Source organism: Tachyglossus aculeatus, chromosome 16 (genome assembly GCF_015852505.1).
Source record: "Tachyglossus aculeatus isolate mTacAcu1 chromosome 16, mTacAcu1.pri, whole genome shotgun sequence".
In the NCBI taxonomy this organism is placed as follows: Eukaryota; Metazoa; Chordata; class Mammalia; order Monotremata; family Tachyglossidae; genus Tachyglossus; species Tachyglossus aculeatus.
In genome coordinates this window covers 26,135,104-26,279,282 of record NC_052081.1, presented here as the reverse complement: position 1 = coordinate 26,279,282, position 144,179 = coordinate 26,135,104, and the positions used below count along the sequence as shown (strand labels likewise).

General features: G+C 44.1%; 1 protein-coding gene and 1 non-coding gene across 2 annotated transcripts; both read right to left on the bottom strand.

The window, feature by feature from the left end:
- Positions 1-13,519: 13,519 nt before the first annotated feature.
- LOC119938847 lies at positions 13,520-13,657 on the bottom strand. The gene has a single exon (XR_005454545.1). It is a non-coding gene; the product is annotated as a small nucleolar RNA SNORA7 (small nucleolar RNA).
- Positions 13,658-96,709: 83,052 nt separating this feature from the next.
- CACUL1 (CDK2 associated cullin domain 1) lies at positions 96,710-143,805 on the bottom strand (the record flags this gene model as incomplete). The annotated part of the gene is made up of 9 exons (XM_038757618.1): positions 96,710-98,931; positions 99,306-99,349; positions 102,691-102,829; positions 105,520-105,609; positions 112,953-113,055; positions 115,227-115,322; positions 123,362-123,464; positions 127,433-127,559; positions 143,445-143,805. Coding segments are annotated over 9 exons (1,104 nt in total), but the record flags the coding sequence as incomplete, so codon positions are not given.
- Between the last annotated feature and the right edge of the window lie 374 nt (positions 143,806-144,179).

Here is a 144,179-nt window from a genome sequence, read left to right as displayed (position 1 = left end):
CATGTTTTGGATAACATGCTATTAGGGATTTAAGGAACGTTCCTCCAACAGTGCATTTGTCTGGTTTCAAATGTGACGCGGAGTCAGAAGAAACTGTTTTCAGCAAGTGGACAAGAGTTAGTCAAACTGTGCTTGCGTTAGAAAAAGTTTTCCTAAATGCAAGTTTCTTCAGGGAAGAGATCCCTGGGATAGAAAAACTGATTATACATGATAAAAATGAGAATGGAAATTACATTACCTTGCAAAAATAACATGTGAGCCCGTTGTGGGCAGGGAATGTGTCTACCTACTCTGTTTCACTGTACTCTCCCAAGCATTTAGTACAGGGCTCTGCACATGGTAAGCACTCAATAAATACAATTGATCAATTGAGAAACCACAAAGAAGTCCTTTTGTCTGCCAACTCTGTTTTACTAGACTCTCCAGGGAAGCAGTGTGGCTTAGTGGAAAGAGCTCAGGCTTGGGAGTCAGAGGCTATGGGTTCTAATCCCAGTTCTGCCACTTATCAGCTGGGTGAGTTTGGGCAAATCACTTAACTTCTCTGTGCCTCAGTTACCTCATCTGTAAAATGGGGATTAAGACTGTCAGCCCTATGTGAGACAACCTGATTACCTTGTATCTACCCCTGTGCTTAGAACAGTGTTTGGCACCTAGTAAGCACTTTACAAATACCATCATCATTGTCATCAAACATTTTAGTACTCCGTATCTAGTAAGTGATCAATAAATACCATTTATGATGGTGATTTGGAAAAATTTGTAGTATTTCACTGAAAGCATTTGAAATCATTTGTAACAAACGTACGAGAAAGACAGGAACCAAAAGGAAGCAGCATGTGCCATCACTAAAAATACCATTTGTCATAGAAGATGAAAACTGTTCTTTTATAAAGACCGGCATGATGAAAGGAAATATAAAAACAACTGTAAACTATCCAGATTGCAGTGTAAAATGGAAAAGAAATAGAACTGAAGAGTTTTTCCTAGACCGATGTCTCTAGCTGTGTCTCTGGGTCACTGCGGATCAATGCATAGAAGAAGGGCTCCAAAAATACCACCGATTGAAGAGCTCAGAACAATAAAGAAGCATTATGGCTCAGTGGAAAGAGCACAAGCTTTGGAGTCAGAGGTCATGGGTTCAAATCCCAGCTCCGCCACTTGTCAGCTGTGTGACTTTGGGCAAGTCACTTAACTTCTCTGTGCCTCAGGTCCCTCATCTGTAAAATGGGGATTAAGACTGTGAGCCCCACGTGGGACAACCTGATCACCTTGTAACCTCCCCAGTGCTTAGAACAGTGTTTTGCATATAGTAAGCACTTAATAAATGCCATTATTATTATTATTATTATTAATAAAGGAGCCGTTTGACTTTGTAGCCAATTTGGAGAGTAGTGGATGGAAGCAAAGAGCTTTCCACACACTACTCAAACCTCACTAAGAACTCACATTAGATTGTAAGCTTCTTATGGGCAGGGAATGCATCTGTTTGTTGTTACAGCATACTCTCAAGTGGTTAATGCAGTGCCCTGCACACAGTAAGCACTCAATAAATGTGATTGAATGAATAAGTGAATTCCTGCCACGGTACCTGGTAATAATTTTTGAACTTTTTCTCTGGGCCAATGCCTCTTAGATTGTGAGCCCCCTTATAGGACAAGGAGCGTGTCCGGCCTGATTAGCTCATCTCCAACCCCAGCGCTAGGCATAATGCTTAACACATAGTAAGCCGTTAATAAATACCATAATTACTCTTCAAAAATGGCCAACCCCTCTCCCACTGGAACTGCAGGAAAGAAGAGTGGAATCAGAATGAAAGCACCCAGCGGCAGAGGAGGCAACCCTTTCCCAAGCAAGTGTATTGTAATTTAGGGATTACAAACATATTCCACACTTGAGTTAATTAAAGACTACATAATTTGGCACAGGAAGAAAGAGCAAATGTTTAAGAAAGAAATCAAGAGGTATTTGAGGGCACCTAGAAATTACACACCAATTTTAAAATTGCAGCTTATGAAAGATTACATTGTAGTCATAAATGCCCAAATGATGCATCATTAACTTTAAAGAAAAAAAAATTAAAGAGGAACTTAATAAATTAGAAATGCAAGGAATAATAGAGAAAGTAGACAAACCTAGGGAATGGGTATATTCATTACTGGTGGAAGAGAAAAAGTAGAGAAAAGTTCAATCGGGTTGGATAGTAAGGTTATTTAAAGAGAAATATTTTCATTTCTAGACTAGATGGATTTTGGGGGTCCAACTTTCCCTCTGTGATACATCTTTGGAATTCTGTCAAACGCTCTCAGAAGAACTCTCAAGTGGCCGTGAAAATTCAATGCCTCACCTGGAAGGTATTATTTTACAGGTTGCCTTTTGAGTTGGAGTCTCCTCGTGAACGTTCCCATAAAAGATACAATTATTAAAAGCGGCAAAAAGTACAAAAGTGGACCTCGTTGATATATTGACCAAAGGTACTGATTGAAATACATGAAGAACGCCTACTTCTGAGTAGAAGAAGAAAATAGTGTTGGCATATATAGAGAATTTGACAGGTTGAAACTGTTGGCTGAAAGAGCACCAGTTCTGAGATTCTTTGATACTAATAGAGATATCAAAAATGTCAGCAAATGCTTTAGAAAGGAAAGGTTTGGCTCAGTGTTCTGTTCTTGAGTTTGTACATTGCTTTGTATATTTGAGCAGAATTATGGATCAGAGTTAAGACCATCTCCACACACACACAAAAGTAGTGTGGCCTAGTGGAAAGAGCACGCCTGGGAGTCAGAGCACCTGGGTTCTAATCCTATATCCCCAACTTGTCTGCTGTATGACCTTGGGCAAGTCACTTCACTTTTCTGGGCCTCTGTTCCCTCATTTACAAAATAGGGCTTCGATACGTTTTCTCACTCCTATTTAAACCGCGAGCCCATGTGGGACCAGATTATTTTATATCTAACCTAGTGCTTACTTAGTTCAATGCTGGGCATATAGTAAGTACTTAACAAATATCACAATTATTATGGTATTAGTAGAGAGACATTTTGCTCTAGACATTTTTTGGTATGGAAAGTCATTTCTTTCAGAAATCTGTGACTGTTACTTGCAACTGACTCAACTACGGTATAGTCACCTATTTAATTCTATTGTCACCTCCATTTGATTATAAAATCTTCAGGGTCAGGGGTTTTATATGCTTATCTCTTTTAAATGTGGGTGCTCAAAAATACTGCTTGAAATTGTTGATACTGATGAAATACTAGCAATAATTGTAAGAAAAATGACAGATGATTTTTTTTACTACACCTATATGACATGAAGTTATGTTATGCTCCGGGGGGATCATTAATTACTGCAGACAAACTATCTGGATCATAAGATGAAAAGTATGTAAACTTGGAGTTTGGATTGGCTATTGTATATGAAAATGTATTGGAAAAACCAAATCGTGATGACAGATAAAATGTGGAAGATAGTTTCAAGGCTGTACATCAAGATAATTGACTGAAAAAAGTGATGAATTCATTTCAGGTTGAGATGTGTCACAAAGAGAATTCCGTTACACTTAATTCATGACTAAATCCCCGTTAGGATAATACCTGGGATACTTTCCAAAGATAGTCTCAGATAAGAGGTGTCAGCATAAGTACCTGAGGGTCACTTTGGAATGGAGAAATGATAGAGAGGCAGAGATCTGATGTACTGGCACAAATTAAGGGTGATATAGAAGAGATTAAAATCTCGTAAAACTTGTCAAAAATACCAAATATTGCTTAATTTAGGTATTTTCAGCAATATCTATGTTTTCCCTTTTCGACCCACCACCTACATACTGTTGTATATATGTTTGTACATATTTATTACTCTATTTATTAATTTATCTTACTTGTACATATCTATTCTATTTATTTTATTTTGTTAGTATGTTTGGTTTTGTTCTCTGTCTCCCCCTTCTAGACTGTGAGCCCGCTGTTGGGTAGGGACTGTCTCTATGTGTTGCTGACTTGTACTTCCCAAGTGCTTAGTACAGTGCTCTGCGCACAGTAAGTGGTCAATAAATACGATTGATTGATTGATTGATATCTGCCAGTGTCCCCCATTAGCTTTTAAGCCTCTTAAGGGCAGGGACAATTCCCACTTCTCAGTGTCCAGTTCAGTGTTCTGCATGTAATAGGTACAATAGAGTGCTTTGCCCAGAATAAGTGCTCAGTTGATGATGATGACAAAGAGTAGGATGATCATTTAGTAGCCACCCAACGACTGTGATCATTTCATAGAGGATCATTTAATAACAACCAGTGCTAACTTTCTCACTGTACCTCCATCTCATCTATCTTGCCGCCGACCTCTTGCCCACATCCTGCCTCTGTCCTGGAACGCCCTCACTCCTCAATTCCGACAGACAATTACTCTCCCCAACTTAAAAGCCTTATTGAAGGCCCATCTCCTCCAAGACTCCTTCCCTAAGCCCTACTTTTCTCTTCTCCTATTCCCTTGTGTCACACTGACCTGCTCCTTTAATTCATCCCCGCTCCCAGCCCCACAACACTTTTGTACACATCTGCCATTTATTTATTCATACTAATGTCTGTCCCCCCCACCCCAAGCTGTAAGCTCATCGTGGGTAGGGAATATGTCTGTTGTATTGCTATACTGTACTCTCCCAAGCACTTAATACAGTACTCTGCACACAGTAAGAGCTCAATAAATGTGTTTGACTGATCCTCCAAACTGAAAGTTTATTGTGGCCAGGGAATGTATCTGTTATACTGCTATATTGTACTCTCTCCAGAACTTAGTAGAGCACTCTGCACCCAGTGAGTCCTCAATAAATATGATTAACTGACTCTCCTGGTGTGTCTCTCCAGTCATCTCCAAGCTCCCTAAGCATGCTCTCTCCCACCCATCTCTTCCTTCACAGCTGCCGCACGTAATGTGCTATCTAATAATGATAATAATTCTAGTACTCATTAAGCACTGAGGAAAATACAGGTTGATCAGGTCAGACACAGTCCCTGTCCCACGCTGAGCTCACATTCTTAATCCCCATTTTACAGATAACTGAGGTAAAGAGAAGTTAAGTGACTCACCCAAGGGCACACAGCAGACACGTGGCAGAATCAGGATTAGAACCCAGGTCTTTCGGACTCCCAGGCCTGTGCTCTAGCCACTAAACCATGCTGCTTCTCATATCTGATAGGACACCAGCTCTGCTTCCCTTCTCCTAACCACCCCCTTCTCCACTCCACCACTTGGTAGGTCTTTGGGCTTAGTGGAATATTGCATTCACACCACAGGATCTCCACCAAATCACGTACACTCAGCCTACAAGCACAAACAGAGTAAAGTCTAATTTAATGGCTATTTGGACCATCAGGGTCTGAACAGAGCAAAGAAGAGATAGGAAAAAGCCCGCAGTTAAGCCTCATTTGCCTCAAGTTTCATCTCTTGAAGATGATGGGCCTGAATAACAATGATGGCATTTATTAAGTGCTTACTATGTGCAAAGCACTGTTCTAAGCGCTGAGGAAGTTACAAGGTGATCAGGTTGTCCCACGTGGGGCTCACAGTCTTAATCACCATTTTACAGATGAGGTAACTGAGACACAGAGAAGTTAAGTGACTTGCCAAAGTCACACAGCTGACAATTGGCGGAGCCGGAATTTGAACCCTGGACCTCTGACTCCAAAGCCTGGGCTCTTTCCACTGAGCCACGCTGCTTCTCAAGGTGCATGACACTTCCCTGGAGTCAAAGAAGACAGCTGATATAATTATAATTAATAATCATGGGATTTGTTAAGTGCTTACTATATGTCAAGCGCTGTACTAAGCTCTGAGGTAGATACAAGATATTCAGGTTGGACACAGTCCTTGGCCCACATGGGACTCAAAGTCTAAATAGGAGGCTTTAATCCCCGTTTTACAGATGAGGAAACTGAGGCATGGAGCAGCAAAGTGACTTGCCCAAGGTCCCAGAGCAGGCAAATGGCAGAGCCAGGATGAGAACCCAAGTCCTCCAACTCCCAGACCTGCGTTCTTTCCATTAGGCCACACTGCTTCCCAATTAGAGGAGGGCTTAACAGACAAATAGGCCGGGAGCTGTAGCTAGCCAGTTGGTCAATCGTATTTATTGAGTAGCCACCTCCCAAAATGACCCAGGAAAGGGTACTTAATGGCCACCAGCCATGACCTCCCCCTCTGTCCATTGAGACCGGGTACTCTTGTCACGAGAATGAAAGAGAAGCATCTGCGGCCTTGCGTCTGCAGACGCCGAAGGCCCAAGCGTGCGACGGAGTAGCGAATGAATGTGCGGCGACACGTGCAGACATTTAAAAATGAAAATGAATAGACTCACACACAGGCCTGGGCTGGAGAAACCCAGAAACATCTGGGCTAGGGGGAATTTTTTTTTTATCTCCCACAGAAAAACCAGGTTAATAAATCCAATGCAAATAGCAACGGCTTGTCCAGGGAAATCTTGAAATCTATTAGGAATGCACTTACAGTAATCTGATTCAACAAGTCGCTATATTTTTCTCAAAAACATGATATCTGTGCTGCATTGTGTGAGATGAGGGTTCGATTACATTTCTTGCCAGTGCAATAATTCCCACATCATAAATTCTGATGAAATTAGATCAATATATAAAGCAAATGGATGTCTGACCCACCATCGTTTTCTCGTTCTCAGATAGAGAGGCTGACATACGAGGAAATCCCCAGCCGCTCCGAGCAATACTATTTCGGCAGTGCTTCGCCCAGCAACAGTTATTAGCTATCTTGACCAGAAGCGGCTGTTAGAGTTTGTGGTTTCTGCTCTGAATATTAAACTTCGGCATACAAGAGCCCTTATTGTGGGGAACACTTGGAAATGGTAATACAAAATTGCTTTATATTTGCGGGATTTGATTGCTTCGGATGATAGAGACCTGGTTGGTGGGCCCCTCTCGCTGCTTGTATTTCCAGATTATAAATCATTCCTTTGACAGGATATCTGCCATAACCAGTTCTTGGTTTCTGTGGTATCATTCTTTATATTACAGCTGGCAAGTGCTCTTTGGCCGTTCATGTGAGTGACACATTTTGCATAATTTATAGGAAGGGGCCAGAAAGGGAAGCTATTAAAGGCTTCCCAAACTTTCTTGAAGGCTGTCGGGGCCCCTCAGATTCTAAGGCTGGTAGGAATGCTAAGGCATGGGAATTCTGGGATATCAAGAGGCATTTGCGGGCCAATACTGAAACCCAATATTGTGTCAGGCAACGTGAAGGGAAGGCACTGTAGAGAAAGTTGTGGCCAAGTGGCAGAGCACGGAATTTCTCCGTACCTCGGTTTCCTCATTTTTAAAACCCGAATTCAATACTGGCTCTCCGTCCCTACTACCTTAGGCTGTGAGCCCCTGTGGGACAGGGACTGTGTCTGACCTGATTATTTTGTACCTACTTCGATGTTTAGAACAGTGCTTGACATGTAGTAAGTTCTTAGCAAGTGCCTCAGTTATTATTATTATTATTATTATTACAATTAGTTCCTCTACCCCTCCGGGCAACCGATAGATGGTCGACTTTCACCTGCCAGGAGAAGCCTCCATTAGTTCAGTTCAAATGTTATTTTCTGAGTGTCCCCAGGGTATGTACAACTCCACTCTATAAATACACCACAGATCAGGTCGTCCTTCGTCGTCAAGAAAGATACCGCTTTACAGTGAGATTCACCTCAGAATGTAGAAAGAGCTAAAAAAAAGCCAGTGAGACCCTCCTAAAGCCAGAACCTCATTCATGTTTGTGGTACATGTTCACAGAAACATTCTCGGCCCTCAAGGATTTTGCTTTGTAATGGGAGACAGAACACATGTATGAATTCATAAAAATGATTTTGAGACTGTCCAGAGATTCAGGCATAGCCTGGCAGAAAAAGCAAGGGCCTGGGAATCAGAGGACCTGGGTTCTAATGCCGGCTCTGCCACTTAATTGCTGTATGTCCTTGGGCAAGTCACTTACCTTCTCTGTGCCTCTTGGCTCATCTCGGAAATGGGGATTAAATTCTTCTCCCTCGAACTTAGACTGTAAGGCCCTTGCGGGACAGGGACTGTGTCTGACCTGACACACAGTAAGCACTAAACAAATACCATGAAAAAGTGAGGTTCTAGCTAAAGAAAATACCCATGTAATATTAAAATTCTTGACATGTAGCATTGTAAACTGTGCATATTGTTTTTAAAATCTACTAACAGCGCTGCAGTACAGTGAACCAAATGTGATGGCTATGGAAAAATGTAGGCTTCCTATTAAAAGCCGGAATTTAAAGTCAGAAAGTAACTTGAGAAACTCAGGGTTGCTTTCATTCATTCAATAGCACTTACCGGTTGGAGTGGATGAACAGTTCCCAAAAGTTTTAAACCCATAGCTCAAAACATACCCAAGTTTTCTGACTCAAGGTCATGGGAATTCTTTAAAGTCATCATGTGCTGAGAAAGACTTCCGCTTGGTGTTCCGTAATCAAAAAACCACAATCATCCTCCTCGTAAAAGTAGTGGAGAGAGAGATTATCCCTTATGACTTCTCAGGGGATGGACAAATGAACCAATGTTACACTGAAGAAGGCCAGGGGCGACATAGCTAAAATATGAAGTCTTTGACCGTTCACTTGTGCGGAACTCTAACTCCTGGCTCCTTCTTCCTGTTAATACGGGATCACTACCTCTTTAACTGTAAGCTCACTGTGGGCAGGGAATGTGTCTACCTACTCTGTTATAGTGCGGTCTCCCCAGTACTTAGTACAATGCTCTGCACACTGTAAGCGCCCAATAAGTACGATTGATTGATTGACTGATTGATTTGACAACGCATTGGTTATATGATAAGGCATCGCTGTTGTCTTGTCCAGGAACCAAGGTTGACCAGGGAGAAATTTCCACTTTAGCCAAATATGTACTAATGATTCAGTTAATGATTTACCTCTCAAATGTCCCCTCCACCTCCTCCCTCTATTTTGTCCCCCCCCTAGGCTGGACGCTCCTTGAGGGCAGGGATCACATCTGCCTACTCCATTGCATTGTTCTCCCCCAACTGCTTAGTACAGTGCTCTGTACACAATAAGCCCTCGATAAACACGGTTGATTAATTGATTGTCATCCGATTAAAAAATGACCAAACCCTAGTTTTGTGGTACAGTCTGCCTCCGGGCGCAGTCCTAATCAATCATCAATTGGGTTTATCGAGCGCTTACTGTGTGCAGAGCGCTATATTAAGCACTTGGGAGACTACAATATAACTAAGTCAGTAGACACGCTCCCTTCCCACAAGTAGCTGACAGTCTAGAGGAGGAGATAGACATTAATACAAATAAATTCATTCATTCAATAGTATTTATTGAGCACTTACTGTGTGCTGAGCACCGTACTAAGCACTTGGGAAGTACAAGTCGGCAAGGAAGGTCTTCCTTCCTAGAATCTGCTGGGAGGAGTTTCAGACTCTCTCTGAGGCTGGAATAGGTAAGACTAGTAAGAACTGAGAGAGAGAGCCCTTGAGAAGATGGGAATGAAAGTAGAAGGCCCTTGTGCTTAATGGTTAAAGTGGATATTCTCATGATAATGTGGGCTGAATTTTTGTTTTAATGGTGTTTCTTAACCACTTACTAAGTGCCAGACACTGTGCAAAGCACTGGGGTAGATATAAAATAATCAGGTTGGAGACAGTCCATGTCCCATACAGAGCTCACCATCTTAATCCCCAATTAACGGAAGAGGACACTGAGGCACAGAGAAGGTAAGTGGCTTGCCTGTGATCATGTAGCCAACATGTGGCGGAGCCAGAATTAGAACCCAGCCCCTCTGACACCTGGGCCCGTACTCTTTCCATTAAACCATGCAGCTGCTGAATCACAGAGAATATCACCAATTTCTAATTCTGGTTTGTTGGATTGAAAATGAAGCCTAGAACGCTAAATTGGTGAGATCCACCCAAATATTAACTTTCCACGAGACTCTGCATTCATCTCATGTAGATTCACTGAGACAAAAAAACAACACCACTAACTACCGAGAGAAAATTTACGTTTGGAAACACGTTTACAATAGAGGGATCAATAACGATACCTCAGACATGTATGATTCGTATGTTTTTCCAAAGCCATTTAACATGGCTTAGTACATTTTGTGCGTACGACATCTCTTTGAGGAAGGGAGGAATAGATATTATTATTTCTATTTTAAAGTTTAGAAAACTGAGGCGCAGAGGTGTTGAGTGACTTGTTTGGGATCACACAAGAGCCAGATGGCAGAAGTGGCAGCCAAATCTGCTGACTCCCAGATCAATTAATTTTCTCTAGGCCTCCTCTAACCTCCTCATCTGTCATGTTTTGGTAGTTTGAAGGACAATGAGAAGCTCCCTGCCCTGGGGGGGAAAAGAACACAGGCTTGGGAATCAGAGGACCTGGGTTCTAATCTCAGCTCTGCCACCTGCCTGCCGTGTGAACTCGGATGAGTCACTTAACTTCCCTTTGCCTCATTTTTTCATCTGTAAAATGGGGATTCGATGCCTCTTCTCCCTCTGATTTAGACTGAGCCCCATGTGAGACGTGGTTAACTTGTATCATCCCCAGTGCTTAGAATTTCTCATTGCCTCATTTTTTCATCTGTAAAATGGGGATTCGATGCCTCTTCTCCCTCCGATTTAGACTGAGCCCCATGTGAGACGTGGTTAACTTGTATCTTCCCCAGTGCTTAGATGAGGGCTTGACAAAAAATGTTTAACAAGTGCCATAATTATAATTATTATAACTCTGCTGCTGATAGTTTTTTTATGCTTCCTCTTATTTATGCCCCCATGGTGATCCTCAAATAAGATGCTGGTGTTGATTTATTATGGGGTAGAGGAAGGAAGCAAGCTTCTGTCATAAGAACTTCCAGTCTATGTCTCTGGGGATTCATTCATTCAATCTTGATTGAGCGCTCACTGTGTGCAGAGCACTGTACTAAGTGCTTGGAAAGTACAATTTGGCAACAGAGACAGTGATTCTCAGAGACCTTACTTTGGTGACCATTACACCGGTTTGAGAAGGACCTGAGTTCTAACCCCAGCTGTGCCACATGTCTGCCACGTGACCTTGGTCAAGTCACTTCACTTACCTGCATCTCAGTGACCTCATCTGTAAAATGGGGTTTAAGACTTTGAGTCCTTTGCTGGATAGAGACTGTGTCTAACCTGATTAGCTGGTATCTGCAACAGTGCCTGGCACATAGTAAGTGCTTAGCAACTACCAAGGAGAAGCAGCTTGGCTCAGTGGAAAGAGCCCGGGCTTGGGAGTCAGAGGTCATGGGTTCTAATCCCGGGTCTGCCGTTTGTCAGCTGTGTGTCTTTGGGCAAGTCACTTAACTTCTCTGAGCTTCAGTTCACTCATCTGTAAAAGGGGGATAAAGACTGTGAGCCCCACGTGGAACAATCTTGATTACCTTGTATTCCCCCAGCACTTCGAACAGTGCTTGGCACATAGTAAGCACTTAACAAATACCAACATCATTATTATTATTATTATTGTTACCATGGGGAAAAAAATCAGTTCAAACAGTTTGAAGGAAGGACTATATTTCAGTCGGTACGAACAAGGAAAGGAACCAAACGTGGGGAGTGGGAAACCAAGAAGACAGAGACTCATCGTCCCAAAAGGTCTGGAGCCTGCTGCTTGGAGGGTTCTTTGCCTGAAATGCTACTATTTGCTTGAGCACAATACAATCTGTTGTGTTGGAAGCATGTTACAATCTGCATTCAGCACGGCACCTTAGGGGGCTACAGCCTCCAAGAGCAAACACAAATTGTCTGTTCCACATGCAAGGCACTTTTGTGTTTCATTAGTTTTTGGGTACCTTATAATAATAATAATAATAATAATAATGGCATTTATTAAGTGCTTACTATGTGCAAAGCACTGTTCTAAGCCCTGGGGAGGTTACAAGGTGATCAGGTTGTCCCACAGTAGGCTCGCAGTCTTCATCCCCATTTTACAGATGAGGTAACTGAGGCCCACAGAAGTTAAGTGACTTGCCCAAAGTCACACAGCTGACAATTGGTGGAGCCAGGATTTGAACCCATGACTTCTGACCCTACGCCAACAGACCACAGGAATTCTCTTATGTCGTCTTCCTCAAGTGCTTAGTACAGTGTATTGCACACAGTGAGCAAGCAATAAATACAGTGGATTGATTGACTGATTGAAGGAAAGCTTTAGTCTCTCAAAGATCCCCATACACCCATTTTACAGTTCCCCCAAACTCGTTTTCTGGATTTTGTTGTTTTCTCCATGATTGATTCTTGGCCTAGATCCCAGTTGAGGGCCCCAGCAGTAAGAGAGGTGAATGGGATTGTTTAACTACCTTCTGCAGCGCTGTTTTGATCTTTTTGGCTTTGATACCCAGTTTTCCTTCACTTGGCCCAGAGAGATCCGGCTTTGGCCCTGCGTCTTGTCATCCGAAAGCCCACAGTGTCTGCAAACAGCCATGGATACAGATGCTGCCGCTTATTCCTCCTCAACGGACGGACTGTCACGTCCAGAAAGCGCACAGCTTTCTTCCACCCAGCTGGCTGCTGCTGCTGCTGGGAAGAGACGAAGCTGGTAAGCATGTCTGGTGCTCCCTCCCTTTTCTCCAGAGTTGCTGAGGAACAGATGGAAGCAGTGGGAAAGTCACTCTAACCCATCTCCCCACTGGGTAAAGAGAAGTCACCCTCAGCTCTTCTGATCAATCAAAGGCTGCTAATACTAAGCTGTGTGCCTTGTAGGGACTGGGGCAGATGTTTATAAAGCAGTGTGGTTTAGTGGACAGAGCACGGGCCTGGGCATCAGAAGGACTTCCAGCTCTGCCACCTGTCTGCTGTGTGACATTGGGAGAGTCACTTTGATTCTCTGGGCCTCGGTTTCCTCATCTGGAAAATGGGGATTCAGACTGTGAGCCCCATGTGGGACAGGGACTGTGCCTAATCTGATTATCTTGAATAATAACGATGGTATTTGTTAAGCGCTTACTGTGTGCCTAGCACTGTTTTAAGTGCTGGGGTAAATACAAGGTTATCAGGTTGTCCCACATGGGGCTCACAGTCTTAATCCTCATTTTTACAGATGAGGTAACTGAGGCACAGAGAAGTTAAATGACTTGCCCAAAGTCACACAGTTGACAAGTGGTGGAGCCGGAATTAGAACCCACCACCTCTGAAACTCAAACTCGTGCTCTTTCCACTAAGCCATGCTGCTTCTCTCTTCACTATATCTACTCCAGTGCTTAGAACGATGCTGTCCCCCAGTAAATGCTTGTCTTATCTTATGCCGTCGAGTCATCTTTGACCAACAGTGACGCCATGGGCACATCTGTCCCAGAACACCCCACCTCCATCTGCAATCGTTCTGGTAGGATATCCAGAGGGTTTTCTTGGTAAAAAATATGAAGTGGTTTACCACTGCCTCCTTCCGCGCGGTAAGCTTGAGTCTTCACCCTCGATTTTCTCCGTTGCCGCTGCTGCCCAGCACAGGTGAGTTTTGACTTGTAGCAGATTGCCTTCCACTCGCTAGCCACTGACCAAGCTAGGAAAGGAATGGATAGGCCTCTGTCTGACTCTCCCTCCTGTAGTCGAGATTGGTAGAGTACTGGGAACTCTCCAGGTGTGACCCTGAGAGGGGAGTAAGTGCTTAACAAGCATTAACTATTAATTATTATTATAAGGGATGAAGTAAAAAAAAACCTTGGAAACATTGGACATGGAGGTGAGGAAGACCATATTAATGTAAACTGTCTCACCCACTGATGAGAAAATTCATATTAGTTCTAATTAGAAAAAAATAACCTTTGTTTTGTTTGGATTTTTTTTATAGAACAGACTGCTCTCAGATCTTGGATTCAGACTTCCCACCTGATGACAGTAAATGATGAATTTTGGTTAGGGGTGGGGTGAGTGAGGGAATTCTGGAACTTCCCATTCCACTAACATCCAAATATTCAAACAAAGGATCCAGGAAGGAAATTAACCTCCCCAGACCTTTTCACCATCAGGACCATCAGAGTTCTCAGAGTAAACAATTTACAATTCCACCTTCAAGGATGGGCCAATTTAGCTCGATAAATCCGCTCTACCACTCAAAACTCCCATTAACTTCCCTGGAAATGAACGGCCCTGGACTCATAAGTGGGTAGGAGGGACTGAGGGAAAAGTAAGAATAAAGCTCGAGAGATTTTCCCAGGGCTCCGTGGCCCCGGCCTACGTGGCTAAAGGGACATTGCTTCATTATTTCCTGCCTCGGCCTAGTCACTCATGAAATTGCTGAAGTAACCCTTCCCTCTCTGGAGGGTCGAGTCAGGTCTAATTAATTAGCCTGCAGTGCACTTCAAATGTAGAACACTCTGGGAGAGGCTGGGATGAAAGGTCTTCTAAAGATGAACAATGGAATTCCAGTTTCATAAGTTTACGCATTAAACATGCAATGCCTATAAATGTGGAGCCAAATTGCAATAAAAATGACATGTAGTGTCTTTATCCTCCATAAGTGGGTTGGTGCAATACCTTTCCTTCACCTGTGTGGAAGAATAGCAGAAATGGCCCAGAATAAAATTCAGGGTCACCAAGCTTTTTTACTTGAGGTTCGAATAGCTTTTCTTTTTTTGGTGTCTGTTAAGTGCTTACTATGTGCCAGGCACTGTATTAAACACTGGGGTACTAAACAAGCTGATCAGATTGCACACAGTCCATGTCCCACATGGGACTCACAGTCTTAATCCCATTTTACAGATGAGGAAACCAAGGCACCGAAAAGTGACTTGCCCAAGGTCACACAGCAGACAAATGGAGGACCTGGGTTCTCATTCATTCATTCGATTATATTTAGTGAGCACTTACTGTGTGCAGAGCACTATACTAAGTGCTTGGAAAGTACAATTCAGCAACAGATAGAGGCAATCCCTACCCAACAACGGGCTCACAGTCTAGAAGGGGGAGACAGAGGACAAAACAAGTAGACAGGCATCAATAGCATCAAAATAGATAAATATAATCCCAGGTTCTTCTGACTAGCAGGCCAAGCTTTATCCATTAGGCCATGCTGCTTTTCTTTCTTGATGTTCCGCTCTCAACCTGAGGGATTGCTTGGGTTTTCCCTGTTGTACTTTTCTTCAGGGATCTTTATCAGGGAGCATTATAGAAGGTCTTTGAAAATAATTCGGAAATGGGGTTTGCAAAGACCAATCAATTAATGATATTCATTCAGGGTTGAGGACAAAGCATTATGCTATGTGTTGGGATAGTATAAGAGAAGAAATATATAGGTTCCCTGCCCATAAAGATTTTACAATCTAAAGGGGAAGCAGACACTTGAAAATGATTTACAAATGATGGGAGAAGGGGCTACCCAGACCAATTTTTCCTTATCTCCCCTCTCCTCAAAACCGTCCAGTGGTTGCCCATCTACCTCCACATAAAACAAAAACTCCTTATGGTACTAAATCAGCTCTCTCCCTCCTACCTAACCTCACTGATCTCTTAATAAACCTATCCTCTAACACTAAGCTACTCTTTGTAGCTCAATCTTGTCTATTGCACTAACAAAACCCTCGCCCATGTTCTCCCCCGTGTCTGGAACTTCCTCCCCTCTCATATCTGACGGTCCACTACTCTCCCCACCTTCAAAGCCCTTCAAAAATCACATCTCTTCCGTGAAGTCTTGCCAGACTAAGGCTTTTATTTCCCTTATCTACCCTCTCCTCGAGGTAGACTATGAATTTGACCGTGTGTCCTTTAAGCACTTGATACTCCAGCCCCACAGTTCTTACGGAAATATTTTTGTGCTCCACTATTTCCTCTGGTTCTTGTGCCTACAAACTGCAGCGTGGCTCAGTGAAAAGAGCACGGGCTTTGGAGTCAGAGGTCATGAGTTCAAATCCCAGCTCTGCCAATTGTCAGCTGTGTGACTTTGGGCAAGTCACTTAACTTCTCTGTGCCTTAGTTACCTCATCTGTAAAATGGTGATTAAGACTGTGAACCCCATGTGGGACAACCTGATTACCTTGTAACCTCCCCAGCACTTAGAACAGTGCTTTGCACATAGTAAGTGCTTAATAAATGCCATTATTATTACTTTTAATTGTACTTACCCAGGTGCTTAGCACAGTGCTCTGCACATAGTAAGCGCTCCATAAATGCCAAGGATTAATTGACTGATTGATCCCTAATCTACTGTAATGTCTGTCTTCCTCTATAGACTGCAAGATCCGTGTCTGCCAACTCTATTGAATTGTGGTTTTCTAAGCGCTTAGTACAGTATTCTGCACACAGTAAGTGTTCAATAAATGACAACTGATTGAAAGACAGTGTCCAATCAGCATATACTGTATGCTGAACTGGCACATAGTAAATGTTTAATAAATAATCATTATTAATATCATTATTATTATTATTATTACAGTGGATAATCCTATTACCTCATATCTACCCCAGTATTTAGTATGTCTGACACAAGTAAGCACATAAATACCATGATTATCATTATTATTAATTATAATCAATCTGTTCCACCCTCTAAGCATCTTGTTGGCTCTATCAGAGACAGAACATTGAGCTGCAGAGTCCATTGGTCTAACCCAGTATGTAATTGCATGTGGTTTATGCTTTTAATATAAACTGTTCCAGATAACCATTCTGCCCATCCTCAGTCCCCTCCCCTGAAGTTCCACCTTCAGGGAACTTTTCTCCATCACTGTCCACCACCCCAGATTGTGTCATCTCAACATCCACACTCAGCACTTCCAGGTATATTGATTTATGTACTGTACTTACTTACTGACACCTTCACGTCTCTGCTCACCTATTCATCTTTCCAAAGACTTACAATTACCAGTTGCATTTCCCCCTGAGCCCACTTCTTATAAATCATTTGCATCTGCCTCCTTCCTCCATTAGAAGATCAGCTCTTTGAGAACAGGGATTGCATCTTCTTCAATCCCGGCTCTGCCAAATTGTTGCTGAGTGACCTTGGACAGGTCATTTAACTTCTCTATGCCTCGGTTTCCTCAACTGTAAAATGGAGATTCATTACCTGTTCTCTCTCCTACTTGGACTGTGAGCCACATATGGGACAGGAACTGTGTCCAACCTGATTGACTTGTATCTTCCCCAGTGCTTAGAAAAATGTTTGACACTAAATCAATCAGTCAATTGCAGTTATTGAGCGCTTTCTGTGTGCAGAGCATTGTACTAAGCACTTGGGAGAGTACAGTATAGCAGAGTTAGCAGACACGTTCCCTGTCCACGACAAGCTTACGGTCTTAACAAATACCATAATAAAAATAACCTATCCCAGAGCTTAGTACTGGCAAATAGTAAGCACTTAAAAAACATCACTTAAAAATAAATACCATAAAAAAAGGATCTTACAGTCTAGAGAGCTATCACATTAGAGGAAAATTAATTCTGATGGCTGCCTTAGCTGGTTATGAAAACATTTTTAACAAGAAAAGCAGCACTGTAAGAAATCATATTTTCTGTCAGTGCTTAAGGAGTATCATTCCTTTAAGATGTATTTTTCTGAAGCTACTCTTAAAAATGTACACGATCTTGTTTGATTTTCGAGAGGTCTCAAAGAATAGTAAGCAAACCTGACAGCGAGCCCTTTTCAGCCTATTACCTGAAATAGTAATGTTTGTTCATAGTAAATAAATAACTGCAAAATACTTCAAAATGGCAGAAAAAAAATCATCCAGCCAAATAAAAGAACACGGCATCATCTTGAAAACTGCTGGTAATACAGGACATACAATTTGTCTGTACAAGGCTGAATACGAATTAGTCACCTACTTAATTGTGTACATAATTAAAGAGGTTAGGGGAACTGTGCTTTATAGGTTGTGTCTTCTAATTACTTAGCGGTAGCAATTAGAATCTTCTTTGTGTTTCATTTCTTCAGGTCGAAGATGCCTACTATCACTTAAACCAGATTTGGGAGGGTGGAGTCTGCCCTTCACTGTAGCCTCTGGTGACTCTAGTAAGAGATAATCCCAGAATGGGACAAGGGGGACACAGAAACAATCTGTATGCTGTTACAATCCCGTGATAGAAAACTCATCTGATAGTTCTGCATAGCCCCACCTTCCATTTTCCTTTTGGTCACTACTGATTCCCTCCTTTTCTTAATGGTTTTTATCAGCGCTTACTATTTGCCGGCCATTGTTCTGGGGTAGATTCAAGGTAATCAGGTCTGACACGGTTCATGTCCCACAGAAGACTCACAGTCGTAATCCCCGTTTTACAGATGAGGGAACTGAGGCACGGAGAAGTGAAATGATTTGCCCAAGGTCACACAGAGGGAAAGTGGCAGAACTGGGATTATAACTTTTTCCCCACTTTCCCTACTCACCACTCCTTTCCACCTCAACCGCTCCCCAACTTGTACACAGCTACTGTCAGGAGAGAGATGACTAAATTGAGTAGAGTAGAAACCAGTAACAATCACCCATCTGTAATTAATTTTACACTCTGCCCGCCCAACTCAATCTTTGTAAACTCCTAGAGGGTAGGAAGTGTTCCTACCAACTCTATTTTTTAATGGTATTTATTGAACGCCTACTGTGTGCAGAACAAAGTACAATACAATAGAGTTTGTAAACATGATCCCTCTCCACAAGGAATTTACAGCCTACAGACTATCATATTGTACTCTCCCAAGGGCTTAGTGTAATGCTCCGCAGACAGTAAATGCTCAGTAAATACCATCGATTGTTTTTGTAGACTCACATATCATAAATTAGGATCTGTTGAAATACTTAAAAACTATGAAATTCTTTTTTAAGCTACGTATTGTTACGCTAAGCACCACTAATGGTTAATGTTTTTAAAAATAATTCATGACATCACAACATTAAATGAATTGTATAATTAAGAGTTTTTGCAGGAAACTTGTTCTGCTGGTTGTTGTTTTTTAAGTTTTAGTGAAGAATTTGCCTAACTTCTTTTCTTCGTTAAGTACTTTGTAGCAAGACAACTCCTTCTTAACAGCTTTTCACATCTTTGAAATCCTCTCTCCATCAAAGTCTTCAATCATTTTTACATGTTTGGTTTTTCTTCTCAACTCATCTGAGACTTAGAGAAGCAGCAAGGTCTAGTGGTTGGAGCAGGGGCCTAAAAGTCCGAAGATCTGGGCTCTAGTCCCGGCTCTGCCACCTATTAGCTGTGTGACCTCAGGCAAATCACTTAACTTCTCTGTGCCTCAGTTACCTCATCTGTAAAGTGAGGATTAAAATTCTGAGTTCCATGTATATATCTGTAATTTTATTTATTTATATTAATGTCACTGTAGACTGTAACCTCTCTGTGGGCAGAGAATGTCACTGTTTATTGTTGTATTGTACATTCCCAAGCATTTAGCACAGTGCTCTGCACACCGTAAGTGGTTAATAAATATGATTGAATGAGTGAACTCAGTGGGAACTAATTATCTTGTACCTACCCTAGCGCTTAGTACAGTGGCTGGCACATAGTAAACACTTAACAAATGCCATTAAAAAACCCCCCCCCCAAAATCCAAAAGTTTTCTTAATCCCCAAATCTTGACCCTTGAGCATTTGATATGCACCACAACCCCGTGCCCCAAAGCATTTGTGTACATATTTTTAAATTATATATTTTATATTATTTATTTATGTTGTCCATCTCACATGGGGCTCACAGATCTTAATCCCCATTTTATAGATGAGGAAATTGAGGCCCAGAGGAGTTAAGTGACTTGCCCAAGGTCACACAGCAAACAAGTGGCAAAGTCAGGATTAAAATACACTCTCAGGCCCACGCTCTTTCCTCTAGGCCACGTGGCTTTTCAAGGAAGCGGGGAAGGAAAGAAACATAGGAGAAATTGGGTGGCCAAAGAATCTCAGTGAGTGGAGAGGAATGCATTAGAGTAGAAAATGTCTATCAAGGCATTTGTGGGTTGGAGTGGAATTCGGAAAGGATTTTAACAAATTGAGAGACATTCTACAGGGAGATGTAAAGAGACTAAGGTTAAGGATAGTTTTACCCTCAGTGAGTCAGAATTCTACTGGAATTACAACTTAGGAAGGTTTCCTTCTGCTCTGCTGGTTGCTACTGCTAAGCTTCAAGTTATCTAAGTTTGGGTTTCCAGATGATGTCAGCACTGAATAATTCTGAAATTAAAAAAGAAAAAAGGGGCCACATGTTTCTTTAGTAATTGCAGGGGGAAAAAACCAACAGGGCTGAAACTAAAAAAAAAAACCTCCAGTATACCACACACCCTGTGGAAGGAGAAACAGGGTGGCCTAATGGAAAAAGCTATGGCCTGGGACTCAGAAGACCTCAGTTCAATGTTCCTTGTATGCTGGGTGACCTTGGGCAAGTCACTTAACTTCTCTGTCACTCCATTTTCCTCAGCTGTGAAATTGGGGCTAGTGAACTCTTTTTTTATAGTACCTGTTAGGCGCTTACTATGTGCCAGGCACTGTCCTAAGCACTGGGGTGGATACATAGAAATCAGGTTGGACACAGCACATAGAGAAGCAGCATGGCTCAGTGAAAAGAGCATGGGCTTTGGAGTCAGAGGTCGTGGGATCAAATCCTGGCTCTGCCAATTGTCAGCTGTGTGACTTTGGGCAAGTCACTTCTCTGTGCCTCAGTTACCTCATCTGTAAAATGGGGATTGACTGTGAGCCCTCTGTGGGACAATCTGATCACTCTGTAGCCTCCCCAGTGCTTAGAACAGTGCTTTGCACATAGTAAGTGCTTAATAAATGCCATCATTATTATTATTATCCCACGAGGAGTTCACGGTCTCAATCCCCATTTTCCAGATGAAGGAACTGAGGCACAGAGAAGTGAAGTGACTTACCCAAGGTCACATTGCAAACAAGTGGCCGAGCCCATGACCTTCCTCACCATGCTGCTCCTGCCCACTTCTAATTAACTAATGAGGATCCTTTCCCCAGGGATTACAAAGAGGCATTGTCGGAAGCAGCGGGAGCCAGGCTGGGAATGGTACACCTTCCCATCTCGGAAGCACTTGGATTTGCAATCGGTAATTTGGCATGGCCCTGTTCTCCCTTGAAGGCCGGGCGTTGTTTTTTTCATTCAAAAAAAAAAAAAAAAAACGTCCTTGAGTCCAAAGTCGAGGTTTGATCTCGGCCATTAGGGAGTAAGCTCAGCTTTCAACGTGCTGGAGAAGTAGAAACCGAGATAAGGCCAACAGGAAACATCATATTGAATAGCACCGAGAAACATCTCCACCAGGAAACATTTGTTCCTGCTGAAAACAGCCAAGCACCTTACGGTCGGCTCGGTTTAAGGAAGAGCGAGTTGTGTTCGATTTTACCTTCGAAGCAACGAAGACCGTCATGCCCATTCTGCTATCTAGTGGCTATTTTATAAAATACACCAACTACATTACATTCCAGCTAAGTCAGCTCATCTCATCACCCGACCCCCTCTCTTTATTGTCTAACTCGTTTAATTATAATGTCTTTTCTTCCCTAGATTTTCATCTACAGTTACGCTGCCCCAAAGCCCCTATTGTCTAACCTGTGGATCTAGGATTGAGTTCACCAGTCAAGTTGACCCAAATTCTGACCTTGGCTTAATTAAATACAGGATTAAACCAAAGGAGGAGGCAAATCAGGTCTCAGGTTCGAGCAGGGTGCTTTGGAGATGAAGTGACTAATGAATGAACTCACCTGGCCTTGGATGGACATAAAACCTGGAGCTGCTGGCTATTAACCCTTTTATAACCCACTGGATTGTTTGCTAGATGTGTACCATAAAACCCAAGGCGAGTTATATTTCCCAGAGGCGAAGGTTAAGTGCTGTTTTCTCCATTGAGCTCAGTGTAGGTTGAGAGTATTTAATACGATCTGCATCTCAGAGGAGCTGCCTTGACAGGGGTTGGGATAACCTGCTGAACAATTTCTCTCCGGTTCACTCAGGGTTTCCTATGCTAACTAGTCACATGATTGAGGCTAAAGAATAGCAATAACGCTCCATTTCCTTGTTGATGCTAGGCATGCGGATTAATGGGGTCAGGAGAGATTCTGGACACTGAAAACCAAGTTGAATGTGGGCAGGGAATCTGTTATTGTATTGTACTCTCCCAAGCGCTTAGTACAGTGCTCTGCACACAGTAAGTGCTTAGTAAATATGATTGACAGTGCCAGACCTACTTTATATCCTCTAGACTGTTACCTCGTTGTGGGCAGGAAATGTATCTGTATGTTGTATTGTACTTTCCCAAGATCTTAGTAAGGTGCTTTGCGCACAGTAAGCGCTCAGTAAATACGATTGAATAGATGAATTAGCCAGATACCAGGCTTAATTATCAACCAATCGATCAATCTTTGGTATTTATTGAGTGCTTACTGTATGCAGTCCATCATCATCATCAGTAGTATTTGTGGAGTGCTTTACTGTGTGCAGAGCGCTGCCCTAAGCACTTGGGAAAGTACAATACCACAGAGTTGGCAGCCTCATTCCCTGCCCACAGTGAGCTCACAGTCTGGAGGACTGTACTAAACACTTGGCCTAGTGGATAGAGCCCGGGAGTCAGAAGGACCTGGGTTCTAATCCCAGCTCAGCCACAATTCTGCTGTTACCTTGGGCAAGTCACTTAAATTCTCTGAACCTCAGTTCCCTCATCTATAAAAGATGGGAATTAAGACTGTGAGCCCAATGTGGGGCAAAGACTGTGTCCAACCTGTTTACCTTGTATCTACCCCATTCATTCATTCATTCATTCAGTTGTATTTATTGAGCGCTTACTGTGTGCAGAGCACTGTACTAAGCACTTGGGAAGTACAAGTCAGCAACATATAGAGATGGTCCCTACCCAACAATGGGCTCACAGTCTAGAAGGGGGAGACAGACAACAAAACAAAACAGTGCCTAGCACATAGTAAGAGTTTAACAAATACCAGAATTATTACTCATAGTCTTGAATTAATGGTAGAAGTGACTTGAAGGTGCTCCCTAAAAGCAGTGGGGAATACAGACCAGGCATTCACATATACAGACCAGGCATTCATGTATGTAAATCTAACTCTGGAATCTCTAAGGGTGACCCAGGCCTCAATCTTTGGTCTCCATTCTGGGACCGTACACTGGGTACAAACTGGAATGTAAACAGATGGAAGTAAAGCACAACAAGTGTTCTGTCATAAAGAAACACAAGTCAGGGGTTCAAAGACTGAAAGAAATGAAGCTGGAACTAAAACAGTCAGGCAGGCAGTCGGCCAATCATACTTGAGTGTTTACTGTGTGCAGATCACTGTAATAAGCACTTGGAAGAGTACAGCAAAACAGACACATTCCCTGCCCACAATGAGCTTACCATCTAGAGGGGGGAGACAGACATTATTATACACAAATAAAATTACAGATTCATATGTAAGTGCTGTGGGTTGGGGATTCATTCATTCAATTGTATTTATTGAGCGCTTACTGTACTGCACTGGGGATGAATAAAGGGAGCAAGTCAGGGCAATGCAGAAGGAAGTGGGAGAAGAGGAAAGGAGGGCTTAATCAGGGAAGACCTCTTGGAGGAGATGTGGCTTCAATAAAGCTGTGGAGAGTAATTGTCTGTCAGATGTGAAAAGGGAGGGAGATCCAGGCCAGAGGCAGAACGAGGGTGAGAGGTCGGCAGCCAGATAGAGGAAGTCGAGGTATAGTGAATAGGTTGGCATTGGAGGAACACTGGATAGTAGTAGGAGGGTAGTGAGGTGAGGTAGAAGAGGGCAAGTTGATTGAGTGCTTTAAAGTCAAAGAAATCAGGTAGGAAGCAATGAAGTCTGTGAATGATTTAGTATTAGCTCCAGCAGTGAAGAGAGCAAATTTACTGGCAAGTAAATAATTTGCCTAAAAACAAATACCTAACATCCAGTTGTCAGCGAATTCCAAAGGTCAATATTTTCAGGAACTGAAATCTACCCATCAACAAACTTCACCAACCAAAAAACTAAGCCACTAGGACTGAGGTTAAGGGGAGAGTTAGAGTCAGAACTGGGATTAGGGCTGTGGTTACGGTAAGGGTTGAAGCAGATGGTAAGACTTGGAGGGTTAAGAGGATGTAAATGATTGTTTTTCGAGGTGAGTGTTGACTATTAAAAGTTAGGAAATGTATTTGTTTATGAGTGAAGCGTAAGGGTTGAAGCAGATGGTAAGGTTTAGAGGGTTAAGAGGATGTCAATGATTGTTTTTCGAGGTGAGTTTTGACTAGTAAAAGTTAGGAAATGTACTTGTTTACGAATGAAGTGTATTTAGGCAGTTTTTTAAATAGCATTGATTAAGCGCTATGTGCAAAGCACTGTTCTAAATGTTAGGGAGGTTACAAGGTGATCAGCTTGTCCCTTGGGGGATTCACAGTCTTCATCCCCATTTTACAGATGAGGGAACTGAGGCACAGAGAAGTGAAGTGACTTGCCCAAAGTCACACAGATGGCAATTGGTGGAGTAAGGACTTGAACCCATGACCTCTGACTCCAAAGCCTGGGCTCTTTCCACTGAGCCACGTTGCTTCAGTTGTTTTCAATGATAGACTTAACAGCCTTAATATGGACCCTTTCCAGGATACTGACGTTCATTGCCATCATTTCTATCTACTAGGCCACGCTGCTGGCCCTCCAAAGCCTCTATCAAAGGTTTAACTGCTTTAACAAACAGTGGGTGAGTTTCAGCATAGGTCCGAAGGAGTGTGCCGGCTAGCATAGGAATATTTGCAGTCCTTCATTAGAGAGGTGATGCAGCATTTCTGAACCATTGACTTTGTACTAACTTCCTTCTGCCATAAAAATGTCAGGGCACCCGGGAAAAGACAAAGGCAGAGTCCAAAAAACAATATCTGCTTGGGTCAGGGAAAGGAGTGGTCAAATAGCATGCGGAAAAAATGTGTTGGTAAAATTGGGCAAATAAACAGCACTCCTTGTGCTAAAATCCCTTGAATCGGTTGAGGAACATTTGCCTAAAATGACTATTCCTCCCCAGAAGAGTCTTCGCTTCTTTAAAGTCTCCCTTCAAGCTGCACCCTCGATATTTCCTTTCCCGGCTCGACTATAGAAGCACGGGTTGCCCCTTTCAGAGCCGAGAATGAAAACTTTGAAAATGAATAAGAGGCAGCCTTATAACGTATGCATTTCCCATGTGAAGGAACGAGAGGTTGGTGAATCGGCTGTTGCATAGGCAAAAATGCAGAGATTGCTTCTTTTGTCAGTTCGGAGATAAAATCCTATTCTTTGTAATCCCTGAAGAAACAAATCAAATAAGCTCTAGCTGAGCTAACCATTTTCAATCCATCAAAGCAATCAAATTCTGTTTACCTGAATCAGAATGATTTCTAAAATGTTATTAAAAAGTAAAATGGAGTTTAACTATTCCAAAAAACCGAAAATGATGTGCAAACACAAAAGGGATAAGATTTCAGTAATTATGTAGACATAAAGTCGGTGCCATCATTTGTACTACAATACATTGTAGCTATGGCATATAAAGATAAAGCTTCCTTTGTCTAACATTATGCTGCAAGTGATGCATAAACATAATTAATGTAAGAAGTCTTCAAAGGGGTGAATATTCATTTGGCTAGTTTTCCTGCTCTCTCAAGCAAGCAAAGATTTTATAATTTAATAAACCAATTAACTGATCGTATATTTCATCCACAATATTTGTTTATCACATATTACGCTCACCTCAAAAATCATCCCTTTTCTATCGGAGTCAGTGTCACCGCAAATGTGACCAATTAGTCTATTTGGCCTGAACCGGCCAAGTTCTTTTGAAACTGGTTTTTGTGCAATATTCTTCAGTGTGCTTTGCAAACATCTACCACAAATACCCTTCATCTAAGTCATTAAGTGTCCAGATACTACAGTATTAAGACCGTTAAGAACCACTTTCAAATAAAGGACTTCATCCCTGTACTTCAGTCACAATTCCCAAAACTGTTCAGTACAAACTGGACTCTTTAGCCAGATGGACCATTTTGTCAGTTCCTCAAAATTGCTTCTTCCATTCAGTCAAGAATCATCCAGTTTACTTCAGTTACCTATCGTGGTGATGTATTTATAACAGCGACTTTCGCCCCTTTGCCGGTGGTGGATCTGTCAGCATTTTCATTACAGACCTCCATTATTGGGACCTGAAAAGCCGGCTGAAGAAATTCATCCAGGAGTAAAACTCAATGTCCTGGCAAGTGACAGAGAGTTTCCAGAGAGGTGCATTCTCGCAGCAATTTCAAATGTGAAACTGTCGTGTCAGGTTTTTGGTTACAAAAATACATGTCAACAAAGACCATGGAACAGGAGTCATTTGTGGGGGAGGGGGGGGGGTGTTTCTGGTCTCCTTAGCCAAAGATGTATTTTACAACGAGGTACAAAGAAACAGATCGCTTGCTGATGGAGAAAACCAAATTGTTCTATGTAGCCTTAAACAATAGCTTTGCTCATTATTACAAACACAATATCATTTCAATCATATTTCCAAGCAGCATGGCTTCGTGACAGAGCACATGCCTGGGAATCAGAAGGACCTGGGTTCTAATCCCAGCTCCTCAAATGTCTGCTGGGTGACCTTGGACAAATCACTTTGCTTCTCTGGGTCTCAGTTACCTCATCTTTTTTTTTTTAATGGCATTTATTAAGCACTTACGATGCGCAAAGCACTGTTCTAAGTGCTGGTAAAATGGGGATTATGAGTGTGAGCCTCATGTGGGACACGGACCATGTTCAACCTGATTAACAGTGCTTGGCACATAGTAAGCACTTCGCGGCTCAGTGGAAAGAGCACGGGCTCAGAAGCCAGGGGACATGGGTTCTAATCCCGGCTCTGCCACTTGTCAGCTGTGTGACTTTGGGCAAGTCACAACTTCTCTGGGCCTCAGCTACCTCATCTGTAAAATGGGGATTAAGACTGTGAGCCCCATGTGGGACAACCTGATCACCTTGGATCCACCTCGGTGCTTAGAACAGTCACTTAACTTCTCCGGTCCTCAGTTACCTCATCTGTAAAATGGGGATTAAGACTGTGAGCCCCACGTGGGACAACCTGATCACCTTGGATACACCTCGGTGCTTAGAACAGTGCTTTGCACATAGTAAGTGCTTAAAAAAAACCATAAAAAAGTACCATCTTGTCTTTGCACGCTGTTGATTGTCTCCGACCAAAAGTGACTCCATTTACACAATCCTCCCAGGACGTCCCACCTCCATCTGCACTCATTCTGGCAGTGTTTCCATAGAGCTTTCTTGGTAAAAACATGGAAGTGGTTTACCATTGCCTTCTTCCGCGCAGTCAACTTGAGTCTCCACCAGTAAGTACAATCATTATTATTATTATCTAGACTGTGAGCCCACTGTTGGGTAGGGACTGTCTCTATATGTTGCCAACTTGTACTTCCCAAGTGCTTAGTACAGTGCTCTGCACACAGTAAGCGCTCAATAAATACGACTGAACTATCCCAGAGATCCTTCTGCTTAATAACGATGGTATTTATTAAGTACTTACTAGGGGCCAAGCACTGGCTATAGAGGCAGGATAAATAAATCAGACATAGTTCCCATCTCACACAGGGTTCAGAGTCTAAGTAGGGAGGAGAAGAGGGATTGAAAGGAAGCAGGAAGAAACTGAGGACAAGAGGAAGGCAGTGACTTGTCCAAGGTCACCAAGCTGGTAGGTGACTGAGTGGGGACTAGAGCTCAGGTCTTCCAATACCAGTCTCCAGCTCTTTCTATCAAGCATGCTGCCTCTTCACCTTTCCTATCTCATCACTGCTTCTTCCCTTCTCCTCTCAACTCCACAGGTAGCAGCTGAAAGAATTCTTTGCAAAAGGCCCTAGGAGGAGGCAGGATTCGGCAAGGTGGCCGACTTTTTGGATGGAGAAATTGCACCCACACCATCAAGAATAATGGGACTGAATTTTGGAGAACCCAGCTAGTCATCAGACAGGAGTACAGAGCACTGTACTGGGGGCTGGGGTAAGGCCCAGATCAAATTTCTCATGTTGATTTTCTGTGAGGACCTCAAAGCACTACAAGAAGGTGCCATGATGTGGATGGCATTACTCTAGGAACTGAGGCAGAGAAAGAAAGCTGCTCTTTCTATAATATCCGGTGAGACAGGGGAAGTGCCATAGTCTAGTGGAAAGAGCACCAGTCTGGCAGTCAAAGGACCTGAGTTTACGCCACTTTGCTGTGTGATCTTAGAAGTGTGGTTCAGTGGAAAGAGCACGGGCTTGGGAACCAGAGGTCATGGGTTCGAATCCCTGCTCCGCCACTTGTCAGCTGTGTGACCTTGGGCAAGCCACTAAACTTCTCTGGGCCTCAGTTCCCTCATCTGTAAAATGGGGGTTAAGACTGTGAGCCCCATGTGGGACAACCTGATTACTTTGCATCCCCCAAGTGCTTAGAACAGTGCTTTGCACATAGTAAGCGCTTAAAAAATTCCATTATCATCTTAGGTAAGTTACGTAGCTTCTCTGTGCTTCAGTTCCTCATCTGCAAAAATGGAGATTCAATGCCTGTTCTCTCTCCTACTTAGACTGTACACTGTTAGCTCTCTGTGGGCAGGAAATTCTGTTGAATTGTACTCTCCCAAGTGATGTACAGTGTTCTGCACATAGTCAGTGCTCAATAAATGTTACTGATGATGATGATAGAGTGTGAGCCCCATGTGGGACCTGACTGCCTTGTATCTATCCCAGAGCTTAGTACAGTGCTCAACACAGAGTAAGCACTTAAATACCACAACTATCACTATTAACTAGTGAAAAAATTGGGACGAGAGGCAAGTAAACCGATGTTGGACATATTATTTTGTGATGTTGACAAAACTCTTGACTTATTAGCCATGAACTTGAAACAATTGTAGCTGCCTTTGCACCTTTCATAGTAATAATGGCATTTATCAGGCGCTTACTATGTGCAAAGCACTGTTCTAAGCACTGGAGAGGTTACAAGGTGATCAGGTTGTCCCAAGGGGGCTCACGATCTTAATCCCCATTTTACAGATGAGGTAACTGAGGCCCAGAGAAGTTGTGACATCTGTTAAGTGCTTTCTTTGGATCAAGGATTGTATTCAGGGAGACATATTAGGTCAGACACAGTCCCTGTCCCAAATGGGGCTCACAGCCTAAGTAGGAGGGAAAACAGGTAATTTTACTCCTATTTTACAGCTGAGAAACTGAGGCACAGCGAAGCTAAATGACTTGGTCAAGATCACACGGCAGGTAAATGGCAGAGCTGGTATTAGAACCCAGGCCCTCTGAAGCCCAGGCCCACGATTTTTCCACTGGGCCGTGTTGCTTCCTAGGAATGTGTCTTGCATGAAGCACATGGGTCAAGAAATTTATGAAATGGAGAGCCTCGTCACATCTAGTCTAATTTGCTACTCTCCTTGTCAGACAGACAAATGGCTTTTGGCCAAGTTGAAGCAGACCATATATCCAAAGAATACCCAGAGGAACCTGAAGGTTGTATTCAACACGAATAATTTATATCAGCCTACTAACAGTATGCAGATTATTGTGGTTCTGCTGTAGGTGACAGAAATATGGATTTGTAAAACCAGTTTGGTAGGGTCAGCGGATCGACTTGGATTTTATCGGTTGGAATTGCAAAGCCAACTATGCAGCGTCTTTAGGATTTGAGATTTCCCAGTCAATGGCTCCACTCCCTTTTCTAGGAGGAAAAGGAAACCTGAAAAGGCTCCTTGACAGTAAATACTAATGAGGAAGTTTTTTTGATGATCTAAGCACGGATGAATCAAAACCATCTGGATTAAATTTTAGTCCAAGTTTGCAAAATCTGAATAATCAAGGGAGCCGGGTCCAAGGAAAAATGTCAAACCCAGGACATTAAAAATCAGCCGGATGTGATCATGATCCCAAAGTGAAGTAAGCTTGAAGTAGGATTGCCTGCTTTGCGCCATGAAGTAAAGTCTGCCCACCCAAGTGAAAAGGAGGAAGAGCAAATAGCCAAATTTTGTGCACGTGAATGAATCTATCATCGTCATTATTGTGGTATTTGTTAAGTGTTAACTGTGTGCCAGACATTGTACTAAGTGCTGGAGTAGATACAAGTTAATCAGGTTGGACACAGTCCCTATCCCACATAGGGCTCACGGTCTTAATCCCCATTTTACAAAAGAGGTTATGGAGGCACAGAGAAGTTAAGTGACTCACCCATGGCCACACAGCAGGCAAGCGGAGGAGCCAGGATTAGAACCCAGGTTCTTCTGACTCCCAGCCCCATGGTCTATCAACAAGTCCATGCTGTTTCCTCAGTTCTGCTCAACTCACAGATGTAAGGAATTTATGTTCCTATAACCCAATATGGGACAAAGACTGGGCCTAACCTGATTATCTTGTATGTACCACAGCCCTTAGTACAGTGTTTGGCACATATTAAGCACTTAAAAAAGGCCACAGTCATTATTTTCATTATTACTTAATAATAATAATGGTATCTGTTAAGCATTTACCATGTGCCAGGCACTGTACTAAGCACTGGGGTGCTTATAAGTCGGGTTGGACACAGTTCCTGCCCGCATGGGGCTCACAGTCTCAATCCCCATTTTACAGATGAGGTAACTGAGGCCCAGAGAAGTGAAGTGACTTGTCCAAGGCAGCACAGCAGACAAGTGTTGGAGCTGGGATTAGAACCCACAACCTTCTGATTCCCAGGCCTGTGCTCTATCCACTAAGCCACGCTACTTAGTGGTGCGATTCTTCCGACTGTTTGTTTGTGGCCCTAGTTCTGTGATGAAGCGAACCAGGCATCAGTACTCTCAGAAGCGCACAGTACAGTGCTCTGTGCACAGTAAGCGTTCAGTAAATACCACTGATTGATAAGAGCAGGTCCTCTGAAAATTGCCTAGCTCATATGTGGCATTAGGTTTGCTAACGTTGGACCTTAAACATCGAGGTGAGTTTGAGACCCCCATTTCCCCTTACCCCGAGTCCTAAGTGACAAAGCCAGACAGGAGCAGGCTAAATAATCAATAATCCATGGTACTTATCAATAATAAGTAATTAACCAATTAGTCGACAATCAATCCATGGCATTTATCAAGTGCTTACTACGTGCAGCGCACTGTACTAAGGACTTGGGAGAGAACAATATGACAGGGTTAGTAGACACATCCCCTGCCCTCAGTCTAGAGGAGGAACTTACAGTCCGAAAAGAAGATGGCTGCAAGAATAATAATAGTAATAATTATGGTACTTGTTAAGCACTTACTATGTGCCAACTACTGTTCTAGGGTACTAGGGTAGATACAAGTTAATGAGATTGGATACAGCCCCTACCCTACATTGAACTCACACTCTAAACCCCTTTTCTTTTCCAGATGAGGTAACTGAGGCACAGTAACGGAGCCCAAGGTCACACAGCAGACAGGGAGTGGAGCCAGGATTAGAACCCATGACCTTCTAACTCCCAGACCCATGCTCTAGCTGCTGTCCTGAACACCATGCTGTCCAGGAGACATGCCAAGGAGAGCAGGGTAACAAGGAGTCATGGACACCGGGCTCTAGGAGCAATCTGGCCCTTAGAATTGCCCTGGGAATTCCACAGGTCTTCCCAAGTCCAATACGTCTGAGTGCTTCCAGGGAAACTGAGCATAGAATCATGAAGATTCAATTTCTTCTCCTCCCAAAAGTGTTACCTCAGTGACAGGAGCAATTTTCATCAACAGAAACCTCTCAAAGCTTACTATCCTCTCTCTACTTCTAGCTCTCTTTTATTCCCTCTCTCTCCTCTCTCTCTCTCTCTCTCTCTCACACACACACACACACACACACACACACATATACGGGCAAAATCCTCAGAACATTAAAGAAAGCTGTTAAGCTAATCTGGTGCATCTAAATGGGCAATATATATTGAATCCATGCTCCATTGATCATAATTATTGCAGTTCCCTTTATCAAGTAACCATCTTAAACCATTATTTAGAGATCATTTTGCTTTCCATTACTGTCACTATATTGCAGAATTCACTGGGAATTGGACGCAGTGTGATAGAGGGGTAGGCGGCGGTATTAGCCTGGAGTCTGCTAGTGTCCTGCAACAATGTTTCCAAAATAAGAGATTTAGCGCTATGCTCACTGAACTTTTGAAGTGCCATAGGATGACTTTATGTTGGAGTAGCATCATTTGGGTGGCATACGCTTTGGAATTTGGGCTCCACAACTAAGTCGGCAATATTCTTATTTGCGTCACAATGCCAAAGATCCTCACTGTACAATATCTCTGGCTTCCGCTGGGGATTCAGAAGTTGCTGAGCAGTGTTGAGGAGTGTCTCATAAATAGCTTAGGCAGAAGAGGAGTAAACAAGAGAGAAGGTATTCATTGTCCATGTGATTTTTCTGAAGTAGAGGAAATGTTACCCATCTCCACTTTTCTTTACGTCAGTCCTGTTCTCTCCAATTCTTATGGTGCGATTGGAGAATGACACCCCTAATCATTCTAACTCCATTGTGGAGCGAGGAGCTTTCCTTGTAAAGCTGAAAAGCACTTTGGCTAATTCCTTGAAAATCTGGGACTTTGTCTTTCACGTTTTGTGCGCTCTCCCGAGCACGTAACAAAGTGCAGTGCTTGGCACACAGCTGGCTCAAGAACCGCACTCAAATTTCCAAGCAATTTCTGTTCTTTTCTAACATGCCTAAAATTTCCAAGGAGTCGGCGTGTAGGTGGTTTAATAGAACACAGAAATTAGAAAGATGACCCTAAGGGCAGAAATGCATTGCGTTGAAGTTGCGTGACAAAGCCCAAGCTGTGTTTTCTCTAGATTGGTAAACGCCTTGTGGGCAGGGAATGTGCCCACCAACTCTGCTGTGTGATAATCTCCCAAGTGCTTAGAACAGTGCTCTGCACACAATAAACACTCAAAAGAATACCTTTGAAGGTTTCACCACCTACAATACAGGAGGGAGAGAAGCAGTATGGCCTAGTGGTTACAGCAAGGGCTTGGGAGTCAGAAGGACCTGGGTTCTAATCCCAGCTCCACCACTTGTCTGGTGTGTGACCTTAGGCAAGTCACTTCACTTCTCTGGGCCTCCATTACCTCATCTGTAAAGTAGGGATTAATCAATCAATCAATCGTATTTATTGAGCGCTTACTATGTGCAGAGCACTGTACTAAGCGCTTGGGAAGTACAAATTGGCAACACATAGAGACAGTCCCTACCCAACAGTGGGCTCACAGTCTAAAAGGGGGAGACAGAGAACAAAACCAAACATACTAACAAAATAAAATAGAATAGATATGTACAAGTAAAATAAATAAATAGAGTAATACAATGTACAAACATATATACATATATACAGGTGCTGTGGGGAAGGGAAGGAGGTAAGATGAGGGGGATGGAGAGGGGGACGAGGGGGAGAGGAAGGAAAGGGCTCAGTCTGGGACGGCCTCCTGGAGGAGGTGAGCTCTCAGTAGGGCCTTGAAGGGAGGAAGAGTGTCCAACATGATAGGGTGGTACCCACTCCAGGGCTTACCCTCTCAGGATCACACCTGGAAAGTCTCCAATCCTCTACCGGCCTCGGCTACGTAAGGGAGAGTCAAGCGGGGGCCTACCCATTCCATTTCTAGCTTGGGCAGTGGCTAGCGCGTGGAAGGCAATCTGCTACAAGTCAAAAGTCCCCTGTGCCGGGCAGCAGCAGCGTGAGAGAGAGTCGAGGGCGAAGACTCAAGTTTACTTCACAGAAGGAGGCAATGGTCAACCGCTTCCGTATTCTTACCAGGAAAACTCTGTGGATCCACTACCAGAACGACTGCAGATGGAGGTGGGGTGTTCATTCATTCAGTCGTATTTATTGAGCGCTTACTGTGTGCAAAGCACTGTACTAAGCACTTGGGAAGTACAAGTTGGCAACATCTAGAGATGGTCCCTACCCAACAGTGGGCTCACAGTCTAGAAGGGGGAGACAGACAACAAAACAAAACATATTAACAAAATAAAATAAATAGAATAGTAAATATGTACAAGTAAAATAGAGTAATAAATATGTACAAATATGTAGATGCCTAAAGCTGAGGCCCTCCCAGCTGCTGTCTTTTGAGTACAAAGAGTAACTATATCTACATGTATGTCAAAATGTCATAAGTCAGACTACTTGGGAACAGATACATTGTATGAAAAGTAAAACCTTAGAGTTGAACTACGAACCGTTGGATTTTCTTCTAGACTGTGAACCACTGTTGGGTAGGGACCGTCTCTATATGTTGCCAACTTGTACTTCCCAAGCGCTTAGTACAGTGCTGTGCACACAGTAAGTGCTCAATAAATACAATTGATTGATTGATTGATTGAACTCTAAGCATGGTAATGGCAGATGACTCCAAACTATGCACTTGAGAAAGTTGAGCAGAGCAGCTTCTTACCTGGTGAAGTTTGAAGAGGCATACATTTTAGAACAGTAACTTTTAGTGTTTCTGCATTAACTAGTAAGAGATTATCCTCTTCACAGCTCACATTCAATTCATTTGTTGTGGTCCATCAGTGGAATATAGGCTGAACCAGAGGATGAAAATTATCTTTGGGCTTGTGTTCTGGGAGAGATGTGTCCATTGGAGCTGCTATAGGTCAGAAACAACTCACCAGCATAAGACAAGACCCTAACACTTACTTAGTACAGTGCCTGGCATACAGTAAATGCTTAAATACCACAATTATTATTATTATGATGTTTACCTCTATGGTCCCTTCCTGGCTATTCAGGTTAGGATTTGAAGAATGATTTTCCTCTCTTATGGAATGTTTCCACCATGTAAAACATGTGGAATCTGGATCAAATAACCCAAGAGAAAAAAGCAACCTATCTTCACCGCCACCACTGCTTAACTCAGCTGCTCAGACCTGGTGTGTGTGGATGTGAGCCTTCCTCTTCTTTATCCTCTAGCCCCAATGCCGGGGGTGGCCAAGGGGTCGCCCTTCCCTATTTGGCTTGGCTAGTCTTCCCCCAAGCCCCTGCTGCTTGCTGATGATGGAGGGGAGGATTTGGAGAATTGGGGGTGGGGGGAGTTACACAGAGATGGACCAGGGATCTGGATTCTAATCCTGGCTCCGCCACATGTCTGCTGTGTGACCTTGGGCAAGTCGTTTCACTTCTCTGGGCCTCAGTTCCCTCATCTGTAAAATGAGGATTAAGACTATGAGCCCTATGTGGGACAGGAACTGTGTCCAACCCGATTATCTTGTATCTATCCTAGCACTTAGAACGGTGCCTGGCATGTGGTAAGTGCTTAATAAATATCATAAAACAGGGGGTCAGCTCACCACAGGGGAAGGGGTGGATCGTCCCAAAGGGCACAATCTCCAGGTCCTCCTGCCACCTGGAGAGGATGATAGGAACCCCCTAGCCCCTAGAATGTGTCTCTTTATTGTACTCTCCCAAGCACTTAGTACAGTGCTTTGCACACAGTAAAGTGCTCAGCAAATATGACTGAATGAATGAATATTGTTATCTCCCAAGCACTTAGTACAGTGCTCTGCACACAGTAAGCACTCAAATATGATTGACTGACTGACAAGCCAATCGGTTGCCAGACCCTGAGTTATCACCGTGTTTTTCCTCCAGATCCCACTATTACTAACTCTTTTTCCTGCCTCTGGACTGGAATGCCCTTCTTCCTCAAATCCAACAGGCAATTACTCTTCCACCCTTCAAAGCCTTACTGAAGGCCCATCTCCTCCAAGAGGCCTTCCCGGACTAAGCCCTCCTTATCTCTTCTCCCTCTCCTTTCTGCTTCTCCCTGACTTGCTCCCTTCGTTCATTCCCCCCTCCCAGCCCCGCAGCACTTATGTACGTATCTGTAATTTATATTAATGCCTGTCTCCCCCCTAGACTATAAGCTCATTGTGAGCAGATAATGTGTCTGTTATACTGTTATATTGTACTCGCCCAAGCGCTTAGTACAGTGCTTTGCACATACTAAGCACTCAAACGCAACTGACTGATTTTCATCTGTCTGTCCAATCCACTCTACTCTGTGCACTTTCTGTTTCTGTCATATTCTCCCAAGCACTTAGTACAAGGCTTTGTACTTAGTGGACACTCACTGCAACAGATAAGATGATAAGATTTTTTCATCCTGATCAGTTTGGAGAGATCTTTAACACAAACAGAAGAGTTTCTAGGGGCCAGTTCCGTAAAGAATTTGGGCACTTTCACAGAGTTGGACTGCCTTTCCTACCCATCTGTAGATCAGAAAGTAACTCCCATTTCCAAAACACTCAGAAAGAATCTGGAAATGCCTGAGAAAGAAGCAACCAGGTTACTGATGTCCATTCATTGGTATCTCAAACTAGGGAATGCTTCTGGAACTCCCAGATTGCTTTACTAACTTTCAGGGTTCTTTTTCCTCCCTCTTTGTGGAAGATAAAATTATCTTCCCCAAATGAAGCATGTGCTATTGTTTCAATTACACATCTTTGAACAATAGGCAGGACACTAAGGAAGAAATGCACATTATTTTGTGAGGCTAGCACACAGCTGTGTAGGGTTGGGCTCATTTCTATTAAGATTAAGACAACCTTCTGAGGACTATTAGGAAATCTTTCCTCCTGACTCCCCAGCTGCTTGAATTAATAAAAACAGGCTATAGAAATTTTAAATTAGCATTATCTACCCCTAACAGGAATGTACTTGCTCTGGAATTAATAATAATAATGATAATGGCATTTATTAAGTGCTTACTATGTGCAAAGCACTGTTCTAAGCGCTGGGGAGGTTACAAAGTGATCAGGTTGTCCCATGGGGAGCTCACAGTCTTTATCCTCATTTTACAGATGAGGGAACTGAGGCCCAGAGAAGTTAAGTGACTTGCCCAAAGTCACACAGCTGATAAGTGGTGGAGTCAGGATTTGAACCCATGATCTCTGACTCCATAGCCCGTGCTCTTTCCACTGAGCCACGCTGCTTCTCTAACCCATTCAATTCAAACTAATTCAAACTAGAATTCAAACTAACCCATTATCTGGGACACGTTAGAAAATCATGATCTTCCCAAGTAGTATTTCTTCGACTTTATGGTGTTTGTTAGGTGCTTATGATTTCCAGGCACTATACTAAGCGATGAAGTAGATACAAGATTGGTTAGAAACAGTCCATGATCTACCTGGGCCCCACAGCTTTAGTACCCATTTTCCAAATGAGGCACAGAGAAGGTAAGTCACTTGCTCATGGTCACACAGCAGACGAGTGGCAGAACTGGGATTAGAAGCCACATCCTCTGTCTCCCGGGCCCCTGTTCTTTTGACTAGGCCACACGGCTTCTATTTAAATTAGAACATTTCCTGCCTGGAATTCGTTGTACCTTGGCTGTGTTTTATGGCCCGAGTTTCTCTTTGTATGCTTCATCCATCCAGTAAATGGCTCCTTTTACTTTTCTCTCTCTTTTCCTTGGTGGCTAATGAATAACCAAATTAAAGTAGTAGGCTGATACTTTTGGAAACAATTCAGATTACAAGGAACTTTCAGTGCTGACTCTCTCCATCTTGATGTCAGATATTTATGATTAATGGACACTTCTCTGCCAAGGTAGATAGCTCTTTTCAAAGAAACTCCAGAAACTAGCTCAACAGGGAGTTAGCTTTATATCTTCGTCTATGACTCTGATACTTGCCAGCTGTGTGACCTTGGACAAGTCACTTAATTTCTTTGGGCCTCAGTTTCCTCATCTGTAAAATGAGGACTAAGTTCCTGTTCTCTCTCCTCAAACCTTGAGCCTCATGTGGGACAGGGGCTGTGTCCAACCTGATTATCTTATATCTATCCCAGCACTTAGTGAAATGCTTGGTACATAAGTGCTTAATAAACACAGCCATTACCATTATTATTTTTAATATCTTAGATTATAAACTTCTTGAGGGAAGGGATCATATCTTTCAACTGTACTGTACTTTCCTAAGAGCTTAGTATGCCACTCTGCACAAAGTAAGCACCCAGTAAATACCACTGATGGATTGGTGGCCGGACTAATGGTTGACTTCAACTTTACTATCCAATCCCAATAAGTGCGCTGTTGAAACATTCTAGAATGAATTCCGCTAATAATAATTAATGGTATCTGTTAATCACTTACTATATGCCAAGCACTGAGCACTGTTCTAAGTGCTTTAAGTGCTGAGCTACTTTTCTGCAAGTCGGGTCACTGTCTTGAGTGCTTGGTAGAATGCTCTGCACATAGGTTTAAGTGCTCAATAAATGATTGATTTACAATATCTCTCTATCAGCACATCCCTAAGATAGACAAGAAGTTTGTAGCACTAGTTCGGAAGAATATTTGTTAGTCGGAACAGTGTGAAGTGCCAGACTACAGGACTGCAGAAATCTACTACTTGTACCTGTTGGTTTCCCCTTAGTAAATATATCCCATTTGACTCTAAATTACTCAAAGGCAGGGAAATGTGCCTTTTATTTATCTGGTTTATTTTATTTTGATAATATTTACTGAGCACGTACTCTGTGCCAGGAACTGAACTAAGTGCTGCGGTAGATACAACCTAATCAGGTTGGACACAGTCCTTGTCCCATATGTGGCTTACAGTCTTAATCCCCATTATACAGATGAGGTAATAGAGGCACAGAAAACTTAAGTGACTTGACCAAGGTCACCCAGCAGACATGTGGAGGAGCCAGGATGAGAACCCAGGTCTCTCTGACTCAGAAAGACTAGCCCAGACTGCTTCTTGTGCTCTATAGAGTTGATCCACTAGAAACGTCACAGTGATGGGAATCAAGAGACCTGGGTTCTAGTCCCAGCTCTGCAAGTAGAGGAATAATAACTGGGGTGCATTTTAAGCACTATGTGCCAAGCACCGTACTAGCAAAGAAACAGCGTGGCACAATGGACAGAGCACGGGCCTTGGAGTCAGAGGTCATGGGTTCAAATCCCGGCTCCGCCAATTGTCAGCTGTGTGACTTTGGGCAAGTCATTTAACTTCTCTGTGCCTCAGTTTCCTCATCTGGAAAATGGGGATTAAGACTGTGAGCCCCCCGTGGGACAACCTGATCACCTTGTAACCTCCTCAGTGCTTAGAACAGTGCTTTGCACATAGTAAGTCCTTCATAAATGCCATTATTATTATTATTACTAAGCACTAGGATAGATACAAGATCACCAGTTCAAACACAGTCCCTGTCCCACATGGGGTTCATAGTCTAAAGAAGAGAGAGAATAGGTATTTAAACTTCATTCTACAGATTCTATCCCTTAAGCACCTTGATATTCACCCCAGGCCCACAGTACTTACATAAATATTCTCATCCTCTACCAGGTCTGCTCTGAATGCTGCCTCTCCAACCCAGTCCGATTCAGCTCAGCCACTCAGACTTAACCTCATCATCTGCCCAGCTGCTCACATACTGGGCCCAGCCCCCACAAACCCTAGAAATGGGGCTCTGTCTGAGGAGAAGGGAGTGATGGTGGCCCCCACTGGCCTCTCCTCCCTCCCACTGTCATCCTTCTTCTGCTGTTATCCTCCAGCGAGCAGGACAGAAGGACTGGAAAATGTTCCCGGAGCAGGGAGGGAATCACAGGATCACACACAGCTGGAAGTCATCTATTTCTATCCCTGCTCCAGGTGAGTGACTACCAGGACAGAGGATTATCTAGTAAGTGAAAAAAAAAAAAAAAAGAAGAATGCTAAGGATTGAGATTCTACAACCTTCCGTAAAGGCTGTTTAATTCATTTAGTTGTATTTACTACTAATAATAATAATGGCATTTATTAAGCGCTTACTATGTGCAAAGCACTGTTCTAAGCACTGGGGAGGTTACAAGGTGATCACTTACTGTGTTTAATCACACCAGAAGTCCGAACAAATTGTCTCCAGGAGGGCAAGCCAGACCCTCCCTTCTTTATTGTGAAAGCACTATATTTGTAGCACTGATAATAATATTTGATAAGCACTTACTATGTGCCAAGTACTATACTAAATTCGGGGGAGAAACAATGTAATCAGGTTAGACACAGTCCCTCCCTTCATTCATTCATTCAATCGTATTTATTGAGCGCTTACTGTGTGCAGAGCACTGTACTAAGCGCTTGGGAAGTACAAGTTGGCAACATATAGAGACGGTCCCTACCCAACAGCAGCCTCCCTTCTTACTGGGCTCACAGCCTAAGCAGGAGAAAGAACAGGTATTTAAAACCCACTTCGCAGATGAGGAAACTGAGGCACAAAGATGGTCATACAGCAGAACTAGCCCTGGCACTTTCCCCTAAGCTACACTGCTTCTTGTGTACTCCCCTGAGCACTTAGTACAGTGCTCCCCACACAATAAGTACTCAATAAATGCCACAGATTGATCCAAGCTGGCATATAATTATAATAATAATAGTAATCATTCCATTTGTTAAGCCCTTACTATGTACCGGGCACTGTACTAAGCGCTGGGATGGATACAAGCAGATTGGTTTGGACACAGTCCCTGTCCCACGTGGGGCTCACAGTCTTCATCCCCATTTCACAGGTGAGGTACCTGAGGAACAGAGAAGTAAAGTGATTTGCCCAGGGTCACGCAGCAGACAAGTGGCCGAGCGGGGATTAGAACCCATGACCTTCTGACTCGTGCTGTATGCACTATGCCCTGCTGCTTCTCAAGAGCTGCATACGCCCTTCACTGTCTTCAAATCCCACTCCCGTTGGCACCCCGTTCCAGGGAAAGCTCATAATAGAGGCCCCTCTTCTCACACACCACCTAGACAAGACCTCATCGCTTCATAAAGCACAAAAGTCTGAAGTAGCACATCCAGAATGCATACGGGCAGAAGCTCAGCGTAAACGGTTGCAATGAAACCGCCTTTAGAGGTAATTAGATAGCGTGAGACAGAATGAGATCCACTGTTCATTTCTGTGGTATTTAAAATCCGGTGGCATTTCAATGACCTTTTACTGGGCATCCCGAGAAAGAATTGCTCATTTATTTCACGATCATCCCATTGCGTCCAGGAGGAAACGTTAGACAAAAACCAGGGGTCCTAATCATAGGTTGCTATTACACCTCAGGACCTATTGACAGGATGCTAATTTGGGCCATTTTCATGAAAGCGAAGCGCTCCCATTTCTGCAGACGTATCCGTGTCAGCTCAATTTTCCAAGCTGCTGTAGCTCCCACAGTGACCCACTGCCTGCTGGAGTCGTGTAATGAAGTGCGCAGGACCATAATTATTCTCCATTACGCCAGATCAAGTAGCGGGAACCCCTCGGTCGCCACATTGATATCCCAGTTCTCACTCATGATGAAGAACTCCGGTCGTGACGTTGCTTTAAGAGTGTCATCGAAAAATGAGTTTGCTTGGAAATGGTGGCGCACGGATTCCCTTATCTTAGAGAAAAGCTTAATAATGAAATTACATTACACTGACCTGTCTTGTCTTTCCTTACATCATCTAAAGCACACCATGAATTCATTCATTCAATCAATTGTACTTATTAAGCGCTTACTGTAAGCAGAACACTATTTTAAGCCCTTGGGAAAGCACAGTACAGCAGTAGTGACATTCCCCGCCAACAACGAGCTCACAATCTAGAGGAGGGGAGACAGACATCAATACAAATAAATAAAATTACAGATATGTACAATAAGTGCTTTGGGGCTGCGGAGAGGGGGGAAGAGCAAAGGGGGGAAAGTCAGGGCGACGCAGAAGGGATTGGAAGATGAGCAAATGTGGGGCTTAGTCTGGGAAGGCCTTAGGGAAGTAGCCTGGTTTCTTTGGTACTGACCCACTTGCCTTCGGATAGAATTAAAGAGAGTCTTTGTGAGAGACTTGGGCACATAGTAGAAGTCAGTCTGTCACTGTCCTGACCTTAATTTTTTATGTACACTATCTTCCAAAGTATAGGCAGGAGTGATAAATGAAGAATACCTTCTGAAAATGCAGAGTGGATTACTCATTTAATTATGTAGAAGCAGAACGGCCTAGGGGACAAAACATGGCCGGAGAGTCGGAAGAATCTGGGTTTTAATCCCGCTCCGCAGCTTGTCTGCTGTGTGACCTTGGACTTCACTTCTCTGAGCCTCAGGTGCCTCATCTATTAAATGGGGATTAAGACTGCGAACCCCATTTGGGACATAGACTATGTCCAAGCTGATTATCTGGTATCTACCCCAGAGCTTAGTACAGTGTCTGACACATGGTAAGCACTTAGCAAATGCGATTACAATAAAAAGAGACCAGTTTATTTCCGTAATTGTATTCTGTATTGGGGCTGGGCCCCACGGGGCTAAAAGAGATTCAGGAACCACTATCACATAGCCAGAATCGTTTCTCTGAAGGAGCTACATTTCCCTTTCCCAGTTACCTGCGTGCCAAGAAATATGTTAAGTTCATTAGGGTTTTGCTAATCCCAGTCCCCCTAGTTCTGTTTCCTTAGTTCAGCAGCTACAAAATGCATCCCCCATCTCTTTAAATGTCCGGTGCACAACTTCAACTCTCCCCTAGCAGAGGTAACAGGATATTAAAATATCGGCATCAGGCACGCTGAAAAGTTCAGCTGTCAAAAACAGTAACTTTGTGTCAGGTTCAAAATTAAATAGGCGCTCCCAGAGGAGGCATTAGAAAGAGTCAGTGTTAGTAGAACAAGAGGAAAGAGAAATGAGTGGGGCCGATGGGGTGGTGGGAGGGGGTTGGGAGCCGGGAGTAAGGGAAAGTCAAATGGGGGAGTGAAAAGGGGAGAGAGAATCTAAATAGATGTATGACAAAGTTGGCTTTTCACCTCCGGTCCATATGTAGTTCACACATAGTAACTTATGGCAAACAAAATAGCAGGTGATGGATTGAACGGAGAAGGAGGAGGTGGAGGGAGGGAAGAAGGAGGAGGAGATGACGGAGAGGAACAAGAAGGAGGAGGAGGAGAGGAAGAAGAGTAGAAAGTGGGGAGAAAGAGGAGGAGAAGGGGGAGGAGGAGGAGGAGGGAAAAGAGGAGGAGAAGGGAGAGGAGGAAAAGTCAGGGAAGATATGGGGAGGAGGAGGGAAAGGGGGCGAAAAGAGGAGAAGCAAGGGGAGGGGAAGGAGGGAGGGAGGAAAAGGGGGGAGATGGAAGAGAGGGAGGAGGAGGAGGGTGAGGAATGTTGGTAAAGGCCTGATGCTTTTTTGGAGCGGAGAGCAAGTATTTCTCTACCCATTAAAGGAATGCAGCCAGGATTTCTGGGTGGCAAACCAGGCATCCTGGTTATTCCTCAGCGTTGGAAGTGGGGTGATCCATTTGACCCACTCAACTACCCTCATCTTTGTGTGCAGGAATTACAGTCTAGAAAGGATCAATAAATACGATTGATTGATTGATGATGAAAGCAAGGGAGTAACAAGGGTGCAAGGTTTTTTTTGTCAGTTCTGTTTTGTTTTGATTAAGGTTTAGTTAAACCTCTGGAGTCTTTCATCTGTTTTCCTAACAAAGTTTACTCAGAAACATTGGCTCTACACGGACAGGGCCCCCCAGGGCTCTCTGTGTAAATTGAAAAGACTCCCACGCTTGCTTGTCCTTTTATTGTGGGAATCGCACTAAATGTGATAATTTTGGTGAAGTGTGTTTGCTGTCAACTTCTAATTGTGCTTTCTCATGAGCAGCTGAATGCGAATGAACAGTCCATCTGTGATTCCAGCCACCAAACTCCCCCCAACCGTCCCATCGGACTTTAAATAGAAAAATCTGTCCTTTAGCAACTTTCTACTTAGTGAAGGTGGCGTTCAGAAGCTTTCAAGAAAAGACCTGCAGCTTATCTCTGGCCTTTCGATTTTCAAATTCCAATGAGTCGATGCTCCAAAGGGAAGATGGCGATCAGCCCCTTAAATGTAGAAGAAATAGTCACCCTCTTCTCCAACCTCCCATAGATACGCATATAGCACAGTCGTATTAGTCTATATAAGACCTTGTGTGTACTAGGGACATTCTTGTTGACTGACTCACTGACATGCTTTGCTTCTGCACTCAGTCTTCATCAATCAGTGCTATTTATTGAGCACTTACTATGAGCAGAGCATTGTACTAAGCACTTGGAAGAGTATGATACAACAGAATTAGCAGACACTGCTAATAACGAGCTTAGAGTCTAGAGGGAGAGACATGATTTAATATGAATATAAATAAATAATCTCTAATACATAATTTTCCCCTCTCAGGATCACATCTGGAGAGTTTCCAGTGATCTACCACTCTCAATTATGGGAGGGAGAATCAAACAGAGGCCTACCCATTCCATTCCTAGTGTGGGCAGTGGTTAGCGAGTGGACGGCAATCTGCTATAAATCAAAAGTCACCTGTGTTGGGCAACAGCAGCAGAGGAGAGAGTCGAAGGCGGAGACTCAAGTTTACTGCGTGGAAGAAGGCAATGGTCAACCACTTCTGAACTCTGATCAAGAAAACTCTCTGGATACACCGTGAGAACGACTGCAGATGGAGAGTGGGGTGTTCTGGGAGAGATACGTCCATGGAGTCGCTATGAGTCGGAGACGACTTGACAGCATAAGACAATATATAATTTGATGATAATAATAAGATATGTTCATAAGTGCTGTGGGGTTGAGGGTGGGGTGAATATCAAATATCAAATCTCTGTTTGATTTCATAGATTTTTTGTCACTCTTAGACAATATTACACATAAAAGACATATTCAGTTACCCTGTCTGATAAACGAAATAAGGTATTAAGTATTTACCCTAAGATCAACGTTAATGATACGGTGGAGGCTGGAGATTCCTGAAATTCCTTGAGGTAGATTTGGCTTTCACACATTTTACTTCCTCGGAAGAAGGAAAAATTATCACCAGCTCTGGCTCCATATTACATCATCACAGTAGGCCAGATGCACAAACACAGCATTCTGTATGATGTCATCACAGTCAAACACCAAAACCTGGAGCCTTTCTTTGAAGGGATCCCCAACCAGCCTCCTTCGCTCCAGGGGCATCGCATCCCTGCCAACAGGGACCTTTTACAATTTTGGCCACCCACGGCTGCCCCTTCTAATTATTAATAGTGATAATTATTATTATTATTACAATCAGCTTGAAAGGGCTCTCTGGCTATTGATCAAATAGCCGTTTCCAATATAGATTATCATCTGACGTTCGCACTGGAGACCCCGCAGGTTTAGAATGTGCCTGTTTAATAGATCTGCAGAGACTCGTGTTGATTTAATCTATGCCTGGGGTCTGATCCACTTACTGGAAGCATAACTGTGGACGTCATTTGAGCTATTCACCAAATTCACTTGCCCCCTTTTGACTTTATGTATCTGTACCAGTAAGATTCACAAGCACTAAAAACAACCTTTTCACAATATCCAGGGAATACCCGATAAGCAGTCAGCTGACTGGTATTTCAACAGTCACCCTTAACATTTTGTACAGATGGATTTATTTATTCCATGTATTTTGTTAATCAATCAATCAATAATATTTATCGAGCACTTAGTGCTTGGAAGAATTCAGTATAAGAGAGTTGGGACTTTATTTATTTTGCCATGCCCTTGAGTTTTGTAGTTGTAGCTACAGTTTCCTCCGCTCCACTGTAAGGATGATATTCATTTCCTATCACGCCCATTAGATTGTCAGCTCCTCAAAGGCAAACTTTTAACTTTCACCATGCATCCCTAGAGACTTAACACACTGCACTGCGTATTTTCAGCATTTCTGTAAGTTTTGACTTACTTCCATCTTAAGCACTTACTCAACTGCATGTGCATTTTTCTTTTACCTTCTTCTACCTGTAAATTATGTTGGGTCTGCCTCACGACCAGAATGTAAACCCTTTGAGGACACGAATCATATCTTTCCACACTGAAACTCTGTGCCAAGTGCTTAGAACAGTGCTCTGCCTGCAATAGGTGTTCAATAAATACTATTGATTGGCATTATTTGTTGCCGACATGTACTTCCCAAGTGCTCTGCACATAGTAAGCGCTCAATAAATACGATTGAATGAATAAATGAATTAGGCAACCAGTTCAGTTTTCTGCACTCAGTAAAGATAATAATTTTAATATTTGTTATGTGCTTAGTATAACCATTCTAACCTCTGGGGTAGATACAAGATAATCAGGTTGGACACAGTCTTTGACCCACATGGGGCTCACAGTCTTAATCCTATTTTACAGATGAAGAAACTGAGGCACAGAGAAGTGAAGTGACTTGCCCAAGGTCACACAGCAGACAAGTAGCGAAGCTAGGATTAGATACCAGGTTCTTCTGATTCCCCGGCCCTTGCTCTATCCACTGGGCCATACTGAGTCTCAGTAGTGCTCAGTGCAGTGTCTTGCACATAATAGATGCTCAATGAATGTTGTTGAGTGAATGAGTGATATAAATAAAAGGCAAATTCTAAGTGATTAGCTCTTCTGAGGTGAAGCAAAGTTGAGGAACGAGACACCAAGATAAATAATTCTGGTCCAGAATTTCATCATCTGCTTTAATTCTTCACGCCACTTGACAGAACCTCTTTGTAGAAGGCATAATTAATCAATTCAGTTTGAGAAAAGGAATTGTGTCACATCTTAGCCTCCTTAGCCATGTATCTGTTACACCAGTCCCGATGTGTTGGGAAGCAGCATGGCTAAGTGGAGAGAACACCAACCTGGGATTCCGAAGGACCTGGGTTCGAAGCCTGGCTCTGCCCCGTGTCTGCTGGGGGACCTTGGGCAAGTCACTTCACTTGTCTGGGCCTCACTTACCTCATCTGTAAGATGGGGATTAAGAATGTGAAACCCATGTGTATCCAACCTGATTAACTTATATCTACCCCAGTGCTTAGAACAGTGCTTGGCACATATTAAGCACTTAACAAGAACCACAATTATTATGATTGTTACAGTCAGCTTGAAAGAGCTCTCTTGCTATTGATCAAATAGTTGTTTCTAATATAAATCCGGTATAACTCTAATATAAATATACCGGTATCAAAAAGGTTAGGTAAACTGGGAAAGGGAGCAATTAACATTACCTAACTACAGAGTAGGCCTTTAGTAACCAACACGTAAACCTAATTCAAATGGACTTCTTGAATATCTGTAACTCCTTACAACAGGAGTCTGAATATGATCAATGACCTTTCCTTTTAATCTTTATACCAGGGTCGAGAACCTATTGCTCGGGAGCTACAACTGGCTATTCAATCAATCTATCAATTTATTGAGTGCTTACTATATATAGAACACTACACTAAGCGCTTGCATCAATACAATCCAACAGAAATACAACAGAGTTGGTAGACAGGATCCCTGCCCCCAAAGAGTTGAAGAGCAGTATGGCCTAGTAGAAAGAGTATGGTCCTAATAAGAGTCAGAGGACCTGGGTTCTAATCCCAGCTCTGCCGCTTATCTTGTTGTGTGGCCTTGGGCGAGTCACTTAATTTCTCAGTTCCCTCATCTGTAAAACGGGGATTCAATCCTCCTTCCTCCGATTTAGACTGTGAGCCCTTTTGGCAGCGGGGCCTAACCTGATTAATTTGTATCCACCCCAAAACTTAGAACAGTGCTTGACACATAGTAAGCCCTTAACAAATACCATAAGTGCTATTTTTATCATTATTATTACCATCATCATTATTACCTAGGACCTGTGTGAGGCAAGAGCAGTGCCTGACCTGATTATCTGGAATCAACTCCAGAACTCGGTACATTGTGAGCATTGGTGCATCGTGAGAAGCAGCGTGGCTCAGTGGAAAGAGCACGGGCTTTGGAGTCATAGGTCATGGGTTCAAATTCTGGCACTGCCAACTGTCAGTAGGGTGACTTTGGGCAAGTCACTTAATAATAATAATGGCATTTGTTAAGCACTTACTATGTGCAAAGCACTGTTCTAAGTGCTGGGAGAATACAGGGTGATCAGGTTGTCCCATGTGGGGCTCCCAGTCACCATCCCCATTTTACAGATAAAGAAACTGAGGCTCCGAGAAGTGAAGTGACTTGCCCAAGGTCAGGCAGCAGACATGTGGTGGAGCCGGGATTCGAACCCATGACCTTTGACTCCAAAACCCGGGCTCTTTCCACTGAGCCATGCTGCTTCTCAACTTAACTTCTCTGTGCCTCAGTTACCTCATTTGTAAAATGGGGATTAAAACTGTGAGCCCCCCGTGGGACAACCTGATCACCTTGTAACCTCCCTGGCACTTAGAACAGTGCTTTGCAAATAGTAAGTGCTTAACAAATACCATCATTATTATTAGTATTATTATTATTATCACACATCGCAGTTATTCTTATTAACCGTTAACAGCTTTCTCTCTGCCCAGGTACTCCAGAGTAGCACTTAGAACAGTGTTTTGCACATAGTAAGTGCTTAATAAATGCCATTATTATTATTACAACAACACCAGCCAAGCCTTTTCCACATCCTAAAGCTTCTGGGGCCTCACCCTGCCACAGTATGAGTCCCTTCCAACCCTGCTCCTGTGGCGAAAGAATGCTAAAGTCTCCCGAGACACTCAATCATTCCACAGAACGGAAATCCAACGGTGCGCTTTTCTAGTATGCACCTAATTGCTGTTTTTCATTCCCGTTATTGATCCTCTCCATGGAGCCAGCTCCTTTAATTACCGTTTCACCATCCATTTCATTCTTGCACTCTTAATGAATGATGCACTCATTCAACAATACATCTGATTTAGATGGGCTTTTTCTAAATGGTAGCAATGACATAGTGAAAAGATAGTACATAAGCTAAGATTTCTGTTGTTGTTAAGTACAAATATTTTGATAAGTGCAGCTAATATGAGAGATTTCCTCTTCGCTGGATATGATACACATTGAAATATGACATTGGTACCATCTGTTCTTCATCATAAATATAAATGAAGTGATAATGAGCAAAATGTGTTAAGGAACTATCAGTATGATTGCACTCCAACGGTTTAATTTGGATCCTCATTAATCTAAAAATAAAACAACTCTACAGATGATAAATGTGCCCTTTCTTCCTAGTTCTCTGCAAAGCTCTTCTTGCATTTTTATTTGAACTGGCCATGAAAAGTCAGGGAGGAAAGGAGCATAAGATGCTGTTTCCTACCCTTATTTCCCCAATCCATTACCTATTTTAATATCGGACTCCCTCTGTAGACCGTAAGCTTCTTGTGGGCAGGGATCACCTCTACCAACTCGGTTGTATTGTTCTTTCCCAAGCGCTTACTACAGTGCTCTGTTCTCAGTAAGTGCTCAGTAAATACCACTGACTCGATGATCGACTGTCGGAGCGAGGCGGGGCTGTTCAGTAGACTGAACGCCGGTCAGTCTCTCTTATGTTGCCATACTTGAGGATGCAAGGAGAGAATTTCAAGCTGGAGTCTGAATTCACTTCCGAACCCATCAGCAGAAATCACTTCCGATCAGGGTCGTATCTGAACCACATTCAACATTCAATGGTGGGATAAGATTTTTAATCAGGAGGTCCTTGAATGCAGGCAGATCAGTCCATTGAGCACTTACTGTGTGCAGACCACTGTACTAAGCACTTAAGAGAGTACAGTCTAACAATAAAAAGACAAAATTCCCTGCCCACAAGGCAATGCTCAAAATAACGCATCTCCGTGGGGCGGAACGTGTGAGGAAAATGGATGACAGCACAATACCCAAGCGCTTGCTTTAAGATGAACTGAAATTATTCATCATACAACCAAGCAAACAATCAGTGGTATTTTTTATGGTACTTGTTAAGCACTTTTTATGTGCCGAGCACTGTACTAAGCGCTGGGGTGGATACTAGCTAATCAGGTTGGACACAGTCCATGCCCCACATGAGGATCAGTGATTTAATCCCCATTTTACAGATGCGGTAACTGAAGCCTGGAAAAGTGAAAGTCACACAGCAGACAAGTGGCAGAGCAGGATTAGAACCCAGGTCCTTCTGACCGCCAAACTGGCACTATCCAGCAGCCCACTCTGCTTCTGTTTATAGAGCACTTACACTGTGTGCCGAGCACTGTTCCAAGCACTTGGGAGAATATAATATTGCAGAATTGGAAGACTTGGTCCCTGTCCACAAGAATCAACTATTTATAAATAATGATAATGATGGTATTTACTAAGCGCTTACTAAGAGTCAGTAGTGAACTAAGCCATGGGGTGGGAACAAGATAATCAGAGGAGAGTTCCACAAAGGGCTTGCAGTCAAAGAGAGAGAGGGAAAACAGATATTTTATGCCTATTTTACAGATGAAGAAACTGAGGCACAGAGAAGTTCAGCCCAGTGTCCTCCAGAAAGCAAGTGGCAGAACTGGGATTAGAAGCTGGGTCTCCTGACCAAATCCCCTAGGCCTTGCTACGGCCCTAAACATGTTTGCATGTTTACAAACGGATTGCCATACACTCTCGAAGAATGCAACAGAACACTGGACGGCAGCGGGCAGAAATCAAGAGAGGAACTCTCCTCAACCAAGCGCTCTCTGTAAAAATCCAGATATCAGGAGGCAGAGCCAAAAAACAGAGAAGAGCCCAAAGTGGGACTTGTAAACAATGGAGGAGGCAGAAGGGCCAAGTGGAAAGCGCAAGAGCCTGAATGTCAGGGGATCTGGGTTCTAATCCCGGCTCTACCACTTACCCACTGTGGTGACTTTGGGCAAGTCACTTAATTTTTCTGCCCTTTACTCTGGGCAAGTCACTGAACTTCTCTGTGCCTCAAGTACCTCATCTGTAAAATGGGGATTAAGACTGTGAGCCCCACTGTGGGACAACCTGATCACCTTGTAAACTCCCCAGCGCTTAGGACAGTGCTTTGCACATAGTAAGCACTTAATAAATGTCATCGTTATTATTCCAGTGCTTAGAACAGTGCTTTGCACATAGTAAGCACTTAATAAATGCCATTATTATTACTGTTATTATATTTATTGAGTGCTAATTGTGCAGAGCACTGTTCTAAGTGCTGGAATAATAATGATGGCACTTATTAAGTGCTTACTATGTGCAAAGCACTGCTCTAAGCACTGGGGAGGTCACAAGGTGATCAGGTTGTCCCATGGGGGGCTCGCAGTCTGCTTCTCTAACACTCGGTAAATATGATTGATTGATTGATTGATTAGCCCTTCACAGTTGGCAAAGTTCTTTAAGGAAATGATGCCAGACCTAATTAGTAAAAGATTAAAATACCACCATCAAATAGATTTGCAGATAGGTTCATTCATTCTTTCGATCGTATTTATTGAGCGCTTACCGTGTGCAGAGCAGAAGTATGAGTACCATCATTTCCATCTTTGGCCAGCCACCACACTTCTTTGGTGAGTCACAACTTCTCCGAGCCTCAGTTATCGCATCTGTAAAATGGGGGTCCAATACCTGCTCGCCGTCCTACTTAATCAATTGATTGAATTTATTGAGCACTTACTTTGTGCAGAGCCCTGTATTAAGTGCTTGGGAGGGTACAATAGGACAATATAACAGAGTTGGTAGACACTATCCCTGCCCACAATGATCTTACAATATAGAGGGGAAGACAGACATTAGGTGTTGTGGGGCTGAGGGAGGGGTGATATGGTTATCTTGTATGTACCCCAGCTTTTAGTACAGTGTTTGGCCCCTATAAATTGCTTAACAAATATTATTATCATTATTATTATTATTATTATCATTCTAAACACCCTCTGGCAAATGCCTTCTGTAAGACTGAACTAAAACTTATGACAGAGTTCCCCAGCTCTATACAGTTTTTCTACTTTGCAAAAGAAGGATTGATGAAAAGGAGAACCCAGAGATGCTCATGTTCCCAGGAAGATTTGCGGCCATAATGAAGTCAACGTGAGCCTGGGGTTTTTGAAAAATGATTCTTCGTGTTTTAATGGAAATGGCTCAGGGCTTACTTTTATCAGATGAGCTCCACGGTTTTGCAAAATATTTAACCTCTGTTCACCATGTGTGAATGAATCACTCTGTTGCATGCTCACCAAACTGAACTGAAATCCAAAATGATGAAGTCAAAAAAAAGAAGAAAGCTTAGTCTCCACTAAGCCAACTTCATATTTTATAATGGTATGGGCATAGGTGACTGGAAAGCCAAATGGCTCTTTATTTTAGTGATAATTGAGTTGAGGGCATAGATCCACTTACTAAAGAAACCATCACATCCTGATAGACTCTGACCTTTTCCTTTTAGCTAGGTTTCAAAGCCTGCTGCAGGCAAGGGAACGCGTCTGCTAAATCTGTTGTATTGTACTCTCCCAAGCACTTAGTACAGTGCTCTTCACACAGTAGATGCTCAATAAATACCATTGATTGGTTACATGAACTATAAGCAAATTAGAACAGTATAAGTTATCGAGTTTTAATCACTTCTTAAGAGCTTTTTGCTTGTTCTCCGTAAAGTTCTTTAGTCAATCATTCATATTTATTGAGCACTAACTGTGTGCAAAAGACAGTACTAAGCGCTTGGGAGAGTACGATGTAAAACACAGTCACGGCCCACAACGACCTCACAATCTAGAGGAGAAGACAGACACCAATATAAATAAATGAATTATGGGTATGTACTTAAGTGGCGTGGGGCTGGAAGGGAGTGAATAAAGAGAGCAAATCAGCTTGATGCAGAAGGGAGTGGGAGAAGAGGTAAGGAGGGTTTAGTCAGGGAAGGACTCTTGGAGGAGACGTGCCTTCAATAAGGCTTTGAAGATGGGGAGAGTAATTGTCGGACATGAAGAGGGAAGTTGCGAGGGATCGGCTGTGAGATAGAGGAGATAGAGGTACATTGAGAAGATTGGCATTAGAGGAGCAAAGTGTGCAGGCTGGTTGTAGTAGAGAGTGGTGAGATGAGGTAGGAGGGGACAAGGTGATTAAAGCTTAAAGCTCATGGTAAGGAGTTTCTGTTTGGTGGATGGGCAACCCCTGGAGGTTCTTGAGGAGTGGGGAAACAATGGCTGAACGTTTTTATAGAAAAATGATCTGGGCAGCAAAGGGAAGAATGGACTGGATTTGGGAGAGACAGGAAGCAGGGAAGTCAGCAAGGAGGCTGATACAGTAATCGAGGCGGGATAGGTTAAGTGACTGGATTATCACGGATGGACAGGAAAGGCAGATTTTAGCAATGCTGTTAGGATTGAACTGACAGGATTTAGTGATAGATCGAATAGGTGGGTTGAATGAAAGAGATGATTCAAAGATAATGCCAAGGTCGTGGGCTCGCAAGACAGGAAGGATGGTGGTGCTGTCTACAGGGATGGGGAAAATCAGGGAAAGGAGAGGGTTTGGGTGGGAAGATAAGTAGTCCTGTTTTGGATGTAATAAGTTTGAGTTTACATTTGAGGTACATCCAAGTGGAGATGTCTTGAAGGTAGGAGGAAATGTGAGACTCAAGAGAGGGAGAGAGATTAGGATTTAGATTTGGGAATCATCCACATAGAGATGGTAGTTCAAGCCAGGGGAGTGAATGGGTTCTCCAAGGGAGTGAGTGCAGATGGAGAATAGAAGGGGACCCAGAACTGAGCCTTTGGGGATTCCCAAAGTGAGGGGGTGGGGGCAATCAATTAATCAATCAGACAGAGACGGGATCTGTGAAAGAAACTGAGAATGAGCAGGCAGAGAGGTAGGAGGAGGGCCAGGAGAGGACAGTGTCAGTGAAACCGAGGTTAGATAAAGTTTCCAGGGGAAGGGGGTGGTCAACAGTGTGGAAGACAGCTGAGAAGTCAAGCAGGATTAAGATGGAGTAGAGATCGTTGGATTTGTCAAGGAGGAGATCATTCGTGACCTTTGAGAGGGTGGTTTCTGTGGAGTGAAGGGGACAGAAGCCGGATTGGAGGGCTCAAGGAGAGTACTGGAGGAGAGGAACTTGAGACATTAAAGAGCCATTAGAAAGAATGGAATTATGGCAGAAGATTTTTTAAAAATGAATATTGGTTTAATGATCCCTTTAAACTTCTGTGATTCTGCTCTACCTCCACTCCCAGCTCCACTTAATGCATTATCACTCTTGATGGAATAGCACTTCTTTATAAAAATTCGAAACACTTAGATCTTGAAGAGAATGTCTTAATGAGGGTGGTTTGCAGTAATTTTAATTACAACCATCTATTTAGTCTAATTTATTTACATTTGGTTACCAGCAGAGTGGAATAATGTGAAATGGCATATTCTATGTAGTCCAAAATAGCGTGAGATTGAAAAAACTATCTAGCATATTACTATTTTTGGGCACTTCCAATACCAGAACGTACTACATTTTCAAGTTGGTAAAAATAATTAAAAACTAATTCATCATATCTCTCTATAATTATTCATCCCACCTTATGAATAAATGTAAAAGGAACATCAATTGTCAGAAGATGCTTTTTCTGATCACAGACACGTAGGGTCTCCTGCTAAAGCACAATCAGGAAGATGGATGATACCTTTGATATGATGCTGATGATTTTTTTTTGAATAAAGCAAAACATTCCTGCTTCCTACAATTAAATGTGTTTTGTTGGGGTTTTTTTGAGAAGCAACAGGCATAGAGGACTCATGTGTGTGGACCTTTCAAAGAAAACAATTAGTATCCATATCAAAAACCTTATTCGGATTAATTAAGGAACACACACATCAGAAAAATATGATGCTCCCTCTTCGGCTTGGCTCATTGGGTACAATGTGTCATTGTGAGATTGTTGAGTTTCAAGATAATGAAGAATGACAGTTGAAGGGTCGGGGGTTTCGAAGGAAAGTTTAGGACACGTAACAGTTTTAATTAGATGGAGTTATGAGTGAGGAAGTGGAACAATGTAATTTTTTAGCCTTCATGCTATTAGAGGGCTAATGAAACCAATATCAAAATGAGTTCATTTCAGTGGAATTGCTAGAAGGAGCTGTTTTCCATTAAGCAATGTAAATGGGAACAAAACTAAACAAAATGTAAATGACTCCTGTCATGTCTTTCCATTTACACCATGCGGTGGAAAGATGATACCTAGTGTCGGTTACTAACAAAGGTAAATCAAGTGCAGAGAGCCCATTTATGACATTCTCACACGTAGTCAACCTGGAAGAAATGATCGCTTTTTACGATCTGGCCTAATGAATGCCCAAGCGAGTTCTCTACTTTCCACATTTCCCTTAGACCATTTTCTCGGTCCTTCAAAAAACATTCTGTGACAGCATTCACTGAACTGTTGGAGATTGGACTAGCGTAAAATTTGAGCTTTTAAAATGTCTGATTAGTTTACTGCTAATGTTCTGTAGTTTCAGTATTAATATTGTTTTTGGTCAAATACCAAAGATGTCTAAATTTCACTGGGACTTTTGACAGCTAAATTGGAGAAATTAGCCCTTCTGTCTCCTCAGGTCTATGGCTAGCCTGGGAATAATTTCTCTTCTCTGCGGTGACTCGAAAAATGTGGGGAAGGAGGAGTTAAGAGGAAATATCTTCGCGACTTCATTCCAGAAGCAGACCCTTCCCAAAACTCAGAGCCAGAAAATCCTTTTTGCTTTGAAGCTAACCTCTCTTCTTCTGTATTTTCCATTCTTCAATCTGTTTTTATCTTCCTCCTTCTCTTCTTCTGCTTCCTCTTCTTCCTCCCTTCCTTCTTCTTCTTCTTTCTCTTCTTCCAGCAAAAACTCTTATTGTTCCATGTGGGCAATGAGCCAGTACAAGTGGTATGTAAGACATATTGCCTTTGTTTTTCTTTGGGCTTTTTAAATCATATTTTTTAAGCATTTACTAAGTGCCAGGCACGGTACTAAGCACTGGGGTAGATGCAAGATAATCGGGTTGGACAGAGGCCGTCTCCATTTTGCAGATGAGGTAACTGAGGCCTAAAGAAGTTAAGTGATTTGCCCAAGGTCACAAAACACACAAGTGGTGGAGTCAGGATTAGTACTTAAAAGTCACCTTTTCAAAAGGTACTCTACTTGGAAAGCGGAGTGAAAGGAGATGCCTCACTAGCAGTCTTTAGATTCAGAGATGAGTCTCCAGAAAACATTTTTCTGGTTTGGACTTCTCACCAAGGGCCCATCTCGAGGTTTGGTTGGAGATCCTCAATATGTGGGTACTTTCTCTTTATCCATCTACTTGTTGGGGACATCTTCATCATGCTAGATGCCATCTATAGGAATATTATTGTTTCGCAAATAATCATTTCTTCTGTTCCCATCTGAGGTTGCACTAATGGTACTTAAACAAAACTCACATAGGTGTGGGTAGGTCTGAGTAAACCACTTAACCCTGTTCATTTGCAAGTGTAAGTGAATTAAGAGTGTTTTTTTAAATGGTATTCTTTAAACGCTTAGTATGTGTCAAGCACTGTTCTAAGTGCTAGGGTAGATAAAAGGTCGGACACAGTCCCCGTCCCACATGAGGCTCACAGCCTAAGTAGGAGACAGAACTTCAGTTGAGGAAACTGAGGCACAGAGAAGTTAAGTTATTTGCCCAAGGTCACACAGCTGACAGGGGGTTGAGCCGGGTTTAGAAACGAGGACCTCTAGCTCCCAGGCCCATGCTTCATCCACTAGGCCAAGCTGTTTCCCTGAAAATAACGTGAAAAACCTCCAGTATATTTCCTGCTACCAGGAAAAATGTAAAATGAAGCGCTTTACAGCTCATTTATTTTCGCATGGGTCTCCTCCTTTAGATGGTTAGCGCTTTGGGGAAAGTGATCATGATTACTAATACCATTCAACTTTTCCACATGCTTAGTGTAATGCTCTGTACATAGTAAACATTTAATAAATACTGTTGATTAATCTGTGATTTTCTCCAAATAACCCTGTTCAATAGAAGGTAATAGAAAGATCACAAAATATAGAGAGGCAAAAACTGATGTGGAAAGCAATCAAGTTAATCAAAGATAGGAGAAGAGCAATTTTTTGTGTTTCATCATTTTTCATTTTAAAGCACTGTGGATATGCTTCTCTTTCCACCTTTCTTCATTATTCATTCATTCATTCAATTGCATTTATTGAGCGCTTACAGTGCTCAATATTGAGTACAGTGTGGAGCACTGTACTAAGTGCTTGGGAAGTACAAGTTAGCAACATATAGAGACGGTCCCTACCCAACAGTGGGCTCGCAGTCTAGAAGTCTTTTTAGCTGAAAGACCATTCTATTATAAGCCAGATAATATATTGGGTATTCGATATTGTTTTTCCATACTCACAAGTTTAGTTTCCACCTTGGCTTATTTTTGCATTCGGTGTGCCTCTTAATTATATCCCATTTTTGCCTTGGAACATCTGCTCCCAAACTCCACTCCCTATTATCTCTCGGCTTCAATTAGAAGTTTGCTAATGTTAGGATCTCTTTTCAGATCTTGGACCTTTGCAATTAATTTTAATCAGGCTTGTTAACACTTTTCTAATATGTAAGAAATAGGAAAATATGTAACTAAAAAGCCATTTATGGCTTTTATGAAAGTAACAAATATGCAATTAAAAATCCTTTTCTCGGTGACTTTGCAATAAATGAACTTGTTTTGTCACTAGTGTGCCCGTGGAATGTCACTTGCTGGAGTTTTGACAGTCAAATTCTTTATCCCTGGCAAAATTAGCAAGTAACATTAAGATCTAAGAAATGACAATTAGTTTGTGAATTAGGTGGGATATACAATGTGCTAATTACTGAGGGACCAAGCTTCATGCAATTAAAATTTAGCATCCAGATAAGGATAATGCACCAGACTTCTGAGTATTTAATGAACTTGAAAATGTTCATTGCCAAGTCACATAAATTAATTCTGACTTTCTTTAACTGTCTCAAAATTTTCCATGCAGAGGGACAGATTATAGTGGATTATTATTGTTCCCAGACAGAATAATAACATGAAATTGATGAAAGACTCTCTCAGTAAGCTTCATTTTTATTATTATGTTCGGTTATCATCATGTCACTCGCTTGCATAGGTTCAGGATTGAAGGAGTTCTGCTCCTCTCGCGCCCGTCCTCCACATCTCAGGGAGTTGCAAAGAAAAGAAGAGGAGGATAGATTGGGCAAATCTCTCTCCATCTGACGGAATCTGAATGTTTTGGGGGTGAACCCAAAAATTCCTTCAGATCTTATTCAGAAAATGTCTCTCCTTTGTTAGATGCTGCTCTCTTCCTCAGGTCTGAACCATGAAATGGAGAAATACCCACCTAACACTAGAGCAGCACCATGGACTAATAGAAAGAGCACAGGCCTGGGAGTCGGAGGATTTGGGTTCGATTCCTGACTCTGCCATGTGTCTGCTGCGTGACCTTGGCCACGTCTCTGTGCCTCGGGTCTCTCATCTGCAAAATGGGGATTCAATACTTGTCCTCCCCGCTACTTGGGCTGTGAGCCCCATGTGGGACCAGTGATGATGATGATAATCATGATGACGGTCCTTCATGGGGTTCACAGTCAATCTCCATTTTACAGATGAGGTGGCACAGAGAAGTTAAGTACCCTGCCCGAGGTCACACAGCAAACAAGTGGCAGAGTAGAAATTAGAACCCAGGTCCTCTGAGTCCCAGACCTGTGCTCTTTCCACTGTTCCACACTGCTTCTAAATGTCTTGGATGGCTTCAACATTTATTTTCAGTAAATGCTGTGTCCCTGACTTGGTATTTATATGTCAGCAGGAGACCTTAATCCGACCAGCTGGAATCACTTACAGTCTACCTGGAGAAACCAATCGACTTTTGTTGACTAAGATGAAGATCAAAGAAAGAATAACGCTAAAGACTGTTTATTCCCTTGTAGGTAGGCTATTTAGAAGGAGTAGGGTAAGCGGTGATCCTTCCCCTTTAGATGTTTTGGTGCAGCTGAACAAAAAGAAGTGAACTTCTGGTGAATTCCAAGTTGCAGCAGAACAATGCAGTTAGGGGGCCGGAAAACCCAGGCAATTCCCCTTCCTCAATGGCTGCTTCAGGGATTGGGACCTCAGGAGTCTGAGTAAGGAAGCGGGAATTCCATGCACCTGAGAACAGAAGCAGTGGGTAATAATAATAATAATGGCATTTGTTAAGCGCTTACTATGTGCAGAGCACTGTTCTAAGCGCTGGGGGGGTTACAAAGTGATCAAGTTGTCCCACGAGGGGCTCACAGTCTTAATCCCCATTTTACAGATGAGGTAACGGAGGCTCAGAGAAGTTAAGTGACTTACCCAAGGTCACACAGCAGACGTGGTGGAGTCGGGATTCGAACCCAGGACCTCTGACTCCAAAGCCCGGGCTCCTTCCACTGAGCCGCGTTGTCTGGCTGATCCATTTAGAATTGATACACCAATCAATCCATGGTATTTATTGAGTGCTTACTGTGTCCAGAGTATTATAGTAGAGAAGCAGCGTGGCTCAGTGGAAAGAGCCCGGGCTTGGGAGCCAGAGGTCATGGGTTCTAATCCCGGCTCTGCCACTTGTCAGCTGTGTGACTTTGGACAAGTCACTTCACTTCTCTGTGCCTCGGTTCCCTCATCTGTAAAATGGGGATTAAGACTGTGAGCCCCACGTGGGACAACCTGATCACCTTGTATCTCCCCGCCCCAGCACTTAGAGCAGTGCTTTGCACATAGTAAGCGCTTAACAAATGCCATCATTATTATTGTACTAAGCACTTGGGAGAGTACAATATAACAGATTTGCTAGACATGTCCTCTCCTCACCAATGCATATACTGTGGTGGCTCTCACATAATGTCATTTTCAAAACTGTATCATCCCTTATTTTCACCAAGTGTCTAACTGATACTTTAGTTTAATTTTTCAAGCACTATGATTGCTTCAAAATCAACATGAAGCAGAGACTGTTTTCCAAGGTTTGGGGTTCAAAATTTAGCAGGTGGATCAAGGGGAAATTGTACAAGTGTACATAGATATTGAGGGGATGGTGAGTCAGAGGAGGATGCTTTTCCCCAATGGGGTCCATGGGTTAAGAGTAACAACCACATCATCATAATAATAATGGTATTTGTTAAGCGCTTACTATGTGCCAGGCACTGTACTAAGCGTTGGGGTGGATACAAGCAAATTGCTCCATGTGAGGCTCACAGTTTTAATCCCCATTTTACAGATGAGGTACCCGAGGTACGGAGACATGAAGTGACTTACCCAAGGTCACACAGCAGACAAGTGGCAGAGACAGGATTAGAACCCATGACCTTCTGAGTCCTAGGCCCAGGCTCTAGCCACTACACATGCTGCTTCTCTCTGACATGACATGACAGTCTTTCCTTAAAGATCATGAAAACAGCTTAGGCAGCAAAACACAAATCACTCAATCAGTCATATTTATTAAGAGCACTGAACCAGGAACTTGGGAGAGTACAATATAACAGGGTTGGTAGACATGTTCTCTACCTCCGAGAAGCAGCGTGGCTCCATGGAAAGAGCCCGGGCTTTGGAGGCAGAGGTTACGGGTTCAAGTCCCGGCTCTGCGGCTTGTCAGCTGTGCGACTTTGGGCAAGTCACTTAACTTCTCTGGGCCTCAGTTAACTCATCTGTAAAATGGGGATTAAGACTGTGAGCCCCCCGTGGGACAACCTGATCACCTTGCATCCCCAGCGCATAGAACAGTGATTTGCACATAGTAAGGGCTTAATAAATGCCATTATTATTACTATTATTATGTGTGTGTATCTTGGAGGGATGTTTCTGTCACTGTCACTTCTCTCTCTCTTTCTCCTCTTTATGTTTCTTTCACTCTCTGTACCTTGTCTCTCCCTCTTCTCCTGCTGTATCCCATTGTATCCCTTTGTTTACAACCTGCATTTTTCTCCTCTTCCACATGCAGGGACCATTTACTAACCTAGAAAATCCCATCCCCTGTTCTACTCTGAATACACTCCAGGCTCCCCACTTTCCCACCCCAGTTCTTCTGTGCTCTGCAGAGCAAGTCGCCTCCCAGATTTCCTGGGAAGCCTGAACAATAGAGAGAAAAAATTCTTCTTCCAGCTTTCCTTGGGTGCCAAAACTTTGCTAGTGAGCACATATGGGCGAGTGCGGTCCTTAATACTCTAGTTCTTATTTTCCACCGATCCCATATGCCACACACCGTATTCTTGTTTAATTTTCTGGTCCTGTGTGACCAATTCCAACCACGATAGGCAGATGAGCCCAGCTGGGGAAACATACTACAGCCCAAGAATGTGTCTTCTCTAGGGAGGGATTCTTGGGGTAGTTCAGGGTGGGTAAGAAAACTCTTGAGTTGTGATAGGGAAAGCAGTCAAGGTTAGGATGACTTATTGAGAAAGAAGGAGACCACGATACATTTATGAGCAACTGCCTTATGTTCAGGCTGAAGACATGCTTAGACCCTTTATTTTGGGGCTTAGTGTCATTTCATCATTGGGAAGACCAATGGCTTTTTCTGTGCGGTGGGATAAAGTTAATACAAATCCAAGGTGTGATTCCTGGAACTATTCACACATTCTTTTAAATTGACATAGTTCAATAGCTGAGCAATCAATTTTCTTCCTAATGAGACACTAAAAAGAGAGTGAGCATTTGATGTTACACCCAAGGAGAGCTAGTTACCAGAGATTTATAGCCAATCTGTGCAAATACTGTACATGGTTGGCATCCAGTGAATTTCTAATTTGTGTTTGATGTTCTCCAGGTGTAATGCATTTGACTTAGCTATCAGACCCACGAGGCTGCTGCAATATTAAACCTCTATTTTCTTTTTGCAACCCCTTGATCGTCTTTTTTATGCTATGTATTAAGCCCTTAATACACTCAGGCACTGTACTAAACGCTGGGGTAGATACAAGTTAATCAGGTTGGACACAGTCCATGTCCCACACGGGGCTCACAGTATTAATCCCCATTTTACAGATGAGGTAACAGGCACAGAGAAGTTTAAGTGACTTGCCCAAGGTCACACAGCAGACAAATGGCGAGCGGGATTAGATAAGGAGTGCGGTTGCTAAAGCACTTGCTATTCACCCCATCCTCAGCCCCACTGCATTTGAGTACATATCGGTAATTGATTTATTTATTTATATAGATGTCTGTCTCTTCCTCTAGACAGTAAGCTCCTTGTGGGCAGGGAACATGTCTGCTCAATAAGTATGATTGATTGATTGATTGATTGTTAATTCTGTTGTACTGTACTCTCCCAAGCTCTTAGTATAATGCTCTGCAAACAGTGAACACTCAGTAAGTGCTGCTGATTTTCCCCTAACCAACTGTGTTTTTTTCCAGCAGCTGAGTACTCTGTACTTCACACACTGGACTACCTCTGAGAAAAAACTCGGCTGACTGTAGGGACTCACACCAGCAGATGTTGAGGAAAAAATGTGCTTTCTCCTCCCCAAGTTTCCGGCAGAGGCAAATGATTTCCCCAAGGAAGAATATGATGATTTTCAGTCCCCATCCAGGATTCATTTCCCTTTAGCTCAGTCTTGGTCTCATCACCTAGAGAAGCAGCGTGGCTCAGTGGAAAGAGCCCGGTCTTTGGAGTCAGAGGTCATGGGTTCAAATTCCAGCTCTGCCAACTGTCAGCTGTGTGACTTCGGGCAAGTCACAACTTCTCTGGGCCTCAGTTACCTCATCTGTAAAATGGGGATTAAGAACTGTGAGCCCCACGTGGGACAACCTGATCACCTTGTAACCGTCCCAGCGCTTAGAACAGTGCTTTGCACATAGTAAGTGCTTAATAAATGCCATCATCATCATCATCATCATCACCTCCAAGAGGTCTGTGAATGAAGTTCACATCTCCTCTGAGAGGTCTTCCCTGATTAAGCTCTCTTTTCCCTGACTCCTTCTCCCTTCTGCCTCATCTATGCATTTGAATCTGTACCCTTTGGGCACTTGATATGCACCCCACCCTCAACCCCCCAGAACTTAAGTACATATCTGTAATTCATTTATTTACATTAATAATAATAATGATGATGGCATTTATTAAGCGCTTACTATGTGCAAAGTTCTAAGCACTGGGGAGGTTACAAGGTGATCAGGTTGTCCCACGGGGGGCTCACAGTCTTAATCCCCATTTTACAGATGAGGTAACTGAGGCACAGAGAAGTGAAGTGACTTGCCCCAAGTCAGGCAGCTGACAATTGGTGGAGCCGAGATTTGAACCCATGATCTCTGACTCCAAAGCCAGGGCTCTTTCCACTGAGCCGTGCTGCTTCTTGCATTAATGTCTGTCTCGCCCTCTACCCTGTACGCTCGTCGTAGACAGGGAATGTGTCTGCCAACTCCACAGTATTGTATTCTCCCAAGCATTTAGTGCCATTCTCCGAATAGATACTACTGATTGATTGATTGATTAATCAATCAACTACTACTTTGGTTTAATTTGCTCCAAAATCCATTTGTTTGTCTTTTGGGCAGTCCATGGTATTCACAAACGCTTTCCCAACACCACATTTCAAAAGAATCGATGTTCTTTCTATCCTGTTTTTTCACTGTCCAGCTTTCGGATCCATACATTGTCATTGGAAACACCTTAGAGTTGACAATTTGCATTTTTGTGACAATTGTTACATCAGCACATTTCATCACTTTTTCCAGATTCTTCTCAGCCAATCTTCCTAACATTAAACTTTGGCATATGTCTTGGCTCCTAGTTCCTTTATTATTATCGATCCCAGGAGAGAAAAATGGTCAATTATTTCCATCTTCTCTCTGTCCACTACAAATGGGTTAAAAACTTGCCTATTTTACAGATGAGGAAACTGAGGCACAGAGAAGTGAAGTTATTTGCCCAAGGTCACACAATAGACAAGTGGGAGGGCTGGGATTAGAACCCAGGTCCTCTAACTTAACTCACCTAAGAAAAGCACTCAGTTCTTTTCCCTGAACCCAAAGGAAAAACCATGAGGATAACCCTTGTGAAAACCATCTATTGGCAAACTCCAGTATCACCATCCTAAGAAGTAAAACTCAAAGTTTCCCTGTTCTCTGGGTGCATTCAGCTGGAGAACAAATCCCTTATGGAAGAGCCTTACTTCTGGGCTCTGGCCAGGAAAGAAAAGGAAGCAATTTTCAATATTAGGTTTACATTATCTTGATGTCACGAAAAAGAGAATGAGCGTGTGCTCATTTTGCATCTGTTTGGGAAGATCGATCTGTCTGGAAGACTCAAGGAGAAACAAAGCAACTCCCTTTAGTATCTCAGCGTTTAAAGTCACCATTACATAAATGGATTAGTTAAAATAGCGGACTTTGTTGGAAGGGAGCACTATTGCAAACAGATGTCATCTTTGGAAATGGAGGGAGCCTCCTGACTCCCCTGTTCAGATCCTTCAATTCCATTCCCTTCTTTTTTATTTTCCATATTGGCGAATGAATCTTTGGCTCTACCAATGCTTTTCCAACTCCCCTCTGACCCCCTCCAGACCGATATGATCTTGGGTTTTAACCCCTTCTTGTTTTTGTGCCATTGTGACCCTCCTCTGTATTATGTGAAGAAGTAGGGAGGTTGGGGTCATCTTCAAAAATTCAGAGTTTGACTTTCTTTTTGCTTCCGCTAATTTCCAAAGGAGATTTAAGAGCAAAGTTGTAGAACACACCTTCTAGGGCTAGGTTCACTAGACATCATTTAATTAGTGGTATTTATTGAGAGTTTACAGGGTGCAGTGCACTGTGGCTTAAGCACTTGGGAGAGTACAATTCGAATCATTTCCATTTGCCAAGCTGCCTTAGATAGATTTTTCCAACTTCAAACGAGTTCTTGCCAGTCCAACCTTCATGTGAACCAGTGCTCTAGGAAAATAATAATAATAATAATAATAATAATAATAATGTATTTGTGGTATTTGTTAAGTTCTCAGTATGTGTCAGGCACTGTTCTAAGTGCTGGGGTAATAATAATAATAATGATGATGATGGCATTTATTAAGCGCTTACTATGTGCAAAGCACTGTTCTAAATGCTGATGTGAGATAACCAGGAACTACATGGACTCACAATTTGAGTACGAGTGAGGTCATGTATTGAATTCCTATTTTGCAGATGAGGAAACTGAAGAACAAGGAATAATAATAATAATGATGGTAATTGTTAAGCACTTGCTATGTGCCAAGCGCTGTTAAGAAGTTAAGTGAGATGCCCAAGGCCACACAGCAGGTATGTGGTGGAGTCAAAATTAGAACCCAGGTCCTCTGACTCCCAGGTGTATGCTCTTTCCATTAGGTAATACTGCTTTGCAGACTATAAGCTACTTTGGGAAGGAAACATGTCTATCTAGTCTGTCTTAATACATGCAGAGCACTGTACTAAGAGCTTGGGAAGAGAGTTGGTGGACATGTTCCATGCCCACAGTGAGCTTATCTTAATTAATTTCGATCTACCCCAGCACCTAGTATACTGCTTGGCACATAGTAAGGCCTTACAAATCTCTCATTTACTATCATTAATGTATCTGACCCCCATGTCTGATGCAATGCTGTTTCACTGGGGAAGTAGTGACCATAGCAATAAAATTAGCATCCTGTAGTGGCTTTTCTGGGTGGAATGTGCGGCCGGTTTGAATCAAGCAGCATATTGAGTATAATATGGTTCCCCTCTACCAACACCAGACCACATTTTAAACCGGTATTTCCCAAAGTGGCTGTTCATCCACCTCCGCATCAAACAGAAACTGCTTACTGCCGGCTTTAAGGAGCTCCATCAGCTCTCCCCATCCTACCAAATCTCACTGACCTCCTATTGCAACCCAGCCCACACACTTCACTCCTCTAGCGCCAATCTACTCTCTGCCTTTCGACCTTGTCTATCTCACCACTGACCCCTACCCACGTTCTCCCTCAGACCTTGAACTCATTCCTCTTTCATATCCATCAGTCCACCACCATCCCCACCTTTAAAATCCTCCCCAAAGTCACACCTCCTCCAATTGAACTCCTTCCTCCTTCATACCCACCAGTCCACCACTGTTCCCACCTTCAAAACCCTCCCCAAAATCACACCTCCTCCAATAGGCCTTACCTGACTAAGCCCTCTTTTCCTCTATCCAACCTTCCCTCTGAGTCACCTATGCATTTGGCTGTATACCCTTTTACCACTCTACTATTTCCTTTATCTGTAATTTATTTTAGTGTCTGATTTCCCCCTGTGGAATGTCTACACCTTATTGGAAGGGATCATGGACAAGGAGCCTGAAATTCAGAGGACCTGGGTTCTAATCCCTGCTTTCCCACGTCTATGCTGTGAGACCTTGAGTAAGCCACTTAACTTCTCTGTGCCTCAGTTCCCTCATCTATAAAACGGGGATCCCTCCTACTTAAATTGTGAGCCCCACACGGGACAAGAACTGTGTCCAATCTGGTTATCTTGTATCAACCCCAGCACTTAGTACAGTGCTTGGCACATAGTAAGCGCTTAACAAATACCACAATTATCGTTATTACGAACTTTCTTTTCATTGCATTTTCCCAAGCACTTAAAAGAGTGCCCCTGCACACAGTACGCACTCAATCATTACCACTGATTGATTGATCGATCCAATGGTACACCGCACTAGAGCAATATTTTTCCACCTGCAATCATCCCTTGGAATTTGAAAGGGCGGATAAAGACCTGAACCATTAGAGGGGTTGGTGTGGGAAGGACAAGAAACCCTCAACCATTAAGTCAGTTCCTTCAAACCTCCCTTGTTCTAAAATGGAGGTGTGTGATCTGCAATATTCACTAGAACATTTTTAATAATAATAATAATAATAATAATAATAATAATGTTTGTATTTGTTAAGCACTTACTATGTGCCAAGCACTGTTTTAAGCACTGGGGTAGATACAAGGTGATGAGATTGTCCCATGTGGGGCTCACAGTCTTCATCCCCATTTTACAGATGAGGTAACTGAGGCACAGAGAAGTTAAATGACTCGCCCAAGGTCACACAGCTGACAAGTGGTGGAGCCGGGATTAGAACCCATGACCTCTGACTCCAAAGCCCGGCCTCTTTCCACTGAGCCACGCTGCTTCTCTTTTTAACCACACCTATCCAACTCAACAAAACATCGTGTCCTGGTCAGGGGTTACTCAATTCTGTTTGTTGGTGGTGGCACTGATGAGGAAGTAAGCTGTCGTGAAGCTTTTTAAAAATAGCCTAGTTCAAGCCTGATGAATAATACCCTGTCTTTAAATCACTGCCTTCACTCCAGGTACAGATTTTCTATCAGGTCTCTGGGCCTTGATTTGGGATTGTCACATTAACACACCGATTTCTGGGAGATCCTGATTTGGGGACTTGGGGTTTCTGGATAGCTCTGGTCTACCCTGAATTAAAAGCTTTCTATGTGCTAGGCACTCTACTAAGCACTGGGATAGATATAAGTTAATTGGTTTGGACAGAGTCCCTGTCCCACAAAGGGCTCACGGTCTTAATCCCCATTGTACAGATGAGGTGACTGAGGCACAGAGAAGTGAAACAACTTGCCCAAGGTCAATCAGCAGACAGGTGGTGGAGGCGGGATTAGAACCCACATCCTCTAACTCCGAGGCTTGTGCTCCTGCCACTAGGCTATACCGCCTTCTTTTGTTCAGAGCAATTCATTCATTCAATCGTATTTATTGAGCGCTTACTGTGTGCAGAGCACTGTACCAAGCGCTTGGGACGTACAAATCGGCAACATATAGAGACGGCCCCTACCCAACAGCGGGCTCACAGTCTAGAAATGTGTTGAGTGCTTGGGAAAGTAAAGCATAACAGAGTTGGTAGACACGTTCCCTGTCCACAATGATTGTACTAGCCCAAGTGTTTAGTGCAGTGCTCTGCACACAGTAAGCTCTCAATAAAAACCATTGACTGATCTCAGACAACTTGACCAATTCCCTCTGCGTGGTTTAAAGTGGCTAGCCAGCATAAAATGTCATGCTTTCATCGGGAACATGAGGTCCTTCAATGTTGCAGGATCACAGGCAATGATGAAAGTCACCACTTAGCTGCAAATGGTACATTCCAGAGGTGGCAAGAGGAAAAGGTAGAAAGATGTACTGAAGGTCAACCTTAAAACATAGTCCACTGACAAGGGAGCTTGGGAATTTGCCTGAGACAAGTTCTCTTGGTTTCAGATCTTAACATCATTCAGTTTCTTTCAGTGACACTACCTGCTTTCCCAGGAAACAGAAGGAATCCTGTGAGAATTCGGTTAGCTCAGCTAAAGAGATTGCGGGCATTTGTCTGAGACTGAACGCCAGCTAAGAGAGAAGATTTGATGAGAACTAACTGGTGGGATGTCACCATTTTTCCTCAGTATTTCCATATTACAGTCTACCAATTTTTAATCCAAGGTAAAGACTCCAGACAGAGCAGATGAATAGCTGAGAAGCAGCATGACTTCTTGGAAAGAGCACGAGGCTGGGAGTCGGAGAACCTGGGTTCTAATCCCAGATCTGCCACATGTCTGCTGTGTAACCTTGGGCAAGTTACTTCACTTTTCTTTGCCTCAGTTACCTCATCTGTCAAATGGGGATTAAGATTGTTAGCCCCACGTAGGATGTGAACTGTGTCCAACCTGATTAGCTTGTACCTCCCCCGGGGCTTGGCACATGGTAAGCGCCGAACAAATGCCATTAAAAAAAAACGAGACAAGAAAAAAACCAATCACCTCGTCTTTAAATCTCATTCTGATTATTAGTGCTTTGCTATTTCAGGGTTCACATCTAAGCATCACGCTATACTATCAGCGAATGACTGATGACTACATCGCGTGCTCATTCATCTATCACATAACGCTCACTTCGCTCCTCTAATGCTAATCTTCTCATTCTACTTCAAGCTCATCTATCTCACCACCAACTTCTCGCCCACATCCTGCCTCTGGCCTGAAATGCACTCCCTCCTCATATCCGACAGACAATTTCTCTCCCCCGCTTCAAGGCCTTATTGAAGGCCCATCTCCTCCAAGAGGCCTTCCCTGATTAAGCCCCCCTTCCCTCTTCTCCCACTCTCTTCTGTGTCGCCTTGACTTGCTCCCTTTATTCATCCCCCCCCCCCCCCGACCAGCCCCACAGCACTTACGTACATATCCATCTTTTATTTATTTATATTAATGTCTGTCTCCCCCTGTAGACTGCAAACTCATTGAGGGTAGGGACTGCGTGACTGTTAATTGTTGTATTGTACTCTCCCAAGTACTTAGTTCAGTGCTCTGCACACGGTAAGCATTCAATAAACACGGTTGAATGAATAAATGAGCTTGTGAATACACAGAATTGAGATCAACAAAAATATATTCCTTCTCCATCCAGTACAAGCCCTGGAAATCTGTACAAGCCTGTCTGCTGTTTCCCATTAACTCAAGTGGAACACACCAGAGAAATTACCACCCCACCACAATATCCTGGCCAGGCTCCTGAAGCTGCTACTTTTGTGTAACTCAGCTAGTGCATTTTTGCATCATTCCCATCATCAGGAGTCTTCTGGGACACGTAAATGTCACCTCCACGACTCAAAAAATAGACCATCGATTCCACACGATGCACTTAACTTCTGTCTGGTCTCCACAGGAGTCGCAAACTAACTCTGAGGGTTTAATAAGTCAACGAAGAGAACGAAGCAGAATGAGAGACAGACCATTTGCGAGGCCGAGCTCTTGTTTCTACTGGTAATGAAGAGTACGTTTTCCGGGCCAGTTGAGCTTTTCATTCTGGTCATTCTCCTCTCACACGCCGCCAAGCTTCTGGGGGCATGGCTGACCCTAAAGTTGGCACCTGCTCTGGCCTGACCCCCGCACTGAAATGATGAGAAGCAGTGTGGCCTAATGGATAGAGCACAGCCCTGGGAGTCAGAAGGACCTGGGCTCTAATCCCGGCTCTTCCACTTGGCTGCTGAGTGACCTCGGACAAGTCACTTGACCTCTCTGTGCCTCAGTTCCCTCATCAGTAAAATGGAGATTAAGACTGTGAGCCCTATATGGGGCGGGGGCTGTGTCCAACCCGATTATTTTCTATCTGCCCCAGTGCTTAAAACGGGGCACATAGTAAATGCTTTACAAATACCGTAATAATAATTATTATTTTTTCCTGACTTCTCAGGAGACATACTTCCACTCTCAGGCCAATAAACCCTTCCGCTGGAACACCAGTGGAAGATGAACCCTCAAATATCAGCCCGACAAGTTTCAGGGGACTCTATTTCCTGGGCAAGAGAAGAGCAATGAAATGGAGGCTGACCGAGGTTTACATGTAGATGGGCATCAGCGACTTTAAGTCATCAAAGTGATCACCACCACTAGAAAGCAGAATGAAGACTGAGTTGTATCTTGTAGTAATAACTGAGGTATCTGTGAAGTGTTTACTATATGCCATGCATTGTACTAAGCACTGGGGTAGATAAGAGATAATCAGGTCAGACATAGTCTCTCTGTCCCGTGTGGGGCTCATAATATAAAGGGGAGGGAGAACGGGTATTTAATTCCCATTTTACAGATGATTAAACTGAGAAAGAAAGAGATTAAAGGGCTTGCCCATGGTCACACAGCAAGCAAGTTTTACAGGTGGGATTAGAACCCAGGACCTCTGACTCCCAGTCCATGCTCTTTCCACTAGGCCACACTCCTTCTCCTGCCATTTCCCATCTAGGTAATAATGATAATAATGGCATTTATTAAGCGCTTACTATGTGCAAAGCACCGTTCTAAGCGGTGGGGAGGTTACCAGGTGATCAGGTTGTCCCACAGGGGGCTCCCAGTCTAAATCCCCATTTTACAGATGAGGTAACTGATGCACAGAGAAGTCAAGTGACTTGCCCAAAGTCACACAGCTGACAATTGGCGGAGTCGGGATTTGAACCCATGACCTCTGACTCCAAAGCCCGGGCTCCTTCCACTGAGTCATGCTGCATCCCCATGGAATAGCATTAGGGATCAAGAAGCAGTAATTAATTAGAGCATGGGCCTGGAGGGTCAGAACGACCTGGGTGCCAAAGCCAGCCCACAGGTTTGTCTGCTGTGCAACCTTGGGGAGGTCACAACCTTCTGCGCCTCACTTACCTCATCTGTAAAATGGGAATAAAAAGCCACGAGTCCCTTGTGGGACATGGACTGTGTTCAACCTATTTATCTTGTACCTACCCCAGTGCTTAGTATAGTGTCTGGCACTCAGGAAGCATTAAAAAGCAAGAGATGGAGAACCCCATGCTGAGAGTAGGGTGGAAAATCTCTAGACTGTAAACTCCCTGTGGGCAGGGAATGTGTCTGTTTATTGTTATACTGTATTCTCCCAAGCACTTACTACAGTGCTTTGCACACAGTAAGCACTCAATAATTATGAATGAATAAACAAATTCATTCATTCATTCGATTGTATTTATTGAGCACTTACTGTGTGCAGAGCACTATACTGAAAACTGAGAATGGATACCTCCTCTCATTTTTGACGGAATTTTCTCCCAGACAGATCGCTTAGAAGTGGTGGGGAGAGGTGTGGGAAGAACTCCATTCTCCAGCAGTTGCCCTCCTTGGTGGCCCTTCCTGTAATCAATCAATCAATCAGTTGTATTGATTGAGCGCTTACTGTGTGCAGAGCACTATACTAAGCGCTTGGAAAGTACAAGTTGGCAACATATAGAGACAGTCCCTACCCAACAGTGAGCTCACAGTCTAAAAGGGGGAGACAGAGAACCAAACCAAACATACCAACAAAATAAAATAAATGTACCCAGAAAGGGATGGAAACGCCAGAAGAGAGGGCACAAATCCCAGGGCCAAGCCTCGGTGTTCCCGGCCTGGATCAGGCAGGGGTTCGATGATCCCGCTCCGGCAGTCTGAAGAGAAATCACTCACCGGCTCGCTTGGGACTGATAACCACACGGGCTGCGTGAGGGATTCCGAATTCTGATTTCATTACCGATTTTACTACTCGACTCTCTCCTTGGGGCACCGGAGGCTGATAAAATAGAAGAAGTTATGGGACGGTAAATTTCTGAGCCTTATTTGCAGAACTGGCCTGTGTAGTCTGGCCAAAGCTTTGAGGCCGCATAACACAAAGGGCGCTGTGGGAAATTAAAACATTGGTTTTTAAAACTGCCTGCAGTCTATTTGGGATCGCATTTTGGCAATTGCTTTCCAGATTCTATCTTGCCCTTCCTCACATCTACACGTGCGCCCCAAGGTGTTCCATTAATCAGTTTATGCATTTTGCTATCGTATAGTTTATTGCCAGATGAATAGGCAACATGTGTTTTAGATATGACTTCGAAAAGATACCTCTACCACCTTCCTGCGTGAATGCAGGTTTGAAAAGAAAGGTGTTTACCTCTTCTTTTCCTAGTTGAAAATGAAAACTGAGATATATGGACGTAATTTTCATTTCTTACCTCCTTCCCTTCCCCACAGCACCTGTATATATGTATATATGTTTGTACATATTTATTACTCTATTTACTTATTCATTCATTTTACTTGTACATATCTATTCTATTTATTTTATTTTGTTAGTATGTTTGGTTTTGTTGTCTGTCTCCCCCTTTTAGACTGTGAGCCCACTGTTGGGTAGGGACTGTCTCTATATGTTGCCAACTTGTACTTCCCAAGCGCTTAATACAGTGCTCTGCACACAGTAAGCACTCAATAAATACAATCGATTGAATGATTGATTGAAAGCATCAGAAAACACCAAGTGTTCGGTGTTCCGAGAAGCAGCGTGGCCTGGTGAATAGATTACAGGCTTTGGAGTCAGAAGGACCTGTGTTCTAACCCCAATTCCGCCTCTTTTCTGCTGTGGGACCTTGAGTGAGTCACTTGACTTCTTTGGGCCTCAGTTACCTCATCTGTAAATTCAGGATTAATACTTTTAGCCCCATGTGGGAAATGTGCGGTGGAGACAGGATTAGAACCCAGGTCCTCTGACTCTCAGGCCTGTGCTCTTTCCTCTAGGCCTTGCTGCTCTCTTAGGCCATGCTTCTCCATCACTGCAGGAGGGAACATGGATCTAGAAGTGTCTTTCAAGGAAGCGGTTTGCCCCCGGGTCTTGCGGGGGGTTGCATCCTTGTAAAGTCTGTGAGAGCCACGTTTACTAACCAAGGCCGACAACACTGGCTGCTCACACGCTACTTAGGGGTAGCCCCTCTCAGGAGATTCCCAGGCTTTTTCAGGATGTATCCTACCCATTTATCGAGTGCCTTCTTCCCACAAGGAACTCACAGCTTATACTGGGAGACAGAGGCTCTTGGATTTCATTTAGGAACTCGCCAAATAACAGGGTCAAAGGAAACTGGTGGGAAAAACCATCTCCTTCCGAAAATCAAATGTGCTCCAGTTTCAAGACCGGAGCTGTGGTTTTAGTTAAGTTTCTGGGGAACTCCAGGACAGGAACCGGCTACAGAGAGATTCCTGACTGGATTTCTCATCACGGTGTTCAGCTTTCCCATGTCTTTCTTTTTTTAATCAAATTCTGTTTACAGAGAAGGTGTTTTTACTTATTTATATAGTTCTAGTGCATGCGTAGATACTCAGGTTGGAGAACTTTAAATAGCACAGAAAGGGTGTCCAGGGAATACCTGCTCCAGATGAAACCAGATTAGAGACAGATTGCTCTGTGCTATACCATAAAAGCAATTCCTGAAAGCCTCCGTCTTCAATGAAATTGTTATTTACGGTCTTACACACTACAGCCAGGTATCAACTTCATCCTGCCCCTGGAGCGAGATCAATTTCTTTTAGGTAAAATAGTCCCTCAGCCTGGTCCCTATAGCTTTTAGACCCATCAACTCTATTATAATAATAATTGTGGGATTTGTTAAGCGCTTACTATGTGCCAGGCACCGTACTAAGAGTTGTGGGGACTACGAGCAAGTCGGGTTGGACACAGTCCCTGTCCCACGCTAAACTCACAGTCTTAATCCCCTTTTTACAGATGAGGTAACTGAGGCACAGAGAAGTGAAATGACTTGACCAAGGTCACACAGCAGACAAGCGGTGAAGCTGGGATTAGAACCCATGACCTTCTGATTCCCGGGCCCGTGCTCCATCCACTACGCCATGCTGCTTCATCAGTCAATGCATTGTATTTATTGAGCACATATTGGGTACAGAGCACTGTACTGAGTGATTAGGAGCGTACAATAGAGTTGGTAAACATGATCCCTGCCCTCAGGGCAGCATGGCTCAATGGAAAGAACCCAAGCTTGGGAGTCTGAGGATGTGGGTTCTAATCCCACCTCTGCCACTCATCTGCTCTCTGACCTTGGGCAAGCCACTTAACTTCTCTGTGCCTCAGGTACCTCATCTGTAAAATGGGGTTTAAAACTGAGAGCCCCCCCATGGGACAACCTGATTAACTTGCAACTACCCCAATGCTTAGAACAGTCCTTGGCACATAGTAAGCGCTTTACAAATGTCATTATTATTATTATTAAGACACTTACAATCAACTGGATGGTAGCCAGGTCATCAAGGCTGTTGTCAGGAAGCAGCATGGCCTAGTGGAAAAAACACTAGCCTGGGCATCAGAGGGCCTGGGTTCTAATCCCAGCTCCACTATTTGCCTGTTGTGTGACCTTGGACAAGTTACTTCACTTCTCTGTGCCTCAGTTCTCTCATCTATAAATTGGGGATTAAGACTATGAGCCCCATGGACTGTGTCCAACCTGATCATCTTGTATCCACCCCGGCACTTCATAAGGTGCCTGACACATAGTAGGTGCTTAACAAATACTACTAATGGTTGGTAACCATTTCCACAAAGCTGTTTCAGGGAGCCAAATTCCATGAAGGTCACACCAGAGAGGGAGGCAGTGGAAGAGAACTCACCCTTGACACGATTCTTTTGTCGGGTTTAGTAAGGTGCACTGTTTTTTATTGAGAAATTGCATCAGGTTGGCATGCCAGGCAATCTACTGCACTTCTAGGCAGCATTCTGAAATCTTGGAACCGTCTCACCTTGATCTTTCTAAACCTCCATGAGCTGTCTTTGGTGGATGGACTCCATTTCCATATTGACAATTTTTTCACGGGAAACAAAGAATCCTAACCTGTCACCCGGAATCCTGGCAGCTCTAATAAGGGGTTTGTTAAGTACTCAGTAAGTGCCCGGCACTGTACTACGTGCTGGGATAGAGTCAAGATAATCAGGTTGGGCATAGTAATAATAATTGTGGTATTTGTTAAGTGCTTACTATGTGCCAGGCAATCAGGTTGGTGGACACAGGTCCTGTCCCACATAGGGCTAGCAGTCTTAATCCCCATTTTACAGATGAGGGAACTGAGGCTCAGAGAGGTTAAGTGATTTGCCCAAGGTCATATAGCAGACAAGGGGTGGATTTGGAATTAGAACTCAGGCCTTTCTGACTCCGAGGCCTTTGTTCTATCCATTAGGCCACTTACCTGTCCCATATGGGGCTCAGAGTCTTAATCAATCAATCAATCAATCGTATTTATTGAGCGCTTACTGTGTGCAGAGCACTGTACTAAGCCCTTGGGAAGTACAAGTTGGCAACATATAGAGACAGTCCCTACCCAACAGTGGGCTCACAGTCTTAAAGGGGAGGGAGAATAGCTATTTATTCTCCATCTCACAGGTGAGGAAATGGAGGCACTAAGAAGTTAAGTGACCTTCCCCAGGTAACACGGCAGGCAAGAGGTACAATAAAGGCTCAATAATTGATTTCGAATTGTACTTTCCAAGCACTTAGTACAGTGCTCTGCACACAGTAAGCACTCAAAAAATATGACAATGAACGAATTGAATGAATGAAGAGGTAGAACTGGGATTCGAATTCAGATCTGTGCACTTTACACTAGACCACACTGTTTGTCAATTATTCTGGAGTAATTCATTGGCTTTCAAGAAATAATCAGGAAATATTAACATTACCAAGGAGAGCTTGTTAACTGTAAATGGAAGGGTGAGCATAGATGAGATTATCTATGAGAAGCGGAGAAGCAGCAGAGAAGTAGCGGGGCTTAGCGAAAAGAGCACAGGCTTGGAAGTCAGAGGTCGTGGGTTCTAATCCCGACTCTGCCACTTGTCACCTGTGTGACTTTGGGCAAATCACTTCACTGTGCCTCAGTTACCTCATTTGTAAAATGGGGATTAAGACTGTGAGCCACACGTGGGACAACCTGATCACCTTGTATCTACCCCAGTGCTTAGAACAGTGCTTGGCACATAGTAAGCGTTTAACAAATACCATAATTATCATTATTATTATAACGTGTGTATGCATATATATGTGTAAACTGCTCATTGAAGAAATGAAGCATGTACTCCGATGCTTGGTATTTTAATAAAAATCTGATTTGCACTAGCCCAGGTATTTTTAAAGATTACCAGTGAAACTATTCCCTAACACACATATGTCACGATTGATTTGCTGCTCTGGTTCTCTAAATGAATTATCTGATAGAGGAGCCTGAAACAGTTTTGTCAAAATACATAAATGAGCTTGTCAATAAGGCTTCTGGGTAGGGAGGATGGTGTCCACAGTTATGAGAAAATCAGAAGGAAGAAAAAGTTGGGAAGTTCTGAGAATTACATACTGAGCTTAAGGAGTCGGCGCTTTAATGCAAGATGGAGATAACCCAGAGTCAAGACGAGATAGGAAAACATACAGCAGTCTAGAGAACCAAATCAGAGATGTAGATTTAGTAGTATTTTGCTTAGCAATGATAGTTGAAACCATGTGAGTGGTTTAGCTCCCTCAGAAAATGAGCAGAGAATGACAAGAGTAGCAGACTGTTAAGGAGGTAACACATCTCTTTGGGCTTGTCCTCCCCCTGTGTGTCAGAGAGCTAATTTAAGCCAATTTCCTCATGGTCAACATTGGGTGGTGAGGTTCATTCATTTATTCATTCATTCAGGCAGTCCTATTTATTGAGTGCTTACTGTGTGCAAAACACTGTTTACTAAGCTCTTGGAAAGTACAATTTGGCAACAGATAGAGACAATCCCTACGCAACAATGGGCTCACAATCTAAAAGGGGGAGGCAGACAAGGAAACAAGTAGACAGATGTCAATACCATCAAAATAAATAGAATTATATATGTATACACATCATTAATAAAATAAAGTAAAAAATGTGTACAAATATTAACAAGTGCTGTGGGGAGGGGAAGGGGAAAGGGCAGAGGGAGGGAGTGGGGGTGGTGGGGAGGAGAGGAGGAGAAGAGGTAAAGGGAGGGGGGCTCAGTCTGGGAAGTCCTCCTGGAGGAGGTGAGCTCTCAGTAGGGCTTTGAAGGGAGGAAGAGAGATAGTTTGGCGGATATGCGGAGGGAGGGCATTCTAATCAATCAATCAGTCGCATTTATTGAGCGCTTACTGTGTGCAGAGCACTGTACTAAGCGCTTGGGAAGTACAAGTTGGCAGCATATAGAGACAGTCCCTACCCAACAGTGGGCTCACAGTCTAAAAGGGGGAGACAGAGAACAAAACCAAACATACCAACAAAATAAAATAAATGGAATAGATATGAACAAGTAAAATAAATAAATAGAGTAATAAATATGTACAAACATATAGGCCAGGGGAAGGACGTGGGCCGGGGGTCGATGGCGGGACAGGCGAGAACGAGGTACAGTGAGGAGGTTAGCGGCAGAGGAGCGGAGGGTGCGGGCTGGGCAGAAAAGTATCCTGGCAAGAAAGGTCATTACGAAACAGTGGAGTATCTGACAGGGGAGGTGGCTGAAACTCCTTGCCTGGAAGATTTAAATAACAGGAGCAATTGGCATCTATCTGGGATGAGCTAGCTAGCTTAACCAATGATCTGGTGTTATACCAGACTGTCTCCTTTAGGCCTCTGTGTCAACTCTGCACGTGTCTCTGTTCCCCTTAATCAATCAGTGATATTTATTGAGCTCTTATTGTGTGCAGAACTCTGCAATATGCACTTGGGAGAGTACAGTACGGTCTAGTGGCAAGAACCCGGCCTTGGGAGTCAGAGGTTGTGGGTTCTATTCCTGGCTCTGTGACCTATCTGCTGTGTGACCTTGGGCAAGTCACTTAACTTCTCTGTGTTGCCTCACCTGTAAAATGGGGAGTCTGTATGTATTTATTCCTCTATTTATTTATTTGTACCTGTTTATTCTATTTATTTTATTTTGTTAAGATGTTTTGTTCTCTGTCTCCCCCTTTCCATCCCCCCATCTTACCTCCTTCCCTTCCCCACAGCACCTGTATATATGTATATATGTTTGTACATATTTATTACTCTATTTATTTATTTATTTTACTTGTACGTATCTATTCTATTTTATTTTGTTAGTATGTTTGGTTTTGTTCTCTGTCTCCCCCTTTTAGACTGTGAGCCCACTGTTGGGTAGGGACCGTCTCTATATGTTGCCAAGTTGTACTTCCCAAGCGCTTAGTACAGTGCTCTGCACACAGTAAGCGCTCAATAAATACGATTGAATGAATGTGGGTCAGGGACTGTGTCCAACCTGATTGCCTTGCATATACCCCGGCTCTTAGAACAGTGTTTAACACTTATCAACTACCATAATCATTATTATTATTATTATTATTATTATTAATACTACAATGTAGCCAAGTTGGTAGACATGTTCTCAGCCCACAAGGAGTTTACTCACCCCAGCCTTTATGTACATATCCTTGAGAAGGAGCATGGCCTAGTGGATAGAGTAGTCATTCATTCATTCAATCAATCGTATTTATTGAGCGCTTACGGTGTGCAGAGCACTGGACTAAGCGCTTGGGAAGTCCAAGTTGGCAACATATAGAGACGGTCCCTACCCAACAGCGGGCTCACAGTCTAGAAGGGGGAGACAGACAACAAAACAAAACATATTAACAGAATAAAAGAAATAGAATAGTAAATATGTACAAGTAAAATAGGGTAATAAATCTGTACAAACATATATACAGGTGCTGTGGGGAGAGGAAGGAGGGGGCTCAGTCTGAGAGTATGGACCTGGGGGAGTCAGAAGGAAATTTGTCAGGCATATGTGCCCCTTCCCATTAATTCTGTTGCTCCTGTAAGCTCCGTGCTGCCCATCCTAATTCATTCATTAGTATTTGAGCGCTTACTACATGCAGAGCACTGTATTAATGCCCCGCCAGCCTCAGAGCGGGTCCAGAAAGCCCTAACCCACTGCCCCTCCTCCAGGGAATGCTTGCCTCATCCGGAAACCACAACTCAGTGTAAACAGGGAGGTTACTAAACCACCCCAGCGCTTAGAACAGTGCTTTGCACATAGTAAGCGCTTAATAAATGCCATCATCATCATCATCATCACTAGGCCACGCTACTTGTCCAGAAGCAGCATGGAAGTCAGAAGGTCATGGGTTCGTTCATTCATTCATTCATTTGTATTTATTGAGCGCTTACTGTGTGCAGAGCACTGTACTAAGCGCTTGGGAAGTACAAGTTGGCAACATAGAGAGACGGTCCCTCTCCTCCGCTTCTCTGCTGGGTGATCTTGGGCAAGTCACTTCACTCGTCTGGACCTCACTTACCTCATCTGTAAAATGGGGATTGAGCCTGTGAGCCCCACGTGGGACAGGGACCGGGTCCAACTTGATTCGCTCCTGTCCGCCCCGGCGCTTAGTACAGTGCCTGGCCCAGAGTGAGCACTTACCAAATGCCATCATCAACTCTGTTATATAATACTTTCCCAAGTGAGAAGCAGCGTGGCCCGGGTTTTGGAGTCAGAGGTTATGGGTTCAAATCCCAGCTCCGCCAATTGTCAGCTGTGTGACTTTGGGCAAGTCACTTAACGTCTCTGAGCCTCAGTCACCTCATCTGTAAAATGGGGATTCATAATAATAATAATAATAATGGCATTTATTAAGTGCTTACTATGTGCAAAGCACTGTTCTAAGGCTGGGGAGGTTACAAGGTGATCAGGTTGTCCCACAGGGGGCTCACAGTCAATCCCCATTTTACAGATGAGGGAACTGAGGCCCAGAGAAGTGAAGTGACTTGCCCAAAGTCACACAACTGACCATTGGCAGAGGCAGGATTTGAACCCTTGACCACAGACTCCGAAGCCCATGCTCTTTCTGTGCCCCGCCAGCCTCAGAGCTGTCCCACAGGACAACCTGATCATCTTGAAACCTCCCCAGCGCTTAGAACAGCGCTTAAGCACATAGTACGTGCTTAATAAATGCCATCATCATTATTAGTAGTAGTACAATGCTCTGCACACAGTAAACGCTCAATAAATAGGATTGATTGATTATCGACCAGTCAATCCAGCAGCCGGGTCGCGCCTGGATTATTGTGCAGTTCTTCCCTGACATCTGCTGGATGAGGGGAGCTGCTGCCGTTTCCTCGGCTTTTTCAGTAGGAATAATAATAATTGTGGTATTTGATAAGCGCTATGTGCCAGCCACTGTACTAAACGCTGCAGTAGATACAAACAATTGAGGTTAGACACAGTCCCCGTCCCACATGGGGCTCACAATCTTAATCCCCGTTGTACAGATGAGATCAGATCATTGTACAGAGAGAAGCAGAGTGGCTCAGTGGGAAGAGCACGGGCTTACCTCATCTGTAAAATCATCATCATCATCAATCGTATTTATTGAGCGCTTACTATGTGCAGAGCACTGTACTAAGCGCTTGGGAAGTACAAATTGGCAACATATAGAGACAGTCCCTACCCAACAGTGGGCTCACAGTCTAAAAGAGTAAAATGGAGATGAAGATTGTGAGTGAGCCCCACGCGGGACAAACTGATCACCTTGTATCCTCCCCAGCGCTTAGAACAGTGCTTTGCACATAGTAAACACTTAAAAAATGCCATTATTATTATTATTTGGAGTCAGAAGTCATGGGTTTAAATTCCGGCTCTGCCAATTGTCAGCTGTGTGACTTTGGGCAAGTCACTTCACTTCTCTGTGCCTCAGTTACCTCACCTGTAAAATGGGGAATAAGACTGTGAGCCCCACGTGGGACAACCTGATCACCTTGTAACCTCCCCAGCGCTTAGAACAGTGCTTTGCACACAGTAAACGCTTAACAAATACCATTATTATTATTATTATTATTATTATTGTAACCTACCCAGTGCTTAGAATAGTGCTTTGCACAAAGTGCTTAATAAATGTCATTATTAGTATTATTATTTGGAGTCAGAGACCATGGGTTCAAATCCCGACTCCACCAATTGTCAGCTATGTGCCTTTGGGCAAGTCACTTCACTTCTCTGTGCCTCAGTTACCTCACCTGTAAAATGGGGGTTAAGACTGTGAGCCCCACGTTGGGACAACCTGATCACCTTGTAACCTCCCCAGCACTTAGAACAGTGCTTTGCACATAGTAAGCGCTTAACAAATACCATCATTATTATTATTACTGTAGCCTCCGCAGCACTTAGAACAGTGCTTTGCACATAGTAAGCGCTTAACAAATACCATTATTATTATTATTATTATTGTAACCTCCCCAGCACTTAGAACAGTGCTTTGCACACAGTAAGCACTTAATAAATGCCATTACTATTATTATTATTATTATCATTAATGAGGCCCAGAGAAGTAAAGTGACCTGGCCAAGGTCACCCAGCAGACAAGTGGCGGAGCGGTGATTAGAAACTAGGTACTTCGGACTCCCAGGCTCGTGCTATAGAGAAACAGCGTGGCACAGTGGAAAAGAGTGTGGGCTTTGGAGTCAGAGGTCATGGGTTCAAATCCCGGCTCCACCAATTGTCAGCTGTGTGACTTTGGGCAAGTCACTTCACTTCTCTGGGCCTCAGTGACCTCACCTGTAAAATGGGGATGAAGACTGTGAGCCCCACCTGGGACAACCTGATCACCTTGTAACCTCCCCAGTGCTTAGAACAGTGCTTTGCACGTAGTAAGCACTTAATAAATGCCATCATCATCATCATCATCACTAGGCCACGCTACTTCTCGAGAAGCGACCCTATGCCCACCCAACCAGCCCGCTACCCCCACGTTGTGGAGATGGCAGAGTCTCAGAAGCAGCAGCCAGAACACCTGAACAGAGAGGCTGCTGCCTGCTTTTTGCAGGAGCAACAGCAAGTAGGAGTGGGGATGCTATGGTTAGGGGCGATTTGCTTAAGAGGTGCTTGTTTGGGGTACTGTAATAATAATAATAATAATAATAATAGCATTTATTAAGCGCTTACTACGTGCAAAGCACTGTTCTAAGCGCTGGGGGGGGATACAAGGTGATCAGGTTGTCCCCCGTGGGGCTCACGGTCTTCATCCCCATTTTCCAGATGAGGTCACTGAGGCCCAGAGAAGTGAAGTGACTTGCCCAAAGTCACCCAGCTGACAGGTGGCGGAGCCGGGATTTGAACCCATGACCTTTTAGACTGTGAGCCCACTGTTGGGTAGGGACTGTCTCTATATGTTGCCAACTTGGATTTCCCAAGCACTTAGTACAGTGCTCTGCACACAGTAAGCACTCAATAAATACGATTGATGATGATGATGATGATGTTGGGAAGGGACTCTCTATATGTTGCCAACTTGTACTTCCCAAGCGCTTAGTACAGTGCTCTGCACACAGTAAGCACTCAATAAATACGATTGATTGATTGATTGACCTCTGACTCCAAAGCCCGTGCACTCTCCACTGAGCCACGCTGCTTCTCAACGCTTGGTACAGTGCTCTGCAGACAGTAAGCGCTCAATAAATATGATTGATTGATTATAAATGGGTCTGGGGACCCTATCAGCTCTACTAATCCCCAGTAGAGGGGCTGAATTACCACCCAGTGTGACACTGCATTCCCTATCAATCAATCAGTCGTATTTATGGAGCACTTACTATGTGCAGAGCACTGTACTAAGCACTTGGGCCCCTATGATTGACATCCACCAGTCATATGACCTATATGATCCCACCTCTGCCACTTAGCTGTGTGACTTTGGGCAAGTCACTTCACTTCTCTGGGCCTCAGTTACCTCATCTGTAAAATGGGGATTAAGACTGTGAGCCCCCCGGGGGACAACCTGATCACCTTGCAACCTCCCCAGCGCTTAGAACAGTGCTTTGCACATAGTAAGTGCTTAATAAATGCCATCATTATTATACTTATTATTCCCCTTCTAGACTGTGAGCCCGTTGTTGGGTAGGGATCGTCTCTATACGTTGCCAACTTGTACTTCCCAAGCGCTAAGTACAGTGCTCTGCACACAGTAAGCGCTCAATAAATGCGATTGAATGAATGAATGAATGAATGAAAGGAGGTGACCCACAGAGACTGGTTCTCCCACATCACTGGGATTGTGAAAAGCACCTGAATGACGTGGCAGTTATATTTCCAATTTACAGCTGCTCCGTTTTTACCAAACTGCAAATCTCCAGTGCAGAACTTGGGCCCCTTTCTAAACAGGGGAAAATTTAGTTCATTAACCATGCGTGCATTCTGACATAGCTAAATACCCAAAAGAAATCATATGGGGAAGTGACTCCCAGAAGGACCTGACTCGAGTGTTCACACTTAGCTCTTTCAGCTCATCACAGCTTTGAAATGTCCCTTCACAATACAGCCCATATTCCCCACTTGGTATATTGCAAATCAAATAGCTTCTCTATCTATAAGGAGAGTATGATCAATGGGAAAAAAATGAAAAATGAAATTTCATCCTACCAAGACACAACTGGATGAAGACAAGGGAATTGAAAAGGAGGTGAAACCTCAACCCATGATTTATGTATTTACAACTGTGACATTTGTTAAGAGCTTACTATGTGCCAGGCACTGTGCTAAGCTCAGGGGTGGAAACAAGTTTGTCAGTTTGGACACAATCCGTGTCCCACATGGGGCTCACAGCCTCAGTCATTTTCCAGATGAGGTAACTGAGGCCCAGAGAAGTGAAGTGACTTACCCAAGGTCACACAGCAGACAAGTGGCAGAGCCAGGATTAGAACCTACGACCTTCTGACTCCCGGGTTCGTCTCTAACCACTACACCATGCTACCCTGGACTCAGAGAGAATGTAGTGGGCATCTTACCCACTAACGGCATTATAACGGTGTCGCACCAGGTGGATGACTACACTGCCAACCAAAAGAACTTAAAATCAAAATGTATTTTTGTTGGTCTCAAATGTTGTCACAGACATGTCGCTCTTCTGGGAACCATCACATTTTTGACATAACTAGGTTGCGGTCAAAGGTTTCTAATTTCACACTGGGCCACTTGCGAGGGCAATCAATCATTCAATCGATTGGATGTATTGAGCGCTTAGTGTGCAGTGCCCTGTACTAAGCGCTCAGGAGAGTACAACAAAATAACAGACACATTCACTGCCTATGAGCTTACAGTCTAGAGGGGGAGATAGACATTAATATAAATAAATTACCCTTCCAAGGATGGCACTCACACCTTGGAGTGATTTTATTACCCAGGTAGGAAGTTGCAACGAATTAGACTCCCTCACGGGTTGGTAACAGATAAAAGCAAGTCACAAATCATGTTTAGTGATAAAGAGGAGATAAATCCTATGTTCAGTCGGACCTGCTGAGCCCAGATGCATTAGAAAGAACCACAGCTCATAAAAAATGAAAATGAACAGTGAACTACTAACCAATCCATCAGTCACATTTATTGAGAGTTTACTACGTGCTGAAGGCTGTACTGAGCAATTGGGAGAGTACACTATAACAGAGTCGGTAGACACGTTCCCTCCTCACAATGAGCTTACAGATTAGAGGGATATTCAGTAAATCTAAATTTACAAAGGACCTTTATAACTCTGGGAGGTAACTAAAGGTCCCCCAAAAGCGAAGGGAGAAGTGAAGTGAGTTTTGAAAATCAAAAAGATGATTTAGAAGTAGATGCTGAAATGAAATCTTGGGAAGTGGGATAAAACAGAATAGGGTAGCTCTCAATAATGGACAACACTAGACAATACCGTGTATACAGCACTGCAGTAAGCGAATAAGAAATTTAGTAGACACATTTTCTTTACTTGATGGCACGGTGCTCTTATTGATATTAGAATTCTAGACATTATTTCAGTTAAAACGGGTAGTGACTGTCGTAAGCGTTGGGAAAGGTGTGGAGTGTCACGGGGTGGGAGATTCAAAAGAGTTCAGTACAATGTTCTAAACTAATTTCCCTTTCCTTTCTGCCAGCTCTTGCGAAGGGGAACAAAACTTCATTTGAGCTGATCTGGAGCAAATTGAGAGAAATCCGGAATTCGTGGCCACAAGATGGAGCTCAGTGTTCGTTCAATACAGTATTGGAACAAATCAATTGTTCCTAACTTTTTTTTACGGTTTTTAAGCTCTTCCTGGGTGCCAGGCACTGTGCTAAGCACTGGGGGAGATGCAAGCTAATCAGGGTTGGCCCCAGTCCACGTCCCAGGTGGGGCTCACAGTCCTAATCCCCCCTAATTTTACAGATGAGGGAACTGAGTCCCAAAAAAATCAATCGATAAATCAATGCTATTTATTGAGTGCTTACTAAGTGCAGAGCACTGTATCCATTCATTCATTCAATCATACTTATTGAGCGCTTACTGTGTGCAGAGCACTGGACTAAGCGTGTGGGAAGTGCAAGTCTGCAACCTATAGAGACGGTCCCTACCCAACAACGGGCTCACAATCATCAATCATATTTATTGAGCGCTTACTGTGTGCAGAGCACTGGACTAAGCGCTTGGGAAGTTGGCAACATATAGAGACGGTCCCTACCCAACAGTGGGCTCACAGTCTAGAAGAGGGAGACAGAGAACAAAACAAAACATATTAACAAAATAAAATAAGTAGAATAAATACGTACAGGTAAAATAAATAGAGTAATAAATCAGTACAAACATATGTACATATATACAGGTGCTGTGGGGAAGGGAAGGAGGTAAAGCAGGGGGGATGGAGAGTGAGAGGAGGGGGCTCAGTTTGCTGCGTGACCCTGGGCAAGTCATTTCACTTCTCTGGGCCTCAGCTCCCCCATCTATAAAATGGGGATTGAGACTGTGAGCTCCACGTGAGACAGCCTGATCACCTTGTATCTAGAAGGGGGAGACAGACAATAAAACTAAACATGCTTGGGAGAGTATGATACAACAGTTAGCAGACACATTCCCTGTCCATACCGAGCTTACAATCTAGAGGAGGAGACAGACATTAATATGAATAAGTAAAAATTGATAACATATAATTCAAAGATATTTACTTACGAACTGTGGGGCTGGGGTGAATATCAAACGTCCAAAGGTCACAGATTCAAGCGTACGGATGACACAGAAGGGAGATGAGCTGGGGAAGAGGGCTTAATAGGGAAGACTTCTTGGAAGAAACGGGACTTTAATAATGATTTTAAGATGGAGAGAGTGGTAGTCTGGCAAATAGGGAGGGGAAGGGAGTTCCAGGCTAGCGGGAGGACATGGGAAAGGGATCGGCAGTGAGATAAATTCAATCGTATTTGAGCGCTTACTGTGTGCAGAGCACTGGACTAAGCGCTTGGGAAGTACAAGTTGGCAACATATAGAAATGGTCCCTACCCAACAACGGGCCCACGGGCTAGAAGGGGGAGACAGACAACAAAACATGTGGACAGGTGTCAAGTCGTCAGAACAAATAGAAACAAAGCTAGATGCACATCATTAACAAAATAAATAGAATAGTAAATATGTACAAGTAAAAAAATAGACGAATAAATAGAGATAAACGAGTTCGGGTCACAGTGCTAGAGGAGCTGAGTGTGCGGCTGGGCTGGAATAGGAGATTGGGGAGGTAGGATGGGGTGAGCTACTGACTGCTTTAAAGCAGCCAGTGATAATTCATTCATTCCCTCATTCAATCGTATTTATTGAGCACTTACTGTGTGCAGAGCACTGTACTAAGCGCTTGGGAAGTACAAGTTGGCAACACATAGAGACGGTCCCTACCCAACAGTGGGCTCAATGAGTTTCTGGTTGACGTGGAGAAGGATGGGCAGCCACCGGAGTTTCTTGAGGAGTGAGGGGACATGGATTGAACATTTTTGTTGCTAAATGATCCATACAGGAGAGTGAAGTATGGATTGGAGGGGGGAGAGACAGGAAGCCAAGAGGTCAGCGAGGAGGCAGATGCAGTACTTGCATAGGATAAGTGCTTGGATCAGCACTGTTGCAGTTTGGATAGAGAGGAAAGGGTGAATATTGGCAATGTAATGAAGGTCGAACCCACAGGATTTGGTGACAGATTGAATATTTGGGTGGAGTCAGGGGTTGAGTCAAGGACAACACCGAGGTCACGGGCTTGTGAGATAGGGAGGATATCTCTGACAGAGAGGGAGGAGATATTGTCTGCAGTGATGGGAAGGATAGGGGGAGGACAGGGTTTGGCTGGGAAAATAAGGAGTTCAGTTTTGGACATGTTTAATTTGAGGTGTCACAGGATATCCAAGGAGAGATGTCTTGAAGGCAGAAGGAAATGTGAAATTGCAGGGAAGGAGAGAGGTCAGGGTTGGAGATGTAGATTTGGGAATCATGCACGTAGAGATGGTAACTGAAGCCATATGCGTGAATGAGTTCTTCAAGGGAGTGGGTGTAGATGGAAAACAGAAGGGGACCTAGAACTGAGCCCTGAGGGAGCAGCATGGCCTAGTGGATAGAGCCTGGGAATCAGAAGGTCACAGGTTCTACTCCCAGTTCCACCACTTGTCTGCTGTGTGACCTTGGCCAAGTCACTTCACTTCTCTGTGCCCGTTACCTCACCTGTAAAATGGGATTGAGATTGTGAGCCCCATATGGGACAGGGACTGTGTCCAACCCGATTTGCTTGTCTCCACCCCAGAGCTTAGCACATACTAAGTGCTTAATACCACAGTTATTATTATCACTATCAGAGACTGGGCAGCAGAGGAGGCGCCAACGAAAGAAACTGGGCAGTCGGAGAGATAGAAGGAAAACCAAGAGAGAAGCAGCGTGGCTCAGTGGAAAGAGCCCGGGCTTTGGAGTCAGAGGTCATGGGTTCAAATCCCAGCTACGCCACTTGTCAGCTGTGTGACTTCGGGCATGTCACTTAACTTCCCTGGGCCTCAGTTCTCTCATCTGGAAAATGGGGATTGAGACTGTGAGCCCCCCATGGGACAACCTCATAACCTTGTAACCTCCCTAGCACTTAGAACAGTGCTTTGCACATAGTAGGCACTTAATAAATGCTGTCATTATTATTATTATTATTGAGAGGACAGTGTCAGTGAATCCAAGATTGGATTCAAGGAGAAGGGGGTGGTCTACAGTGCCAAAGATAGCTGAGTGGTCTAGGAGGATTAGGATGGAGTGGAGACCAATTGAATTTGGAGAGAAGGTCATTGTTAATCATTCAATCTTATTTACTGTGTGCAGAGTACTGTACTAAGCGCTTGGGAGAGTACAATACAACAATAATCAGATACACTCCCTGCCCCCTACGAGTTTACAATCTGGGCACTTACCTTAGAGAGGATTGTTTCTGTTGAGTGGAGGGGATGGAAGGACAGAATTGGAAGATAGTAAGTGGAGACAGCTGATGTAAACAACTTCTCAAGAAATTAAAAGAGAAATGATAGGACAGCAATAGGGCAATAACTGGAGGGAGATACAGGGTCAAGGGAAGGTTTTTTTTAGGATGGGGAGACAGAAGCATGTTTGAAAGCGGTGGGGAAGAAGCCATTGGAGAGTGAACAGTTGAAGACGGTAGCCAAGGAGGGAGGAGCTGAGTTTAAAGAGGTACAAAGGGATAAGGTTAGAAGCCCAGGTGGAGGGAGTAGATTTAGAGAGGAGGTGAGGACTTTCATCTTGAAGTATGGCAGGGAAGAGAGAGAGAGCTGAAAAGGGTGGAGGAGGAGGTGGGGATTGGAGAGAAGTGAAGGGGAGGTTTTAGAGAGATCACACCTGATGGTTGCAATTTACTGATGAAATAGGTGGCCAGCTCATTAAGGGAGATGTTGGTGGCCGGGGACGGGAGGTTTTAGGAGGGAATTAAATGTCTGGGACAGCTGGAGGGGGCAGTGGGTGTGGGGGTGATTTAGAAAGGAGAAGTATTGTTGTTGTTGGGCAGTGGAGAGGGCCGAATCAAAGCAGATAAGAATGAATTTAAGTTGGACAAGGTCAGAGAGATGTCTAGATTTCCTCCAAGAGCGCTCAGCAGCTCAGTCACAGGAAAAGAGGAAGCAGACTGTGGTTGTGACCCGGGGCTGAGGATTAGTGGTATGATACCAGCTGAGGGACAGGGGAGCAAGGGCCTCCATTTTAGTTGAGAAGATGGTGTTGAGTAGGTCCATTTGTGTGTCAGGAGGAGGTAGTTTGGGTATGGAGACGAAATGGTATAAAATGGCTGTTAAATACTGGAGGGGTTTGAAAGAATTCATTCATTCAATCGTATTTATTGAGTGCTTACTGTGTGCAGAGCACTGTACTAAGTGCTTAATGATGGTCTCTGTAGTGGATAAGGACAGATTTGCCGGTGGTGGGTGTATGGAAAAGACAGCAAGTCGTGGACAGAGAGAGGAATTTCAGAATTAGTGAAATTAAATGACTTCCCCAAAGACACACAGCAGACAAGTGGTGGAGCTGGGAAAAGAACCTAGGTCCTCTGTCTCCCGGGCCCATGTTCTTTCCACTAGGCCTCATTGCTCAAGATGTAATGAGTGAATGTTTTTATTACCACATAAGACTGATTATTTCCCACCAGGCCATTAAAGAACTGGGCAATCTGCATTTAGAAATGAAACTGTTGAAAAGAGCAAGAAGATTTTCAAATTTTGAAAATTTCTCGAAGACCTGGTTCCATGGACCCACATTCATTAACCCCACATCTGGTAGGCTAACAGAAACAGTTTTGAGTTTGATTGCCAACTTGTACTTCCCAAGCGCTTAATACAGTGCTGTGCACACAGTAAGCGCTCAATAAATATGACTGAATGAAGGTGTGGGCAGGGAATGGCAGTTTATTGTTGCATTGCACTTTCCCAAGTTCTTAGTACACACAGTTTAGCGCTTAATAAGTACGATTGAATGAATTAATGACCTCTAACACCTCTCCTATATTACAACCCAGCCTGCACACTTTGCTCCTCTAGAACCAACTACTCACTGTCCCTCACTCTCACCTCAGCCACTGTCTAAAGGGCCCTCTAGACTGTAAGCTCATTGTGGGCAGGGAATGTGTCCATTTATAGTTATAGTGTACTCTCCCAAGTGCTTAGTACAGTACTCTGCATGCAGTAAGCGCTCAATAAATACAATTGATTGACTGCTGACAGCTCGGTCTTTTCGGGAGTATGGCCGTCAAGGGTTCTGTCCATTCACACCGTTGCAGTCCTGGGGAGTTTGGGGAAAGAAGGTCGAGAGGCGGGGAAATAATGATAATGACGGTATTTGTTAAGTGCTTACTATATGCCAAGACTGTTCTAACACTGAGGTAGATACAAGGCAATCAGGTTGTCACACGTGGGACTCACAGTCTTAATCCCCATTTTACCAATGAGGTAACGGATACAGAGAAGTTAGGTGACTTGCCCAAAGTCACACAGCCGATAAGTGGCAGAGCTGGGATTAGAACCCGTGATTTCTGACTCCCAAGCCCGGGCTGTTTCCACACTGAAAGAGCTAGGAAGGTGCGTGGGGCTGGATTGTAGCAGGAGAGTAGTGAGGTGAGGTAGGAGGGGGCAGAGTAGTGAATGCTTTAAAATCCAGTGGTGAGGAGTTTTTGTTTGACGGTCTTGAGGATTTCTTGGACGGGCCCAGTCAGAGGGATGTGAACAAGGTGGTAAATTAACCCCAGGTGTGACCCTGCTTGCCTCTGAGCCTCCATTTGCACTATCCCGATAAATCAATTATTCCCTCCGGAAACACAAGAGCAATGCTGACCGCTCCAGGGTTTGCCATCCCCAAGCTAGATCTGCATTACCGTGCCCACGCTGGGCAAGTGAATACATGCCCCCTGGACATTGCCAGGCACTGTACTAAGCACCAAGCAACGTACTAAGCACTGGGGCTAATACAAGAAAATCAGGTTGGACAGCCTCTGACCCACAGGGAGCTCACAGTCTCACCCCCCATTTTACGGATGAGGTAACTGAGGCACAGAGAAGCGACTTGCCCAAGGTCATACAGCAGACAAGTGGCAGAGCCGGGTTTTAGAACCCATAACCTTCTGATTCCCAGACCCGTGCTCTAACCACCATGTCATGCTGCCTCCTGCTAGCTCTTCCCACCTTACTGGTGGCTTCGAAAAAAAGCAAGTCTTTTTTCTAGGTGAGTCACCAAACAACTTTAACACAGCAGACAGCTATAAAGAAGCAGCACGGCTTAGTGGAAAGAGCATGAGCCTGGAAATCAGAAGACCTGGGTTCTAATTCTGGCTCCAGCAGTTGCCTATGTGACCTTGGGCAAGTCACTTCACTTCTCTGGGCCCCGGTTTCCTCATCTGCAAAATGGGGATTCCACACCTGTTCTCCCTCATACTTACAATGTAAGCCCCATTTGGGACCTGACGTTTTCGTATCCACCCCAGCACTTAGTACAGCACTCGGCCCACAGTAAGCACTTAATGCCTCAGTTATTATTCAGCATAGGGAAGGAAGCAATGAATGAAATAATCATGGCTCACTGACTGGGAAGTGGCGGCGCTTCAAACCACGAATCCTTGTTCAGACCAAATCCAGCCGAAAAGGGAGCACGTTTGAAGGGAAAGAGGAAGAAGCAGCAGGAGTGAAGTGTTCAAAACATTCTGGTCTCTACCATCTTCTTTACACACAGTTGGATGATCTTCTCCCCGGATAGATGGACATAGAAATTGGGTGGGAAGGGAAGAAGTAGGGTGGGGGGATTACATGGAGTTGCTGCCACCTTAGGAAAGCAGCAAGTACAAAGCCCGTCGAGGATGGGGGACGAGGCGGGAGACCTGCAGGAAATAGCAAGACCAGCCCGAAGCCCGAGAGGACTGAGAAGATCCAGAGCTGAGACACGAAGTGGAACGGAGGATTTGGATGGTAGAGAAGCACAGAAACAGAGAAGGTTCGCTTAAGACGAGATAGGAGAACAGAGAGAAACTAAGCAAAATAGATAAGGCAGAGGGACGGTAAGAAATCCATGGCCATAGAGGGGACTAAAGCGAGCACCACAAAGCAACACACTTGTATACAACACATAGGAGGGCACCGGAAACAATGCCACCGACACAACCACGGCTTGGGGACACAACCGTGAGACTTGAGAAAAACTATTTTATTATTTTTTTTAAATGGTATTTAAGCGCTATTTGCCAGGCACCGTACTAAGCGCTGGGGTAGATACAGGCTAATCAAATCGGGCACAGTCCATGTCCCACACGGGGCTCACAGTCTTAACTCCCATTTTACAGATGAGGTAACTGAAGCACAGAGAAGTGAAGTGACTTGCCCAAGTTCACACAGCAGACAAATGGCAGAGCTGGAATTGCAACCCAGGTCATTCCTTCGGGCCCGTCCTCTTTCCGTTAGGGAACGCTGCTTCCCGTCTTAAAAGTAATCCTTCAAAAGAAAGGAGGAGGAGCCAGGAAATGAAAAACAAGACGCCTAAGGAATTTATTGACTTCAGTTAGGACATGGTGACCATGTTGATGGAGTCTGCCACACACACACACACAAAAAAAATCAATTAATGGTATCTATGGAGTGCTTACTGTATTGCACTCGGAAGAGTACAATATAACAGACAACAGACTGAGAACCTGCAGGAAGGAACTGCTAGATAATAACAATGATGGTATTTGTTAAACACTTACTATGTGCTAAGCACTGTTCTAAGCACTGGGGTAGATACAAGGTATAATGGTTGTCCCATGTGGGGCTCACAGTCTTAATCCCCATTTTACAGATGAGGTAACTGAGGCACAGAGAAGTTAAGTGACTTGCCCAAGGTCACACAGCAGACAAGTGGCGGAGGCGGGATTAGAACCCACAACTTCTGACTCCCGGTGACTTGCAGAGTGTCACACATTCTCTCGCTCCTGTCCGGGACATTAAACAGCTGGTATTTAGTAACCAGCTCAGATTCCTCAAATTGTCAAAAGATTTTGGTTTCCCTCCCGCACACCCCCCATTCCTGTTCTGGTTCCCTCTGCATTGTTTGTGTCTGTTTATTGTTGTATTGTACTCTCCCAAGCGCTTAGTCCAGTGCTTTGCAAACAGTAAGTGCTCAGTAAATAATAATAATAATAATGATGGCATTTATTAAGTGCTTACTATGTGCAAAGCACTGTTCTAAGCGCTGTGGGGTTACAAGGTGATCACTATTGAATGAGTGAGACATTTGCTTTCTCATTATTCCCTTGGGCTCTTTCCCCTCTCCAGGTGTTGGATTACTGGGGAGATGCCCAGCTAATCAATCAATTGTACCTCAAGTGCTGTGGGCAAAACACTGAATTAAGCGCTCGGGAGAGTGTGATATAACAGTTGGTGGGCATGTTTGTTCCCTGCCCACAAGAAGCTTGTGGTCTAGTGAACATTATGAAAATCTTCCAAAATAGCCGAGGAGTTTGGGGGCAGAGGGAATCAGCATCTACCTATGTTCTCTTTCTGTAAATTGTTATTCCCTTCTTCACCCTTGCTTTTTCCCTTTCTCTGTTAAATGCCGAAATCCTTTTATCCCTTCCTTTCCGGATTGCGAGCCAAGGGCAATATCTCTGGCATGTGCCACTGCTCAGTACAGGGCTTAGCATTAAATAGGCAGCCAATGCCTATAGGATAATTATCAGATGTAAAAGATATCAACTCATTATAAATTATCTTTTATTTATCCCTCTGCCCTTCTCCCAACCAGCAGGGAAAACTGATAGAGGAGATCATTTGGCTGCCAATTTCTAATTAATCACATCAAACCCCCAATTTTAAGCCATCTCAGTGGAATGATTTCCCCAACTTATAATTCTGCCGGGGTTGGGGGGAACTGAGGCAATTAAAGTCATTTTCTCTTTGTTAGAAGCACAACTTTCTGGGAGAACTGTTCACACGGTCTTACTGCAACAGTCACATATTCACCATCATAAAATGACAACTGAGAAAATACAAAAGGTTTATTTTACCGTGAAATTATTAACCCTAGCGCTACATCAATACATTTCCCAGAACCCAGCCATTGTCATTTTATTATTATTATTATTATTATTAGTTAACAACGCAGACTACCTGGAACGAGGCAGATTATTTTGGTTTGGCGAGAATGCAATCAGTCATAGGGAGACATTAAAACTGAACAGAACGTGTTTGCCCCGTTAACATTCCTCTTTGAAAGTTCTCACACCTTTCCAGTGAAAATTAAGACTAGCTAATAGGGCCACTGGCTTCTGAGCTGCAGAGATCTATGAAAGGGGTCTCGGAAATACTCGTACTTCCCTTCCCCAACCAGGAAACTGTGAGGAGGAAGAGAAAGCAGCTCTTTATGCACTCTAAACAATAAGTAGGCCCACAACCGGTCCCCTAGGAAAAAGGAACAAGTGAAACCAAACACTTCTTATCCTGGGAATCTCCAACTCCGTAATCAAAAAGCGGAGAAAAGATTTAGCAAAATACTGCAGGCACAGGAAGGATCCCCAATGGGAGATTCCCTATCGTCCGCCTTATTCACCTAACTTTCGTGACCAGAAAGAATCCCAAACTTATTTTATAATTGTGGTATTTCCTAAGCACTTACTATGCTTCCAGCACTGTAGTAAGCGCTGGGGCAGATTCAGGATATTCAACTCGGACACAATCCCTGGTGCTCACCCTTTTACAGATGAGGAAAGTGAGGCCCAGAGAAGTGAAGCGACTTGCCCAGGGTCACACAGCAGACGAGTGGCGGAGCTGGGATTAGAACCCAGGTCCTCCGACTCCCAGCCCGTGCCATTAGGTCACGCTGCTTCTCTTCGGTGCCTCAACACAAAAAGGTTCACACAAGACTTAGCGAGGCATCTTCCTGAAAATAAACAAAACAAAACAAAACCCGCACTACAACAGTTCACGTACACAACCAATTTTAATGGCTCTAGCCAAAGTATAGTCACACAGCACTCCAACGGCAACAGATGTAAAGTGTCCATATACCTTGTCTTTGAGTATCATTAAAGTACAGTATTCTTCCTCCGAAGGATTTTATTCTCCCAAGTTAACCCAGGCTCCAAACCAGATCACCAATACAGACTCCCGGAGAGTAAATTCAAATGCTCCTCATTGCTTAAAGATGCATTATGTTGTTTTTTCATCTTTTCCCAAAGACATTTAAAAGCCTTTAAACAGATCAGTCTGTGTTCCCAAACAGGGGCTCTTGAGCATTCAACGGAAGCTGCTATCGTACTTGTGATAACCGGACATTTGAATTTTAGCCTTCGCAATGCCTCTTGTGCGATAATCGCCGAACAACTGAAAACTGTGTAGGGAAGCAAACCAGAGGAGAAGATACAGACACAGAGGAAGAGAAATACAAATGTGAATACCACCAGTTGACTTGACAACCAAGGGAAGCCCCCTTCATAGGTCAATCGTTAAATCCAGTCTCATTTCCACATTAAAGACATGTAGTACCAACTAGCTTCTTGAACCAATCGTATTTATTGAGCGCTTACTGGCTTACTGTGTGCAGAGCACTGTACTAAGTGCTTGGGAAGTACAAGTTGGCAACACATAGAGACAGTCCCTACCCAAGAGTGGGCTCACAGTCTGCGGGTGACGTGTTTTGCAAGAAATAGAGGAAAGATCAAACTGCTCAACTTCCCTTCTGATCCAGTACAAACCACTGCTATATGAGCGAGTGTATAAATTCCTGAGGACTAACTCGTGTGTGCAAAACAGCAACAGAAGAGGGCCCGATATCCCGGGAAAGGTGTTTTTAAATATTCGCAGGACTCTAGTAATACGTTTTGTGCAGTGATGGAGAGAGTGGATCAGTTTTCATTCTTCCGTTGCCTTAAACACTTAGCCAACGATTTCCCGTCTAAGTCAAACGCAATTAAGATCTACTTAGAAATTGGTTTCTAGAATTCCGAGAACGAGCAGGAGAGATTCTTAAGTCCCTTCTCAAGTCTGCAGCGTTTACCTTTAAGTTGCCATGGTGGAGAGAGATTAGCTTTTTACAGAGATGTCGTTTTATCTAGTTACACAAGCATCATGCGATAGGAAAGCATCACTTGGGCGTCAAATAAGTTCAGGATCAATGGGCCAGTTTTTGCTCTCCACCCCCTACGCGAGGTAGTCCGAGGGCAGCTGGGCTCAGGGTGAGTGCCAACGCTGGAAAGAGGCTGAGGAGCAAAACGAGTGGTTGACCTGATGCGTTTCACACACAAAAATGAACCAATAACTCTAGACACAACACAGCAATAACAACAAAAAAAAGAAATCCACATTCAAAATGAACCCGGACATTTCTGTGTCACAGTTGTACCTCGGAAAACATCTGGATGCAAACTGGCTGTATTTTTTTTTTAATAGGAAGAGTGTTTTCCAGTTTAACTTCAGGCGCATCAGATATAACTGGCATTGAACCCCAATCTCTACGTTAAGTTCTAGGGTTGAACTTAAATCATTGTCATACGATGACTGCTGACCCGGGGAAAAGGAACAGGGATAGCTGTCAAGCTGCGGAGAACACACATATTTCAAGACAACACTCCTGGTTATTCAATACTAGCATGACGTGAAAACTTGGTCTTACCCTTATCACACGCTAATACGTAATCTTTAGGGTTTGGTCAATTATGTTCATTAATTGTAACATTCACACACGAAAATGAGCGATAATTTTTAAGAATTAAGACACGGTCTAGTCCTACAACAACAAATGCGTTTTGGGGATCATTCATTCTATCTAGCTCACTCCCACGCTGACCGAGTTCGTGGTGAAGAACGTGAATATGTCCAAGTGCGTTATGCTTAGAACAGATAAGGATATTGCACCGCCTTGAAGTTGTGACCCTATGGAATCTCCTCTCAAACGGACAAGAGTTAGCTTTAAATCCCAGTGTAGGTTTACAAAGGAACTAACCGTAGATGATGCTGAACTCCACTTCACGCTCGACCCACAATAAGAAACTATAATAGACATAATTACCTCGGCATCATCAATAATGCCAAAGCATTCTGAAATTTTAATGCCAATTCACAAAGTAATACAATGATTTTTACAAGGGGAGGGATTCTTGAATTACTGAACAAGGACAAGCAAGAATGCCATACCACGGGAAAAGCATTTGGGTATTTCATGGGATTTCAAATACTGCCCATACAAAAAGGAATGTCTGTTTCCTTCTTATATAGAAAGATCAAAAGCTTTTCTCCTAAATGTGATACCATAATTAAGAATAAACCGTATCCAGTGTCCCAGATGTGAGACCTCAGTTCCATTGAGTATTTACAAGCTCTCTTGAAACTGTTTAAGCAAAATAAAATTCTAACTGCCTGATTCATCCGAGTGTCTCACTTCTTAGTTCAAATAGAATACTATTGATGTGGGAAATCAAATTTTACAGATCACAATTTACGTCCTGGATATGTTATTTCGGTAATCAATACTGGCTCTCACAACGAACAGATTATTGTATAAGTGGATACTGCCAGAGGACTCTATATAATCTCTGCTGAAAAACATTGAGAAAACCAGGTATTTGGAAACATACTGGAGCTGTTCAATGGTTGCTTCCCTCTCCACTGAACCTAGAGAACATCTCCAAGTTAGGGCTGAACTGCTTGTGGGGTGCCCTTTCCCACCTCCTCTAGCCTCCCCTCTCAAGAAAATAAGACAAACAAAAAATTATTGGAAAAGACAAAATGGATCTGGCAAAGATGTGATGCAAAACAAAGCAAGATGACCAAGTGTATGTGATCTTTTCATTTCTCTCTTTTCCACCCCAGATCTTCTAAAGACGCAAACGTTGGCTTGATAGTTAGCCCCATAAGTCGAGTGGCTAAATACTACCATTTTTCACAGAACCTCATGGAAGAAAAATGTTTTTTCCCCCTGGCACGGTCCTATTTTCCATTTCCTTGCATCCCCCAACACCTCAAATAAGCTTTAAGATAATTCAGTCAGAAGATAAAGAGCATTATATGTATCTGAGCAGAAAACGTAGTTTTGCTTTTATCTTTGAAAGGTCCTTGGAATTTCGCAGAGCTTTTTTCTCCAATGACTTCAGAATAAAAAAAGGCGGCAATCAAATTGCTGCTTTCAAATACATTCCCCACCCAGGTAAAAGGAAATGGGTCCGGAACCCCACAACACTGATTCTACCTGAATTTTTCCCACAGCTATTGGATTAAAGATGGGTCTCTAGCACAGAAACTTGAGTGTGGCATCTATCATAATTCTTTTTTTTAATGGTGGAGCTAGATTTAATTGTGAAATCAACAGTGGGTATTACAATCATTACAAAGGCTGATCCTACCACTAGAGTGTGATGGAGGAGGTAAAAAAATTCTACCAGAGTTGGTCCCAAAGTTAAGAATGCTTTTACACGGAAAGGCTGAAATCGGATCAATTCATTTCAAACGCAGGTTACTGTTCTTCGATTAGTGTCCTGTTGATTCAAAACCAGTTTGTGCCGTCCCAGTCTGTTCACCTCACGGTGAGCTTCTTCACGAACATTTCATTTGAATACCTGGTCTGGAAAAATCACAAAGTGCACAGGGCTCAAGGCACGGAGTAGAAAAATGTGAACCGACGATAAGAAATATTAAGAAAAACCATGAGAAAGCAGAAAGTAGTTTCTTTCAACCGAATGTCTAACTCTACATGATGGACCAACTCTCGGTTATGGGATGGAAAAAAAAAATACTGATTGTAAAATTTTAAGCAAAAGCTTCTGGAAAATCCCTTGACATTTAAAATAAATGCGCAGATGGGTTAGAGAACTTCCACAGAGGAAAAAACGAACAAACAAGTGCAAAAAACAGTTCTCCCGCTCTAACATTTTTGGAGGAAGCTGCTGATTTTGGCTGCCGATTTTGACTTAGCAACGGCCATTTCTCAAGACGCCCGCTCCTCACGGAATCGGAAGTTAAAACTGGTTGAAAGACCGTCATCTTTCAGAATTATCCTCAAGTCTAGCAGCATCTGCCTGTTTTACTACAAAACAGATTACGGAGTCTGATGAACTCTTCTTTCTTCCGAGAACATCGTGGTGACGGAGCTCCTGAGGATTCACGGGGCCCAAACGGGGCTCGGGATTCAATCAGTCTGCGCTCCTCTGGCGGTTTTTCTTTTTCGGGATACAGGCACGGCTGGGGCGTTCATTATCTGTACCCTCTGGAGCTTGCACAGGCTGATGAGCCATCTACAAACAATACACAGAATAAAACGAAGAGGAACGTGTCATTTGGGGGAGGTGGGGGGACCGGGACCATTTCTACTCTACCTCTCGGCAGCATTTTGTCTCCCCACCCACCCCCGGCCCCCGAGTAGTGTTCATTCCGGTCTTTAAAAAGATTTTAAAAACTCCGCACAGCCACACGGTCAACTTCGGAAACCCTGCTGGAGCTCCCGGTTTGGCGATTAGTTCTAACTCCACATGCCATCGATCAAATGTGGGCGGAGAGCCCATCTTTTTCCAGAATAAAACATTTCCCAGATGCCAGTCAGACAAGATTCTGGTCACAACCCCAAGACTTTCATCTTTTTAGTAACGATGTCAAGCGGATCATTACTTACTATAAGCTAACTCTTCTCCGGCTCTTTTACGTGACTGATCGCCTCTGCGGGGAAGAGAAATACAGGTAGTTAGGGTAGCAGGGTTGTCTGGCAAGGGGGGAAAAAGGGGATTAAGTTTGAGTACTATGGCTTAGTTCAGAATTCAAGTCAGATTTAAAACTATGTAACAGAAACGTGTTTAGAACTTGCTGTAACTCCAAAATCTAAAATCTTCGGAGAATTATATTGAATTTTAACTATTTACATAGAACCTTCTAGACTGTGAGCTCGTTGTTAGGTAGGGATCGTCTCTGTTGCCGAATTGTACTTTCCAAGCACTTAGTCCAGTGCTCTGCACACAGTAAGTGCTCAATACGATTGAACGAATGAACTCTATTCATATTTTTTGTTACTTTTTGTACCTAAATCAATTCTGAGGTCCGTTTAATAACATTTCAGATGAAGGCACTGAGTCAAAATATCTATCAATCAATGGGTTTCACTAAGTGCTAACTGTGTGCAGAGCAATATAATGAAAGCTTGGAAAAGTACAATATAACAGAGTTGGTAAACATGACCCCTGCCCACAAGAAACTTACAGTATACAAGCAGGTTAACAACTCTCACAGAAGTCACTTTGGAAGTGGTAATGGACCATATCTCAAGTTTGGTTTATGGGTTAGGCCAGGCCAGATGTAATCTTGAATAACAGTCTTAAACTTGACTGCAAAATAAGAACACTTGAATAATACTTAAAACAGCCTTCCCTTAGAGAGTTAGTTACGTGGAAAACATAAGAAACATTTTGAGATCTCAAATGTCTGTCACTTCATTACCGTAAAGACTTTCTTCCACGGCCTGTGGAAGAACAAAATGAACGTTTCGAAGGGAAAGGTTTCCAAATTACTTTGGTGCAATTTAAAGCACTCAAAAAGCCTGGACATTTTCATTAAACTTCCCTCATAGGTCTGACTGAAAAGATAGACAAAATCCCTTCATCTACGACATCAATTTCCAAGAATCTCCTTGTACAAGATCAAGGTACTATACTGCTTTGATTGCACTGACCTATTTGGACTAGTAAGGTTAGGATTTAATCAGTTGCTAGCAGACCTGGCCACTGTCCCTGAAGTTTGTTGTGGAGTGGAAGCACCCCATCCCCAAATACCAAAAATCCACTATATTGGAGTGTTAATTAGTCAAAAGCAGATTATCTGAACTAAGCATGGTTTGAATCAATGGTCTTTATGAAGCGCTTACTGTGTACGCAGAACTGCACTGAGCGCTTGGGAGAGTACAACAGAGTTGGTAAACCCGTTCCCTTCCATTGACAATGGTATTTACTACGCACTTACTATGTGCAGACCACTCTACTGAGCACTGGGGAGAACACAACAGAGTTGGCAGACATGCTCCCTGCCCACAGTGAGCTTACAGTCTAGAGGGGGAGACAGGCATTAATAGGTAATAATGAAGAATAAAAAGACTGGCTCATCATAGTTGAAGTCTATTTAATTCATTCAAGCCGACTTCTTGCTGTCTGAATTCGCTTCTGACCCAATACTTACCCTGTTGCATGAACTAAGTTTTTAATTCACATCTTAAGCTAACACCTAGTACTTACCTCAAAGGGTATCAGAGAAATGTAATTTGGGGGGCATTTTTGTAGGTAAGTATAAACATTTTCAAAGTAGGAGTATACTGGTCTGCTTCTTGCCATCTGATTTCAAATAACCATTCCAGCCAACTAAGTTCAAAGTAAATTCCATTAAACTAGGTGCCATTTTCAGGATAGAAAACAAGGTTGTCCATTCATAAAATCACTCTATAGGATTTTCTGTGCTTAAGTACCTTTCTTCAATTTTTCAAAAACCTCGGGGAGCTAGAAAATACAGTGTGCTTTAACACATTTAACTACTCCAAAACATGGCACAGGACAGAGAGTGGCTTGCTTCATGTAGTTCATTAAGGCTTGGATATAGTCTTCTGTAGACCATTCCGTAATGCGATAGGAATGTAATTTAAATGAAAAAGTTATTTGCCAGGCTGTGCAGTATAATCTCGTGACTAGTTGAGCAAAAGCCCTAAAATAACTACTCATATCAGAACGACCAGTAACAATTCTTATTAGTTCACATGTACTCTGACTCTTCTTGCATCACTGGACATAATTTCTTCTCATGTTAAATTACGATCAAAGAAGCTATTACATTTTGTACAGCATAATTTACAAGAATGATCAACAAGATCTTAAACAGCAAATGGCTTTTTAAAGAAGCTGGCAAATTTGGTTTCAGTAATACATCTTTGCAAAGGAGTGGGCTGGCCAGTTGAACCTAGGGACAGGAGACTTACTTCACCTATTCCACACAAATTCTTCAAGGGAAGTGTTCAAGTCTTCCAAACATTGAGTAAATCACTAAATACATTTAAAAAAACCACTAAAGTATTTTTGCAATGGATCCAAATTTTGGCTACTGTGTCAATGTCTGTGAAGTCAAACTCCCATAAACAAGATTTCTCACATTTTCTTGTACTTAGTTATTTGGTTTTCGATGTAAGGTGTACATCTCCTTCTCCTCCCCACCCCCGACCACCGCTACCCATCTTTGGCCGGGTGGGTGTTTGTGAAGGGGACACAGTGGCAGACACGAGCATTTAGGAAAGTTGGTTAACTTAGTGGCTGATTGGGGTGGGGGTGGGAGGTCTAATATTATATTTTTTTTTAAAGAGTGCAGAAGAAAACCATGTATCCATACTAAATCACTTCATCTTAAATATCGAATTCTTCTCCCCTGCTGCTCCCCTGCTCTGTGCTTAGCTCCTCTCAGGCTAGCCCAATTGGTACCGCAATCTCGACCCTCCCGCCTCCAACCTGGCAGTCGTGCTATTTCCCTCAGCCTGGAACTCCCTTCTGCTCCAAATAGTCCAGCCCACAGCTCTCCCCAACTTGACAGTCTTCTGAAAACCCACTCTCTTCCAGTAAAGATTAGTTCTTCACACACCCTTGGCATCCAGCCGACACCCACCCTTAGCCCTTAAACTTGTTATTCCTTTCCTCAGCGCTTGTGTACATCTGGATATCCTGATGTGCTCCTAATACTTCCTATTATGTTCTCGTTCTTTCTCCTGCTCACACTATTTGCAAATCATTTGGGTCTCCCCCCTTAGACTGTATGCTCCTTCAGGATAGGGATCTTGTGCCTTGCTTCTGCAGTTCTCGCCCAAACATTTAATGCAGTGCTCTGTACTCCATCAGTGGGCACAGAAATATCACTGACTGAATCCTCCCATTCCTCTCCACCTACCCTCAACCAAAAAACAACTTTAGAGAGGCTTGTATTATGAAACAGCTTGCAAACTTCCAAACGTCTGGCCTGACATTTAGTTGTCGAAGGACACTTACCTCATGAAGCCATTCTGCATAAGCTCTCTTTGAAGTTTCTGGTCTTGGGCAGCATATTCCTGAAGCTCAGATTCCATGGCAGGGGGCAGAATGTTTGGGATGAATTTAGAAAATAAAGCTGGTGCCATCTGAACCCATTCTGCATTTGAGAAGGTGCAAGGTAAATCAAAAGAACACATGAGATCTCTTTTGAAAATAAAAAATATTCCTTGCTTGTCTGCATGAAAGGGAGAAGGCGCAAAATGATGGAAGTCAACTTCCCCAACTTTCACTTTCAGGGAAAACGGAGGGGACTGAGTTTTCCCTGATTTTAGGGGGAAGAGAGGTTGGAACCCATTGAACGGATAAAGACGTTCCGTTATGACATGATTATATGACCCTATTTTCCTGATTATTCCAAGGCTTTAGCCTGAAGAGATGCGAAAACTAACCCTTTTTTCCTCCCTACGTGGAAATGGAAAGGCTTTAGCCTGATTCAGCTAGCACTGAGCTTTCATAGTACACATTCCTTCTTTAAAGCAAGGGAGACCTCTAGACCCCAAGTTCATTGTGGGAAGGGAATGTATGCTATACTGTGCTCTCCCCAAGCGTTTAGTACAGTGCTCTGTGCACAGTAAACACTCAATAAATACGACTGACTGACTGTAAATAGTTTGCTAGATCCTGGAGAGACGGGAGAAAGGAGGGAAGATTCTCCTCATGGAGGCTATGGTTTTGTCTGGAAAATTAAGTACTTCAGATGCTACTGCTGTTCCTGAGTATGCTGAATTATTCAGTAAATCCTGACTCTACCCACCCTTCGGGACATGGAGAGCATTTGTGTACATCAGGATATCCCTGATCTCATACCAAGTTACCTCTACAGTGTTCCCAAGTGTTCTCTACAGTACAAGGACCACTTGGAAATCCGAGGTATATCTTGCCGGCCTGAACAAGATGAAGCATTCTTCCCAAGCTACCTGCCTTGTTGCCAAATTCTTTTTAATCCCTAGGACGAACTGTTCTCGGAAATTAGAAAGGACTACACACAGGCATACACACACTCAGACATGGGTAAATAACTCTCAGTACTGTGTCAAAATAAGTGATTCGGGGTAGAAGGGGATCGCTCCACAAAAAAATCAAGACATTAACCAGTCAAAATAAGCCTCTGTTTTCTGTATTTTGGCTTGGCAAACATTTGTAATTTGCCTCTGGCTATGCCAATCGCCAAATCACAGTAATTACACTGAACCAAGTACATTAAAAATCAACGGCTCATCTAAATAATCCTTCCTCTTAGAGTTAAGCTTCAAGCTTTTAAATGAAACTGAACATTGTGTGTACAAACAGAATGGCTGTGAACCAAAGTGGTGTTTTGGAGAGGGTTTGTCGGTCTAAACTCAAATAACCTCCTTTGCCTTTAAGAAAACAAAAAACAAAAAAAAAGTGAGGTGAATAAAATATATATCAGATAGTGACCAAATTTGTAACCAAAGTGTATGAGCATTTCTCTTGGAGAAAATGCCCAGGCTCAAGAGATTAGAATTTATATGAAATGACAGCTCTGGCATATCAAATCTCACTGGCAAAAATTTTCTTGAGAGCTATCTTGAATAAAGCAGCTTTTAAACTAACTTTTACCAACCTTTTCACTGAAAATGGATTTTATTTTGATTTCAATATATTACTACTGATAAAAAGGATATTACAAGTGCACATTTAGCATAAGAAAATTCTGCTGTGTATTGCTAATAATTATGTGAATTTTGTTGCCTTCCAGTGTAAGTTTTATTCCTGGACTGGCAGAGTCACTCAAGTCCCACATAAGTTGTGATGTCTTTAAAATTAATAATGATGATGGCATTTATTAACCACTTACTATGTGCAAAGTACTGTTCTAAGCGCTGGGGAGGTTACAAGATGATCAGGTTGTCCCACGGGGACTCACAGTCTTCATCCCCATTTTACAGATGAGGTCACTGAGGCCCAGAGAAGTGAAGTGACTTGCCCAAAGTCACACAGCTGACAAGTGGCAGAGCAGGGATTTGAACCCATGACCTCTGACTCCAAAGCCCTTTCCACTGAGCCACGCTTATTTGAGGCAAAACACATGAGGACAGCTATCAGCAGACAGCAGAACTAAATTTCAAGTGATACCAAAAAGGTTATATCTGCATGAGATGAGGCGGTAAACTTTGGTGGTGATTTTTTTTAATATAATTTATATTACAAAATATTGGACTCTCCCAAGCACTTAGTAAATGCTCAATAAATACCACTGATTGACTGACTGGCGTCAGAGGAGTAGAATGCCACTTATGTACAGTGGGCGAACTAAGTTTTGCTTTCAGCCAGTCTGGGAGAGATCACTTTACCAAGATCACAACATTACTAGATATCACTATGGTTTATATATGATGCTTAGGATATGGAGTCAGGGGGAGAAAGAGAAAACTAAAAGAAAGCTAATGCAACTGAGGCACCGCTCCTAGTGCAGTAACTTAATCAGGTTAAGGAATTGGGGATTTTTAAAACCAAGTGGCCACCAACATGGCTTATTGGAGTCAGGCCTGGGAGCCAGAAGGTTCTAAGGTTCTAATCTTGGCTCTGTCACTTGTCTGTGTGACCTTGAGCCAATCACTTCACGTCTCTGTGCCTCAGTTACCTCATCTGTAAAATGGGAGTTAAGACTATGAGACCCACGATGGACATGGACTGTGTCCAACCAGATTAGCTTACCACAACCCCAGTGCTCAGTATAGTGGCCGGTACATAGTAAGTGCTTAAATACCATTAAAAAAAAAGCCAACCCTGCCCTGTGAAAAGTAAAAAGAGTGAATAATTTACCTGGTCTAAGTGTATACAAGCCTTTCACAATATTTGCCATAGTTGAAGGTGTTATCTGAAACGGAGTTGACTGGGCTTCTAAGAGTAAAGCTGAGAAGAAGAAGAAAAATGTGGTTACAAACAACATCCTGCTTACAGTTTCCAGGGCTTGTTTGTGATCTTGTTTCTACCGTCCACACATTGTTAGAAAGAAAATGCTAGATAATATAGACAGGTAGCGACAACAGAAAACCAAGATTTTACAAAAGCCGAACAAAAAAAAAAAAATCACACGTGGGAAAAATGCAACTCTGATGAAACACTAATGGTGACACAAATTCCAAAGATTCCACGTCAGTGAAGCTATTGCACAAGGATATTCATCCATGTCAATTTAGTGAAGTCCTCATTATAAGGAATTTACATTTAGGGAATCATCAGCATCAACAGTATTTACTGAACACTTATTTTGTGTGAAGCACCGCATTAAGTGCTTGGGATAGTATAACAGAGTTGGACTTTTCCCCCTTTTAGACTGTGAGCCCACTGTTGGGTAGGGACTGTCTCTATATATTGCCAATTTGTACTTCCCAAGCGCTTGGTACAGTGCTCTGCACATAGTAAGTGCTCAATAAATACGATTGATGATGATGATGATGACTTTTCATGTTCACCTCTGTAGGCAAACTCGGCCCGGTTGCTCAGGAGAGCCACGTTAACATTACCCAGGTCCAGACTGAAGTACAGCCCGTTATTCGTCTTGGGCAGACGGGCCGCTGTGACCAAATGAAAAACCCCCAGACTCTCCAGCCGCTCCTTGATGTTGACCCTGATGGGCGTTTGAGGCCCGTCTCCTTCCTGCTGGCCTGGCGTTTGAACCCCTGGAGGCTGTCCTTAGGGTCTCTCGGCCTCCTGCAGACAGGCTGGACCGTGGATAGCTTTCCCAGCTTCTGCCTAGAGACCCTGTGAGTTTCCTGCCGCCCCTTGAATTCCTCGCCGGCCTTGGGCCACTCACTCCTGCCCCTTTCCAGCTGCAGAGAAGTGGCAGTGGCCACCGCTTGCTGCATCGTGGGCCCCGCGGGGGGCAAAACTACGAGCCTGCAATCATTCTCTTCCATTCATTCAATCAATCGTATTTATTGAGTGCTTACAAACGACTGCTCTGCGTGATCTGGAGAGTACAATCTTACAAACAGATACATAACGAGCTCATAGTCTAGAGGGGGAGATGGAAATTAATATAAATAGACTAAATAAATGTTTCAGATATACACATATATACCCACCACGACAGTCTCACTTAAAACCAATCTCTCTCAAAATGCGTAGAACGTGAGCTCTAGAAACCAGATATACATACATAGACATATCTAGCTATACCTATAAGGAGAAATAAAGGGCTCTGCCATTCAGGGATTTAACACGTAAACTCTTTCTTTAGAAGGAGAAAGTTTTCTGCCCGACACGTCCCTGGCAAGAATAAAATGTAACCATTTTCAGATCGGAATTTCATTACTCTTTAATCCATTATAAAGATAAGTGGATGTCGAGAAGAACGATCTCTTATAAAAAGAAATGTCAAAACAAAGTGACATTACTGTCACTATCTTCCCATTATAATTTGGCTTTACTGTCCTAATTTTTGGCAGACAAATCACAGCAGGTGCTACAGTCTGAATTACTACAACTGTTAAGTTTTTCTTTGATACCCTTATTAATACTTGAAAATGCTTGAAATATGGTAGGGCAATACCTTGTGTTCACAAATAAGTCTGAAGTATATTTTCCTTTCTGCATATATCACTGCTTGGGATTAGAAAGGGCTTTCTGCTTCTCCTCAAATTTACTTTTCTATTTTATATAATGATATATAATTGAGAAGCGACATAGCATAGTGGGACAAAGCACTGGCCTGGGCGTCTATAGGTCATGGGTTCTAATCCCGAGTCTGCCACACGCCGAATTGAGAGCTTACTACATGCAGAGCACTGCACTAAGCACTTGGGAGAGTACAACGCGACCACATCAGCAGACATGGCCCTCGCCTACAACGAGCTTACAGTCTAGAGGATGGAAATACGAAATACTTCTGTTTTTCACTAGAGTGTAAGGTCCTGCATCTGCTACTTCTACATTGCTCTCCACATAGTAAGCGCTCAATAAATACCATTGCTTAACAGACTGGAGTACATAAATACACAAGATAATCAGGTCAGATGGTGCCTTCTCCCCTGTGAGGCCTCTGATCTAATGGGGAGAGAACAGATGAGGAAACTGAGGCCCAGAGACATTAAGTGACTTGCCCACAGTCACACTGCAGAACTGAGAAGAGCCCAAGATCCCTGATTCCCAGGCCCACGCTCTTTCTGCTATGCCAGTGGCTTCCCTCTCTCCAGGCTAGAACTCTCAATCTGTTTCGGTGAGGGGCACAACCGGCGTCGGATAGACCGCCTCTGGCCCCATTACCACCTCTTCTTTCAGAAGTTCACTGAGAGTTCAGATGTCCCTCATCTTTGAATACACCAGGCATACGACGGCATATTTTCAAGCTTGGAGAAAAGTCACTGCACACCAACCCGGAAAAGTTTAAATCCCTACTTTGTATTGGGAAGAGGTACAAGGAAAACTTTAGAAAATTCAATGGAATCATTTTATGATTCAACTTCTAGAGCATGGGAACGCTAAAAAAAAAAATTCAACACTAAGGTAACATTTTAGAACAGTGAAAATTTAAATACTCTGGATGTAGAATGTCAGCACAGCATTAAGTTGATTTCCTAACTCTGTTCAACATATTAAGCTATCAGGCAGTTATTTTTTTTAAAACACTTCATTTTTTTTCTGTTTCCTTTCTGGAGGACAGTGAATCACGAGGTTTAAGGACCAGATTGACCGAAGGAAGAGAGGGAAAGTGCCTTCCAGCAAATGGCAAGGAAGTAAACCCTCTACCAACGTCACTATTCAATATTCAGAGAACCGTTTCCAAGTTGAGATTAAGGGTTTTGGCAGAGGAGTTCTTTCTTGTCTTTCTTTTTTCATACCGACCAGAGCAGACGCTTTAACTTATCTTGGCTAAGAAGCCTACTACTTCAATCAATGATATTTATTGAGTGCTGACTGTGGCAGAGCACTTTACTAAGCGAAGGAGAGTGGCCTAGTGGGAAGAGCACAGGCCTGAGAGTCAGAGGACGTGGGTTCTAATGCTGGCTCAGCCACGTCTGCTGTGGGACTGTGGGCAAGTGACTCACCCTCTCTGTGCCTCAGCTCCTCATCTGTAAAATGCGATTATTATTGCTAATAATAATAATAACGATATTTATTAATCAATCAATCGTATTTGAGTGCTTACTGTGTGCAGAGCACTGTACCAAGCGCTTGGAAAGTACAAGCTGGCAACATCTAGAGACGGTCCCTACCCAACAGTGGGCTCACAGCCTAGAAGGGGGAGACAGACAACAAAACAAATTACAAAATAAAATAGAATAGATATGTACAAGTAAAATGAATAGAGTAATAAATATGTACAAACATATAAAAGAGCCTGGGCTTGGGAGTCAGAGGTCATGGGTTCTAATCTAAGAGCTTACTATGTTCCAGGCACTAATTACTGGGGTGCATACAAGCAAATCAAGTTGGACACAGTCTCTGTCCTATGTGGGGCTCGCAGTCTCAATCCCCATTTTACAGATGAGGTAACTGAGGCCCAGAGAAGTGAAACGACTTGCCCGAAGTCAGATGGCAGACAAGTGGTAGAACCAGGATTAGAACCCATGACCCCCCTGACTCCCAGCCCCTGCTCTATCCATTAGGCCATACGAGCCCCCTGTGGGATGGGGACTACGCCCAATCCAACGCCAGTGCTTAGAACAATGGTTAGCACATAGTAATGGTTAACAAATACCACAATTCATTTTTTATTTTACGATACCACTACTTGGTAACTGTACTTTGTATTGGAAGAAGCAAAACTTCCTTCTCATTTATTTTACTTGACTCTAGCTACTTTATTCCTTTTGGAATATTATGGCTAAATTAATGACCTTGAGAAAATTGTTTCCCGAGTTACTGGAGTATAAAGAGATATTTACTATGCTAATAAGCACTCTGCCGGATGGCAGCATTTTCCCAGAAGGATTTAAATGGTGGTACTGTCAACATTTCATGTTCCGCTCCACAACCTAAGCGACCTAACTGGTAACCTATCTTGACAATCAATAGCTGCAATATTCTTCCGAGAAGCCGCATTAAGAAACAGCCCAAAGCATCTGTTGAAGTCAAACAACACGCATCCTTCCCTTCTGAGTTTCAAGGCACTTTCAACGTTGAGCCAGTCATGTCAACCATTAAATGGGAGCGGGCACAGCTGTACCTGCTGACATTGGGGGGGTCCCAATGAGAGAAGCAGCATTGAGAGAAGCAGCACTGCTCAATGGAAAGAGCGTGGGCTTTGGAGTCAGAGGTCATGGGTTCAAATCCCTGCTCTGCCACTTGTCAGCTGTGTGACTTTGGGCAAGTCACTTCACTTCTCTGAGCCTCAGTTACCTCATCTGTAAAATGGGGATCAAGACTGTGAGCCCCCCGTTGGACAACCTGATCACCTTGTAAGCTCCCCAGCGCTTAGAACAGTGCTTTGCACACAGTAAGTGCTTAATAAATGCCATTATTATTATTATTATTATTCTGTTCTAAGAGGGCAGACTGTACCTGTTCTCCTCATCAGGGACACCAGGTGAGAGGATGTGGATGTAAACCACCATCACTAACTGCGAAGTGAACGTCTCGTTGGTAGGAACCCTGTTAACCCCTGGAGGTGGAGCCCTACTCGTGCAAATGACTCAGCGCCCGAAAAAAGGTACATGACTGTATTTGCCTGGGCAAAGTGTACCGGAGCGCTCTTCTCCCAAGACACACACATGGATGCAAGTCTCACTGTCAGCACGACATTCTTGATTGCGCCCGTGATCCCTAATGGGGAAGGGGCTACGAAAGATGTCTGAATATTACCCGTTTTGCTCCAACTAGGTACACCACAAGATGAAAATGATGAGCTCTATCTTGCTTACTATTAAGATTACTCAATAGAGCATCAGCCTCTTCACTGACCTCCCTGCCTCCAATCTCTCCTCACTCCAGTCCATACTTCACTCTGCCCCCGGATTATTATTCAAAAAAAAAAAAAAAAGTCTGCACACATCTCCCCACGCCTCAGAAACTTCCAGTGGTTGCCCATCCACCTTGGCATCAAACAGAAACTCCTCCCTGTGGGCTCTAAAGCTTTCCAACAGCTCTCCCCCTCCTACCTCACTCCGTTCATCTCCAAATGCTTTACTCCTCTTCCGCCAACCAATTCACTGACCCTCCATCTCATCACTCTAATCCCCCGCCCACTTGCCCACATCCTCCCTCTCATCTGGAACTCTCTCCCCTTCCATATCCGACAGACTCCAACTCTCCCCCTCTTCCAGGCCCTACTAAAAATCACATCGCCTCCGGGAGGCTACGCTGATTAATCTCTATTTCTCCACCACAACCGACCTCCCGTCTGCGTAACATATGCACTTGGATCGGTACCGCTTGAGCACTTGTATCTCACCCCACTGCCACAGCATTTAGGTACATAAGCTTATATTATGCCGCTTCCACTATCTACAGTGCATTTTAATGGCAATCTCCCCTTCTGGAGTGTAACCCCCTTTGAGGGCAGGGATTCTGTCTTACTCCATGGTAGTCTCCCAAATGCTTAGTACAGTGCTCTGCAGAGGGTAAGCGCTCAAAAAATACCACTGATCGACAGCAATGGCTGCACTGCATTGAATGGATTGTTAATCCTGCATCAGTCTCTTTTCAAGCACAAAAGCCCAAGCACCTGATTTTTTCCAATGAAGCAGGGTGGTCTAAAATTGGATAGGAAGACCAGCTGAGCCCCTTATGCATGTAATACTCACCCCATCCTCAGCCTCACAAGAATTGTACATACATATCCATATTTTATTCATTTTAAGGCCTGCCTCCTCTAGACTCTAAGTTCCCAATGGGCAGGGAACAGTAAGTGCAAAGTAAATACCATTCATTGATTACTAATGATAGCAGGGATGCAGCATGGCCTAGCAGATAAAGCATGGGTCTGGGAACCGGAGGACCGGGTTCCAATCCTGGCTCTGTCACTTATCTGCTGTGTGACCTCGAGTAAATTGCTTAACTTCTCTGTACCTCAGTTGCCTCATCTATAAAATGGGGGGTGAAGAAGGTGAGTCCCATATGGGACAGAGGCTGTATCCACCCTGACTGATCTGTATGTACCCCAGTGCTCAGACCCCTCGTAAGCCTTTAAATACTATTAAAAAAAAAAAGTTGAAGCAGAGAAAAGCACGAGCGTGTCTAAATGGGTTTTATGGTCTTCAGATTTCTCAGTCACACTCACAGAACGAAGGCCAAGTTTTTCCGATGCTGTTCTCCTTTTGTTATTCCTATAATTTCCAGATCAGCCTGATTAAGAGCATAAGAGCTGGAGCATGGTGGCAAAACATTACTCTGTGTGCGTAAACACATGCTTCTGCCAAGGAAAACAGGCTGTGTTTAACATCCTAGGTTTCCAACTAAGTAATCATTACCACTAAACTACCACCAAGATTCTAAAGTACTACTCTCCCACAGTTTACTCTCCCATTATTTACAATATTACATTCCAAAACATGCTAAATAGCTATATGAACGGCTAGATTAAACAAAGTATCACCTAAATCCAGTATGAATTACATTTACTATAACAAAAGCTATCAACTTGTGAAGAAATAAAATCCAGTGAATTTTTATGAACTTAAATACTGACCGCCGCCAAGCCCAACAGCAATTATGTACAGATCTGTAATTTATTTATTTATATTAATATGTGTCTCCCCTTCTAGACTGTTGTGGGCAGGGAATGTGTCTGCTATATTTTCGTGTTGTACTCTCCCAGGAGTTTAGTACAGTACTCTGCACACAGTAAGTACTCATTAAATATGATTGATTGATGAACTTAATTGACAGAGATTTGGCAAAACCAGTCTAATCTTTTCAAGATGTCTTTTCATACATTTAGCATACTTCACTTTCAATTTATGCTACAGAAAAACCAAACCTGAGTCTCATATTTGGCTCTTTCATCCACACCTTTCTCCCACAGTGGGAGGATCGACTGCCTAGAAGTCAATTACTTTGGTTGGAGAGTACCTAATAACAAGATCTGCATCAGCAATGATTTCATCAAAGTGAGTTTTTGTTGTTACACACAAGCCCCTCCACCCAACCCATCAAGGAGCCAAAATAAACTATTTCTCTTTATTTTAAAAACATGACCACTTTCTGCCCAATATCTACATCAATCAATTAACTTCAGTCATATAATGGGTTCTCCCCACAAGCAGCAGCTTTACAGTTTTCCCATCTTTCGTAAGTTAAACAGGTTCACTTACGCATCAGGCTGTAAATGTGCTTTTCCGCAACATGTTCGGTAAACAGCTTTATAAGATCATCTTTTAAGTGTCTGTTAAGCTTTGTTTCTATGTAAAATTTATTCTGAAAGATAAGACACAGGCTTTTTAAAATGTGGTGTTAGGAAGCAAAAACTTAGCTTTTCTAAATACAGGCATTCAGTAAAGCACCTTAAAAAAATCAGTTTTAAAATGAATTAGACACTGCAAGGTTTAAAAGTATTTCTTGTCGTAAAAATACAGTGGTATATTATCCCACACAAACACCCAAGTTTTTATTTTACAGCTACACTTTTACAGTTTTTAATCAGAGAGCACTCTCTCCTAGCAACGTATCTGCCATCATCTTAAGGAAGCCAATTTAGGATATACATATGTACACACATATGTATATGTACAAACATACATAATATGTAAAACATATTCGAAATAACCTTCCACAGCATTACAAAAGTAGTTATATAGTTATATTCTGCATAAAACACATTTACTTGCTTATATTCATACCATTGACATGATTTGACAAACACGCCAGAGAAATCTTCAAATACTAAACAGAAACATAGCTATTAAATCTGCTAGAGCGTTTGCCAACAAAAAAGCCAGTCGCCACATTTGCCCTAGTACATTTTAATTTACTCAAAATGAAATATCAATCTCTTTTCTGGCCATTCACAACAATGCCTATTTGGGAGACAGCATGTCTTATGGATAGAGAATGGGCCTAGGAATCAGAAGGACTTGGGTTCTAATTCCAGCTCTGCCACAAGTCTGCTGTGTGACCTTGGCCAGGTCACCTAACTTCTCTGAGCCTCGGTTACCTCATCTGTAAAATGGGATTAAGAGTGCAAGCCCCAGGTGGGACAGGGACTGTCTGTCTCCCCCTCTCTAGACTGTGAGCTTACTTTGGTCAGGGATCGTCCCTTTTTATTGCTGCACTGTACTTTCCAAGCGCTTAGTACAGTGCTCTGCACAGAGCTCAATAAATACGACTGATTGAATGAATGAATGAATGAAAGTTTCCAACCTGGTTAACTGGCATCCACCGCAGTGCTTAGAACAGTGCCTGGCACATAGAAAGCATTTAACAAGTACCATTAAGTGGGGGAAAAAGAAATCTCTTGAAATGTTCCTACCAATGTTAGTTCATTAGCTAGTTTTTTTAATCTGATTTTTTTAATCCAGTACTGAAATATAAAATTTGTTTCCCTTATGCTACTTTAAATCTAAACTCAAAATAGAAATCAAAATCAATTGGGTACAGTCCATGGGTCTCTTTTGTACGAATTAAAAATGAAACAACTGTTTATTTATACCTCCTAAAGGAAAACTCCCGCACTTCAAGAATTTATTTTCATTTCCGATGCATTGCCCTATCAACGTCTTAAAGCACTGAACCTTCACGTTCACGTAATTGTCGGCTGGGGAAAAAGTCCTTTCAGCCACAAAGACACCTTTAACGGTGTTATCAATCGATGGTATTTGAGCACTTACTGTGTACAGAGCAGTGGACTAAGCATTTGAGAGAGTACAACACAGAGTCGGTAGACACATTCCCTGCCCGTAAAATGAGCTTAAATTCTAGAGAGGAGACAGGCGTTAATCGGCAGGGAACTTGACCACCACCTCTATTGTACTGGACTCTCCCAAGCTCAATAAATACTGATGATGACAACGATGATGAAGACTAATAAATTAAGGATATGTACATAAGTGCTATGGGGGTGAGGACGGGGCGAATACCGAGTGCTCAAAGTGTGTCTTAGATAAAGGACATCTCTACTATAATTAATAACTGTGGTATTTGTTAAGCGCTCACTATGTGCCCAGCACTGTACTAAGTGCTGGGGTGGCTACAAGTATATCAGGTTGGACACAGTCCCTGCCCCTCTTGAGGCTCAGAGTCTTAATCTCCATTTTACAGACGGGGTAACTGACCCACAGAAGTGAAGTGCTTTGCCCAAGGCTGAATAGCAGGGCAGTTGTGAAGCCAGAATTAGAACTCATGACCCTGAGTTGAGGGAGACCAGTTATCCTATTATAAAGAGAATCAGAGGTAGAAAAAAGGCTAAAACCCAAAAAGTCCATGTCCAATGGGCCTCAAAAGATGGAATGGAGGGCCGAGAGCTGGGGAGAGCCGTGATCTTTAAAGTCTGTCAAAACTAGTTTCAAAATTATCCAGTTAAACTCATCCACCAAAAGGGATCACGCCACCATCTGAAGTGACTTTACTTGAAGAGAATGATCTCAGCTTACCATATATATGAAAAGAGGCACAATGCTCTGCAATGCTCCCATATATTGTCCAAGAGCTATGTTAAATCTTTCGATATAGAGATCTGGAGGGCTGGCCTGGAAGACAGTAAAAATGTGAGGACAATTTTGACACGATCTAGAGCAAAGCAAGATTCCAAGAGTCCACAATCTGAATGTAATCCAAGAGCAACCGAGAAATCAGAGGGCTGGCAATTCAAGCAATACCCTAAAAAGTTTTGGAGTTTATTTGGTTTCTTTCCCTCCAAACAGATCACCAAACCACAGGCATGATATGAGCAGGTAACGTGTTCCCTGCCTCTCCCAAACTCTTAGCTCAGTGCTCTGCACACAGGAAATGCTCAATAAACACCACTGATTGTTCTGTAGCTTCATTTAACTGTTAAATGAGTATCTCCTTTACCAACTTAGTAAGATGTCAAGTGGCGGTGTGGGGATTAGAACCCACGACCTATGACTCCCAAGCCCGTGCTCTTACCACTAAGCCAGGCTGCTTAGTTACATCATCAAAAAGCAATTTTCGTTCATTTATTCAATCATATTTATTGAGCGCTTTCCGTGTACAAAGCACTGTACTAAGCGCTTGGGAGAGTACAGTGTTAAAACAAACGGACACATTCCCAGCCCATACAGTCTAAAGAGGGAGAATATTATATGTGTATTTGCCTAAGCCCCCGACTTTCTCTGGAATTTTTGCAACTCCAAGCACGTGAGGGAATTAAGCCTAGATAGAAGAGGAACAGGATTTGAGGTGGGGGGGTGGGAGGGAGCTCAGAAGGAGAGGAGGAAGAGAAAGGAAAGAGGCCCTTATTTCTTTTGCCCTCTCCCAAGTGCTGCTTACAATACACATTTCATGAATCAGCCCCTTAAGCCCGCCACTCTCTTTCTGGTCAGAGCAAAGAGAAGCCTTCTTTGAGCCTGATTTCACCATGTTCCAACTCTAGACTTCTTCCTATGCCACTATCACTGCTTACAAAAAGAAGCTGTCAATCTCCTCCAAATCAGGGGGGCAGGGTAGACGAGATTGGGGATGAAGGCAACTATGGGAGTAAATCCTGCCTATACACTCGGCTCTGTAACAATACAGGTTTTCACTGCAGTTTTGGCTACAGGGCTGCTTGGAAAAGTTTGTCGGATACCACAAGGCTACTTGGCTATGGCGGGCTGAGGGAAAAGAAACTGTGTACTGTATTAGTTTTCCTTAGTATATGGTTGTGCAAGAAAGGAACTCCTGCACTATAGGACAGCTCAGAGCGTAACGATAATGAAACGTTTGGAATTCCTTATTTTTGTACCTATTGCTGCATCCTTAATTTTCAAAATGTTATCCTTCACATTCTATTCCACCAAAAAAAATCAATGGTATTTGTGCACTTGCTGTGAGAAGAGCACTGTACTAAGTGCTTGGGAAAGTACAATATAACAATATAAATGACATTTCCTGCCCACAATGAGCTTAGAGTCTACAGGGAAGGAGGAAAAAAGAAATAATAAAAGCCTCATCAGTATTAGAATGAAATAGGCTTTAATCACTCATCAGACAATATACGTCAGAAGGAGAGGAAAGGGTTTCAGCAAGGTAAAGTGGCATAAACATTCTGCAGTGTTGAGCAAAATAGCTCTAAAAGAAGAGCATTAAACACCACATCCCTTGCCCTGCAGGAGTTTATGGCATAATTCCAACATCTTCAACTAAAAATACACTTTTCCCTGTGGTCTGACAAAAAGTGGCAATTATTAAAGGAGAGGCCACAAGTGAAATTAAAATGCTTACTGAATAAACTCTCATAGCTTAATTTAGTTACAGGATAATCAGAATTTGTACAAATTTGGTACCATAGCAGCAGTTTCTTTCATGATTGCCAATTTATTACCATGTTTTCCTATCTATGAAGTCAGGCTTGGAACACCATATTATACATTTACTTGAAGTGTAAATGCCCCCCAAAAATCAGTTTAACCACATACGCAAGTTTCTCCTGTCCATAACTCCACTGCTTATACAGGAACTTCTCTGTTCTGACTGCACTTCACTCTCCAAACTAGCAGGGGCTTGCTAATTTTAACCACATACTGAGAAAATAAACCTTCCAATGAATGCTCCTCACCTTCTGGACATGTTTCTGAAAAAATATGTTTTTATATTGGAGGTTTGTTTCTTTCTGTGCAAAACAAATTAGTTAACTCAAAACTCTTCAGGAGATAGGACTATTGAAAGTGGTTCTCAGAGGAAGAAAAAAGCCCCTTTCTAGGAATACTTCAACGAACAAAACAGAAATGACTGATTTAGCAAGTAAGTTAAACACGCTGCCATTCCCAGAATCAACACCTGTTTCTGTAGAGTTTTGGACCAAAGGGAAAACTGAATGTCTGCTTTAAAAAAAAAAAAGTTATGTGTTAAGAGCTTACTGTGTGTCAAACACTGTTCTAAGCGCTGGGATAGTAAGTGGTTCAGACAAGTTCCTGTCCCATGTGAGGGTCACAGTCTACGTAGGAGGGAGAACAGGTATTTAATCCCCATTTTACATCTGAGGAAACACAAAGAGAAGTAAAGTGACTTGCCCGGGGTCACATAGCAAGCAACTGGCAGAGTTACTCTAGACTTTAAAGGTGTTGCGGGCAAGGACGTGCCTGTTTACTGTTATACTGTATTCTCCCAAGTGCTTACTACAGTGCTCTGCACACAATAAGCACTTAATAAGTACAACTGAAGCAAAGAGGGAGTGAATGAACCGGCAGAGGCAGGATCTAGGTCATGGCTCTTTCCACTAGGCCATGCTGCTACTCTGTGCTCAGTCCTGCTTCTGAGGTGGGGCCCAGCCTGGTGATGGGGCATGCACATGACATCTACACTTTTAACCCTCTCTTTAGGCTTGCGCCTGGGCCTTTGGCCTGTGGAGGTTCTCTCCCTCTATGTTGTTAACTCGTTGCAGGCATGGAATGTATCTGTTGTATTGTACTCTCCCAAGTGCTAGTATAGTGCTCTGCCTGCAGTGAGTGCTCAATAAATACAATCAACTGTTCTACATAGGCTGTATTTTCTGAGCTTAAAAAACCTAATTTTATGCTCTTCATCATCAATGGTATTTAAAAGGCCTGTGTGCTGAGCACTCTGCAAAACACTTGGGAGGGAATACAGAAGCCAAGATAACGGTTTCTACATTCTAGGTGTTTACAAGGTAATGGAGGGGAGGGAGAGAATCCTGGCAAACTGGAATTAATTTACAAATAATGAGAGTGGGAGGAAGACAGCTTATAGAGATAGTGACATGAATATCTTCAGTATGTGACAGCCAAATAAGTGACTGAATATACAATTGATTATACACAGATGAGGGACATAATACTATGCAGTTCCCAACAGAAAGCAATTTTCCTACCGCAAAAATGGAAATGGACCACATTTGGTAAAACTGATACGAAGAATAACTCCAAAAGTGGTAATAGGCATAACTTCAAAACACTGTTCAAAGCACTCATTACAGAGCTACTTATCCTAGATTTTAAATTTACAAAATGAGTGCATTTGGCCAGTCAAAGAAATACAGAATTTAGCAACAGACCTTTTTTCCCCCCACACTATTAGGCAGAAACAAAAATATTTTTTCGTCTGGCTGATTCAGGTACTCCATTTATTTTGAATAAATATTCATTTTTCCAGGAGTGGGATAACTTTGATTTTCAAGTAAAAGATTACGTTTACGGTTCCTGTACACGGAGTGGGAGGGATACAAGAATCCATAGAGAACCAGTGTGGTCTCATGGTTAGAGCAACGGATCAGGAATCAGGAGGACCTGGATTCTAATTCTGACTGTTACTGACCTTGGGCAAGCCACTTCACTGTGCCTCAGTTATCTCAGCTGTAAGGGGGATTTAGAATAACAACAACAACAATAATAATAATAATAATAATAGGTATTTGTTAAGCACTTACTATGTGCCAGGCACTGTACTAAGCATTGGGGTAGATACAAGCAAACTGGGTTGGACACAGTCCCTGCCCCACATGGGGCTCACAGTCTCAATCCCCATTTTACAGATGAGGTAACTGACCAGGATCTAGCCTGATATTCTTGTCCCCGAGAGTTGGAGGTCTAGAGGCCAAGTCTTGGGCACACAAAGATAGGCGTGGGCTCGTATTTAACTTCTAGGCCATAACGATGGCGAGATCTTGAAATGCAAATCCACTATGACTTTACCATAGTTCAACCTTCATCTTCTTATGTGAGGATGTTGCCTTGGGAGAAGTGGCAGGAATATGCAGAAAGCCACTAGCAGAGCGAGGAAATAAGATTTTTCAAGGCTAGTGAATTCGGAGGTTCAACCGAGAAACGGGGTTTGGGGAAAAATATACGGGAGGGTGACGGGGTGGTGTCCCCGTCAATCCTGAAGAATCCCGAGTCCTTTTTCATGTCTCTCCAGGCAACAGACAATCCTTGGGACTGGGCCAACTCTGTGGAAAAACCCAGGGTCCCAGGCACCAGGATTCAGTTCGTTTTCCCCCACTCCCCACGGCCGAATGGCGAGACATGGAACGGGAGAGGCTCCCAACTCGAACACTGGGAAGGTTGACATGCCGCTATTTCCCCTTCAACAACCCGAGGTGCTTCAGTGAATGCTGAAGTCGGTGTCCCACTTATTGAATTCAGAGAGCTATGGTAACAGAAATCAGTTAATTGCATTTACTGAACACTTACTGTGTGCAGAGCACTGTACTAAGCACTTTGGACGGTACAATATAGCAGACATTCCCTGAACACTGCGTTTTCTCCTTCACAACAAAAATTTTCCTCTGAAACCTATTCCATTTTGTTTGCTTAGATAAGCATGGAGATTTTAGGTCACAGTGCAACTATTCAGCTACACACCATGCTTCTCTCCACCTTCTGAATATTTAATATTGTCCTTCACAGCCAATAAAAATATTCCTCTGACATCTGCTCCATTTTGTTGGCAAGAGGTAAACCTTATTCGGTTATCTGGATTAAATTATGATGCTTAAACTTTCCCAGAATAAAACAAGCTTAAACTCGAGCCAAACACCTCGGCAGAAAAAAAAACAGCAATGCTTCTTTTACTTACCACCTTTCCGATTTTAAAACAGACAATATAGCCATCATACAAAAGGCTGTTGTGGTCATTTTTATGGTATTTTAAGTGCTTACTATGTGCCAGGTTCTGTATTAAGTGCTGGGATAGATACAAGCAAATCAGGTTGGATGCAGTCACTGTCCCACGTGGGACTCAGTCTTAATCCCCATTTTACAGATGAGGTAACTGAGGCACAGAGAAGATAAGTGACTGGCCCAAGCCAGTCACACAGCAGGCAAGTGAGTCTCTGACCCATCGCTGCTTCTCTATATATTACACATTGACAGCCTTTAATACTATATAATCAAGAAGGGGGTGGTTCTCTGAGCAAAAGCTTTAAGGAGTGAGAGACAAGGAGGCAAGAGAGAAAAAATGTCAATGGAAAGAGCACAGGTTTGGGAGTCAGCGGTCATGGGTTCAAATCCCAGCTCCACCAATTGTCAGCTGTGTGACCTTGGGCAAGTCACTCAACTTCTCTGTGCCACAGTTACCTCATCTGTAAAATGGGGATTAAGACTGTGAGCCCCCCGTGGGACAACCTGATCACCTTGAATCCCCCTCCAGCGCTTAGAACAGTGCTTTGCACATAGTAAGCACTTAACTAATGCCATTATCATCATCATCACCAAAAAACAGGACCAGGTGCTGTTAAATATTAAAAACAACACCCCAGCAAGAGATAGCCTTTTACGTGCACAATAGGTGTCGGTCCTACCTTGGTTTTACCAGCCCTACATCCTTTAAAAGTGAATTCCACTGTTAGTGGTGTCTTCAAATATGGAAGACATATGGAAACATATGGAAAGGTGAAATATGTTCATTCAATCGTATTAGAGCGCTTGCTGTGTGCAAATATCTAAAGAGGAGCTTTATTTTGAAAAAAAATAATAATAAAGTGATTTTCCTGGGTTGGCTTTTCAATTAGGAACACTGCAGTTCAACATTTTTCCATCCAAGTTGAAACAAACCACTACAAGACTCTTAACGGGAGGGAAAGAGGATGGCCGTCTTTGAGTTGTGCTGCCACCCAAAGGGCTAATAATATTGCCAGAGTTCTCTTACCTTCCTTTAATAGTAAGAGATTTTTCCATGGACTGCTGGAAAAGCTGAATACAGAAAGTTTTGTGACTTGCAAAACTTGCAAAACCCGAGCTAAGGCCAATAGCACTTTGTGACATCTCTGGATTTACACCCGGTCTCAGGTTTCAATAGAGGAACGGACTTTCTGACACCAAGCTAGACAAGCCTGTCGGCAGCACGGGCTATTAGAAGCAGCACGGCCTGGTGAGTACGGCACAGACCTGGGGGTCAGGAGGTCATGGGTGCTAATCCTGGCTCTGCCACTTGCCTGCTGGGTGACCCTGGGCAAGTCACGTCACTTCTTTGTGTCTCCGTTCCCTCACCTGGAGAATGGGGATTAACACTGTGAGCCCTCTGTGGGGCAGGGACTGTACCCAATGTGATGAACTTGTTCCTACCTCGGAGCTTAGAACAGTGCCTGGCGCATACTAAGTGCTTAGCAGATACCATAATTATTATTACGAAGCTCGTTTTGGGCAGGGAATGTGTCTATCATCGTACTGTGTCCTCCCAAGCGCTTAGTACCGTGCTCTGCACACAGTGAGTGCTCAATAAGTGGTTGACTGTCCGGGAAGTCCATCCCTTCCCTCCTCGTGGCTTTCCTGTCTGTCTCTCTCCCTCTCCGGTATCCTCTCCCCCTGCTCCCCGCTCAATAGCATTCCAAAACCCGTGGCCAGAAAGCCAGGAGGGAAAAGGGACGGTTCCTCTCCCGGCTTCTAAGCCCCCGCGGGTGACAGTGGCAGAGGTACTACTCCTACTGCAGGGGGGCACCATGCAGGCCCCACTCACTCTCTGCCTCCCGCCCTCCGCCAGTCCCCGGCAGCACGTTGAGGGTGACCGCAGCCTCTGCGGGAATACCTAACAAGCCCCTCTTTGTTCTCGCCTTCCTTCCTCAGCCCAACTACGTCCAGCCCGGTGCCCCCCAGCTTGGCCGTGGCAGAGGAGAAGAAAGCGGGAGTGCCAACGCTCTGCCCATCTCGGAAGATGCTTGGGCCTGGAAAGGGATCCCTGGACGTCAGGCAGGGAAGTGGGCAACACCTGCTGCCCCGAAGCCTGCCCCACATCCAGGGAACTCAAGCGGCTCTGAATAACCCTACGGTATCCACCGGGAACCCCTCATACAAAGATGCTTCTACTAGCAAAGCTCAGCCCCCGGATTTCTCATGGGCAAATGTCCCCATGATTTTCAAAGACCAGCAAAGTCAGAAGGGGCTGAGCAGAAATGGACCTAAAACTTACAGAGCATTTACCTGTAGCAGGCTTGCCACCAAAGGGTAACTTCTCACTACTTTCTAAATTCAGACAGCATTGGAAATAAAGATTCAGGCTTTAGAAATTTCACTCATTACGATAACACGAACAAAAGAAAGACCCTTAGATGTGTTCTTAAAATAAAAAATCACTAATGATCAAAATTAGAACGAATCAAATTTTAAATAAGAAGCAGTGGAAAGAGCATACGACTGGCAATCCGAGAACTCAGGTTCTAATCCCGGCTCGGCCACAGGTCTGCTGTGAGACCTGTGAGACCTTAACTTCTTTGTCATCAGTTCCCTCATCTGTACAATGGGGATTAAGACCGGGAGCCCCATGTGGGATAAGGACTCTGCCCAACCTGATTAGCTTGGATCTACCTAAGTGCTTAGAATAATGCTTGGCACTTGTAAGCGCTTGACAAGTACCTTAATTATAATTATTATTATTTTAAAGTCCCCATTTTACTAAATACCCTCACTAGGAAGATATACATGAAGCAAAGCATATTTGTCCATCTTAAAACTGTCTCAAATCTGGAAGAAAATTTTATGTCTTGGATTAGCAATTTAGATTACTCAACCAACATCAAAAGACAAAATCATTTTACAGAATTTAGACTATTAGATACGCTATTTCAACAGGACAAAAGCTTAAAGAGTACAGCACAAATCAACGACCAATATCTTACCTGCAGCTCCTTTGAGACTCTCTCTAAGTGGTTAGTTATCTTCTTTATCAGATCACTATACATCTGCTCTGAGTGTTGCTGGCATACGCATTTATACACACAACTGCAAAAAGACAGAGAAAACTACTTTCATGATGATTCGCTTATGGCAACCTAAATTAAAAAGCTACCAGGTCAATTAGCACTTCCCCTCAAACTTGTGGCCAAAAAGCACGCAAAACCTTAAGCTTGAACTCGAGGAGAGCATCGAGCCTTTTCATATACTACCTCTCCCTCCTCCCCACCCTCCACTTCCCCTTAGTTTTGTATTTTTCTGGGTTACGCCAGCTCCCCAGTGTACATATCTGTCATCAGTATTTATAAAACTTCTGGTCTCCACGTCAACCAGAGATCACAACCCTCCTCAATCAATCGTATTTATTGAGTGCTTACTGCGTGCAGCATTTGGGAGCGTACGATACAAAAATACAGCACATACAAACCCTGTCCACAGCAAGCTTAGAGTAGAGGGAGCTTCTGTCTACAGGATTTTCTCCTACCGAGAAAATCCTTAATAATATTAGTGGTGGTATTTGTTACGTCCTTACTAAGTGCTGGGGAAGACACGAGGTCATCAGGTCCCACACAGGGCTCACATTCTACATAGGAGGGACATCAGGCAAGTCACAACTTCTCTGACCCTCAGGTCCCTCAACTGTAAAATGGGGACTCAATGCTTGATCTCCCTCCTACTTAGGATGTGATGAAGATCTTGTACGTACCCCATCACTTAGTACAGTGCCTGGCACATAGTAAGCACTTAAATACCATTAAAAAAAAGTGACTTGCCCAAGGTCACACATCACTCGGCATTAGAATCCAGGTCCCACGACTCCCAGGCTGTGCTTTCCACAAAGCCACACTGCTTCCTTGACAAAAAGCACCTCAAGATCATAACTGAAAGGAGTTGTATTCCAAGAGCACCGACCCGGTTTCCAAAAGGCTCCACCACATACGCTGGGACAGCATGTCTGATAGGACGCGCTCACCGGACGATACCGCAGAAACTTCCTCTCTTCACTCCCATCTGTTTATCTGCTCTAGGCCCAGAAACTTTTATGAAAATGTGACTTCTCTAGGGGCTGTTCAGAGGGAACAGAAGGAGCGGGAGTGCATTTTGTTCCAAAATGGAGATTACGAACAGATGACAACCTCACGCACAGGGCATCTCCCAAGACGATGAAGGGCTCGTAAAGTCTAATGAACGTTACTCTTCTTCAGCTTGAAAGAGCACGGGAAGGTGGGAAGGGCAGAAGCCGATTAATGCTTAGAGGGTCAGTTGTTCCCATCTGGAAAACGAGGGCTAGTGTCACCCTGTCCTTTCCTAGCTCACAAAAATACCGTGAGAAACAATAAGGTATGAAAGTGCTTTGAGTTTTACTCATCGAAGGCATTACTGAAATCCACATTTAATCAATCAAGCAATCAGTGGTATTTATGGAGCACTTGCCAAGGGCAGAACTCCGGTGTTCGGCAAAGTACAATAAGAGGGAGTTGGAAGACGTGGTCCCTGCCCACAAGGAGCTTACAGCCTACAGGGATAGTAATATTATTACTCTGTCCTATAATGTATTATGCTATCAAGCACTCACTGCATGGCCGGAACTATTTGGCGCTCTGAGGAGGGGAAGGGAAAGGAAAGGAAAGGAAAGGAAAGGAAAGGAAAGGAAAGGAAAGGAAAGGAAAGGAAAGGAAAGGAAAGGAAAGGAAAGGAAAGGAAAGGAAAGGAAAGGAAAGGAAAGGAAAGGAAAGGAAAGGAAAGGAAAGGAAAGGAAAGGAAAGGAAAGGAAAGGAAAGGAAAGGAAAGGAAAGGAAAGGAAAGGAAAGGAAAGGAAAGGAAAGGAAAGGAAAGGAAAGGAAAGGAAAGGAAAGGAAAGGAAAGGAAAGGAAAGGAAAGGAAAGGAAAGGAAAGGAAAGGAAAGAAAAGAAAAGAAAAAGAAAAGAAAAAGAAAAGAAGACACGTTCACCTGTCTGTCCCACACAGGGCTCACAATCCCAAAGGTAGGAAGGCCTCATGTCTTGCCTTTCTCCTCCTCAAAACACCTGGCCTTCATGCTCAGTCTCTGATAAAACCTATTTCTATTGGCTTATGATGCTCTGGCACAGCACGGACACTATGCTGCGGTCCTTTTGGCTAAAAACGGATCTTGCATGGAAACCATTTGTGTGTGTATTTCACGAGATGGGCTTGTTGCTTGCTGCAACTGGGGCTGGGAGTCAGAGGATCAAACCAGCTCAGCCACTGGTCTGCTGTGTGTGACTTTGGGCAGGTCATTTCACTTCTCTGGGCCCCAGTTACCTTATCTGTAAAACGGGGATTAAGACCAGAGGTCCCATGTAGGACATGGACTGTGTCCACCTTGATTAGCTTGCATCTACCCTGAGGCTTAGTACAATACCTGGCGCATAGTAAGTGCTTAACAGATACCATTAAAAGAAAAAAAAATGTGACTGTCCTGAATAAAAGAAAACAAGGGGCACTGCACAGACTCCTACTACTGTAAGCAATTCCTCAGCCCAGGGCGAGGCTTGCCAATTGCTCCATTCCTATAGCTTTCTTCTTCCTTCCCCTTTCAGCTGCTACACACTGTGGATAAAACTCCTTAAAACAAGATGGGTAGAACAGTAGCCAGAATGCACTCTAAACTTTTAGTTCTAAAGCACGTTTTTTTTTTCCACTAAAACCTACGTTTCTTCGGGCCCTGCTGGAACTTAAGACACTTTTCCCCAGTAAAGTGGCTTAAGCGACTGAGCCGATATAGAAACTCAATTCCAACAAGATCCTCTTTCCTTATTTAACTGTACTCGCTTAACATCCCGGCTGCGGGGAATTTTTTTTTTTGTAGTAAAACCTTACGGCCTGTGCCCGGCCTGTGGAGCACACAGGATTTTTCTTTCCGTGAAGGGACTATCAGCGGCTGAGGCCAGCCAAGGATCATGCCATCCTCTGGGGATCTCTTCTCTGTACTGCGCATCACACAAACTGGGACGGCCTGCTCTTCTCACTCCCCGCCACCACCCACAACTTAGGGACAGAGCCGAAGGCACAATCCAAACAGCCACAGAAAGAGGAAGCAGACTTTATGCATTTCATCCTTTTCGGGCTTTAAATAAAACTTCAATACGCCCCCACTGGATACCCACCAAAATATGTGGAACTTACAAGTAAGACTAACCTCTGTAAATTCAGAGTCTCATATCTCTAACCAGAAGGTGATTGTTTGAATTCTGTTTTTCGCTTATTCTGTTACACTACTAACAAAACGCATATGCACTTTTCATCTAAAAAACTGTACTTACAAAGCAGAACAAAAATTCAGAAGCCCCCACTGGTGCTGGCATGCCTCCATTTGTTCCACTATAATGTAAGATCCTTGAGGGCAAGGATCATGTCCACCTACTCTACTGTAGTGTACTCTCCAAAGCACTTACTACAAGTACTCTGCACACAGAAAGCACTCATCAAATACCACTGATTGATCTGAGACCTTCCTGTTGCCTTCAGAATCTGCCATGCAAATCTTAATTTAAAAATGGGGAAATGGAATAGAACTGGATTAACAACTCATATGGAGCAGAGATTATATCACAAAATTTCCGAGCTGAGTATACTAAGCTTTGATACCTCCCACGTTAGACTGACTCTCTGAAACGGAACCCAAGGCCTCCAAAATAAATTCACCACGGTGAGAGAACATGAGATTTGATAATGGGTCTGAGGATCTGAAACTCTTAAATCCCTATTTACTCCTAGGTGCCTTCATTTCTCTTTCAGCATCCTGGCTTTAGGCATAAATGCGTTAAGGGGGACTCTATCTGCTTCCTGGAATGATTTTTAAAAAATGTAATTAAACTGTTTATACAAACATTTTAAAGTTGAGAAATAGTACCCTAAGCATAAACGATTAGTCTATCTCAGTTTTTAATTCACGGAACGTAAAAATCCAGTTTGTACATTTAAACCTGGAATTACAGCTTTAACACGTCTTGTTTGGAAAGGGAGATGTGTGGGGTCTTTCAAGATTTCCTTACCTGTAAATCTGTTCATAGGATATAGGGATGTAGTCACCAGGACTCTGAGTTAAAAGCTGATCTATGGCACCATCCAATTTTGGCCAATATGTGCTCTTATAGTCTTCAATGGTTATAACATTCATTACTAAAAAAAAAAAAAATTAAAAAATATGGCATAAGTAAAGCATTAGGGTAATAGAGAGCCCTCGATTTTTATAAGCATTTTCAAAGAAGATATCTGAACTACGCCTTGATTTTACACTGAAAGATGTTATCGTACCATTCGCTTACGGTCCGGTTTTTAATGGGTATTCCATTTCACGAGAAAAGGAAACAAGGTTCCCCTACAACAAAAGCAATTGTTGCCGGATGTTTCCTTTCTCCCACAGCTCTACCTCTGGCCCAAATCGATGGGCAGGACAGAACACCCAGCCATTTGCTACTTCACGGGAACGAACAGAGAGGACTGCAGGCACCCAGAGATCACGTGGACGCTTCAGTTCCCCAGGAGCCCACCTTGGGAATACCTAGGACCTGGGATGGCAGCCTGCTTGGCCCTGGATATCTGCAGTCCCATTTGGGAACATCCCCTGCGTCGGCTCCCAGGAATTAGACTCCGGAAACCACCCCTAGAAAGAGGGCAGCAGCTGTGGGAACCCACCGCCCCAAATGCCCGAGGGCTGAAAGGCCCGTTTCCTAGGAAAGCCGGGTTCTGGCCGCCTCATCATTTACCGGGAATCACCTCAGGGCCCCTTCCGGCCCTTACGCAAGGAACAGTAGGGACCTCGGTGAACTCCATCAGCGACATTAACCGAAAGGTTACAATCAGCCAAACGAGGCGCGGCAAGTTTCTTCACGTGTGGTTCCACGGAAGAAAATCAAAGCGGCGAGGTGGAAAGACAAGACTGGGAGCCAGGAGACCCGAGTTCTAATCCCACCTGCGCCACTTCTCCACGGTATGACCGTGGGCAAGTCAACTTCCTTCTCTGAGCCCGTTTCCACATCTGTAAAACGGCTATTCAACACCCGTCCTCCCTTCCGCTCGGGCTGTGAGCCCACGTCGGACCAGATCTGTGACCATTCTGATGAGCTCGTAACTACCCTGGCGTTTAGCATAGTGCTTGACACAGAGTGAGCGCTTAAATACCATGATCGTTTTTGCATCTCGTTTCCAGCTCTCTGAAAGAGATGAGAAATTTCGGCATCCAGGTCACACGAGAACAAATGATCTGAACTCTACAGTCGGGCAAACTTTGTTTAAGCGTGGAATATTTGCAGAGTAATGTAATCATTTTCTTTGTAAACTCTGAAAGGTGGGATTAATCAGCCAGCCGCGTTTTATAGATTAAGATGCGGCTGTGCCGCGATCTCGCCTACCTCGCCGACAACCCCTCGCCCAAGTGCTGCAACCCCTCCCTCCTTAAATCCGACAATTACTCTGCTCCGCTTCACAAAAAAAAAAAGAGAAAACACATCTCCTCCAGGAGGCCTTCCCTAAACTCCCCTTTTCCTCTTCTCCCAGCCCTTCTGCGTCACCTTGACTTGCTCCCTTTGCTCTTCTCCCCCGCCAGCCCCACAGCACTTATGTACATAGCTGTCATTTCTTTATATTAATGCCTGTCTTCCCCCTCTGGACCGTAAGCTTGTTGTGGGCAGGGAATGTCATTGTTTATTGTTGTGCTGTACTCTCCCAAGCGCTTACTACAGTGCTCTGCACACAGGAAGCGTTCAATAAATCTGAATGGATAAAAAACTGGGGTATCTTGCCTCCAAACAGCAAGACCCCACTTTTCATCATCATCATCAATCGCATTTATTGAGCACATACTGTGTTCAAAGCACTGGACTAAGCGCTGGGGAGAGTTCAATATAACATCAGACACCTTCCTGCCCACGAGCTCAGCCACGGGTGACAATGTGGCAGCTTGAAAGGAAAGAAGAGTTTTCATGAGGAAACAGAAGCCCAGAATGAAAAGGGATGGAGTGAAGATGCAGAGTGAGAAGCCCCACTGGAAATACTAATCCCTAAAAGCAGTCCAATCCCTGTCGGGCTCCCTGGCAACAAATACGCCCTATTTCAAGTGAGGAATGCTTTGAGACGCCTTAAAAAGTTGGTGAAAAGTCGTCGGAAAAAACTAGCCAATTAGTCTAAGTGCTTGTGGGGATCGGATTCTGGACCATGTACGAGTCTGATAGAGCCGTCTGCACATTCAAATACCTCCATGTCAATAATCAAGCAAGGGTACTTATTGAGCGCTTAATGAGGGCAGAGCACGGTACTAAGCACTTGGGAGAGTAAAATACAACACAGTTGGGAGACATGTTCCCTGCCCGCATCGGGCTTACTTTATCCCAGAGACCCTGCCAACTCAGGATCAGATCAAAACTAGTTTCCCTGACCTCCCAAAACAGAATTAATCTTCCCATCCAAACCCCAACCTCCCCACTCCCAACTCTGGGGTACTGACCTCACCCAAGTAGTTCGTACATTGCTCTAGACCCAGTAAGTGCTCAGTAAATACCACTGATTGATTGATTCTGGCACTTTTCTTCAGAGGTGAGGAATGAGGAATCACCACCGGCTGATGGGGGTGTCCCGTTTGTTAGAAAAGCAATGAAGTCTTCGTGGGTCTGCGAGTCGGAGGATCCAGGTTTTAATCCCAGCTCTGCCACCTGTCTGATGGGTGACCTTGCGCAAGTCACTTCTCTGTGCCTCAGTTTCCTCATCTGTAAAAATGGAGATTAAATCCAACTTCCTCCCGTTCAGACTGTGAGCCTCACGTGGCCAGGGGCTGTTTAGTACAGTGCCTGGCACTGTAAGCACTTATATACCATAAAAAAAAATAGATTTGTTGTTTAGTAGGAGAAAGACCCACTGCAAATTTTTTTCTCAACCTTGCAAGGAAACAAGTATCTGTAAACTGTCAAGCCTATGTTGCAGCAATCCTGCTTAAGGAAGTGGTTAATTAAGCATTTGAAAGAACAAATCTGATTTGTCGTGGCAAGGGCAACAATGCATCAATTAGCTGGAATTTACAAGGTTTGGGAAATGTTGTTGGGTTGCTACCAATTAGGTAACTATTTTTTTAAAAAAACACAATTTATTCCAGGCAGGAATAAAGTGTGCTCAACTCCCATACCTCTTCAGCAAAGCCAATTTACGTGTTTATACATTAAGCAGTCCAGGGCACATTCATCGTCGCTGTAATGTAAGTGCTCCACTTTGGGTCTGAAACGAGTTACTCAAGCCTTTAAATTACATTGGATGCCCCACATATTGAGGCTAACTAGTCCAGTCATTCATTCAATCGTATTTATTGAGCGCTTAATGTGTGCAGAGCACTGCACTAAGCTAAGGCACCAGATCACAGGACAATCCAGAATGGCTCCAAGAATGCTTCTAGCCTTTCGGATGATCTACGTTCCAGTCGCTGATCGACTTGGAAAAGGACAGAGGTTCGGGAACTTGGCAGGGCAAACCCAAAGGCGCAAACGTTTCCAGAAAGTCTTATGAATACCCATTTGATCTTTCACAGTGACTCACTGTCGTTACCTGTAAAAATACCCGACATCCCTACAGCTCACACGGGCCGACAACTCCTACCCCAAGGGATGGTCACTGTGGAGCATAATTTTAAAGAAAGAGGTAGTTACTGTGGCAATTTTTAATCTTCAGAATCGCCGTTTGTATCTTGCAAACATACACCTCATCAGGAGACGTTCAGACTTGCCTGGACTGCTCGAAATGGAGCTTCAGAGCAAGATGCCACCCAAGGTCTTAGTACAGGGCTCTGCGCCCACGTTAGGGACACGATTTATTCTCTGCCTTAAAAAAAAAACAAAACAAAAAAACCTGACCCGCCCGCTCCTGCTCACGTGTACAGCCACAATTAAATTAGATAAAATTTGCCCAGCCACCGCCCTCGGAAGGGCGCAACAGTTAAAAGCACCAGAGGAAGGAGTGAAGCTCTCACTTTTTTCATCTATCAACTATTACAGAAGCAGCACGGGCCCGGGAGTCAGAAGGTCATGGGTTCTAATCCTGCCTCTGCCATGTCGGCTTGGGGCGAGTCCCTTCACTTCTCTGTGCCTCAGTTACCTCATCTGTCAAATGGGGATTGAGACCGTGAGCCACACGTGGGACAAGGGCTGCGTCCAACCCGATCTGCTTGTGTCTACCCAAGTGCTTAGATCAGTACCTGGCACATGGTAAGCACTTAAATACCATAGCGATTATTAAGCTACAACTTTGGGTCCCATTTAGCACAAGCGGTAGTTAAGTCTTGGGCAGGGAGGGGGAAGGGTTGGCACCTATCGGTTACCGTGGACTCCTCATTCCTCTGGCTTGGAACATCTTGGGAGGATCTGGACGCCACTGGGACCGTTGAACCTTATAATCCGGGGCTTTCAGTCAGTCAGTCTGTCAGTCATATTTAGTGAGGCTTTACCGTGTGCAGAGCACTGTACTAAGCGCTAATCCCCTCACCGAGAAACGGGGCCTGAGGAATGAGACAGTGACTGCAGCTCAAAACCTCTGCGCTATAAACTCGGGCTGGGTGGGAAACAGGACCGCTGATTCTGGAGTAATAAGTATTATTATTAGGACAGGAGTCTACCACAGTCACTACTGCTTCCACACCGATTTACCCCCACAAGCCCTGACGAGGCTACAGCCAGTCTGTCCATCGTATTCATCGAGGGCTTACTGTGGGCAGAGCACTGTACTAAGCGCTCGGGAGAGTGCCATATAACCACAGCCACATTCTCTGCCCACAACAAGCCTATAATCTAGAGGGATCCCAGCCACCTTCCTCCCCACTGAGCCCTCTCCTCTCTCCCCAGGCAGCACACACGGGTAAGTGTCGTCTGCAGGAGGGCACGAAGAGGGGCTTGGGCCATCACGGCCCCCCAGGCCAACTCTAACCTCGGCTCATCTTCCCCTCCGGGCCTTCCTCCTTTGGCTTTCTCGCTTCTGTTTCTTGGAAGGGAAGGCAGAAGATGGAGGTAGGAGATGGGAACAGTAATGCTACGGCTATTTTAAACTTCTAAAAAATGCATTCTAAAACCCCATTCCTCTAAAGTTTGTAGATTATAATTCTTACTAGAGAAGCATTGGATAATTTACACAAAATTACTGCCAGAAGACCACTTCGCTTCCCTTTCTATGTGTGAAAAGTCCTGCTGTAGAAGCCAGGATGCTCAACGTTATTTGTAGGGGAACCCCGTATCACATGATCACTTTGTGCGTGAGCGGTAACGTGCAACTCCATCATGAATCAATCAATGGAACTGAATGCTTACTACGTGCACAACACTTTACTAAGCACTTCAGAGAGTATAACACAATGGAGGTAGATGCATTTCCTGCTCATAAGGAGCTTACAGTCTAGGAGAGCCGCTCACTGAAATAAATTACAGATGGGTACATAAGTGCAATGGGGCTGAGGTTGGGGTGTAGATCCAAAGGCAACTGAAGAGGGAGAAGGTGAGAGGAAGGAAATGTGATTTTCATACATCACATTGGGAGAAGCAGCAAGGCATAGTGGATAGAGCACAGGCTTGGGAGTCAGAAGGTCACGGGTTCTAATCTCAGCTCCACCACACTTATTGTGTGACCTTCACTGTGAGGCACACTTCACTGTGCCTCAGTTACCTCATTTGGAAGATGGGGATTGAGACTGTCTGTGAGCCCCACGTGGGACAAGGACTATGCTTATACCCACCCCAGATCCTAGTACAGTGCTTGGCACATAGTAGAGCGCTTAACAGATCCTATAATTATCATTATTATTATTATTTTAAGACTTCAAAGGTGGTCTGGTGAGGGAGTTCCAGGCCAGAGTGAATATATGGGCAAGGAGTGGGTGGCAAAACAGAGGAGACTGAGGAACAGTGAGGAGGCTGTCGTTAGAAGAGCAAAGTGTTTGGCCTCGGCTGTAGGAGAAAATCAGCGAGGGAAAGTAGGAGCCGACTGAGCGCCTTAAAACCAATGGTGAAGAGTTTCTCTTCTGTTCGGCGTTGGATGGACAACCACTGAAGGGTCTTGGGCAGAAGAGAAGATGGGGAATTGACTCGCTTTCAAAAAATGAGGGCAGGGAGGAGGCCGATGCGCTACTCATGGTGGGACGGAGCAAGTAGTTGGGTCAGAGACGTAGCACTTTGGACGGAGACGACGGGGAGAATTTTAGCAACGTCACGAAGGCAGAAGCGACAGGATTTGGTGACAGATTGCATATGTGGGTCAAATGGGAGAGATGAGTTGAGGATAATGCCAAGGTTACAACAGACCTGTGAGATGGGAAAGATAGTGGTGCTGTCTACAGTGATGGGAAAAACAGAGGGAGGAGAGGGTTTGGGTGGGGGAAGATGAGGAGCTCTGTTTTGGCTCTCTTGACAGGAAACCAATACCAGGCAGAAGTCTCTCCTAGTTTTCAAATAAAAAAAAAATGTAATCTCAGTAACCCAAGCAGCATAGATAGGGAAATACTCTAGGAACTGCAATGCTCAGTTCTATTCTGGGCTCTGACATGGCCCATTAGATAATTTTCAATCTTTCAAGGCCCCACTGCTCTACAAATAAATGGAAATAATAATCCTAGCAATCTAACTCACAGGCATGAGATGGGGGAAAACGCTTTCGGTTAAGGGCACTACAAAAATACACGCATCTTTATTATTGAACAATTTTAAAAGGCCACGGGAAAATCCTCACTTGAGTTACCATAGGTCAATTTGGGAAAGGAGAAAAAAATACGACATCTTGGAAGAAAAAAGGAAACATTTTCCATTTTCCACCAAGTAATATGAAGTGTAATATGAAGTGGAAGAAGGCCCAGCAGACACAGCTTGGGACCACTTGCCTATCTGCTTTAGAAACAACTAAATCGGATCCTTTTACATTTTAAATACCTTTCTAGACCAGATGGCTGAATTAATTTAGGAAAACGGGATCTCGAATGATGGCAAGATTAATTAAACTGCTCTGAAGATTAAGCGATCGAGAAAAGTTGTCCCATTTTGGAACCCTGGGTTTTGGAAACTTTCTTGGAGAATGCTGGCTAGTATTCCCAGTGGCTCTGGCACAAATAGTTACAACAAATTACAAAACGCTCATCAACAACGGTATCTGAGTGCTTACTAGATGCAGAGCACTAGATTAAGTGCTTGGGAGAGTAGAATATTACAGAATTTCAGTTTCATTATCCTAAAGTATACCATAAGCAAAGAATGGAAGTAAAACGCACAGGCTAAAGAAAAACACTAAATATTCATGGCGTTTTTTTCCCTCTTCCTTTTCGGCAGTAAATCCATCCCACTCAAATTTTTGCATATGCAACAGTGCATCTGCACAGGTTTCATCAACCATAGCCCAGCAGTGATATGCTAAACAAGCTTTTAAAAATGTGGTTCTGCAGCTCTTCTGGAAGCAGTTTCTTCAAGGGGGTTCAAAGCTCTTTAATATCTTATTCAGGAAAGTGCTGAGCAGCGGCATGACACTTCATAAAAGCACTTGCACCAAACTTCTGGAAATAGTCTGAAAAATCTCACGAGGTGAGCACGGAAAGAACAAGAGTCTTTTCAATCAGCAGCACAGATGGGCAGGAGGGACCTCAAGTGCTTCTTAAATGAGGACCTGGGTTCTAATCCTGGCTCTGCCACTTGCCTGCTGTGTGACCTTGGGTAAGTCACTTAACTTAAGTGACTTTTCAGTAAAATGAGGATTAACTCCCTCCTGTTTCGGACTGAAAGCCCTGTGGGGGTCAGGGACTGTGACATGATGGTATTCTATCTATCCCAACAGTTCAGTACAGTGATTGCTGCATAGTAAGTGTTTAACAAATACTATAATTATTATTATCAATAATATTATATTATCATTTAGTATATTATTTAGAGAAGCAGCACGGCCAAGTAGATACAGAATGAGCCTGGGAGTCCGAAGGACCTGGGTCCTAATGCCTGCTCCACCACTCGTCTGCTGTGTAACCCTGGACAAGTCACTTGACTTCTCTGTGCCTCAGTTAACTCATTAGTAAAATGGGGATTAAGACTGAGAGTCCCGTGCGGGATAGGGACTCTGCCCGACCCCAAGTGCTTGTAACCATCCCAGCACTTAGTACACTGCCCTGCACACATAGTAAGTGCTTAACAAATCTTGATAATAATAGTAATAACATTTATTCAGCACTTTTTTTGTGCTGAGTGCTGGGGTAAGTAGAAAACAAGGCCACGAGAACAGCCACGGTCCCTGTCCCTCATGGGGTTCATTATCTCTCACCCTCATTTTACAGATGAGGAAACTGGGGTCCCGAAATGTTAAGTGGTTTGAGTATGGTCACACAGCAGGTCCAGTGGCAGGAATGAGAACCCAGGTCCCCTAATTCCCAGCCCTAGGCTCTTTCCATTAGGCCACGTGTCCTGGATGTACTAAAGGGTCTTTGGACAGCCCAGAGAAACTAGCCCGTTCAAAGGGTTCTGATCACCAGGCGCAACTCAGGAAACGGTGCCGTGTAACTTCTGGGTTGAGTCGCACGCTATCGCCGAGGCCTACCGGAAACCGGGAACTGCAGGGGGGTCAAAGGAGGCCACATTCAGCTTTGCGTCAACCCAGTTCAGCCCCACGCCCTCAATCATAACAATAATAATAACAATAATTAGAATTTGCTAAGCTCTTACTAGGTGCCAAGAGCTGGGGTAGATATAATCAGGTCAGACAGTCTCTTCAACTGCCCCCTTCCAAGCGCCTGGCAGAGTGTTCTGCACCAAGTAAGCGCTAGATAAATAGCACCGCTTGACTCCCACGTGTGGCTCACACTCTAAAGGGGACAGGAAAGCAGGTATTTCACTGCCATTTTACAGATGAGGAAACAGAGGCCCAAAGCGGTCAAATGACTTGGAACAGAGGCCCGGTCTCCTGTCTCCTAGGCCTGAGCTCTTTCCACTAAGCCGTGCGGCTTCCCCAAAATGTGAGTCCGTAGAGGGCTCTGAGGAGGCAAGGGACCACAAGTAAAATCTATCAGAAAAGCAGTTTCTTCCGGTGGTCTAAATAAATGTACGAAGCCACAGATCCCTTCCTCGGTTCTCCACACGCTCGAGTTCGATTTCTTTCGACCCACTCGGGTCAACTTTCTGTCATTTGTCAGCTTCTTCCTCCAGAATCTCTAAGTGTCTTTGAACGCCTGTTGCTAAGAATTTGATTTTTCTTTCCTGAAATTAAATACTCAGATGTGTAGTTGTTCAAAATAGGCCCCGAAGGGAAGAGATTTTCTAAAGCTATCCAGTTACTTTATCCACTTTATTTTCTAAAGTTATCCAGTTTGGCAGGTGGGATCAAATCAATGGTATTTAACCCATTCGACAGTATTATTTCTTGAGTGTTCTCTATGGGCACAGCACTGCACTAAGCGCTTGGGAGAGAACCAAACAATGGAATTAGCAGACACGTTCCCCGACCGTAACGAGCTTACGGTCTACAGAAGGCCACACAAATACGAATCGTGGCTTTCGGCAATCCGGCAGATATCTGTCGATAAACCGCGGTAGCCCGCTGCACAGCGAGAAGGTAGACACCCAATCTTCCCTAATTAATGGGAACTAAAGAACCCCCATCATCATCAGTGGTATTATCTATGAGCTTACTAAGCGCTGGGGAGAAAACCAACACCACTAAGACCTCGATACTGTCGTCCATCTTATAAGACTGCTTCAGTCCATCAGTTTTGGCAGCACTGAAAATTCACTAAGCTGGAAGAGTCACTCCAAGATGATGCACCTGCCTCCTTGAGAGGAGCAGCGTAGCCTAGTGGATAGAGCACGGGGCTGGGAGTCACAGGGACCTGGGTTCTAATTCCAGTTCATCCACTTTGTCTGCTGGGTAACCTTGGGCGAGTCGCTTCACTTCTCTGGGCCTCGGCTCTACTTCATCTGTAAAATGGAGATTGAGACCGCGAGCCCGACATGGGACGGGGACTGTGTCCAACCCGATTAGCTTGTGTCAACTCCAGAGCCTAGACCAGTTCCTGGCATATAGTAAGCGCTTAACAAATGTCATTAAAAAAAATTAATTTTTTTTTTTAAAAGATGCTAGGCTACTACCAATCCAGGTCATCCTCTGCGGCCTGCTGCTGAAATGGCTCCAATCTCATCGGTTTTACACCTCCACGCAAAAGGATGCAACAAGAGAACTCAAGTGGTGTGCAGGGTTCTTTCCGACCTCGAAGACTACAAGCATTAAAAAAATCCTTGAGAGCATCGAGACATGGATACATTCTTCAAGTGCAAACACACGCGCAAGACGACATGTAAGATATTTCAGATTTCTGCAGAATTAGCAGTGTTCCACTAGACTGCAAGCTCCTTTGGGAAGGTAACGTGTTTGGGTCTTCTTACTTTCCCGAGCACTTCGTACAGCATATTGCGCTTGAGCTTGTGGGCGGGGAACGTGTCTGCCAACTCTGTGAGATGGTGCCCTCCCAAGCGCTTGGTAGAGTGATCTGCCCACAGCAAGTGCTCAATAAATACCACTGATTAATAGAGGTGACAGCTGACCCAGGGAAATCCTTCCCACAATAAAAGTAATAATCTTTCAATCAAGCACTTACTATGTACCCAGAACTGTACTGAGTGCAAGATAAATGAGGCTGGACCCAATCCCTGTCCCACATGGGGCTAACAGCCTAAGGAAGAGGGCGTAAGATTTAAGCCCCGTTTTACGGATGAAGAAACTGGCAAAAGAAAAGTTAAGTGAGCGGCCTGATATCACACAGCAGACGAGCTGCGGAGCCGGGAACCGCATCCTCCGAATCCCAGGACTGGGCTCTTTCCACGAGGCCGTGCTGATTCCCGAGCACTCACAGCTAAAGCCACTCACCGGCAATGCGAAGCTGCAAGCTTTTTGGAGTTTCGCTCTCGAGTCAAATTAAGGATGATGTTGCAGATTGACGGATGAAAAGAAAACGCAAGCCAAGCAGGAGAGCCTAACAATTAATTAAAAAGAGAGGACGTTGAATCAAGAAGATCAGCTTCTTCTGGGGAAGTCAGAAGACAACAGAGCTCAGGCATCGCAAACTAGGCCAAGGCCGAGAGAAGAATGGAAATCTCCCACTTCCCTTCTGTGGGGACTCGGAGCTACCGTAGCCACCGCGAGTAGTTTCAGGCATCACGCTTAGCTCCTCACTTAAAATACTTTTACGATTCCCGTCAATTTACTGGCAATGAATCAATGCCGGCTGCGACGCCGATTCTCCTGGGCAGGACGGGTAGCAGAGAAAAATAAGAGCAGGAGAGCCAACGGTTCCTAGATGGAGAGGGCCAAATTCTAGCAGATGGGCAGGGAAATTAAAAAAAAACCCACCAAAAGGACTCGAGTATATCGTAACTTCAAATGATGTGGCAGAGTCGTTGAGAGAGCAGCAGCAGATAGACCAACATGCTAGGTGGCAACTCAAAAGTCAGGTAACTCACAGAGGAAAGACACTGGGCAGCCTGGGAGGCGAAAAAGGAGAGGTGCAAGTAATTACAGGTCCTGAAAACAGAGGTGCTAGCTAGAAAGACACAGGTGAAGCACCAGCTCGGCGGGCAAAGAGCCGACGCCGGTCAGCACCTTCAAGTCGCAAGCCGTTCCTTTAAAAGAGCGACCGCGGAATCAGACAGCCAAATATTTGTTCTGCGGTGAATTGAGCAATCGCCGTACAGTTTGGCAATTTCCCAGAGAAGTGACACTTCAAACTGCTTTACCACATGCCTCCCAAAACGCATTCGCCCTCGATGAGAGGTTAGGAGGGGATAACTGGGCCGTGACTGCCGTAAGCTTAGGTGCGGGTACATCGCTCGTTAGAGAGAGCTCCACTTGATTTTGAAAATGGACCTGAAAACTCTCCCTGAAATGCCCGAGAACCTGGGCGGGTGAAAGGCCTTCGAGTGGGCATCCGGGCCGAGTGGGCTCACCTAACCTAGCCGCTCCCGCTCGTCCCCAGATGGCTGCCTTAGTTCCTCTCGACCCAGCTGTCCCCCCTCACGGCCGACTCTCCCCACCTCCACCCCCACGCTCACACTGCTCCCCCCGCTTCAGCCTCCTACCCTCTCCACCTCGGACCACACTCCTCCCCACATTCAAACCCTGACCCGAAAATCTCACCCTCCCCACTGAGCTTTCCCCGGTTCGTTTCCCCACCCCCTGAGCCACACTGTTTCTTCAGCCGACTCCCTGCCCCTCCCCGATCCACATTACGCTCCGCCGCCCGGATCGTTTTTCTAAAAAACGCCGTCCGGGCTGTACCTCCTCAAAACCCTCCTCCAGGGCTTGCCCGTCCACTTCCGCATCAAAGAGAAATTCTGCACCGCCGCGTTGAAAGCGGTCGGCTCTTCCCCTTCTGCTACGACCCAACCCACGCACTCCACTCCTCCTACTCCAACCTACCCTGTGTATATCTGGTCTATCTCGCCGCGGGCCCCTCGCCCACATCCTCCCTCTGGCCTGGAACTCCCTCCCCCTTCCTACCGGAGAGGCTACCGCTCTCCCCACCTTCGAAACCCCACTAAAGTCACATCTCTTATAAGAGGCTTTCCCCGACTGAGCCCCTATTTCTGCGTGCCCTCGGATCTTTAGCCCTTAGAGCACTTGATATTTCCCCACCCTCGTCCCGGTTCTCTACCGTTTCCCCGCTCTGAAATGTATTCACATCGCCGTCTCTCCTTCCAGACAGTATGCTCCTTGTAGGCAGGAACCGTACTTACCAACATTACCGCATTGTACTTCAACCGCTTAGTACAGAGCTCCGCACGCAGTCAGAACTCCAAATACCACTGATGGAAGGGGGGCTTTGGAACTTATTTACACCTGCCTTAATCAATCAACAGTACTTACTGGATACTGACTCACCGCAAAATACCGTCCTCTGGGTTTGAGGGACCGCAACGGAGTCGGTGGACGAGACCCCCGCCCTCGAGGATCTTACAGTCTAGCAGGGGAGACGGATGCGTAGATAAATTATGGGAAGGGGAAGCAACGGCGTTTATTAAACACACGTACGTTAAGTGCTACCGGGGATGGAGAAGGCGACGACCCAAGTGCGTGGATGACATGGGAGAGGTAGAGGAGGAAATAGAGTGGGGAGAAGAGCGACGATCCGGGCAAGTCCTCCTGGAAGTGGGGTTTCAGAAGATGGAGAGAGCAGTGGGAATCTGTTCCCCCCAGTCGTGTAAGGAACGTGTAGCTTCTTCATTCTGCACTTCCCAAGCCCCTACTACAGTGCGCTACGCCAAGAGGGTGCTCGATAAATGCTATTACAACAAAGCATTTTTCTCCAAAGTGGGGAACGGCTCTTTCTGAAATTGGCAGTGTTTTCGGTCCGGAAACAACCCACCTCAAGGAGAGTGCCCCTACTACAGCGCACTACACCAAGAGGGTGCTCGATAAATGCGATTACAACAAAACATTTTTCTCCAAAGTGGGGAGCGGGCTCTTTCTGAAATTGGCAGTGTTTTCGGTCCGGAAACAACCTACCTCAAGGAGAGTGCCAAATCAAAGTAAATTTGAGATTTAAATTTTGACACCCCAATTGAGCCCCTGAAAGATCTTCACATGCTACAGCACATCATCCAAGAACTATCGAGATTCGTCACTTGCACATACTCGGCTCAATCATCTTCGCTTATTCCTCCACTCAAATGTAAGCCGTAACAGGAATATCAGGTCTGCCGGTGCAGTGAGACATTTCCCTCCTCAAGCAAACCCTCATGCACCTCTGTTTCTAAATGACCGGAGGCAGGTGTTTGAAGAAGCGGGGAGACGGACGGCAGAGATCAACTCGACTCCACTCTGCGAGAGAGGCTGTGTAGCGCAGCTGGGACAGACATATGGACAAGTTGAGGCGTTCTGTTTCTCCACCCCTTCTTCTGATTAAAAACCCACTTTCCCTCTAAAATGCGTCTCCTCTGTCGGAGAGAACCGAGTTGGGGCGGTGAGCGGCTGAATGACAACAATGGTATGGTATTTATTCAAGACCTTTGGGTCTGGGGGCAGCAGGTTAGCTGGGTAGGATAGATTCGGGTGGGAAGCCAAGTTCCCCTGCTAGAAAATTCAAAGTTGAAAAACCTGTTGCAGCTGGAGGTATCCTACCTTGCAGCTCGGAGATAGCTAGGGAAGGACAGGAAGGAGAACAGGGCTGTGGCACAAAGGAAGGAGGGTATGAGGGGAGGAAGGAGGGGAGATGGGGCGGAGGCGGGAGAGGAAGAACGAGGCCAAAGGTGCAGAAAGGGGAAAGGAGGAGGAGAAAATGGGCAGAGAGGGGAGAGGAAGAAGGAGGGGGCCAGAGGAAGAAGGGGGAAGAAGGAGAAGCAGGGTGGCTTAGTGGAAAGAGCACGGGCTTGTCAGTCAGAGGTCATAGGTTTAAATCCCGACTCTGCCAATTGTCAGTTGTGTGACCTTGGGCAAATCACTTAACTTCTCTGTGTCTCAGTTACCTCATCTGTAAAATGGGCATTAAGACTGTGAGCCCAATGTGGAACAACCTGATCACCTTGTATCCTCCCCAGCACTTAGAACAGTACTTTGCACGTAGTAAGCGCTTAACAAATGCCACCATTATTATTATTAACGGGGGCAGAAGAGGAAGAAGGGGGGAGAAGAGGAAGAAGGGGGGAAGAAGAGGAAGAAGGGGGGAAGAAGAGGAGGAAGGGGGGGAGAAGAGGAGGAAGGGGGGGAGAAGAGGAGGAAGGGGGGGAGAAGAGGAAGAAGGGGGGAGAGGAGGAAGAAGGGGGGAGAGGAGGAAGAAAGGGGGAGAGGAGGAAGAAGGGGGGAGAGGAGGAAGAAGGGGGGGAGAAGAGGAAGAAGGGGGAAAGAAGAGGAGGAAGGAGGAGAAGAGGAAGAAGGGGGAAAGAAGAGGAGGAAGGGGGAGAAGAGAAAGAAAGGGGGGAGAGGAGGAAGAAGGGGGGGAGAGGAGGAAGAAGGGGGGGAGAGGAGGAAGAAGGGGGAGAAGAGGAAGAAGGGGGGGAGAGGAGGAAGAAGGGGGGAGAGGAGGAAGAAGGGGGGGGGAGGAGGAAAAGGGGGGGAGAAGAGGAAAAGGGGGGAGAGGAGGAAGAAGGGGGGGAGAGGAGGAAGAAGGGGGGAGAGGAGGAAGAAGGGGGGAAGAGGAGGAAGAAGGGGGGGAGAGGAGGAAGAAGGGGGGGAGAGGAGGAAGAAGGGGGGAGAGGAGGAAGAAGGGTCCTCCTTCTTCCTCCGCAGCACTTAGAAAAATACTTTGCACATAGTAAGCGCTTAAGAAATGCCATCATTATTACTAGGGGGGAAGAAGAGGAAGGGCGGAGGAGGAGGAAGGGGGAGGAGGAGGAGAAAGGGGGGAAGAGGAGGAAGGGGGAAGAGGAGGAAGGGGGGAAGAGGAGGAAGGGGGAAGAGGAGGAAGGGGGAAAGAGGAGGAAGGGGGAAGAGGGAGAAGGGGGGAAGAGGGAGAAGGGGGGAAGAGGGAGAAGGGGGGAAGAGAGAGAAGGGGGGAAGAGAGAGAAGGGGGAAGGGGAAGAAGGGGGAAGGGGAAGAAGGGGGAAGAGGAAGAAGGGGGAAGAGGAAGAAGGGGGAAGAGGAAAAGGGGGGGAAGAGGAAAAGGGGGGGAAGAGGAAAAGGGGGGAAGAGGAAAAGGGGGGGAAGAGGAAAAGGGGGGGAAGAGGAAAAGGGGGGGAAGAGGAAAAGGGGGGGAAGAGGAAAAGGGGGGGAAGAGGAAAAGGGGGGGAAGAGGAAAAGGGGGGGAAGAGGAAAAGGGGGGGAAGAGGAAAAGGGGGGGAAGAGGAAAAGGGGGGGAAGAGGAAAAGGGGGGAAGAGGAAAAGGGGGGGAAGAGGAAAAGGGGGGGAAGAGGAAAAGGGGGGGAAGAGGAAAAGGGGGGGAAGAGGAAAAGGGGGGGAAGAGGAAAAGGGGGGGAAGAGGAAAAAGGGGGAGTGGGGGTGGAGGAGGCTAGAAGAAGGAAGGGAGAGGCGGCGGGGTCCGGGTGGTAGGAGGAGCAGGGCAAGGGGGCGTGTGCAGGGGGCGGCGGCGGCACTCACAGAACTTGGACGTGGAGCTGGGGAGGTTGATGGGGGCGCCGGGCGGCGGGGGGGCGGCGGCGGCCTCCTTGGCGTGGGCGTCGGCCGGCTCGCGGGGCCTCAGCAACATGAGGAGGGCGCCGGGCTCGGGGGGCGGCGGCGGCGGGAGGCGGGCCGGGGCCGGGGCCGGGGCCGGGGCCAGGGCGGGGGAGCCCCGGGACCGGGGCGGCGACCGAGGGCAGGGGCCGGCGGGCGGGGCGGGCGGCTGCCGGTAACCGCCGTCGGCGGCCGCCTCCCAGCTGTTGTGGTTCTGGTCGTCCATCATGGCCTCGTAGCCGGTGCCCCCGTCGTCGTCGTCGTCGTCCTCCTCCTCCTCTTCCTCTTCCTCGCCGCCGCCGCCGCCGCCCTCCTCCATGCTCTCCTCCATGGCGGGGCCCCGGGCCCGGCCGCCCCTCCTCAGCCCCGGGGGCACCGGGCGCTCATGGCCGCGACGGCGGACGCTCCCCTCACGGCGGCCGGAAAGCGGCCGCGCGCCTTTACGACGCTTTACGGCCGCCGCCAAGCGGAAGGGGAGAGCGGAGCCGGCCGGCGCGCGACGTAAGGGGCGTGACGCGGCCTCTTGCGTGCGTGCGTCAGCCGCGCGGTGACGTCACGCGGCTGACGGAGGCGGGGAGGCCTCCTCCTCCTTCGGCCCGCCCCCATCACCGTAATCAATCAATCAATCAATCAATCGTATTTATCGAGCACTAAGCGCTT